General features: G+C 50.8%; 3 protein-coding genes across 5 annotated transcripts; 2 read left to right on the top strand and 1 right to left on the bottom strand.

Annotated features, from left to right (window-relative positions):
- The first annotated feature begins 12,809 nt into the window (after window positions 1–12,809).
- Window positions 12,810–45,993, top strand: LOC134338793 (uncharacterized). Its single transcript, XM_063034858.1, has 6 exons — window positions 12,810–12,943; window positions 14,586–14,641; window positions 35,185–35,307; window positions 35,991–36,142; window positions 43,692–43,809; window positions 44,781–45,993. Exons 1-6 carry the CDS (start codon window positions 12,865–12,867, stop codon window positions 44,907–44,909), a joined length of 657 nt encoding a protein of 218 aa, XP_062890928.1. The 5' UTR covers window positions 12,810–12,864; the 3' UTR covers window positions 44,910–45,993.
- Window positions 45,994–50,836: 4,843 nt separating this feature from the next.
- Window positions 50,837–63,275, top strand: LOC134339129 (retinol dehydrogenase 12-like). Of its 3 annotated transcripts, XM_063035468.1 has the most exons (7): window positions 50,837–51,395; window positions 52,564–52,704; window positions 53,238–53,429; window positions 54,937–55,098; window positions 55,483–55,599; window positions 58,808–59,012; window positions 63,083–63,275. In XM_063035468.1, exons 1-7 carry the CDS (start codon window positions 51,356–51,358, stop codon window positions 63,270–63,272), a joined length of 1,047 nt encoding a protein of 348 aa, XP_062891538.1. In that variant the 5' UTR covers window positions 50,837–51,355; the 3' UTR covers window positions 63,273–63,275. The 3 variants fall into 3 exon arrangements, with proteins under 3 accessions (XP_062891538.1, XP_062891539.1, XP_062891540.1); XM_063035469.1 differs by lacking the exons at window positions 50,837–51,395; window positions 54,937–55,098 and adding an exon at window positions 51,553–51,775; XM_063035470.1 differs by lacking the exons at window positions 50,837–51,395; window positions 53,238–53,429 and adding an exon at window positions 51,553–51,775.
- A 24-nt stretch (window positions 63,276–63,299) lies between these two features.
- Window positions 63,300–103,946, bottom strand: dhx34 (DEAH (Asp-Glu-Ala-His) box polypeptide 34). The gene is made up of 15 exons (XM_063035467.1): window positions 102,259–103,946; window positions 100,551–100,805; window positions 99,832–99,934; window positions 95,789–96,006; window positions 95,180–95,354; window positions 91,935–92,122; window positions 87,833–87,934; window positions 82,668–82,901; window positions 81,768–81,938; window positions 81,092–81,206; window positions 74,638–74,744; window positions 68,019–68,294; window positions 65,844–66,020; window positions 64,599–64,737; window positions 63,300–64,256 (listed from the first exon to the last, which is right to left on the bottom strand). Exons 1-15 carry the CDS (start codon window positions 103,501–103,503, stop codon window positions 64,123–64,125), a joined length of 3,639 nt encoding a protein of 1,212 aa, XP_062891537.1. The 5' UTR covers window positions 103,504–103,946; the 3' UTR covers window positions 63,300–64,122.
- Window positions 103,947–143,687: the final 39,741 nt, after the last annotated feature.

Below are 143,687 nucleotides of genomic sequence, written 5' to 3' on the forward strand. Positions count from 1 at the left end.
ATCTTCTATGTTCTAGGGAATAAATTTCTAACGTTTTCAATCTTTCCTTATAACTCAGGTCCTCCAGTCCCACAACATTCTTTGAAATTGTCTCTGTACTCTTTCAATTTTGGTTCCTAAGGTTGTCATAGCCAGGGGTTGTGGTGGTGATAACCTCCCACTACCTATGAAATGCCCAAATGGCGTGTTTCTCTAACAGCCTCTGACAACCAAGTCCAACTCCTGACCTTCACGTGTGGCTTAGCTACTAGGCCTGGCGGAACTGTTTCTGCTGGCGAGAGAAGGGGCGAAGGCAGACCACTGGCGCCTCAAAGCCAGTTGTTTTGGGCAGGTGGGGCTCGTCAGCCTCGGACGGCTGCCCCCCCAGGAGAAAGAAAACTCTGATTTTAACCCTCTGCTGCCCTGCAGCCATACCCTCCCACGGGAAAGGCTTCGGGAGTAAACCCCGAGGAAGAAATCCGGAGCCAGGGTCCCGAAGGCAGTTTGACGTTAATTGCAACTTCACTCTGGCAACCTCTGTGACAACACTGGTGCCAAGCTGTATTGGCACCGGCCCTTCCCTTGGACTATATCAGTGATGTGGAGAGGGGGAACCCACTGCATGGGCAACAGCCAGATCTTCAAATCTTCCCGCCCAGACCTGCGCCCTGGAGAGGAGACAGTCCGCTGGAGGTGCAAACCCATGATCCCCTGGGATCGACGGCACACGACTACTTTCAATCTTACTTGCATCTTTCCTGTTGGCAGGTGACAAAAATGCACACAATACTCCTAATCAGGCCTCTTCAATATAACATCCTAACTCCTGTACTCAGTACTTTGATTTATAAAAGTCAATAAGGTTTTTTTATGGACTCTATCTACCTGTGAGGCCACTGTCAATGAATTATGGGTCTGTATTCTTAGATCCCTTTGTTCTACCGCACTCCTCAGTGCCCTACCGCTCACTGTGTAAGACCTACCCTGGCTGGTCCTGCCAATGTGAAATACCTCACACCTAGGCATTAAATTCCATCTGCAATTTTTCAGCCCACTTTTTCTGCAGCTTTGATGGTCTTCCTCGCTGTTCACGACACTCTATTCTTGGTGTCATCCTCAAATTTGCTGATCCAGTTTACCACATTATCATCCAGATCATTGAATAGATGACAAACAACAGATCACACAGTACGGATCCCTGTGGCACTCCACTGGTCACAGGGTTCCAGTCAGTCAGAGAGGCAACCATCTACTACCACTCTCTGGCATCTCCCACTAAGACAATCTCTTACCCAATTTACTACCTCATCTCAATACTTTCATGACTGAACCTTCTTGACCAACCTCCCATGTGGGAAACTTGTCAACTGCCTTGCTAAAGTCCATCTAGACGACATCCACTACCTTGCCTTCATCAACTTTCCTGGTAAATTCCTCAGTAAACTCTATAAGATGACCTACCACAGACAAATCTATAGTGATTATCCCTAATCTTAGTGATTATCCCTGTCCATCCAAATAATCATATATATCTGGTCCCTTAGAATACTTTCGAATAAATTTCCCACTACTGATGTCAGGCTCACCAGCCCATAATTTTCTGGTTTATTCTTAGAGACTTCCTTAAACAGCAAAACAGCATTAGTTATCCTCGTATTGTCTGGTACCGTACCTGTCACTAATTTATGTACTAGCTTCCCAAAGGTGTGAGGGAACGCCTTGTCAAGTCCTGGGGATTTATCCGCCCTAATTTGCTTCAAGACAGCAAACACCGCCTCCTCTCTAACCTGTATCGGCTGCTGTGTTGCCTCACTTGTATCACTATCAGGTAAATACAAACGCAAAAAAAAAATCCATTTATGATCTCCCCCATCTCTTCTGGCTTCACAGATAGATTACCATTCTGATAATCCAGAGGACTAATTATGTCCTCTGCAATCCTTCTGCTCTTAACATGCCTGTAGAATCTCTTAGGATTCTCCTTGTCTGTTAAAGCAACCTCGTGCCTTCTTCTAGCCCTCCCGATTTCTTTAAGTGTTCTCTCGCATCCCATATGTTTCTCCAAGTACCTCATTTATTCCTGCCTGCCTAAACCTGCCATGCACTCCCTTTTTTTAATCTTAGCCAGGGGCTCAATATCTCTTGAAACCTAAACCTGTTACCTTTACCTTTTATTCTGACAGGCATTGTGCTCTCAAGTTTCACTTTTGAAGGCTTTCCACTGCCCAAGTACACTTTTGCCAGAAAACAACCTATCCCAATCCATACTTTCAGACCCCATCAGAACTGGTCTTTCTCCAATTTAGAACTGGAGAATTGGAGCACAGATACATAGGATTTGCACAGGCTTGGAGAATGGACAATAGATGGAAGACAGTATCGGGAAGTGCATGGTCGTGCACTTTGATCGAAGGAATAAAGGCAGACACTGTTTTCTAAATGGAGACAATTCAGAAATTCGAGTGGTGCAAAGGGACTTGGGGGTCCTAGTTCAGGATTTTATAAGGGTTAACTTACAGCTTGAGATAGTAGTAAAGAAAATTAAATTTAAGAGGATAAGTGTATGAAATGTAATGCTGATGCTATATAAGGCATTGATAAGACCACATTGCGAGCAGTTTTGGGCCACTTTTCTGGCATTGGAGAGGGTCCAGAGGAGGTTAACGAGAATTAAAGAGCTAATGATCGAGGAGCGTATGATGGCTCTGTGCTTGTACTCACTGGAGTTCAGAAGAATAAAGGAGGGGTGTCATTGAAACCCTAGATTGAAAGGCCTAGACAGAGTGGATGTAGAGAAGCTGTTTTCTATAGTGGGGTAGTCTAGGACACAGTCCCAGTATTGAAGGACATCCCTTTAGAACAGAAGTGAAGAGGAATTGCTGGCAGCCCTTCTCAAATAAAGGCATATTAGCCATTGTCCAGTCCCTCAGCTCCTCACCCAATCTCTCCCCTTTGCTCTAACATACTTGTAAGATCACTTAGGATTTTCATTTACCTCATCAGGTAAAAGGTACAGGAGCCTCAGGATTCACACCACCAGTTTCAGGAACAGTTATTACCCTTCAACCATCAGGCTGTTGAACCCAAGTGGATAATTTCTCTCAACTTCACTCGCCCCATAACTGAAATGTTCCCACAACCTATAGATTCACTCTCAAGGACTTTTCACCTCGTGTTCTTGATATTTATTGCTTATTTATTTACTAAGATTTTTATCTTTTTGTATTTGCACAGTTTGTTTTCTTTTGCAAACTGGCTGAAGGCTCAAGTTGGTGCAGTCTTTCATTAGGGTCATCATTCCATTATGGATTTATTGAGTATGCCCACAAGGAAATGAATCTCGGGATTGTATATGGTGACGTACATGTACTTTGAAAATAAATTTACTTTGAACTTTTTGAAATTTGAACTTTATTTTCTCTGAAGCAGCTGAGCCTGAGCGAAGACCCAACAGAAGGTAATAAGATAATGTGAGGTGTAGATAGGCATTCAGTATCATTTTCCCAGGGTGTAAATGTCTAAAACCAGAGGACATTCACTTAAGGCAAGAAGGGGTAATTTGAAACAAGAGGCAACACACACAAAATGCTGGGGGAGCTCGACAAGTCAGGAAGTTTCCATGGAAACGAATAAACAGTCAAAGTTTCAGAATGAGGTCATTCATCAGGACTGGAAAGGAAAGGAGAAGATGCCAGAATAAAAAGGCAGGGTAAGGGAAGGAGGGCTAATAAGAAGGTGATAGGTGGAGAGGAAAGTAAAGGGCTGGAGAGGGAGTGATCTGATAGGAGAGGAGAGTGGACCAGAGGGGAAAGGGAAGGAGGAAGGGCACAGTGGGACATGATAGGCAGGTGAGAAGAGGTAAGAGGCCAAAATGGAGAATAGAAGAGGGAGGGGAAAGGAATGTTTTTTTTTACTGGAAGGAGAAATTAATATCCATGCCATGGGGTTACCCAGACAGAATATAATGTTGCTCCTCCACCCTGAGGGTGGCCTCATCGTGGCACAAGAGGAGGCCATGGACCGACATGTCGGAATGGGAATGGGAATGGGAACTGGAATTAAAATGTCTGTCCACTGGAAAGTTCCACTTTAGGCGGGTGGAGCAGAAGGTGAGGAAGGCAGATGCAATGTTAGCATTAATTGCAAGAGGACTAGAACATAGGAGCAAGGATGTAATGTTGAGACTTTATAAGGCACTGGTCAGACTGCACTTGGAGTATTGTGAGCAGTGATGAGCAAAGAAAGGACTGATATTGGAGAGGGTTCAAAGGAGATTCACCAAAAATGATTCCAGGATTGAAAGGATTGTCATATGGCAAGTGTTTGATGTCTCTGGGCCCGTATTCACTGCAATTCAGAAAAATGAGCGGTGACTTCACTGAAACCTATCAAATGTTGAAAGGCCTCGACAGAGTGCATGTGGAAAGCATGTTTCCTATGGTGGGGGAGTCTAAGATTAGGGGTGTCCTTTTAGAATGGAGATGTGGAGATGTTTATTTCGCCAGAGGGTGGTGAGCCTGTGGAATTCGTTACTACAGGTGGATGAGGAAGACGAGTCATTGGGTATATTTAAGGCAGAGATTGATAGATTCTTGTTTAGTCAGGGTATAAAGGGGTATAGGGAGGATATTGAGGCTGAGAGGGAAAATGGATCAGCCACGATGAAATGGCAGAGCAGACTCGCTGGGCCAAATGACCTAATTTTGCTCCTATATCCAATAGTCTTGTGGTTTAAAAGGCCCATTCCTCTGCGTAATCTTCTGTCTTTTTATCTTTAAAAGCTGTCTCGTGTCCTCTTTGTGCTCTGAACGTGTCAGAAATATCTCTGGTGCTCCTGAACAGTCACTGATCCCATCTGTCTTTTCCCCAATAAAAGACTCACTATCCCCCCTCCATCACAGTTCCCTACTCCGAACAGCCCTGCTCTGCAACACTAACGGGAACATGACGTTCCTCAACTCCCTCCGTCTCACTGTTAACAGCCTCCCACTCGCTGAACAGCAGGTAAACTGATGGCGTTATGAACCAGTCCGGTCTTGTTCTCTATTTTAAATGTCGTCTGTAACGAACTCCCCCGCTTCCAGACTGCCCTCACTGCAGCGACTGTGCTCCAGCGGGACTGGCCTGTCTTCTGCAACAGAGAACCACTGCTGGGTTCAGGCCAACCTTCACACAACGCTCAACCTCCACAACAAATAGACTCTTGACCAGCAGATAAGGTTCAGAACAACAACAATCGATCTGTATCAGTCACAGCAACCACTGTACAGACTCTCTAACCCCCTTCAGACCCTATGTCCCTCCTCGTCTCTGTAACCCGGACTGACCCCTACAGCTCTCCCCGTTTCTGTAACCCTCTGACCCATACAGCCCTCCTGTTTCTGTGACCCCTTCTGATCCATACACCCCCACTAACCTTCTCTGTCCCGTACACCCCTCCTATTTCTGTGACACCCTCTGACCGATACAGCCCCCTAGCCTCCTCTGTCCCATACACCCCTCCCTGTCTCTGTAACCCCCTCTGCCCCCTACAGCTCTCCCCATTTCTGTAACCCTCTGACTCCTCCACCCTTCCTGTTTCTGTGACCCCCTCTGATCCATACACCCCCACTAACCTCCTCTGTCCCGTACACCCCTCCCTGTCTCTGTAACCCCCTCTGACCGATACACCCCTCCCTGTCTCTGTAACCCCCTCTGACCAAAACACCCCTCCCTGTCTCTGTAACCCCCTCTGACCAAAACACCCCTCCCTGTCTCTGTAACCCCCTCTGACCAAAACACCCCTCCCTGTCTCTGTAACCCCCTCTGACCAAAACACCCCTCCCTGTCTCTGTAACCCCCTCTGACCCATACACCCCTCCCTGACTCTGTAACCCCCTCTGACCAAAACACCCCTCCCTGTCTCTGTAACCCCCTCTGACCAAAACACCCCTCCCTGTCTCTGTAACCCCCTCTGACCAAAACACCCCTCCCTGTCTCTGTAACCCCCTCTGACCAAAACACCCCTCCCTGTCTCTGTAACCCCCTCTGACCCATACACCCCTCCCTGACTCTGTAACCCCCTCTGACCAAAACACCCCTCCCTGTCTCTGTAACCCCCTCTGACCAAAACACCCCTCCCTGTCTCTGTAACCCCCTCTGACCAAAACACCCCTCCCTGTCTCTGTAACCCCCTCTGACCAAAACACCCCTCCCTGTCTCTGTAACCCCCTCTGACCAATACACCCCTCCCTGTCTCTGACCGATACACCCCTCCCTGACTCTATAACCCCCTCTGTCCGATACACCCCTCCCTGTCTCTGTAACCCCCTCTGACCGATACACCCCTCCCTGACTCTGTAACCCCCTCTGACCAAAACACCCCTCCCTGTCTCTGTAACCCCCTCTGACCAAAACACCCCTCCCTGTCTCTGTAACCCCCTCTGACCAAAACACCCCTCCCTGTCTCTGTAACCCCCTCTGACCAAAACACCCCTCCCTGTCTCTGTAACCCCCTCTGACCAAAACACCCCTCCCTGTCTCTGTAACCCCCTCTGACCAATACACCCCTCCCTGTCTCTGACCGATACACCCCTCCCTGACTCTATAACCCCCTCTGTCCGATACACCCCTCCCTGTCTCTGTAACCCCCTCTGACCCATACACCCCTCCCTGACTCTGTAACCCCCTCTGACCAAAACACCCCTCCCTGTCTCTGTAACCCCCTCTGACCAAAACACCCCTCCCTGTCTCTGTAACCCCCTCTGACCAAAACACCCCTCCCTGTCTCTGTAACCCCCTCTGACCAATACACCCCTCCCTGTCTCTGACCGATACACCCCTCCCTGACTCTATAACCCCCTCTGTCCGATACACCCCTCCCTGTCTCTGTAACCCCCTCTGACCGATACACCCCTCCCTGACTCTGTAACCCCCTCTGACCAAAACACCCCTCCCTGTCTCTGTAACCCCCTCTGACCAATACACCCCTCCCTGACTCTGTAACCCCCTCTGACCGATACACCCCTCCCTGACTCTGTAACCCCCTCTGACCGATACACCCCTCCCTGACTCTGTAACCCCCTCTGACCGATACACCCCTCCCTGACTCTGTAACCCCCTCTGACCGATACACCCCTCCCTGTCTCTGTAACCCCCTCTGACCAATACACCCCTCCCTGTCTCTGACCGATACACCCCTCCCTGACTCTGTAACCCCCTCTGTCCGATACACCCCTCCCTGACTCTGTAACCCCCTCTGACCGATACACCCCTCCCTGACTCTGTAACCCCCTCTGACCGATACACCCCTCCCTGACTCTGTAACCCCCTCTGACCGATACACCCCTCCCTGACTCTGTAACCCCCTCTGACCGATACACCCCTCCCTGTCTCTGTAACCCCCTCTGACCGATACACCCCTCCCTGTCTCTGTAACCCCCTCTGACCGATACACCCCTCCCTGACTCTGTAACCCCCTCTGACCGATACACCCCTCCCTGACTCTGTAACCCCCTCTGACCGATACACCCCTCCCTGTCTCTGTAACCCCCTCTGACCGATACACCCCTCCCTGTCTCTGTAACCCCCTCTGACCGATACACCCCTCCCTGTCTCTGTAACCCCCTCTGACCGATACACCCCTCCCTGACTCTGTAACCCCCTCTGACCAAAACACCCCTCCCTGTCTCTGTAACCCCCTCTGACCAATACACCCCTCCCTGTCTCTGACCGATACACCCCTCCCTGACTCTATAACCCCCTCTGTCCGATACACCCCTCCCTGTCTCTGTAACCCCCTCTGACCCATACACCCCTCCCTGACTCTGTAACCCCCTCTGACCAAAACACCCCTCCCTGTCTCTGTAACCCCCGCTGACCAAAACACCCCTCCCTGTCTCTGTAACCCCCTCTGACCAATACACCCCTCCCTGTCTCTGACCGATACACCCCTCCCTGACTCTATAACCCCCTCTGTCCGATACACCCCTCCCTGTCTCTGTAACCCCCTCTGACCGATACACCCCTCCCTGACTCTGACCGATACACCCCTCCCTGACTCTGTAACCCCCTCTGTCCGATACACCCCTCCCTGTCTCTGTAACCCCCTCTGTCCGATACACCCCTCCCTGTCTCTGACCGATACACCCCTCCCTGTCTCTGTAACCCCCTCTGACCAATACACCCCTCCCTGTCTCTGTAACCCCCTCTGACCAATACACCCCTCCCTGACTCTGTAAACTCCTCTGACCGATACACTCCTCCCTGTGTCTTTTACCCCCCTCCGATCCTTAGACCCTTTCCCATCTCTGTTACCCACCTCCGGCCACTACACCACTCCCCATCTCTGTAATCTCCTCTGTTCCGTACAACTCTCCACATCACGGTTACCCCTCTGGCCACTATGCCCCTCTTCATCTCTATGACACCCTCTGACCCGTATAGCTCTCCCCAATTCTGTAACCCCATCTGGTCCCGACACCTCTCCCCATACCTGTAACCTCCTTGACCTGTACACCTCTCCATGTCTCTATAACCCATTCAGCCAGTAGCACTCTCCCTGTCTCTGTAAACCCCTCGTCTCTGTAACCCATTCGGCCTGTACACCCCTCCCCATCTCTGTAACCCCCTCAGCCAGTACCACTCTCCCGGTCTCTGTAACTCCCTCGGCCAATACACCTCTCCCTATCTCTGTAAACTCCTCGTCTCTATAACCCATTCGGCCTGTACAACTCTCCCCGTCTCTGAAACCCCCTCGTCTCTTTAACCCTGTCGGCCAGTACACCCTCCCTGTCTCTGTAAACCCCTCGTCTCTGTAACCTCCTCGGCCAGTACAACTCTCCCTGTCTCTGTAACCCCCTCATCTCTGTAACCCCCTCGGCCAGTACACCTCTCCCCATCTCTGTAAACCCCTCGTCTCTGTAATTCATTCGGCCAGTACAACTCTCCCCATCTCTGTAAACCCCTCGTCTCTGTAATCCATTCGGCCTGTACAACTCTCCCCGTCTCTGTAAACCCCTCAGCCAGTACTACTCTCCCCATCTCTGTGAACCCCTCGTCTCTGTAACCCCCTCAGCCTGTACAATTCTCCCCGTCTCTGTAAACCCCTCGTGTCTGTAACCCTGTCGGCCTGTACACCTCTCCCCATCTCTGTAAACCCCTCGTCTCTGTAACCCCCTCAGCCAGTACACCTCCCCCGTCTCTGGTACAGAAGGCTGAAGGCACACACTCAGTGATTGAGAAACAGCTTCTTCCCCTCTGCCATCCGATTCCTAAATGGACATTGAATCTTTGGACACTACCTCACTTTTTTTATATACAGTATTTCTGTCTTTGCACATTTTTAATCTATTCAATATATGCATATTGTAATTGATTTACTTGTTTACTTATTATTATTATTATTTTATTCATTTTTTTGTCTGCTAGATTATGTATCGTTTTGAACTGCTGCTGCTAAGTTAACAAATTTCACGTCACGTGCCGGTGATAAGAAACCTGATTCTGATTCTGATGTTAGAGCCGTTAATCCTGGGTGTTTTCTGTTCGGTCTTGTCGGGTTGTTTGTGACCAGCGCGAGTTTCCCGGGTTCTTTGATTACTTAAAGGGGACTCTCGTCGTGCTCTGTGATTGGAATCCTACCATGCGTTGTAAAGTGATTTGTCTCAGACGTGCCTCCGATACTCTCTTGGTGTCCCTACGTCCAACCATCATGTTTCTGATGCTTCATGGGGCGTCTGCGGTCCTCAGCTCCTGGGTCGAGTCAATGCCTGCGACCACCATGACAGGGAGTCTGCCGCTCCGCCACACTGGGGTCCTGTACTGCGAGTGCACACCGAGACTGAGAGCCTCTGAAATCCTCTATCGTATCTGCCTCCACCACCACCCGAGGGACCATGTTCCAGGCACCCACCATTGTCTGCCCTACTCGTCTCTTTTGAACCTAACCCCAACCCCAACCCTAAATGCATACTGGCTGTCTACACTATCTATGCTTCTCCTAATCTTCTAAACCGCTATCAGGTCGCCTCTCAACCTTTGCCACTCCAGAGAAAACAACCCGAGTTTGTCCAACCTGATAAACCTTTTCTTCACCCTCTTCAATGACTCCAGGTCCTTCCAGTAACATAGACAACATCCACAGCTCTACATTCAATCACCCTTCTCGCCTTCTCGAAAAATTTAATCAAGCTAGTGAGACCAACTTACAGAACACAAAGCTAATGCTAGTTCTCCTTCATTAGGCCATGGTTTTCCAAATGCTCATAGATCCTGTCCCTAACTTCTTCAGTAACTTCCCTACCTCTGACATGAGACTCACCAGTCTAGTTTCCAGGACATTCCCTATTCCTCTTCTTGAACATTAGCTACTCACTGATCCTCCAGGACTTCACCTGTGGAAAGAAATGACATGAAGGTCTTCGTCAAAGTCCCAGCAATCTCTATCTGGTACATCCCGTCAAGCCATGGGGAACTTAAAGCTCTTTAAGAGATATAACAATACCTCCTTCTTTATCTTGATACGCCATAACAGATTAGCACACTCCACCCAAATCTCTCTGTCCTCCAGGTCCTGCCTCCTGGTAAATATTGACGTAAAGTACTTATTTAAGTCCTCACACATCCTCTGCCTCCAAGTACGTGTTCCCTCCTGGAGTGGTTCCAGTCCCTAGTTATCTTCTTGTTCTAGATAAACAGTATGTATGGAAAGTCTCTCTATCATTTGGTTCTGGGAAAGACCCCCTTCCACCCAGTTTGGCCAGGGAGTAAAACACGGACCTAATGCGTGAAGCTGGAAGTTCAACGTTAGAGTATATTGTTCAACATTATTACACATTGTTCCACAGTAGGGCACATCATTCAATGTTAGTCCAACATCTTTGGATGTTAGAGGACATCGTTTGATGTTAGTACACATCTTTCTGTCATGGTGCGGTCCGTGAAGTCCGCATTCCGGTTCACCGTCTGGTCCGTGGACTCAGGAGTCCGGGTCTTCCAGCTGTCCCTTGTTTTGGTTGAGTTAATCATAGGCACATGATTCCCATCTTGGGGTTTGGAATATATGTGGCCTTGGGGTTGAGTGTGAGCTGCTGGTTTGTCTTGTCAAGCTCCCCTGGGAGCAACCTACCGGTGGAAGGCTAGAGCGGCCATTTACCATCTTTAGGCCGCGTTGGGGAACCATCCCCTCATGGAGCCTTGCTGTCAGTAGTCGGAGCTGTCTTTGCGGTATGGATTCGGCCGTTTCCCGGGCCAGCTGAGTGGCCGTCAGCCACTCCGAGCTAGATAGGGATCCAGCTGTTCCGTAGCCAGCCCAGGTCGCTGGCCGTAACTGCGACTCGGAGCAACCCCGAACCAGAGATGGAACTGTCTGTAGTTCTTCGATGTTTGTCGCTTCTTGTCCTCGCCTCCATGGGGTAAGTCAGGCCGTTCTGCCGTTGCCCTGCAGGGGATCTGTCTTGTCTTGTCCTTGCCTGTGTGGGGTTAGTCAGGCCGTTCTGCCGTTACCCGATGGAGGGACCTTTCCCACCTTGGTGTGGAAATGAAGTTCAGTCTCGGCTTGTCTAAGTATATCTCCCGGCTCTATGTCCAGTCTCATGTTGGTGTCGTGTTAAAGATGAGTCCTGGCTTTTCGAAGGATAAGTCCCGGCTCTATGTTGATGTACAGTTCCCAGTCTGACTCCGAGCTCCAGTCTCCGAGTTATCAGCCTCCGCATTCCAAGCCCCAAGACCCCAGCCTGCAGCCTCAAGCCTCAAGACTGCAGCCTGCCTCCAAGCTCAAGCCTCAAGACCCTAGCCTCCAGTCCCGTAGTCATGTCATGTCCTTGCCTGGTTCTGGGGCCCGAGCCTGAGGCAAGACCCAGGTTCTGGGTCCTTGTCCAGTCTCTGGCTCGGGGCCCAAGCCCAGGCTCCTAGTTCATGGTTCCTTGTCCGGGTTCCCTGTCTAGTACATGTCCTAGCCCAAGTCTGCGTTCTTGTCCCTGCTCCTTGTCTGTATCCTGTCACGTCCCTACTCTAGCAAGTCCTGTTCCTAGTACTTCAGTGTCTGTGTCTTGCATTTGGGTCCGTTCCCACTGTGACACTTTCAATGTTAGAGCGCATTGCTCGATGTTAGAGTGCATCATTTGATGTTAGAGCACGATGCTGGTGTGCATCGCTGGAGGTTAAAGCACATTGGTCAATGTCAGAATCCCTCGGTCATTGTTATTGTTCATCTTTCGAAGTTACACCATGTCGTTCAATGTTAAGAGCACATCGATTGATGTCAGAGCGCATCGATCAACATTAGAGCACATCAATCGACACTAGAGTGCGTTGTTCAACATTAGAGCACATCGATCGATAGTAGAGTGCATTTGATAGTCAGTATTGTGCATCTTTCAATGTTAGAGTGCATTGATCGACGTTAGAGTGCGTTGTTCAACATCAAAGCGCATTGAGTGATTTCAGAGCACATCTTTCAATGTTAGAGCCCATCGATCGACGTTAGGGTCACCGAGGAGGGAGTGACATCCTGTGGGAGGGGTGGTGAGGAGGGAGCTCCGCCCTGGGGTTGGGGGGTTCTGTGAGGAGGGAGCTCTGCACTACGGGGGGTGGGTGTCAGCGAGGAGGGAGCTCCACACTGTGGGAGGGGCAGTAAGGGGGAAAGCTCCCTCAGTTCCATTGAGTCTGCAAGAGGGAGCTGGTCTTGATTCTATGTTCCCAGTTTCAGTGGGAGGCGGGGTCTGACGAACAAGGCTGTATCCTGTGGGGGTCTGAGTATGGAATTCAGGAGCCTCCATCGCTGACAGTGCTTTGCAGAGAGAGCAGGAGGTTTATCAGTGACTCTGACCCCAGAGTTAATGATTGACTGAGCGGGGAGGGAGAGGATTTAATGACAGGCACTGGAGCTGCAGAACGCACTCAACCATGGGTCGCTCAGTCCTCCTGCTCGTCCTACAGTTGCTCCTGGCCACCGTTCTCGTTTCCTCTCACAGCTCCAAGAAGGGTAGGTACGGTGCAGGCACTCATCCACTGCCCTCTCTCACTCCACCTCTTCTGTCCCGTTACCCCTCGCTCTGTAATGTATACCTCTCCAGTCTCGTACCCTGTCTCTCTCTCACTTTATATCCGTCCTGTCTCGCTTTCCCCTCTCCAGACTTACTCACCCTATCTCATCTACTCTCTCTGTCTCTCTCTCTCCCCCGCGCCCCCCCCCCAATTCTCCCGTCTTATTCCCACTCTCCCTCAGTGAAATTACCAGCAGCTTAGATACAGAACGCAGAGTCTCTTTCCCGGGTAAGCGAGACTAAATGCATGGGTTTTAGTTGCGGGAGGGGTAGAGGTAGATGATTAATGAAGATGAGTGAGACAAAGTTTATTGTTACACAGACCGGTGGAACTTGAAACAAGCTGCCGGGGAAAGTGGTGGAAGCAGACACGATAGTTGCGTTTAAGAGGCATTTCAAAAGGCACATGAACAGGAGGGAGAGGGGGGATGTAGACCAAGTTTTGAGAGAAAAGGTCAGTTATATTGGCTGCGGACATGGTGGGCCAGGGGGATGATTCTCTCTTGCACTATTCTATCTTCTAACTCTTTGTTTCTCCTTCTCCTCTCTCCCTCTACCTCCTTCTAATCTTTTTTCACTCTTTCCCACCTTCTTCTATCTGCCCCTCCGTTCTTCTCTCTTCCTTAGTGCAAATGTAAACTTTGCCAGATTTGGAAGCAGCCACCTAACCGTTGTGAGTGATCAGCATTCGATGTCAGTTCAGACCTGGGGCAATCCGGTTAGGGTGTGGGAGGGTCAGCATAGTGGATTTTGGGAAGTCCTTGTGGGATAATCCCACATCCAGGTTAGAGATTGGGAACAGTTAGCCCAGTGGCGTTAGGAAAATCCTTCTGGGATAATCCCATATCCAGGTTTGGGAAAGACCCAAGGTTTGATTGATTTAAGCGCCGCGCTGAATTGGAAAAGTTGAATACGGGACAAGTCGACACGTATCGAAGAGGCAGGGTCCGGGTCCAGGTCTGGGAGCAAGGTCAGTTTAAGCACCAGGCTAGATTGAAAAGGACCAGGTGCCGAAACCGAGGGCGAGGCATGTTCCGCGACGTTTACTCGTCTCTGCATTAAACTTCAACTCGTTACTCCACAAAGTTTACTCGTCTCTGCACTGAACTGTGGCTGTGACTTGCAACTACCACAGAGTGAACTCACTTTTGTGAACGTCAGTTCTCAATGCTACTTTCTCACTTTTATTACTTGCACGCTTTTTCCTTCTTTCTCTTTCTTTGCACATTGTGTGTTTGACGGTCTTCTTTTGTTTTAATGGAATCCGTTGGGTTTCTATGCTTTGTAGCTGCCTGTAAGAAAACGAATCTTAAGAATGTATAAGTTTTACATACTTTGATCGTTAATGTTCTTCGATCTGACTTTGACTTTGGAAGAGTTAGCCCTGCGGCGTTTGGAAAATCATTGTGGGATAATCCCATATGTGGGTTTGGCTTTGGGAAGAGTTAGCTCAGTGGTACTTGGAATGTCTGAGATAACAATAGATGGCTTTAGAAATACCGCCATTATGACAGGGAGAAATGTGTAGAGCGGGTGCCCCTCGGAAATGGGTAGTAATCACCTCTGTTCTTTCTCACTCAGGCTGTGACTGTTTGAACGGGGAAAGGGGCCGCGGACCCCAGAGGCCACCCACTGGGGTATGTATCGCACTGAACTCCTTGCTCTAACTGCTACCTCTCCTCACATCCATTTTCGCCAACTCATCTGGGACAGGCTTCTCTACTTCTCCTAAAAAAGTCCAAACACCAGGCAGCTCCCTCCATGTCCAGCCCTCAGCAACGTCCCACCCCAATCTCACCTGTTGTGAACCCACGACCTGGTCTGTGCGCCGCGTTACACAGGCACCAGACGATGTTGTTCGGTAAAGGCCACACTTCTTCCCTGGAAGAGCAATGAGAGAATGAATCTGGCGTAATAACTTCTGGAATATTGATTTAATATAGCCACATGTAACTGAGACACAATGAAGAGCGTTGGCTTGTGGGACATCCAGGCCAATCATTCCATACAGTATATATGTGCAGAGCTAAAGGGAAAACATGGTGCACTTACAGAGAAAGTGCAATGCAAGCAGATTTCTTCACTCAGAGGATGGCGACAGTGTGGAGGGAGCTTCCAGCTGAAGTGCTGGATGTAGGTTCGATTTCTACATTTGGATGAAAGGAAGACAGAGGAGTATGGTCTGGGTGCAGGATGTTGAGACTAGGCATAGACTAGAGTACATCTCTTAGTGTACAAGAGGCTGACAACTGTGGGTAGAAGGTTCCCTCAGAGAAGGTGAACTTTTACCAGCTGAACTGACCGAGCAGAATCCAGTTCTGTTCCAGCTTTGATCCGTGAGCCAGCTGGACACTATCAGTTGTCCCAGGGTGAGTGCTCGGATATGGGTAGGGAAGATGGAAAAGAAGGAATAAAAATTGGAATTGGTGCAGGACTGGACAAAGTGACCTCATAGTGAGGATGGTCTCACTGTTCCTGACTTGAATCTGAGGGGGACGAATATCTTGGCGGGGAGGTTTGCAAAGTCTATTTGGGGAGAGCTTAACCGAGAATTGATGAGGGGTGGGAACGGAACTGAAGAGACAGAGGAAGGGGCTGTTGGCTCACAAATAAAGAAAGCTTGGAGACAGTGCAAGAGGGAGGATAGGCAGGTGATAGAGAAGGGACGCACTTAGACCGATGGTTTGAGATGTGTCTATTTTAATGCAAGGAGTATTATGAATAAAGCAGGTGAGCTTATTTTGTGGATCATTACAGAGATGTTGTGGCCATTACAGAGACTTGGATGGTGCAGGGGCAGGAATGACTAATTCAAGTGCCAGGCTTTAGATGATTCAGTAAGGACAGGGAGAAAGGCAAAAGAGGTGGGGGCGTGGCACTGCTGATCAGAGATAGTGTCACGGCTGCAGAAAAGCAGGAAGTCATGGAGGGGTTGTCTACGGAGTCTCCGTGCGTGGACGTTAGGAATAGGAAGAGATCAACAACTCTACTGGGTGTTTTTTATAGACCACTCAATGGTATCAGGGACATCGAGGAGCAGATAGGGAGGTAGATTCTGGATAGGAGTAATAATAACAGGGTTGTTGTGGTGGGAGATTTTAATTTCCCAAATATTTATTAGTATCTCCCTAGAGTGAGGAGTTTAGGTGGGATGGAGTTTGTTAGGTGCGTTCAGGAAGGTTTCTTGACACAATATGTAGATAAGCCTACAAGAGGAGAGGCTGTACTTGATCTGGTATTGGGAAATGAACTTGGTCAGGTGTCAGATCTCTCAGTGGGAGAGCATTTTGGAGATAGTGATCACAATTCTATCTCCTTTACCACCGCATTGGAGAGGAATAGGAACAGGCGAGTTAGGGAAATGTTTAATTGGAGTAAAGGGAAATATGAGGCTATCAGGCAAAGCCTGGAAGCATAACTTTGAAACAGATGTTTTCAGAGAAACGTACGGAAGAAATGTGGCAAATACTTAGCAGATATTTGCGTGGAGTTCTACATATCCAATGAGACAGGGAAAGGATGGTAGGGTACAGGAACCGTGATGTACAAAGGCTGTTGTAAATCTAGTCAAGAAGAAAAGAAGAGCCTACGCAGGGTTCGAAAAGCTAGGTATTGACAGAGATCTAGAAGATTATAAGGCTAGCAGGAAGGAGTTTAAGAATGAAATTAGGGGAGCCCAAAGGGGCCATGAGAAGGCCTTGGTGGACAGGATTGAGGAAAACCCGAAGGCATTCTAAAAATATATGAAGAGCAAGAGGATAATATGTGAGAGAATAGGACCAATCAAGTGTGACAATGGAAAAGTGTGTATGAAACCAGAGGAGATAACAGAGGTACTTAATGAGCACTTTGCTTCAGTATTCACTACGGAAAAGGATTTAGGCAATTGTAAGGATGACTTGCAGCAGACTGAAAAGCTTGAGCATGTAGATATTAAGGAAGAGGATGTGCTGGAGCTTTTGAAAAGAATCAAGTTGGATAAGTCACTGGGACCGGACAGGATGTACTCTAGGCTACTGTGGGAAGCGAGGGAGGAGATTGCTGAGCCTCTGGCAATGATCTTTGCTTCATCAATGAGGACGGGAGAGGTTCTGGAGGATTGGAGGTTTGCAGATGTTGTTCCCTTATTCAAGAAAGGGAGTAAAGACAGCCCAGGAAATTATAGACCAGTGAGTCTTTCTTCAGTGGTTGGTAAATTGATGGAGAAGATCCTGAGAGGCAGGATTTATGAACAATTGGAGAGGCATAATATGATTAGGAATAGTCAGCATGGCTTTGTCAAAGGCAGGTCGTGCCTTACGAGCCTGATTGAATTTTTTTGAGGGTGTGACTAAACACATTGATGAAGGTAGAACTGTAGATGTGTTTCAGCAAGGCATTTGATAAGGTACCCCATGCAAGGCTTACTGAAAAAGTAAGGAGGCATGGGATCCAAGGGGACATTGCTTTGTGGATCCAGAACTGGCATGACCACAGAAGGCAAAGAGTGGTTGTAGACAGGCCATATTCTGATGGAGGTTGGTCACCAGTGGTATGTCTCAGGGATCTGTTCTGGGACCTTTACTCTTCGTGTTTTTTATAAATGACCTGGATAAGGAAGTGGAGGGCTGGGTTAGTAAATTTGCTGATGACACTAAGGTTGGAGGTGTTGTGGATAGTGTGGGGGGGAGGCTGTCAGAGGTTACAGCAGGACATTGATAGGATGCAAAACTCGGCTGAAAAGTGGAAGATGGAGTTCAACCCAGAAAATTGTGAGGTGGTTCATTTTGGTAGGTCAATTATGATGGCAAAACATAGTATTAACGGCAAGACTCTTGGCGGCTACTACTACTACTACTGCTACTATTACGTCGACTCAGGCCTAGATGGCCGGCATCGGGCACGACTCTTGGCAGGCTGGAGGATCAGAGGGATCTTGGGGTCGGAATCCATAGGACACTCAAAGCTGCTGCGCAGGTTGACTCTGTGCTTAAGAAGGCATAGGGTGCATTGGCCTTCATCAGCTGTGGGATTGAGTTCAAGAGCGGAGAGGTAATGTTGCAGCTATATGGGACCCTGGTCAGACCCACCTTGGAGTACTGTGCTCAGTTCTGGTCACCTCACTACAGGAAGGACGTGAAAACCATAGAAAAGATACAGAGGAGACTTACAAAGATGTTGCCTGGATTGGGAAGCATGTCTTATGAGGATAGGTTGAGTGAACTTGGCCTTTTTTTCCTTGGAGCGATGGAGGATGAGAGGTGATCTAATAGAGGTGTACAAGATAATGAGAGGCATTGATCATGTGGATAGTCAGAGACTTTTTCGCAGGGATGAAATGGCTAGCACGAGAGGGCATAATTTTAAGGTGCTTGGGAGTTGGTACGGAGGAGATGTCAGGGGTAAGTTTTTTACACAGAGAGTGGTGAGTGCGTGGAATGGGCTGCCGGTGGTGGTGGTGGAGACGGATTCGATAAGGTCTTTTAAGAGACTCTTGGACAGGTACATGGAGCTTAGAAAAATAGAGGGCTATGGCTGAGCCTAGGTAGTTCTAAGGTAAGGACATGTTCGGCACAGCTTTGTGGGCCGAAGGGCTTGTATTGTGCTCTAGGTTTTCTATGTTTCTAGAACAACACTGGTTTGCTTGTACTAATCTGGGAGAGTTATATAGTCATGGAACACTACAGCATAGAAACAGACTCATCAGGCCATCTACTCTGTGCCAAACTTATTCTGCTTACTCCCACCAACCTGCACCCAGACCGCATCTCTCCGTACCCCTCCCATCCATGTACCTATCCAAACTTCTCTTAAATGTTGCAACTCAACCCACATCCACTACTTTAGCAGGCAGCTCGTTCCGTACTCTTACCACCCTCTGAGTGAAGAAGTCCCCTCCCCCATGTTCTCATTAAACATTTCATCTTTCACACTTGATCCATGACCTTTGGTTCTAGTCTCACCCAACGTCAGTGGGAAAAGAGCCAGCTTGTGTCTACTCTATCTATACCCCTTCTATCAAGTCTCCCCCAATCCTATTGTATTCAACCTTTCCTTTTTATTCAAAGTTCAAAGTTCAAAGTAAATTTATTAACAAAATATATCTATGTCACCATGTACAACCCTGAGATTCATTTCTTTGCAGGCATTCTCAATAAAAATCCAATAACCATAATAGAATCAATGAAAGACCCCACCAAACAGCGCAGACAACCAATGTGCAAAAGACAGCAAACTGGAAATACAAAAATAAAGGGGAAAAGAGAAGTAATAATAATAATAATTAGTAAATAAGCAATAAATATTGAGCACATGGATGAATAGTTTTTGAAAGTGAGTGCACAGGTTGTGGGAACAGTTAAATGATGGGGCAAATAAAGTTGAGTAAAGTTATCCCCTCTGGCTCAAGAGCCTGATGGTTGAGGGGTAATAACTGTTCCTGAACCTGGTGGTGTGAGTCCTGAGGCTCCTGTACTTTCTTCCTGATAGCAGCAGCGAGAAGAGAGCATGACCTGGACGGTGGATGCTGCTTTCCTACATCAACATTCCATGCAGATGGGCTCAATGGTGGGGAGGGGCTACCCGTGACAGACTGGGCCGTATCTACTTCTTTTTGTAGTAATTTCCGTTCAAAGTCATTGGTGTTTCCATACCAGGCTGTGATGCGGCCAGTCAATGTACTCCCCACCACACAGCTATAGCCAAACTTTTAGATGACATGCTGAATCTTTGCAAACTTCTGAAGAAGTAGAAATTCTCCAGTTGTACTCAAGTGCTGGAATTTAAGCACCGAGGAGTTTAAATTTGCCGACTCTATGTGACTCTGATACCCTGATGTGGAATGGCTCTTCAACCTCCAGTTTCCTCCTCCTGAAGTGAATAATCAACTTCTTGGTTTTACCGACATTGAGTGAGATGTCAAATTTTCAATCTCCCTCCTATATGCCGATTCATCACCATCTTTGATTCAGCCTACGACTTGGTTTCATCAACAAACTTAAATAATGGCATTGGAGCTGTGCTTAGCAACACAGTCATAAAGCAGGAGGCTAAGCACACAGCCTTATGGGCACTCAGGTCCTCAAGAGCCAGCAACGTCCTTGTAAACTTTCTTTTTTATTATTTCAATCTTATTGATACCGTTCCTGTAAGCAAGTGACCAGATCTGCACACAATATTCCAAATTAGGCATCTCTAACATCTTAAACAACTTCAACATAACACCCTAGTTCTTGTACTCAATACTTTGATCTATGAAGTCCAATGTGCCAAAAGTTTCCTTTACCACAGTGAGACCACTTTCAAGGATCCATATTCCCAGATCCCTCTGTTCTTAATCCCCTACCACTGACCATGGAAGTCCTGCCATGGTTTGCCCTCCCAAACTGTAACACATAGAGTCATCCAGTTATAGAAAAGTACAGTACAGAAACAGTCCATTCAGCCCACCTAGTCCATGCCAAGCCATTGAAACTGGCTACTCCCATCCACCTGCACTGGGACCATAGCCTCCACACCCCTATCATCCATGTAGCTATCCATACTTCTCTTAAACATTGAAATCAAGCTTTCATGCACCACATGCTAGCAGCTTCTCCACACTTTCATCACTCTCTTCATGTTTCTCTTCATCTTCCCCTTAAAACCTTTCACCTTTCACCCTTAACCCATGACCTCAGGTTGCAGTCCATTCGGCCACAGCGGAAAAAGCCTGCTTGCATTTACCCCATTTATACCCAATATAATTTTGTATACCTCTATCAAATCTCCTCTCAATCTTCAACATTCCAAGGAATGAAGCCCTAACCTATCCAATCTCTCCTTGTGTCTCGAATCTCAGTCCATGAGATCCAGCAACATCCTTGTAAATTTTCTCTATGCTCTTTCAGTCTTATTTACATCTTTTCTGTAGGTAGGTGACCAAAACTGCACACAATACTCCACATTAGGCCTCACGAATGTCTTATACAACTTCAACGTAACATCCCATCTTCTGTACTCAATACTTTGATTTATGAAGGCCAATGTGCCAAAAGATTTCTTTACCATGCTATCTACCTGTGATGTCACTTTCAATGAATTATGGACCTGTATTCCCAGATCCCTTTGTTTTACCACACTCCAAAAGTGCCCTACTGTTCACTGTGTAAGACCTACCCTGGTTGGTTTTACCGAAATGCAACACCTCCCACTTGTCTGTATTAAATTCAGTCTGCCATTTTCCAGCCCATTTTTCCAGCTGGTCCAGATCCCACTGCAAGCTCTGATAGTCTTCCTCACTGTCCACTACAGCCCACATCTTGGAGTCGTCCGCAAATTTTCTGATCCAGTTTGTCACATTATCATCCTGATTGTTGATATAGATGACAAGCAACAATGAAGCCAGCACCCATCTCTGCAGTACACCACTAGGCACAGGCCTCCAATCAAAGAGGCAACTATCTACTACCACTCTCAGGCTTTTTCCATGAAGCCAATACTACATTATCCTGAATGCCAAACAAATGAACTTTCTTGACCAACTTCCTATGGAGTACTTTGTCAAATGCCTTGCTAAAGTCCATGTAGACAACATCCACTGCCTTGCCTTCATTAACTTTCTTGGTAACTTCCTTGAAAAACTCTATAAGATTAGTTAAACATGACCTATCATGTACAAAGCCACGTTGACTATCTCGAATCAAGCTCAATCTATCCAAATACTTAGATATCCCCTCCTTTAGAATATCTTCCAATAACTTTTCCACTACCAATGTCAAGCCCACTGGCCTATAATTTTCTGGTTATTTCTTAGAGCCATTCTTAAACAGCGGACTGACATTAGGCATCTCCAATCCTGCAGAATCTTACCCGTGGCTAAGGACATTTTAAATATCTCTGCTAAAGCTTTTGAAATTTCTGCACTTGCCTCCCACAGGGTCCGAGGGAACACCCTGTCAGGCCGTAGGGATTTATCCACCCTAATTTACCTCAAGACAGTAAACACCTCGTCCTCCGTAATCTGTATGGGGTCCATAATCTCACTGATTCTTTGCCTCACACCTATAGACTCCCGAGTAAGAATCTAAAAACTCTCCTGCATTTCCTTAGGCTCTATGCATAGATAACCACGCTGTTCTTCCTTTTGCTCTTTACTGATCTGTAGAAGCCCTTGGGATTCCCCTTCACCTTGTATCCTGGAGTAAACTTGTGCCTTCTTTTAGCCTTCCTGAGTTCCTTAAGTGTTGTCTTGCAATTCTTATACTCCTCAAGCACCTCATTTGCCGGAAAGTCATAGTGCACAGCCCAGGACCTTCGGCCCACTTCGTCCAGTCTGACCATCAAGTACCTATCAATACCAGGGCCCCCCAAACTGGAGTCTACAGACCCCTTTGTTTAATGGCCTTAGTCCATGGCATAAAGAAAGGCTGGGAGCCCCTGACTTACATTGATCCCATTTCCCAACGCTGGCTGCGCGGCTGACTACACAGCATGCTGATGACTCGAGTGCTCATCCAGATCCGTCCTAAATGCTGAGGGAGTCTCTGCTTTCACCATCCCGTCCAGCAGTATGCTCCGGAGCGCTATCAAATGCTCCTGATGCAACCATCACAGCTGGAATCTGCAGACACACAGGAAGTGACACTGTTTCGAGTCGTTCAAAAGAACCAGCGGCCAACGCGGAACTCCAAGACACTCAGAGAGTGAGAGCAGCAACTGGAAGCCCATTGTCCCAGAGACCAGGGCTACAGGTAAAACTGAAGTGCAGGGCCTTCAGCCCCGCTCCCCCCTCCCCCCACCCCACTATTCTCCTGGCTAATCTACAGTTTTGGGAAAATAAAACTGAAGACCTCCGAGGCAGATTGCATTCCCGGAGGGATATCCGACACAGCTGTGTACTTCACTTCACAGAGACCTGTCTCACTCCCAGCACTCCAGGCACAGCGCAGCAGTCCGAGGGCTTCACCTCCACCGCATGGGCCGAGCGGTGGCGTCAGGCAAAGGCAAAGGCGGTGGCGTTTGCTTCATGATTAACTCGTCGTGGCGCACAGACTTGACAGTTCTGTCTCAGTCCTGCTCTCCCAACCTGGAACATCTGGCGGCCAAATGCCATCCGTTCTATCTGCCGAGGAAGTTCTCCGCTGTCATCCTGGTGTTTGTTCCACACTTGGCCAATGTCAGACTGGCTCAGCGGTTACGAGACAGCGCACCTTTGGTGCCTTCCCGATCATCGCGAGAGACTTCAGCCAGGCCAGCGTGAAGTTTCTGACCAAATGTCACCAATATATCACCCGTGGGACCAGAGGACCTCGTACATCAACAACACTAACAGCAGAAATGCACTGATGAGCTAAACGTTTTTTATGCACACTGAGCATCCGGCAGCTCTGTGATCTCTGTCTCAGAGACCGATGTCAGAACATCCTTCAAGAAGGTGAACCCTTGCAAGGCATTAGGCCCTGATGGTGTACCCGGTAGACCTCCAAATACATGCGTCAACTAACTAGCCGGAGTGTCAAGGACATGTTCAATCTCTCACTGATGCACTTGGAGTTTCCCACCTGCTTCAAAAGGGCGACAATCATAGCAGTGCCCAAGGAGAGCAGGATGAGCTACCCCAGTGTAAGTTTCCCGGAAGCACTCACATCTACTGTGATGAAGTGCTTTGAGCAGGTTGGTCATAGCTAGAATTAACTCCTGCCTGACTAGGGACCTGGACCAACTGCAATTTTCCAACAGTCACAACTAGTCTACAGCGGGCACAATCTCCCTGGCTCTCCACTCAGCCTTGGACAACAGCTAAACATAAGTTGGGCTGTTTTTTTTTATTGATTATAGCTCAGCTTCCAGTTCTAATCAACAATCTTCAAAATATGACCTTCTGTGCCTCCCGCTGCAACTGGATCCTTGTTTTCCTCATCAAGAGATCATAGTCAACATGGATTGTTGATAATATCTCCTCCACGCTGATGATCTAGACCGGCACACCTCAAGGACGGTTGTATAGCCCAGCGACCTTCTCCCTCTACACCCATGACTCTGTGGCAAGGCAGGGCTCAAATGCCATGTATAAACCTGCCAATGACACAACTGCTGACACAACTCAGAAGGCGACGGGAAGACGAGACATGCAAGAGTGAGGTAGTTCAGCTGGTCGGAAGTGTTGCAACACCAACCTCAACGTCAGCTAAACCAAAGGCCTGAACGTGCACTTGAGGAGGGAGGAGTTGGGAGCACAAATAACAGTTCTCATTGAGGAGGGCTTCAAGTATCTTGGAGTTAAGATCTCAGAAGATCTACTCTGGGCCCAACACCTACAATAGCTTCAAAATGGTGGCATCAGGAAAGTGGACCCTCACCATCTGATGCATGCCCTCTTCTCACTACCACTGTCAGAGAGAAGGCACGGGAGTCTCTGTCATAAAGACAGGCACTCAATATTTTGCAACAGGTACAGTCGACATTTCGGGCCGAGGCCCTTCATCAAGTCTAACTGAAAGAAGAGCTAGTAAAATGATGTTAAAAGTTCAAGCAAATCCGCTAATAGAAAGGTTGTGAGTGGTGGTAAAAATCTTCTGAGGTGTATATATTTCAATGCTAGGAGTATTGCGGGGAAGGTGGATGAGTTGAGGGCGTGGATTGACACGTGGAATTATGACGTTATAGCAATTAGTGAAACTTGGCTACAGGAGGGGCAGGACTGGCAGCTTAATATTCCAGGGTTCTGATGTTTCAGATGTGATCGAGGCAGAGGAATGAAAGGTGGGGGAGTAACATTGCTTGTTAGGGAAAGTATTACAGCAGTGCTCAGGCCCGACAGATTAGAGGGCTTGTCTACTGAGTCCTTATGGGTGGAGCTGAGAAACAGGAAAGGTATGGCCACATTAGTGGGATTGTATTACAGACCACCCAATAGTCAACGAGAATTGGAAGAGCAAATCTGCAGAGAGATAGCAGGCAACTGCAGGAAACATAAAGTTGTGGTGGTAGGGGGTTTTATATTTTCCATATATTGATTGGGTCTCCCATACTGTTAGGGGTCTAGATGGTTTAGACTTTGTAAAATGTGTTCAGGAAAGTTTTCTAAATCAGTATATAGAGGGACCAACTAGAGGGGATGCAATATTGGATCTCCTGTTAGGAAACGAGTTAGGACAAGTGACAGAAGTCTGTGTAGGGGAGCACTTTGGTTCCAGTGATCATAATACCATTAGTTTCAACTTGATCATGGACAAGGATAGATCTGATCCTAGGGTTGAGGTTCTAAACTGGAAGAAGGTCAAATTTGAAGCAATGAGAAAGGATCTAAAAAACGTGGATTGGGACAGGTTGTTCTCTGGCAAGGATGTGATCGGTAGGTGGGAAGCCTTCAAAGGAGAAATTTTAAGAGTGCAGAATTTGTATGTTCCTGTCAGGATTAAAGGCAAAGTGAATAGGAATAAGGAACCTTGGGTCTCAAGGGATATTGCAACTCTGATAAAGAAGAAGAGGGAGTTGTATGACATGTATAGGAAGCAGGGAGTAAATAAGGTGCTTGAGGAGTATAAGAAGTGCAAGAAAATACTTAAGAAAGAAATCAGGAGGGCGAAAAGAAGACATGAGGTTGCCTTGGCAGACAAAGTGAAGGATAATCCAAAGAGCTTTTACAGGTATATTAAAAGCAAAAGGATTTTAATGGATAAAATTGGTCCTCTTGAAGATCAGAGTGGTTGGCTATGTGCAGAACCAAAGGAAGTGGGGGAGATCTTAAATAGCTTTTTTGCGTCTGTCTTTCCAAAGGAAACTAGCATGAAGTCTATGGAATTAAGGGAAACAAGTAGTGAGATCATGGAACCTGTACAGATCGAAAAGGAGGAGATCCTTGCTGTCTTGAGGAAAATTAAAGTGGATAAATCCCCGGGATCTGAGAGGGTATTCCCTCGGACCTTGAAGGAGACTAGTGTTGAAATTGCAGGGGCCCTGGAAGAAATATTTAAAATATCTCTGTCTACAGGTGATGTGCTGGAGGATTTGAGAATGGCTGATGTTGTTCCGTTGTTTAAAAATAGATCGAAAAGTAATCCGGGAAATTATAGGCCGGTAAATTTAATATCGGTAGTAGGTAAGTTATTGGAGGGAGTACTAAGAGACAGAATCTACAAGCATTTGGTTAGACAGGGACTTATTAGGGACTTATTTGTGCGTGGTAGGTCATGTTTGACCAATCTATTGGAGTTTTTCGAGGAGGTTACCAGGAAAGTGGATGAAGGGAAGGCAGTGGATATTGTCTACATGGACTTCAGTAAGGCCTTTGACAAGGTCCCGCATGGGAGGTTAGTTAGGAAAATTCAGTCACTAGGTATACATGGAGAGGTGGTAAATTGGATTAGACATTGGCTCAATGGAAGAAGCCAAAGAGTGGTAGTAGAGAATTGCTTCTCCAAGTGGAGGCCTGTGACTAGTGGTGTGCCAGAGGGAGCAGTGCTGGGTCCATTGTTATTTGTCATCTATATCAATGATCTGGATGATAATGTGGTAAATTGGATCAGCAAATTTGCTGATGATACAAAGATTGGAGGTGTAGTAGACAGTGAGGAATGTTTTCAGAGCCTGCAGAGGGACTTGGACCAGCTGGAAAAATGGGCTGAAAAATGGCAGATGGAGTTTAATACAGACAAGTGTGAGGTATTGCACGTTGGAAGGACAAACCAAGGTAGAACATACAGGGTTAATGGTAAGGCACTGAGGAGTGCAGTGGAACAGAGGGATCTGGGAATACAGATACAAAATTCCCTAAAAGTGGCGTCACAGGTAGATAGGGTCGTCAAGAGAGCTTTTGGTACATTGGCCTTTATTAATCAAAGTTTTGAGTATAAGAGCTGGAATGTTATGATGAGGTTGTATAAGGCATTGGTGAGGCCGAATCTGGAGTATTGTGTTCAGTTTTGGTCACCAAATTACAGGAAGGATATAAATAAGGTTGAAAGAGTGCAGAGAAGGTTTACAAGGATGTTGCCGGGACTTGAGAAACTCAGTTACAGAGAAAGGTTGAATAGGTTAGGACTTTATTCCCTGGAGCGTAGAAGAATGAGGGGAGATTTGATAGAGGTATATAAAATTATGATGGGTATAGATAGAGTGAATGCAAGCAGGCTTTTTCCACTGAGGCAAGGGGAGAAAAAAACCAGAGGACATGGGTTAAGGGTGCGGGCGGAAAAGTTTAAAGGGAACATTGGGGGGGGGCTTCTTCACACACAGAGTGGTGGGAGTATGGAATGAGCTGCCAGACGAGGTGGTAAATGCGTGTTCTTTATTAATATTTAAGAATAAATTGGACAGATACATGGATGGGAGGTGTATGGAGGGATATGGTCCATGTGCAAGTCAGTGAGACTAGGCAGAAAATGGTTCGGCACAGCCAAGAAGGGCCAAAAGGCCTGTTTCTGTGCTGTAGTTTCTGTGGTTTCTAAGAGATTTGAAAGCGGGGGGTGGGAGATCCGAAATGATAGGAGAAGACTGTCTGGCTCTTGGCTCCATCCCGCCCCCTCCTGTCCTCTCCTATCATTTTGGGTCTCCCCCTCCCCCTCCAACTTTCAAATCTCTTACTAGCTCTTCTTTCAGTTAGTCCTGACGAAGGGTCTCGGCCTGAAACGTCAACTGTACCTCTTCCTAGAGATGCTGCCTGGCCTGCTGCGTTCACCAGCAACTTTTATGTGTTTGCTTGAAATTCCAGCATCTACAGATTTCCTTGTGTTTGCACTCAATATTTTGGCGGGTCTTCTTCCCGTCTGACAACAGATTATTCAATGATCCATGAACCACTACCTCATAATTCCTTCTTTGTAAAATACACTTTATTCCATAGTGTCACTTAGAATGATGTCTTTATATCATGAAATGAATTGTAAATTAGATTAATGTTTTCACATCATGCACTGCATTGCATAAAAAAAACAACAAATATCAGTTTTAAAAAACAGTCTCTGATTCCAGGGAGTGGTATTGTCATGTACGGTGTGTTAGGATGTGTCACGGGGAGTGGTGTTACTATACTGTGTGTTACAGTGTGTCACAGGAATTGATATTACTGTACTGTCAGAGTGGTCACATGGAGTGTTGCTGTTACTGTACTGTCTGTCAGAGTGTAACACAGGGAGTGGTATTGTTATTGTACTGTGTGTTACGGTGTGTCACCGTAACACACGGGAGACGTGTTGTTGTGCTGTGTGTCAGAGTATGTCATACGGATTGGTGTTGTTACTGTGCTGTGTGTTAGAGTGTGTCACAAGGAGTGGTGTTACCGTACTGTAGGTTAGGGTGTGTCACAGGGGGTGGTGTTTTTACTGTACTGTGTGTTACGCTGTGTTACTGGGAATGGTGTTGTTACTGTACTGCGTGATAGGATGTGTCACAGGGAGTGATGTTACTGCACTGTATGTTAGGATGTGTCACAGGGAGTAGTGTTCCTGTACTGTGTGTCAGAGTGTTTCCCAGGGACTGTTATTGTTGTTGTACTGTGTGTTAGTATGGGTCACAGTGAGTGGTGTTGTTACCGTACAGTCTGTTAAGGTGTTTCACAGGGTCTTGTGTTATTACTGTACTATGTGTAGGGTGTGTCACATGGAATGGTGTAGTTACTGTACTGTGTGTTAGTGTGTGTCACGTGCAGTGGTGTAGCATCTGTACAGTGTGCTACGGTGTGTGACAGGGAGTGTTGTTACTGTACTGTATGTCAGAATGTGTTACAGGGTGTTGTTATTGTAGTATGTGTTAGGGTGTGTCACAGGGAGTGGTGTATTTACTGTACTGTGTTTTAAGGAGTCTCACAGGCACTCATGTTGCTACTGTACTCTGTGTCAGATTGTGTCACAGGGAGTGGTATTGCTACGGTACTGTATGTTATGGTGTGTCACAGGGAGTGGTGTTGTTACTGTACTGTGTGTTAGGATGTTTCACAGGGAGTGGTGTTGTGACCGTACTGTGTGTTAAGGTGTTTCACAGGGACTTGTTGTGTTACTGTACTGTGTGTTAGGGTGTGTCACAGGGTGCGGCGTAAGTTATTGTACTATGTGTGGGGTGTGTCACATGGAATGGTGTAGTTACTGTACTGTGTGTTAGTGTGTGTCACATGCAGTGGTGTAGCATCTGTACTGTGTGCTACGGTGTGTGACAGGGAGTGTTGTTACTGTACTGTATGTCAGAATGTATTACAGGGAGTATTGTTATTGTAGTATGTGTTAGGGTGTGTCACAGGGAGTGGTGTTATTACTGTACTGTGTGTTAGGATGGGTCACAGGGAGTGGTGTATTTACTGTACTGTGTGTTGTAGTGTGTCACAGGGAATGGTGTTACTATACTGTCTGTTAAGATGGGTCACAGGCAATAGTGTTGTTACAGTACGATGTGTCAGAGTGTGTTAAAGGTACTGCTGTTGTTACAGTACTGTCTGTTACGGTGTTTCACACAGAGTGGTGTTTCTGTACTGTATGTTAGGATGTGACACAGGGAGCGGTGTAGTTACTGTACTGTGTGTTACTGTGTGTTACTGCGTTTCACAGGGAGTGTTGTTGTTATTGTACTGCATGTTCGTATGGATCACGAGTGGTGTTGTTACCGCTCTGTGTGTTAGGGTGTGTTACAGGGAGTGCTGTTGTTACATTGAACATAGAATAGTACAGCACAGTACTGGCCCTTCTGCCCACAATGTTGTGCCGACCCTCACACCCTGCCTCCATTATAAGCCCCCACCTTAATTTCCTCCATATACCTGTCTAGCAGTCTCTTAAACTTCACTAGTGTATCTGCCTCCAGCACTGACTCAGGCAGTGCATTCCACGCACCAACCACTCTCTGAGTAAAAACCCTTCCTCTAATATCCCCCTTGAACTTCCCACCCCTTACCTTAAAGCCATGTCCTCTTGTATTGAGCAGTGGTGCCCTGTGGAAGAGGCGCTGGCTATCCACTTTATCTGTTCCTCTTATCTTGTACACCTCTATCATGTCTCCTCTCATCCTCCTTCTCTCCAAAGAGTAAAGCCCTAGCTCCCTTAATCTCTGATCAGAATGCATACTCTCTAAACCAGGCAGCATCCTGGTAAATCTCCTCTGTATCCTTTCTAATGCTTCCACATCCTTCCTATAATGAGGCGACCAGAACTGGACACAGTACTGCAATTGTGGCCTAACCAGAGTTTTATAGAGCTGCATCATTAGATCGAAACTCTTAAACTCTATCCCTCGACTTATGAAAGCTAACACCCCATAAGCTTTCTTAACTACCCTATCCACCTGTGAGGCAACTTTCAGGGATCTGTGGACATGTACCCCGAGACCCCTCTGCTCCTCCACACTACCAAATATCCTGTCATTTACTTTGTACTCTGCCTTGGAGTTTGTCCTTCCAATATGTACCACCTCACACTTCTCAGGGTTGAACTCCATCTGCCACTTCTCAGCCCACTTCTGCATCCTAACAATGTTTCTCTGCAATCTTTGACAATCCTCTACACTATCTACAACACCACCAACTTTTGTGTCCTCTGCAAACTTGCCAACCCACCCTTCTACCCTCCACATCCTGGTCGTTAATAAAAATCACAAAAAGTAGAGGTCCCAGAACAGATCCTTGTGGGACACCACTAGTCACAATCCTCCAATCTGAATGTACTCTCTCCACCACCACCCTCTGCCTTCTGCAGGCAAGCCAATTCTGAATCCACCTGGCCAAACTTCCCTGGATCCCATGCCTTCTAACTTTCTGAATAAGCCTACCATGTGGAACCTTGTCAAATGCCTTACTAAAATCCATATAGATCACATCCACTGCGCTACCCTCATCTATATGCCTGGTCACCTCCTCAAAGAACTCTATCAGGGCTTGTTAGACACGATCTGCCCTTCACAAAGCCATGCTGACTGTCCCTGATCAGACCATGATTCTTTGAATGCCCATAGATCCTATCTCTAAGAATCTTTTCCAACAGCTTTCCCACCACAGACGTAAGGCTCACTGGTCTATAATTACCCAGACTATCCCTACTACCTTTTTTGAACAAGGGGACAACATTCGCCTCCCTCCAATCCCCTGGTACCATTCCCGAGGACAACGAGGACATAATGGTCCTAGCCAGAGGCTCAGCAATCTTTTCCCCTGCCTCGTGGAGCAGCCTGGGGAATATTCCATCAGGCCCCGGCGACTTATCGGTCCTAATGTATTTTAACAACTCCAGCATCTCCTCTCCCTTAATATCAACATGCTCCAGAACATCAACCTCACTCATATTGTCGTCACCATCATCAAGTTCCCTCTCACTGGTGGATACCCAAGAGAAGTATTCATTGAGGACCTCGCTCACTTCCACAGCCTCCAGGCACATCTTCCCACCTTTATCTGTAATCGGTCCTCCCTTCACTCCTGCCATCCTTTTTTCATCACATAATTGAAGAATGCCTTAGGTCTTTCCTTTACCCTACTCGCCAAGGCCTTCTCATGCCCCTTTCTTGCTCTTCTCAGCCCCTTCTTAAGCTCCTTTCTTGTTTCCCTATATTCCTCAATAGACCCATCATATCCTTGCTTCCTAAACCTCATGTATGCTGCCTTCTTCCAGCTGACTAGATTTTCCAGCTCACTTGTCACCCATGGTTCCTTCACCCTACGATTCTTTATCTTCCTCACCGGGACAAATTTATCCCTAACATCCTGCAAGCGATCTCTAAACATCGACCACATGTCCATAGTACATTTCCCTGCAAAAACATCAGCCCAATTCACACCCACAAGTTCTAGCCTTATAGCTTCATAATTTGCCCTTCCCCAATTAAGAATTTTCCTGTCCTCTCTGATTCTATCCTTTTCCATGATAATGCTAAAGGCCAGGGAGCAGTGGTCACTGTCCCCCAGATGCTCACCCACTGAGAGATCTGTGACCTGACCTAGTACTAGATCTAGCATGGCATTCCCCCTAGTCGGCCTGTCCACATACTGTGACAGGAATCCGTCCTGGACACACTTAACAAACTCTGCCCCATCTAAACCCTTGGAACTAATCAGGTGCCAATCAATATTACTGTACGGTGTGTCAGAGTGTGTCACAGGGACTGGTGTTGTTACTGTACTGTGTGTTGAAGTGTATCACATGGACCTGTGTTGATACTGTACTGTGTGTTAGGATAGGTCACAGGGAGTTGTGTTACTGTACTGTGTGTCAGGATGGGTCACAGGGAGTGCTGTTGGTACTGTACTGTACGTTAGGGCGTTTCGCAGGAACTGGTTTTGATAACGCACTCTGTTTTAGGATGGGTCACAGAGAGTTGTGTTACCGTACTGTGTGTCAGGGTGTGTCACAGGGAGTGTTGTTCCTACTGAACTCTGTGTTAGAGTGTTTCACAGGGACGTGTTGTTGCTCTACTGTGTTTTAGGGTGTGTCACAGGGAGTGGTGTTATTACTGTAGTATGTGTACGAATGTGTCACATTGAGTGTTGTTGTTAATGTACTGTGTGTTAGGATGAGTCACAGGGACTGGTGTTGTTGCCGTACTGTGTGTTAAGGTGTTTCACAGGGACTTGTTGTGTTACTGCACTGTGTGTTAGTGTGTGTCACCATGATTGGTATAGCTACTGTACTGTGTGTTAGGATGTGTCACAAGGAATGGTATAGTTACTGTACTGTTTATTAGGGTGTGGCTCTGGGAGTGCTGGTGTTACTATACTGTGTGTCACAGGGAGTGGTATTACTGTGCTGTCTGTCATAGTGTGACACAGACAGTGTTGTTGTTTCTGCACTGTGTGTTAAGTTGTTTCACAGGGACTTGTTGTGTTACTGTACTGTGTGTTTGGGAGTGTCACAGGGAGTTGTGTTGTTACTGTATTGTGTGTTAGGGTGTGTCACAGGGAGTGGTGTTACTGAACTGTCTCTCAGAGTCTGTCACAGGGAGTTGTTCTGTTACTGTTCTGTGTGTTAGGGTGTATCACAGGGAGTATTTTACTCTACTCTGTATTAGGATGTGTCGCAGGAAGTGGTGTAGTTACTGTACTGTTTACTACGGTGTGTTACAGAGTGTGGTGTTACTGTTCTGTGTGTCAGAAGGTGTGTTACAGGGAGTTCTGTTATTACTGTACTGTCTGTTAGGATGTTTCACAGAGAGTGGTGTAGTTACTGTACTCTTTGTTATGGTGTGTCACAGGGATGGTGTGGTTACTCTACTGTGCGTTATGGTGTGTCACGGAGTTGTGTTACTGTACTGTGTGTTGGGATGTGTCACGGTGAGTGGTGTTGTTACTGGGCTGTGTGTTAGGATGAGTCACAGAAACATGTGTTGTTCCCGTACTCTATGTTAAGGTGTTTCACAGAGACTTGTTGTGTTACTGTACTGTGTGTCCGAGTGTGTCGCAGGAGTGGTGTTGTTACTGTGCTGATTGTTAGGATGGGTCACAGGGAGTGGTGTTGATACTGTACTGTGTGTTAGGCTGTGTCACAGGGAGTAGTGTTACTGTACTGTGTTTCAGAGTGTGTCACAGGGAGTTATGTTGTTACTGTACTGTGTGTTATGGTGTGTCACAGGGAGTGGTTTTGTTACTGCACTATGTGTTCGGGTGTGACACAGGGAGTGGTGATGTCGTTGTACTGTGTAACAACCGTGCTGTTACACACCCTAACATACAGTACAGTGACAACATTCCCTGTGACACACTGTAACAAATGGCACGGCTCGAACTGTCTTGAGGCCTATTCTGCATTGTATCTCAATAAATACATTATTAAATCCATAAACACAGTCAGCGTTACTCCAGGACCAAGGTGCAAAACACAATACAAACAGTCACTCACAGAACAAAGCACACGTAGCACATAAAGATAACAAGTACATGTAGGATATCAGTAAAAAACTGCCACCAAATAAATTCGAGCAGACCCTGACTCCAGGAATGCCAGAGAAATCTGCAGCTGAACACAGTACAGCTTCACTTCTGTCGAGCGAACACTGGGGGGCAGCACCACACCGCCCCGCTTCTCAGATCGGAGGACTGTGACCAGTCGTGTGCTCCAGCGATCAGCGATACTGCTGGTCATCCGTATTAACAATGTGGATGAGAATGCATGCGAATGCACGAGTAGTTGATGGTGGACAGTGAGGGACATTCTCCAAGCTTACAACAGGATCACGTTAACAGCGACAGCGGGCAAAGGAATGGCTGGTGGAGTTTAAGTCAGGAAGTCAGTGTGAGATGTTACATTTTACTAGCTGAACCCGGGTCGGTACAGTGTTGTAAAACACAAAGTGACCAGACGGTCACACAGGCTGGTTCAGGAGGCATCTGTCTTGAATCCCTTCATTGTCCAGGGTACTGAGTACAAGCGTTGAGATGTCACGTTAAAGGGCTGGAAGTAACGTGGAAGATGCGTAGCTCGGCCGGTGGGTGGCTGTTCTCCCGATCTTGGCGACTTGCAAACGTTTTGTTGATCAATGGAGCACTGACGATGTCCCCTCGCATGGTGTCGAAACGCTTGGAAGCAAATTGCCAAGACCGGGGGACAGCTCAACCCAACCGTGTTAAAAGGTGCACAAGATGTGGGTGAAAAACGCTGTAGACCTTGTGTACAGCCCAGACCGCCACACCCTCGTTAGGATGTGATTGAACCAGAGAGATTACAGTACAGATTGACAAGGATGTTCTGGGGCGGGGTGGGTGGGCTTGAATCTTCTGAAACTGGACAGTTTGCGGCTCTTTTCCCAGGAGCAAAGGAGGCTGCACTTACAAAGGTTCTAATTATAAGGGGAGTACAGAACATGGATGGCCCCCGGGAGGGGGGAGTGGAAAAGTGGAGGATGCAGGTTTAAGGTGTGTGGTGTAAGACTTAGAGGGGAACGTTTTTCCACAGAGGGCTGTGGAAATGTGGACTGAGCTGCCACCAGACGTGGTAGAGTGTACGATTACAATGTTAAGTTTGGACAGCTCGGAAAGATTTGGAGGAACATGGGCCAAAGGTAAGCAAACTGGATTAGTTTACAAGAACTGGCCCTCTTCATCCAGGTCTCCCAATCTACATGCTCCTCTCAGTCAGTCCCCAGTTGTCCCACCACACCCTGAGGCAGCCGCGCCTTCTGCTGCCTGGACACATGTGCCCCTCCAGGCGCAACACCACCCCGCCCTCCTCCGGAACATCCCTCGGTGACCAGGCCCAGGGACACAGTTGCTACCGTTGACAGCGAGGGCTGGACTTTGCACCTTTGTGTCTTCCAGTCCCAGAGACCATTCCAGGATGATCACCCAAACACCTCACACGCTGTCTGTCATGTGATGCCCAACAGCCAGTTGCCCAGAAATGCGACTTCTATATCTGGAAACATCTACTTCCGAAGACAGGTGAGATTCTGACTCGAGAATGTGTGATGTAGAGAGAGCTTCATACTCTGCCTGACCCTGGGTTATGTGTGTTAGGATGGTGGAAAGGGAGACTCACTCTGTGTCTGACTCCGGGAGTGTGTGATGGGACGGTGCAGAGGAAGCTTCACACTGTATCTGACCCCGAGAGTGTACGATGGGACAGTGTGGAGGGAGCTTCACTCTGTGTCTGACCCCAGGAGTGTGTGATGGGACGGTGTGGAGGGAGCTTCATTCTGTTTCTGACCCTGGGAGTGTGTGGCGGGACGGTGTGGAGGGAGCTTCATTCTGTTTCTGACCCTGGGAGTGTGTGGCGGGACGGTGTGGAGGGAGCTTCACTCGGTGTCTGACGCTGGAAGTGTGTGATGGGACAGTATAGAGGGAGATTCACTCTGTATCTGACACTGGGAGGGTGTGATGGGATGATGTAGGGGAAGTTTCTCTCTGTATCTGACCCTGGGAGTGTGTGATGGGATGGTGTGGAGGAAGTTTCACTCTGTGTCTGGCCCCGGGAGTGTGTGATGGGATGATGTGGAGAGAGTTTCACTGTGTCTGACCCCGAGAGTTTGTGATGGGGTAGTGTGGAGATGAAGCAGTCTGACCCCGGGTGTTTGGGAATATATTGTGGGATTACAATCTACTAATTTCCATGCCTGGTGACACAGAGAGGTGATGGGACTGAAATCCTTTTGGACCTTCATGGATTTCCAACCAGCCAGCAGGCTCATGGTATCCACATCCATGAGTTTGGAGATTTGACAAAAGGGTGTGATACATTGGGAAGGCACTACAACCCTCACAACAAGCGGCATGGCGGGTAAGTCAAATGCAGGGTCTTGTGGGGAGGGTGTCGAACCCCCGAGAACGTCCAGCTGTCTCTCGGTCATGAGGGATCTCAGGAAAATCCAGAAAAATTAGCCAAGAACAATCATGGTCATGAGACCATGATCACCCACGTCATTCGATACATCATGTGATGATGATGATGATGATGGTCGTGGTGGTGGTGGTGGTGGTGATGGTGGTGGTGATGATGATGATGATGATGGTGGTGGTGATGATGATGATGATGGTGATGGTGGTGGTGATGATGATGGTGGTGATGATGATGATGATGATGGTGGTGGTGATGATGATGATGATGATGATGATGGTGGTGGTGGTGGTGATGATGATGATGATGGTGGTGGTGGTGATGATGATGATGATGATGATGATGATGATGATGATGGTGGTGGTGGTGGTATGGTGGTGGTGATGATGATGATGATGGTGGTGGTGGTGATGATGATGATGATGATGATGATGATGGTGGTGGTGGTGATGATGATGATGATGATGATGATAATGATGGTCATGGTGGTGGTAACAGCCTTTCCGCGGGGTAGGTGAGTCCAAAACTCGAGGGCATAGGATTAGGGTGAGAAGGGAAAGATTTAAAAGGAGACTTGAGGAGCAACTGTGTCACCCAGAGGTGGTGAGTGTCTGGATCGAGCTGCCAGAGGAATTGGTTGAGGCAGATGCCGTACAAGAGTATCATATAAGAATCACTTGGAGGACAAGGCTTGGAGGAATTGAGACTAGCTGGGAGGGCACCATGGTTGGCATGGCTTGGTTGGGCTGAAGGGCCTGTATCTATGCTATATTGCTCTATGACTCTCTCGCTCGTATCCTCCAATCCCAGTTACATCCTGGAGCCCCAGCTTCCAAAGCCTCCACACCATTCTATCATGTAGCAACCACAATTACACACAATACTCCAACTGAGGCCTTACCAAAGTTATATATGAGTTCCCTGCTTCTATATTCAACACACCTACTGATGAAGGTATGTATGCCATAGTAAGAAGGCATGGCTTCCAAGGGGACATTGCTTTGTGGATCCAGAACTGGCTGGTCCACTGAAGGCAAAGAGTGGTTGTAGCTGGGTCATATTTTTCATGGAGGTCGGTGACCAGTGGTGTGACTCGGGAATCTGTTCTGGGACCCTTTCTCGTCGTGATTTTTATAAATGACCTGGATGAGGAAGTGTAGGGATGGGTTAGTAAATTTGCAGATGACACAAAGGTTGGGGGTGTTGTGGATAGTGTGGAGGGCTGTCAGAGGTTACAGCGGGACATCAATAGGATGCAAAACTGGGCTGAAAGTGGCAGATGGAGCTCACCAAGGGAAGTGTGAGGTGGTTCATTTTGGCAGGTCAAATATGATGGCAGAATATAGTATTAATGGTAAGACTCTTGGCAGTTTGGAGGATCAGAGGGATCTTGGGGTCCGAGCCCTTAGGACACTCAAAGCTGTTGCGCAGGTTGACTCTGTGGTTAAGAAGGCGTACGGTGCATTGGCCTTCATCGACCGTGGGATTGAGTTTAAGAGCCGAGAGGTAATGTTACAGCTATATGGGACCCTGGTCAGACCCCACTTGGAGTACTGTGCTCAGTTCTGGTCATCTCACTTCAGGAAGGATGTGGAAACCATAGAAAGGGTGCAGAGGAGATTTACAAGGATGTTGCCTGGATTGGGGAGCATGCCTGATGAGAATAGGTTGAGTGAACTCGGCCTTTTCTCCTTGGAGCGACGGAGGATGAGAGGTGGCCTGATAGAGGTGTATAAGATGATGAGAGGCATTGATCGTGTCGATAGTCAGAGGCCTTTTCCCAGGGCTGAAATGGCTAACACGAGAGGGCACAGTTTGAAGGAGCTTGGAAGCAGGTACAGAGGAGATCTCAGGGGTAAGTTTTTTACACAGAGAGTGGTGAGTGCGTGGAATGGGCTGCCGGCAACGGTGGTGGAGGCAGATATGATAGGGTCTTTTAAGAGACTCTTGGATGGGTACATGGAGCTTAGAAAATTAGAGGGCTATGGGTAACCCTAGGTAATTTCTAAAGTAAGTATATATTCGGCACAGCATTGTGGGCTGAAGGGCCTGTATTGTGCTGTAAGTTTTTCTATGTTTCTATGTTGTCATTTTCAGGAAGCTGTGCACTTGCACTCCAAGATCCCTCTCCTGAGGGTACTGCCATTTACTGTCTCATCCCCTCTTCCATCTGACCTCACTTTTACTTCCCAGTCCACATTTCCAGCTGGGGTATATCCTGCTGAATCCTCTATCGACCTTCCTCAGCAACTCACCAATTGGTGATGTCTGGAGACCTGCTATATCAACCGTCTGCGTGGATTATGCAGGGTCGGGATTCAGGACTTTGATTCCACAGAGGTGCTGATCACTGAGCTCCACCCAACAGATTCTTTGAAGCACCCATCTACAGCTTTGACTAAGTCAGAATCAGAATCAGGTTCAATATGTTCTGAAATTTATTGTTATGTGGTGGTAGATTGCAATTATGTAATAATAAAAACTGCAAAATACAGTAAATATATATATAAAGCTAAATTAAACAAATAGTGCAAAAAGAGCTTTTTTAAAAAAGTAGTGAGGTAATATTCTGTTCTTCACTCAGAGGATGGTGAGAATGTGAAATGCGAGCTTACTTTCAACGATTCGTCGTGGTGGCTATCCTTCGAGGTCGAGGATGATGGTCTTTGCTCTGTTGATCTACTTACGGGCTCTCAAGTGGCTTATGAGTCCAATCTTGGCTTTGAAAGTTCTTCCGCATTCAGGACAGGTAGTTCCAGATGGCAGATCGGGCTTTGGTTGTTGCTGCCTCTCTTTCCATTTTCTTCTCTTTTCTTCTGATTCTGCACATCTGTTGGCTTCGAAAGTTGCTGTTCCTTCTCGGATGATGGCTCGCCAGAGTTTCCTGTCCTTGGCATTGGTTTCCCAATTGTTGATGTCGATGTTACATTTCTTCGTGTTGGCTTTTAAGACATCTTTGAATCTCTTCTGTTGTCCGCCTCTTTTACGTTTGCCTTCTATAAGCTGGGAGTAGAAGATTTGTTTCGGCAGACGTTCGTCTTTCATCTGAACAACATGACCGCTCCATCTTACCTGGCTCTTGATGATGTAGGTTTCAATGCTTGTCGTTTTTGCTTCATTTAGCACGCTGACGTTGGTTCTTCTATCTCCCCAGCTGATATTTAAGGTGTGTCGAAGACAGCGTTGATGGAACTTTTCAAGTGCCTTCAGATGTCGTCGGTATGTTGTCCAGGTTTCTGATGCATGCAGGAGCGTTGGGATTACCACTGCTTTGTACGCTAACATTTTGATGTCTGTTCGGATGTCACGATCATGAAAGACTCTTGTTCGGATTAAGACAAGTTTGGATAGGTACGTGGATGGGAGGGGTATGGAGGGCTATGGACGGCTGTGGTCCCAGTACAGGCAGATGGGAGTGGGCAGCATAGACTAGATGGGCCAAAGTGCCTGTTCCTGTGCTGTACTTTTCTATGAGTCTATGGCTTCAAAGGCCATTCAGAAATCTGATGGCAGAGCGATGCTGTTCCTGAGTCGTTGAGTATGTGCCTTCAGGCTCCTGTACCTCCTTCCTGATGGCGGCAATCAGAAAAGGGCATGCCCTGGGTGATGGGGGCCCTCAATGATGGATGCCACCTTTCGAGGCATCGCTCCTTGGCAACGTCATTTACAGTATATACTGAGAGCTGCATCACTATTCCTTGTGCGACACCACCGGTCACAGTCCTGCAGTCGTAAGGTAATTCCCTCCACCACTGCCCTCTGTCTCCTGTGCCCAAGTCAGTTTAGAATCCAGTCTCCATGATCCCCATGTTCTGGATCAGCCTATTGTGAGGGAACTTGTAGTAAGTTGTACTGGAGTCCATGTATACAGCATCTACCACGCTGCACAAAGTCACACCAACAGCACTATGCTTTACCGGGTGCTCTCATACCTCCTCCCTAAGATCTTGTCCACTGATTTCCTTACCACTAGCATACAGCTCATTGGTCAAACATTCCCTACTTTGTCTCTACTGCCCTCCTTAAACAGAGGAATGATACTGGCTACTCGCCAGTCCTCTGGAACCATGTCTGTGGATAGAGAGGGTACAGAAATCTCTGTCAAGCCCCCAGTAATCTCTCTTAACTCCCTCAATAACCTAGGACAGATTCGATCAGGCTATGGACCTTTACCCACCTTAATGTCCATCAAGAGTTTTAACACTTCCTCCTTTGTGTTAGTTACATCCCTGGAATACCAGCATCCCACTCCTCAATCTCGCTCTCCCCCACATCCGTCTCCTTGGTGAATACATCTTTAATAACTCATTCACTTCCTCTAACTCCAGAAATTACCTCCTTTGCCCATGAGCAGCCTTAACCCCTGCCTCCTCCATAACAATCCCCTTATTTTACTATTAATCTGAAATACTTTTGGATTCTCTGTAAACCGACTTGCCAGTGACAATCAATCCAACCTACTGGGTACGATTAATCCTACCTACTGGGGACTTTTGATCCTACCTGCCGGGGGCATTGAATTCTACCTGACAGGGACATTTAATCCCACTTGACAGGGACATATAGACTAACCTACCAGGGACATTTTATCCTACCTGTCAGAGATGTTTAATCCTACCTGTCAGGAACATTTAATCCCACTTGCCAGGGATATTTTATACTACCTGTCAGGAACATTTAATCCCACCTGCCAGGGACGTTTTATCCTACCTGCAGAGATGTTTAATTCCATCTGCAGAGATGTTTGGTCCTACTTGCCAGAGACATTTAATTCTACCTTCAGGGACATTCAATCCCATTTACCGAGGACGTTTTAGAACATTTCCTAATTCCCTGTTCCTTTCTCTTTCCGTAATGCCCCTTTCAGCTCTAATGTTAGGTAAACCTCCCCTTTGTTGTCTAAATCTGTGATATCTCTGATTGTCCAAAGTTCTCAAGCCTTGTCATCCCTGTCCTTCCTCACAGAAACATGCTGGTCCTCAACTCTCTGGGTCCCATCTCACTGGGTCCCATCACTGCTGTAATGTGGTGACCAGAATTTGGACACGGTCAGTCTGTGGTCTCTCTGGAGTGGTGTTCAGTTCCGACATGACCTGCCAGCCTTGGGGGGCATCCAGTCTTCCTCTTTCACCCCTTACTCACACGATGAAGTCATGGAAACCCATGACCCAAGGTGGAGAGCAGAAACCGGATTGGATGAGGACTAACCAATCAGGAGGGTGGGACTACAGGGTAGAAATACTACCGGCCTAGACATGCCCAGGCATCATCCCTGATGAAGGTGGCAGAGTTTGCCATCGAAACATCGGCTATAATCGATACCAGCACCCGGCAGGAAGCCTGAGAAGAGTTTGTTCATCATATACACCCGGAGCACTAGATCTTTTTTCACTCTGCCTCTAATTTTGGATACCTCAGCCTCCTCTGCTAGAGGGAAAATAAACCCAGCCTCTTCAATGTCTCTCTGTTAATGAAACACTCCATACCGGGTGTCAACCCCATGAGTTTCCTCTGCACTCTCTCTAGTACAATCCCATCCAGAAAGGTACATGGTACTCCAGTCATGCCATCCCAGCTCTAATATTCTGTGCCCTGGCTACTTAAGACAGTGTCCTCTGTGCCATCTTCTCCATGCTCTCTACCTGCAGTGTCATCTTCGTGATGCTCGGACGCACAAAACGTTCCTGCTAATTTTTTTTTACAGCTGCGCGAACCAACCGTTGCTCTGAGCAGGAAATGCTTACACGGCCTGAAAACTGCGTGGCATTTTATACTAACATTATATTAAAAGAAAATTCCAGCTGCACGGCAACAAAGCCTATGTACGCGGGAGCATTTTAGTCACTGCGCGACCGCGCAGCATAGAGTGAACAGTGAGCGTACACCTCGGTTCTGGTTTAGGGCCTCTCATTCTCTGTGTTGTAATGGAGAGATATTGTACAGAAACTGTCCCTTCAGGGCACCTAGTCCACACCGACCTTCAACAACCCAACTACACTAATCTATCACTTCCATTCCCCACATTCCTTCCCGCCCCCTTTCTCTTAGACACCACCCCTCACCCATGCACACTGTGGACAATCTCCAGCAGCCAATTAACCCACCACCATGTACATTGTTGGGATTTGGGAGGAGTCTGGAGCACCCAAGGAAAGCCCCCATGATCATAGGAAGAGTGTGTGTGCGGCCAGTTCTAACTAACCAATTGCCACTGCTGGCGACCGCCGCAGATTTGTTATACTCGTATGGCACTCACTCCAACAGCGATTGTTCCAAGAGTCGGAGAACTGCTGAATTCGATCCTTTATTAGCAAGTAACAAACTTACAATCTTGAAGCGATGAAACTAAGTGAAATTGAGCGATCAACAAAAGGCGTGACATACGTCGGTCCCCAGCTCCCAACTGCCCCGAGGAAGGCACCAATGCGCAACTTAATCCCTTAGTTTTTACCAGGCTCCTCCTGTGACCACTCACCATAATGCACATAGGGAACACCCAACCGAGAATACAAAGCAGGTAGAGAACAGATGCATGGCTCCAACAGGGTGTAAACTCCACAGACAGACAGCGCCGGAGATCAGGATCGAATCTGGGCCACTTCTGTGAACTATACCCGCTGCACCTTTCCGACACCGATATCCTGCACCCATTCCATCTCCCAAAGCACATCAGACCCCATTCATCAGGAATAGCATGCATCTGGCACGGCTCTGTCCAATTAGCCTGATTTTGGACTACCCCCTCACCCCAGCCCGGTCACCCACCCATACTTAAATCTGTGCAGTATATAGCAGGGTTTCAGCACCAGTCCCTGCAGTACACACTGGTCACAGCCTTCTAATAACAAAACCCAACTCCCGATCCACCCTCCCTTGCTGTCAACCCCTCCAGTCACCCGCTAGACCTCTTCCCCTCCCATCTCCCCATCCCGTCACCCTCTCCCTCCTGTGACTCTCAGCCTCCTTCCTCACCCTCTGCTGCAGTCACCCCCTCCCATCACCCTCCGTCCCACCTCCTCCCCCCCCCCCCGGCAACCTCAGCTTCCAGGTACCCACCGCCCCGACTCCCCAGCCGACCGGTCTTCCAGCTGCTTTTGGATTCCCTGGATTCGAACTGTGATGTTTAGTCAAAGTCAAAGTCTGTCCCGAGCCGTTGTGACCCATCAGGCCGGTGCTTGTGCCGGTTTCTGTGGTGTGAAGCGACTGAGAGTACAAGACTCCCCCTCCCGGATAGGACGCCAGTCTATCGCGAGGTTAACCCCCAGCATTTGCCGGTACCCATTTTCAGCTGGGTGGACTGGAGCAGTGTGTGGTTAAGTGCCTTGCTCAAAGACACAACACGCAGCCCCGGCCGACCACTCGAACCCACGCGTGATGTTTAACGTGAGGGCAAATGTCTACGGCGGGTTAGAGGAAAGAATAGCACTTGTGTTAACCCGGGAGAGTCTGCGGGAGCCGACACGTTCTCCGTCTTGTTCTATTCTTCCCACAGTCACGCAGGAGACCTGGGGAATTTTCAACCCAACGCCACAGGGGACATATATCAAACAACAGTACAAATGCACCTCCGGCTCCATGGGGCTCACTCAGTCATTGGCCGTTCTGTCGTGGTGAGTGAAGGTGGGGAGGGCGTTTGAGATCTCTCCTCGCAGGCTGTTGGGGCATAAAGCAAGAAGGTGGGGAATAATTCACAGCACCCTCCGCCATTCAAATTACGCAGACTGGTTTCAACTCCGGGGTATGAACTCTCCAGGGGAGATCTGCCACATACAATGTATGGGTGCTGAGGGAGAGGCAGTGAGGGAGTGCCGGACTAAGGCAGGGGCTGTGAGGGAGTGCCACACTGCAGGAGGGGCATGAGGGAGTACTGCACTGCGGGAGGGTCAATGAGGAGAAATTGTCATATTAGGAGTAGAGAGCTTACTGAGGGATATGGGGGCCAGAGAGCGTCACCAGGATGAGGAGGTGTGTAGGAACTGGAGAGGTTACAGACACTGGGAGTTGTATAGAGGAGGGGGGTATCACAGAGACTGGGAAAGGTGTAGGAGAGGGAGGGGTCACAGAGACAGGGAGGGGTGTAAAGAGGGAGAGGGTCAGAGACACAGCGAGGGGTGTAGGAAGGGACGGGATCACAGAGACGAGAGGGGTGTAGGGGAGGGAGGGGGTTACAGAGATGGCGAGGGGAGTAGTTGAGCGAGGTGTCGCAGAGATGGGGAGCGCTGTAGGGGAAATAGATAAGGGATCACAGAGACAGTAAGGGGTGTAGGGGAGGGAGGCGTCACAGAGCTGGAGCGAATGTAGAGGTTGGATGGGGTCACAGAAAACAGGAGGGGTGTAGGGGAAGGAGGGAGTCACAGAGACAGGGAGGGGTGAATGGGAGGGAGGGTGTCATTGAGATGGTGAGGGATATAGGGTCGGGATGATGCACGGAAACACTGAGGGTGCAGTGGAGGAGGGTGTTGTCGGGGAGGCTGTTCCTGGTCGGTACAGGCGAAGTTGCCATGCAGCCTGCCTGTACTCTGCACTCTGCCTGTACTCTGCACTCCTGCCACTAACACCCATCTCATGTTCCCTGCGACAGATTCACGAGGACGAGGATGACCTGGGCCACCACGACGAGCCCGGCAGCGCAGTGCACGGAAATGCAGGCCTCCGACTGGCCTGCTGTGTGATCGGGGTCTCCAGCCGGAGAAGCTGGCCCCGGGAGTGAGGGAGCCGAAGCCTTACAGCTCCCAGCCGGAGAAGAGGGGCTGGTGGCTGTGTCTCTCCCTCGGTGGCCTGCCTCACTCGCTCAGTGGTCGGATCAGAGGGGGAAGCAGTGGAGGGCAGCACCTAGCAGGAGACCAGCCCCTAGACTGCAGACCCAAATCCCAAATCCAGGTTCGAAGTTTCACATCCAAGTTCAGGACCCCAGGCTCCGAGACCAAGTTCAGCTTTAATTGTCACTCAATGATACATATGAATACAACCAAATGAAACAACGTTCCTGCGGGGCCAAGGGGCAAAACACAGCCAACAGTCACACACAGTACACATAATTATGATATCAGAAAAGAAGGCCGTTACAAAATAATTAATATTCGATTCGATTAGATTAAATTAGATTATGAGGACACACAGTCCTCTTTTATTGGCATTTAGTAATGCATGCATTCAGAAATGGTACAATGTTCCTCCGGAATGATATCACAGAAACACAAGAGAAACCGACTGAAAAACTGACAAAAACAACATAATTATAACATTTAGTTACAACAGTGCAAAGCAATACTGTAATTTGATGAAGAACAGACCATGGGCACGGTAAAAAAAAAGTCTCAAAGTCTCTCGAAAGTCCCATCATCTCACGCAGATGGTAGAAGGAAGAAAAAATCTCTCCCTGCCATGAACCTGCCATTATTAAGAGAAATAATAATCATATATTTCAAGTCCCCGAATGTTATGGTCCGTAGGTTGACCCAAGAATCTGATCCTCACTCCTCTCCGTGGAAAGGAGGGCCCTCAGGAAGTGGGACAATGGAGATTAAAGCTGGTAGTCCCCGGACAGTGATTCATCGGCCCAGGGACTCTCCAGCACTGGCACTGACCTTGACCCAGAAGCCCTGGCTGGGAATCACCGATCCCAACGCCTTGTTCCATTTCCTGAGAGCTCCCTAGGATGGTCAATCCGAAGACCAGCAGCAAGTGTTCGGGTTCCCTGCTCTCCCACCCAGCCACCGACGTTGGTGGGCTTCACGCAACGAATAAACTATCGAAGCCACCCTCAGTGCCTCGGTGCTTCTCTCTGTAACCGACTTATCTGTCTCTTTGCAATGACTTCAGCCACAACACCATCACATGACGTGAAGCACTGTGCTCTGGGTCCAGCCCTTTGGTGCCGGCTGGTCCGTGGGCCTTCCGAGAGCCAGTCCTCGCCATGCACACCCTGTCTAGAAATGGCAAGTGCTTCAAGAGTCCCAAAGTAGGGAGGCCAAGAGATGGGGTTCTGGTGTGGGAGGGGGGTCAAAGAAACGGGGAGAGATGTACGGGAGTGAGGGATATACATAAACACGGAGGGGTGGAGGGGCCAATGCGGGTTACAGAGCTGGGAACGGGTGTAGGGGAGGAAGATAGTTACAGGAACGGGGAGGGGTGTAAGGGAGGGAGGGGGTTACAGAGATGGGGAGAGTGGGTCACAGTGATGAGGAGATTTGTAGGGGAGAGAGGGGAGTCACAGATGAGAAGGGGTGTATGGGAGGAAGGGGGTTATGAGGATACAGAGGGTTGTAGGAGCCAGAGACAAGGAGGAGTGGAGGAGAAGGAGGGGTCACAGAGGCAGGGAGGGTGTAGAGGGAGTGGAGTAGAGGAGGGAGGTTTGTAGGGGAAGGAGGTGGGGTCACAGTGGTGGCGAGGATTGTAAGGGAGGGAGGAGGGGCACAGACGGGAAGGGGTGTAGTGGAGGGAGGATGTAACAAAGGCAGGAGTGTGTAGGGGAGGGAGGGAGTCTCAGAGATGGGGAAGGGTGTAGGAAGAGGGGTATATGAGGATAGGAAGGGTTGTAAGAGCTGGATGTTACAGAGACAGGGTGGGGTGTCGGGTCTGAAGGGAGTTCACACAGATGGAGAGGGAGGAGGTTCGAGAGATGGGGAGGGATGTAGGGGCTGGAGGGGTGCACAGAGATGAAGGCGAGGGAGGTAGTTACAGAGACATGGAGGGCTGTAGGAGCCAGAGGTGGTTTCAGAGAGGGAGGTTTCTAATGGTGGGTGAGGACAGGGCTCCTCATTATCTGAAATATGAGTTTGGGTGTGAAGAACTTGAGAAACTGGAGGCTGGTCAGACTCTCCTGACAGTCCTGTCGTTCAATCTGACCGCAGCGGATCTGGCTCAGCACCTATCACCTTATGCGTTGGAATTTTTTGAGCAGATTACAAGTAGGATAGATAAAGGGGATGCAGTGGATGTTGCATATATGGACTTTCAGAAGGCATTTGACAAGGTGCTGCATAGGAGACTGCTTGCCAAGTTCAGAGCCGATGGGATTGCAGGAAAGTTAGAGGTTAGAGCATTAGCTGATTGGTTGGAGACAGCGAGTGGGAACAACAGTTTCCTTTTCTGGTTGGCTGCCAGTGACTAGCGGTGTTCCATAGGAGTCAGTGTTGGGACCGCTTCATTTTATGCTGTATATCAATGGTTTAAATGATGGAATAGATGGCTTTCTTGCCAAGTCTGAAGATGATACGAAGTTTGGTGGAGGGGCAGGTAGTGTTGAGGAAACAGGAAGGCTGCAGAAGGACTTAAACATATTACGAGAATGGACAAGGAAGTTGGAAAATGCCTGGTCATGCACTTCGGTAGTCGAAATAAATGTGCAGACTACTTTCTATATGGGTGGAGGGGAATCCAAAAATATGAGATGCAAAGGGACTTAGAAGCCTTTGTGCAAAACATCCTAAAGGTTAGCTGGCAGATGGTGTCGGTGGTGAGGAAGACAAATGCAGTGTTAGAGGTTGATGTAATGCCAAGGTTTTGTGAGGCCTCAACTTGAGTATTGTCAACAGTTTTGGGCTCCTCATCTAAGAAAAGATGTGCTGGCATTGGAGAGGGTCCAGAGGAAGTTCACAAGGATAATTCTGGGAACGAAATGGTTATCACTCAAGGAATATTTGGTAGTTCTGGGTGTGTATTCACTGGAATTCAGAAGGATGAGGGGAGATCTCATTTAAATCTTTCGAATGTTGAAAGGCCTAGACAGAGTAGATGTGGAAAGTATGTTTCCCATAATGGGAGAGTCTCGGACAAGAGGTATTCAGGGAGCCGGAACCGGGAGATGCTGCGGGATAGTTTAATGTGTGACACGGGAAGGAGCCCTGCCAGATCCGCTAAGCCACGGGCCGGATGCGCTGCCATGCCTCCAAGGAGTTTGGGCATACTCGTAAGAATTACCCCAGGCTGAGAAGTCCACTGTTGCGGTACAGGAGGGCACCACAGGGCCTCGCTTTTCCCTACCCCCAATCCGGGACTCCGAAGGAGTTAAGTCCCCGGGGTTGGACGGGTTGATTGTGGAATTCCTCCGGGTCTACTGGGACACACTGGTTGCCGACTACGCCAGAGTCCTGGGCGAAAATCCTGGCGACAGGTGAGATGCCCCTCTCTTGGCACAGGGCGGAACAGGAGGATCTTCGCCGCCTGAGATTGGCGCCCAGTGTAAAGCCTGGCGACGGGTGAGATGCCCCTCTCTTGGCACAGGGCGGAACAGGAGGATCTTCGCCGCCTGAGATTGGCGCCCAGTGTCTCTCCGGTGCACCGAATGTAAGATCTTTGCCCGGACAAAGCCCGATCGCCTGGGCTCCGCCCAGACCATTCCTACACGGTCCCGGGCCGGTCCATTCAGGACAATATCCACCTCCTCCGAGACCTGATACACCTTTCCCGCGAGGCTGGCCTGTCAGTCACCCTTTCTCCCTCTCTCTCTCCATCAGGAGAAGGAGTTTGAGCCCTGCTCGGGACTCGGCACGCGTTCGGCCTCGGACCGCATTTTGTCACGCGTGTTGCACGCAGCTGCGGAGCGCCTCATAACGGTTACGGAATCCTTGACCGAGCCCTTTAGCTTTGGGAAGGGGGTGCGTCAGGGCTGCCTGACATCGGGGCAATTGTATCCTGCCTGCGTAGAGACATTCCTCTGCCTTCTTCGGAGGCGGCTGACAGGTCTGGTCCTGCGTGAGCCGGAGATGTAGGTTGTCCTGTCTCCTTACGTCTGCTTATGACCAGAGGATGCGAGACTGACAGCAGGTCCTCTCAACCGCGCCCTCCTTGGAATATCTTTATTGTCATTGCATAGTACAATTTGTCATGCACCAACACAGCGAAAATGAGTTTGCAATCTCAATGCTATAAAACAGCAAATAAAATAAATAAATGATAATTAAAATCAAGTAACCAGCCAGTACAAGCAACGTCCAGCAGTGCAAAAACGCAACTCAGATGCATGACAGCCAGAAAACCAGTATTAAAGTGGCAATATAACAAATTGATGGATGATGCTTGATCGATTGGCTCAGAGCAGTTATAGCTCTGGGGAAAAAGCTATTTTTTCAGTCTGGAAGTGCGGGCATTGAAAATCTTACAACGTCTGCCAGATGGAAGAAGTTCAAACAGATGATTGCATGGGTGTGTATTGTCCTTACAGATGCTTGTAGTTTTCCTTAGGCAGCGAGAGCTATAGGTGTCCTCCAGGGCTGGGGGCTGTGTCCCGATGATCTTCTGCGCGCTAGAGACGACCCGCTGAAGTGCTTTCCTATCAGCTGCTGTACAACTGAGATACCACACAGAGATGCAGTTTGTTAAGATGCTCTCTATGGTGCAGCGGTAAATGGTCACCAGCATCTGTTCAGGTAGACCAGCTTTCGTCAGCGTCCTGAGGAAAAACAAGCGTCGCTGTGCTTTCTTAACTATCGTACTGGTGTTAGTGGACCATGTAAGGTCTTCTGAGATGTGTATTCCCAGAAACCTGAAACTGGACACTCTCTCCACTATGTCTCCGTTAATGTAGACTGGAGCGCACTCGTCATCCCGTGACTTTCCAAAATTGATAATTAGCTCTTTAGTCTTTGCTGTATTAAGAGACAGGTTATTCTCTGAGTACCAGTTCACTAAGTTCTGTACCTCCTCCAGGGTCATCTGGAGAACGAGCTCTGATTTTTAGTAATGGATGGACTCGCTGTCAGAGGAACTAAGACCATTGGAGTGGAGCACCATGCATCCCCTCCATCTGGGGGTCTACCTAAGCTTCACCTCGGAGACTTGATTGGCAAAACTGTCTGCCCGGCTGGGACGCTGGCCGGGTCTACTCCGCACAATCTCCTAGCGGGGCAGGGCGTTGGTCATCAACCGGCTGCTAGGCTCCATGCTTCGGTACCGGCTGGTCACTTCAGTCCCGTTCACTGTATTTGCCGCCAGAATCCAGAGGAAGTTGGGTGGAGCAACAGGGAGGCAGCGGGTCGCTGCTGTGGTCCTGAGTCCTTGACTGCGGAGGGTGGTCAGTGTGAAAATGTACCCAGTCGGCAGCCTTTCGCCTCAGGACCCTGAACAGGTACATGCGCACTGAGCATTACCCTAACCCTAATGCGCAGGCGACACACTGTCTACTTCGGGAGCTCTGCCTTCGGGAGGGTTCTTGGCTCCCTGCTGTGAGCGGCAGCCACGCCGCTATGCGGGAACTGCCAGGTTTTTACCGGGAGACATTGCTGGCCTGGAAAGGGTCTCCTCCGGTCAGAGTGCCTCTGCGCCTACAGGGGTCAGCGCTCGGGCTGCGGGAGAGATCATTCCCCATCCCGCCACGGTGAGAGCGGCGGGGGGGGGGGGTGCGTAGTGGCTCCGGTCTCAGCTCTGCTCGGGGGTCCCATTCCCCCTCGATCTCAAGAAGCCGGTCCCAGACCAGCATGAACCGCCTCGCGGAGATACCCACGACGCGCCGAGACAGTTCCTGTATGGGCTGCTCTTGCACAGTTCATTGCCTATACCCGTCATCCGGACACGCCGTGGCGGTCTGTCCTACCATCAGGCGGTGAGCGGTTCTCCCCAGTGGAAGTCTCTCACTGCAGGGGCTTTCTCCCCTGTCCAACTGGGGACCTGGGGTGGAGGGAGTTGCACAGGTTCACTGATACCCCGTCCACCTGTCCTGTCTGTGGACGTGAGGAGGCAGTGTCCCATGTCTCCATGGTGTGCGAGAGGTTGCGGCCCCTGTTTGAATATCTGAAGGGGACGCTCCTCAAGTTCTCCCTGCACTTCAGTCCCGCGCTCCTGGTTTATGGGCACCCGGTAAGGAGGGGGGTGTCCGTCGGAGGATCTTCTCCTGGGTCTGGCCAAGATGGCATTTGATGGTCCAGGCAGTGGTCTGTCGAGGTCTCTGGCCGAGACGACTCCCTGTCCCTCTTCCCGGGCTACATGCGTGCCAGGGTGTCTTTGGAGAGAGAGTATGCGATCATTATGATACAGTGGGAGATTTCCGGATACGGCGGGCACCCCAATGAATTGAGTGCGTTATTGGTAATTATGATAACTGATTTTAATATGAATTCACTAACTATTGTACTTGCTTTGTTCGTTTGTTATACAAAATGGTGGTGAGGCTGCGCCGCACTGCGGGAGGGGCGGCGAGGAGGGAGCGGCTCGCTGCGGATGGTGGGCGACGAGGGAGCGCCATGCTGTGGGAGGAGTGGTGAGGGAGCACAGAGACTATTTCTACCAGTCATTGCGATGAGACAATCTAATTGGTCAGAAGGGTCGGTGATGTCGAGTATGATGTCAGCAAGGGGGCGAATTGTCACCGGCTCCCACTGCCACCCAGCAACAGTTGCCCTGGCGACAGTTACTGCCCAGGGAGGTGGCCAGTGGCCGGAGATTGGTGCTCAGTGTATATAGGCTGGCTTGCAGCCTGTATGGTGCTGGCCGTTGGCATGAACACCATGAGACGGATCCTCGTGATCAGGCCCGACGAGGCAGCCGCTGCCACAGCCAGTGTCTCCTGCCGCTACCTCAAGTGTGCCTTCCGACTCCTGTCCCAGCATGCCTACTTCATCACCGGAGTGGCCATCACAGGTGAGGGCTGCGCGGTCCTCTACCTGGACACGCGCGCATAGCAAGAGCCCACTCTCGGCAACAGCACTGGCGGTCCCGTCACCTCCCACCGCCCCCGCCCCATGTCCCTTAAGAAAATAATGGACTATGGGGCACAGCGCAGATTCTTCGGGCCCGGACACTCCCCACACCCTCGCTCTCCCCCCGAGTATCACCCAAGATCTTTAGCCGATAAGATTCATGGGCCCTCGAATTACCCTCCTCCTTCCGCCTCACCGCACCTCCCGCGGCGCCTCCTCCCCAACACCCCTCCCGCAACGCGGCGGCGCCCCCTCCACTGTGCGGAATTTGGGACAGATTGTATGGTCCTCCACTTGGGGCTTCATGTGATTGAGGACTGTAAGTGGCGCAGGCCTCTGAGATGACTGCGTGGCCGACGCTGACAGCACGGTTATCTGTGGGAAGGCCGGAGTGAGGCAGCTATCAGAGTATCCGTGTCTCTGGTTAACGGGAACCACCGTTCATGGGGACTCAGGAGTGGGCGGTCAGGCCCTCTCTTGTTGCAGCCGGTCATTAGGGTGTGAAGCCCACTGGTCACTTTGCCTGGATGCTGACTAGATCCCGCTGCTCGCAGGCGTAATGGTCGAGTAACCGAGACCCGGCCTGAGAACCGCCTCCAGCGGCTGTGTCACTGAGCCCCGGCCTGGCAGGGATCGATGGGGAGAGGAGTGGTTGGGGAGGGAGGAGGCGGAAGAGGTCTGGAACAGACAGAAATTCGGGGAGACTATATACACTGCGTTATTCCCAAGGAACAAGCTTCCTGGTCTTACGTTACTGGTTCGCGGGAGGCGTCTGCCGATGCACCAAGCGGATGGACGGGAAAACCGTGATCATCACCGGCGCCAACAGCGGCATTGGAAAGGAGACGGCCAGAGACCTAGCGAGGAGAGGTAGGTATACGCGGAGCGTCCACCCAGGTACGGACCCGGACGTGGCAATAAACTGGAGATGGGCACCTTCCTTCATCTACCCCCCCCCCCGGACACTTGGGCACCAACTCAATCCTGACCTTAAACCCCCAACCCACGCAGATCTGTTCCCCCCCCCCACCCGCCTTCCCCACCTGCAACCTTAAATCATACGGCACCAACCCCCATAGCCCGATTCTCCCCCTCTCTGTTCATCTCGCTGGTCCATCCTCCACTCACTCATTGTTGCCCTCGTCTTCCCTCCTGCCTCCCTACTCACTCAACCTCCACCATTTCCCTACTTCCTCACGTACTCCTCGATCCCTCCCCCTTTCTTCTCCCGCTGTTCTCCCCTCTCTTTCATTCCTTCCCCTACTTCTCACCCTACCCCTCCTCCACCTTCCTCTGGCCCCTCACGTTTCTCCCCTCCCCCAATCACCTCCCTCCCTCCCCTCTCTCTCTCTCCACCCCCCCCCCCGACCCTTCATCCCTGAGGACCTGCTGCCCTGCCACAGGAGCACGTGTAATCATGGCCTGCCGGGACATGGCGCGCAGCGAGGAGGTTGCGGAGGAGTTGCGGGCCAGCACGGGGAACGAGCAGGTCCTGGTGTCCCAGCTGGACCTGGCCTCCATCCAGTCCGTGCACGGCTTTGCCAGGGAAATTGCCGAGACCGAGGGCAAGATCGATGTGCTCATCAACAACGCAGGTCGGTGCCGCGTCAGGCGGCGGGGGGGGGGGGGGGCGCGGGGAGATGTGAAGAGGGATGCGGTTGGGAGAAGGAAGGGAGGAACAGCAGAAGGGGGTAGAGAGGCAGAGGGAGGAGGGAGAGGAGGAGTGAGGAGGAGCAATGAAGGGGAAATGGGAGCAGGGAAAGGAAGTAGAGGGAGAATGGGGAGGAGAAAAGGGGGAAGACGAAGGGAAGCAGAGAGGGACAGGGAAAGGGGAGAGCGAGACGGGGGGAGGGTAGTGGGGAGGGGAGAGGGAGGGTAGTAAATAGGTGAAAAGGGCACCTTGGGGCGAATCGATGGCAGTTTCTCCTCCAAACAAGCCTGGGGAATCTCCTCTATACTTTCTCCAGCACAACTTCACCAATACTGCGACAACACTGGCCACACTCTACAGCGGTTATATCGTGTCGCACCTCGGTAGTCCGTCCCTGACCTGCCAGACCTGTCAACCCGTACCTCGGGGGTCCCTCCGCACATCTGATCCCCTGTGCACGCTCTCCACAGTCCTTCCATCACGCGTGTACACCCTTCACGGTTCTACCGCCCCCGTGTGCATTCTCCACAGTCCTTCCATGACACCAGTACACCCGTCACGGTTCTACCGACCCCGTGTGAATTCTCCACGGTCCTTCCATCACGCGTGTACACCGTTCACGGTTCTACCGCCCCCGTGTGCATCCTGCACAGTCCTTTCTGCGCTTCCACCCTGCCTCTACCTCTCTTCCGTTGCAGGCTCAACCTTCCTCAATGTCCACACCACCGCCGGCATTCACGTCACGCACAAACTCACCATCGCACCTCCGATGTCCAGCTCATTCATACATACTACAGCGCAGCGGGTGTTCCCGCGCCGATCCCAGGCTGGGGACACCAATCAGTACACCAACTCGAACGGAGTACTAAAACCGATTACTCGCTCACAATAAACGGCAGTTCAGCTGAAAGCTCTGTATTTGAAAGGAATTGGTCGGTATTGAGTGTGGGATCAGGTCATGATTAGCAATTCAGTACCGAACTGAAGAGCCAACATTGTGGGCTTTGAACATCTTCTCTCTCGTCATCCTCACCTCCTCTCTTTCTCCGTCTCCATCTTTTCTTTCACTCCCGCCTACTCACCTCTCATCTCCTTTCACCGTCTTTTATCACCCCCTCCCCTCACCATTCCACTGTCCACCCACTTCTCCCGTCACACACCTAACCACCACCTCTTTCTCTCACTCCCCTCAATACTCCCTCTCTCCCTTTCCTCCCCTCAACACCTCCCTCTCTTTCTCGCTACCGTCCACTCCCTTTCTCTCTCCTCACCACCTCCCTCTATCACACACCTTCTCTCCCACTCTTCCCTTTGCCACCTTTCACACTCTCTCTCACATTCCTCCCCTCGCCACCTCTTTCTCACTTCCTCTCACTCCTCCCCTCTCTCACCACATTGCACCTAAGCCCCCTCTATCTGCACCCCCTTCCATCTCCTTTCCCCCTGCCCAGGGGCTCCCATTGGTCCGAGGCAGGTGACAGAGGACGGCTTTGAACTGCAGATCGGTGTCAACCATTTTGGCCACTTCCTGCTGACCATCCTGCTTTTGGAACCGCTGAAACGCGGCGCGCCGAGCCGCGTCATCAACGTTGCCAGCCGGGCACACCACCTCGGTGAGGGGGGGGGGCCTTGTTGATGGGCAGGGGTGGGGGTAAGGTGGGGATAGTCTGGGGAACAGCAACACGCCGAGCCGCATCACGAACGTCGCCAGACGGGCCGGCTGCCTCGGTGAGAGGCTGGGGTAAGGTGGCAGGTGGGTGGAAAGGTGATGGGGGGGGCGGGGAGAAAGAGAATAGGTGGGGGTAGGATAACGGGGAGTTAGTGCCGTGCTGTGGATGGGGCGCTGAGGAGGGAGCACCGCGCTGTGGGAGGGGTGGTAAGGTGGGAGTGCCGCGCTGTGGGTGCGGCAGTATGGAGGAGCGCCGAAGCCCTTCTCTCTGTCTCTCCATTCCTGTCACCCCGCCTCACCTCCCCTCTCCCCTCCATTCCTCTCACAGGCAGGATTCGCTTCAACGACATCAACATGAACGAGCGCTATGATTCCCTGTTGGCACACTGCCAGAGCAAGTTGGCGAACGTCCTCTTCACCCGGGAACTCGCTCAGCACCTGCAAGGTTAACCTGGGAGATGAGGGGGAGGGCAGGTACAGGTGAACGGGGCCAGAGCAGATAGTGGGGAAAGATGCTGTTAACGGAACTTTGAACATAGTGGGTGTAATGTTCTGATCTGCCTATATTTCAATGCAAGAGTATTGTAGGATGCTCAGGGCGTGGATCAACACATGGAATTATGACATTGTAGCCCTCACTGAGGTTCGGTTGCAGGAGAACAGGACTGGCAGCTCAGTATTCCCAGGTTTCATTGTGTTGGTTGTGATAGAGCTAGAGGGATTAAGGGAGGAGGGGTGGCGTTACTAGACCGGGAAGATGTCACAGGCGTGCTCCATCAGGACAGACTGGAGAACTCTAGTCTAGCGAGGCTTTATGGGTGGAGCTGAGTAATTAGAATGATTATCTTACAGAATCAGGTTTATTATCACCGGCGTGTGTCATGAAATTTGTTGACTTACCCAGCCAACCTACTACCCAACATTCCGCCGGATTTAGAGGAACAACACTGTAGAAAGAATGCACGAAACAGACGGTGATTTAATTTTCCTCATATTGACTGGGGCTAGAGTTTGTCAAATGTGTTCAAGTTTCCTTAATCAGTACATAGAAGTCGCAACTAGAGAGAGAGTGTGATACAAAATCTCCGACTGGGGAATGAGGCAGGTGAAGAAACAAAATTGTGTTGGGGAATACTTTGTATCCCATGATCACCATGCCATTAGTTACAAGATAATTATGGAGAAGGATAGGTCTGGTCATCGGGTTGAGATTCTAAATTGGAGAGAGGCTAATTTTGATGGTATCAGAAAGGGTCTGGCAAGTGTGGATTGGGACAGGTTGTTTTCTGGCAAAGGTGTACTCTTTAAACAGGAGGCCTTCACAAGTGAAATTTTGAGATCACAGTTTGTATGTCCCTGTCAGAATAAAAGGCAAGGACGACAGGTTTGGGGAACACACACAAAATGCTGGAGGGAAGCAGCAAACCAGGCAGAATCTATGGAAAAGGTTTGAGAGATAATGAGGCCCTGGTTAATGAAAAGGAGGTGCAGGGCAACTATAGGCAGGCAGAAACCAATAAGGTAGTTGAGGAATATAAGAAATGCAAGAGAACACAAAGAAGGCACGAGTTCGTTTTAGCAGACAAGGTGGAGGAAATTCCCAAGGACTTCAACAGACATATTAAGAGCAAAAGGATTGCAAGGGATAAAATTGGCCCTCTGGAAGATCAGCTGTACTCTGTACATGGGGCTGAAAGAGATGGGAGAGCATCTGTATTTACTCATGAGACAGACACAAGAGTCTACAGAAGTGAGGCAAAGCAGCAGCCAGATCATGGACCTATCCAGATTACACAGGAGGAGATGTTTTCTGTCCTGAGGCAAATTGGGGTGGATAAATCCCCAGGGCCTGACACGATGTCCCTTCAGCCCCTGAGAAGTTAGTGTAGAGATTGCAAGGGTATTTAAAATGTCCTTAGTTGCACGTGTCCTTAGTTAATATTATTCCGTTGTTTTAGAAAGGCTCCAAGTATAAGCCAGGAAATTATTGGCCGGTGAGCCTGACATCAGTAGAGGAAAAGTTATTGGAAGGTATTCTCAGGGACCGAATATATGAGTATTTGGATAGACATGGACTGATTAGAGATAGTCAACATGACTTCATGTGTGGTAGGTCGTGTCTAACCAACCTTACAGATTTTTTGAGGATGTTACCAGCAAAGTTGAAGAAGACAAGACAGTGGATGTTATCTACCTGTTCTTTAGCAAGGCCTTTGACAAGCTCCCATGTGGTACGTTGGTCAAGACGGTTCAGTTGCTTGGCATTAGGTAGTAAATTTGATTAGACGTTGGCTTTGTGGGAGAAACCAGAGAGTGGTAGTAGAGGTTGCCTCTCTAACTGGAAGCGTGTGACAAGTGGAGTGCTGAAGGGATCATGCTAGGTCCATTATTGTTTGTCATCTATATCAATGATCTAGATGATAACGTGGTTAACTGGATCAGCAAATTTGAAGACGACAACAAGGAAGACTGTCAAAGCTTGGATTAGAATGTGAACCAGCCAGAAAATGGCAGATGCAATTTAATACAGACAATTGTAAGTGTTGCATTTTGGGAAGACAAACTAGAGTAGGTCCATGCAGTGTATAGGGCAGCACTGAGGTGTGTTGTAGAACAGAGGGATCTGGGTATACAGATCTATAATTCCTTGAAAGTGGCATCACAGGTAGGTAAGGTCATAGAGAAAGATTTTGGCACGCAACGGTCTGAAGGGACCGTTTCTGCTGTAGGGTTCTATGTTCCCATGACTCCTTGGAACCATAACGAGCAAACTAAGAATCTCCAGCAATTTCAGATAATGACAATTTTCCTGCAAATCTTGACAGCATCAGGTTACATTAACGCACTGTATGCCTGCCAGTGTGTGAAAGGACACTGTGACTGACCCCAGGAGTGTGTGACAGGACAGTGTACTGAGAACTTCACTCTGCCTGACCCCGGGCATGTGTAATAGGACGGTGTAGAGGGAGATTCACTCTTGTGTCTGACCCTGGGGTTACGTGATGTGACGGTGTGGCTGGAGCTTCACTCTGAAAATCCTAGGAAAATGCTATCGGACAGTGTAGAGGGAGCTCCCTCCACGCCATCCCATCTCACAATCCCGGAGTCAGACACAGAGTGAAGTTCCGTTTACAGCATCCCATCACGCGCTCTTGGGGTCAGATACAGAGCGAGTTTCCTTCTATTGTGCGGACAGAACTTCACTCTGAAAATCCTAGGAATGTGACATGGAATGGAGTAGAGGGAGACTCACTGTGTCTGACCTCAGGAGTGTTTAATGGGATAATGTGAAGGGAGCTGACTCCAGGAGTGTGTGATTGGGTGGTGCGGACAAAGATTCTCTCTGTCTGACCCTGGGAGTGTCTGATGGTATGGTATGGAGGGATCTTCACGCTGTGACTGACCCTGGGATTGTGTGATTGGATCTTCACTGTGAAAACCCTTGGCATGTGTGATGGGACGGTGTAGAGTTACAAGGGTTTCCAACCTGGTGTCCACGGACCTATCGGACAATGGAAGGGGACTTTGGTGTACATAAGGTTGGGAACTCCTGGTGTAGAGTTAGCTTGCAGTCTAGCCTCTCCTTGAGTGTGTGGTACGAGGTGGGAAGATACCAGGGAGGGGATGTGTTTGATTGGTATTTGTGCTCTCAGGGGCCGGCGTTACTGTGAATGCGGTGCACCCTGGTCTGGTCTGGACTAATATGCTCAGGTCCATGATGTGGCATCAACCCCTCTTCATCCGTCTGATGTTGGCTCCGTTCTACTTCTGCCTAAAGACGCCCAAGCAAGGGGCTCAGACCAGCATCCACTGTGCCGTGGCACCTGACCTGGAAGGGGTCACTGGTCAATATTTCAGGTGAGCTCTTAGGACAGGAGCAGATCCCTCCACAGCCTCGCTCTTCTGTTCCTGCCTTACAGTCACCATCACTTTCTGAGAGTCACAGAAATGAGCCCAACGACTCAACTCATCCATGCCAAGTACTTTGCCCTTCTGCCGCTGCAAGGTCCCCCTGTCTGTGCACGTCCCTGTCCGTAAATGTCTAAACATCTCTTAAATGCAGTGGCTGCCCCCGGACTCCACTGCTCCTTCATCCTAAAGCTGTGTCCTCCGGTCCAAGATCCTCACCATAGGAAAGATCCTCTCCACATCCACTGCATCAAGGCCTTCGATAGGTTTAAATCAGGTCCCCCCACACACCCCTCCATTCCTCTGAATTCAGTGAATGCAGACCCAGAGCGTCAAAAATCTTCATATGACAAGCCATTCAATCCTGGGATCCTAAACCTCCACTGAACCCCGTCTAACCTTCTCTGAAGCTTCACTAAACCCCCCTCTAAAATTAAATTTAATCCCTCTTGGTTTTGATACCACTACCAAGGAAAAAAGGCTCCACTGTCTATGCTATCAATGCCTCTTATAACTTTTCATACCTCTAACAGGACACAATTTCTCCAATCCCTCCCCATAACATAGAACATAGAAAACCTACAGCACAATACAAGCCCTTTGGTCTACAATGCTGTGCCAAACATGTACTTACTTTGGAAATTACCTAGGGTTACCTATAACCCTCTATTTTTCTAAGCTCCATGTACCCATCCACCAGTCTCTTAAAAGACCCTATCGTATCCACCTCCACCACCATCGCCGGCATCCCATTCCTTGCACGCACCACTCTCCGCGTAAAAAACTTACCCCTGACATCTCCTCTGTACCGACTTCCAAGCACCTTCCAACTGTGTCCTCTCATGTTAGCCATTTCAGCCCTGGGAAAAAGCCTCTGACTATTCACATGATCAATACCTCTCATAATATTATACACCTCTGTCAGGTCACCTCTCATCCTCCACCACTCCAAGGAGAAAAGGCCGAGTTCACTCAACCTATTCTCATAAGGCATGCTCCCCAATCCAGGCAACATCCTTGTAAATCTCCTCTGCACCCTTTCTATGGTTTCCGCATCCTTCCTGTAGTGAGGTGACCAGAACTGAGTACAGTACTCCAAGTGGGGTCTGACCAGAGTGCTATATAGCTGTAACATTACCTCTCCGCTCTTAAACTCAATCCCACGGCCGATGAAGGCCAATGCACCATATGCCTTCTTAACCACAGAGTCAACCTGCACAGCAGCTTTGAGTGTCCTATGGGCTCGGACCCCAAGATCCCTCTGATCCTCCACACTGCCAAGAGTCTTACCATTAATACTATATTCTGCCATCATATTTAACCTACCAAAATGAACCACTTATCTGGGTTGAACTCCATTTGCCACTTCTCAGCCCAGTTTTGCATCTTATCAATGTCCCGCTATAACCTCTGACAGCCCTCCACACTATCCACAACACCCTCAATCTTTGTGTCATCAGCAAATTTACTAACCCATCCCTCCACTTCCTCATCCAGGTCATTTATAAAATTGACAAAGAGAAGGGGTCCCAGAACAGATCCCTGAGGCACACCACTGGTCACCAACCTCCATGCAGAATATGACCCGTCTACAACCACTCTTTGCCTTCTGTGGGCAAGCCAATTCTGGATCCACAAAACAAGGTCTCCTTGGATCCCATTCCTCCTTACTTTCTCAATAAGCCTTGCATGGGATACATTATCAAATGCCTTGCTGAAATCCATATACACTACATCTACTGCTCTACTTTCATCAACGTGTTTAGTCACATCCTCAAAAAAAAAATTCAATCAGGCTCGTAAGGCACGACCTGCCTTTGACAAAGCTATGCTGACTATTCCTAATCTTATTATGCCTCGCCAAATGTTCATAAATGCAGCCTCTCAGGATCTTTTCCATCAACTTACCAACCACCGAAGTAAGACTCACTGGTCTATAATTTCCCGGGCTATCTCTACCCCCTTTCTTGAATAAGAGAACAACATCTGCAACCCTCTAATCCTCCAGAGTCTCTCCTGTCCCCACTGATGACGCAAAGATCATTGCCAGAGGCTCAGCAATCTCCTCCTACACCTCTCACAGTAGCCTGGGGTACATCTCCTCCGGTCCCGGTGTCTTATCCAACTTGATGCTTTCCAAATTCTCCAGCATATCCTCTTTCTTAATGACTATATGTTCAAGCTTTTCAATCCACTGTAAATCATCCCAACAATTGCCAAGATCCTTTTCCATATTGAATACTGAAGCAACGTATTCATTAAGTACCTCTGCTATCTCCTCCGGTTCCATACACACTTTTCCACTGTCACACGATTGGTGCTATTCTCTCACGTCTTATCCTCTTGCTCTTCACATTCTTGCAAAATGCCTTGAGGTTTTCCTTAACCCTGTCCACCAAGGCCTTCTCATGGCCCCTTCTGGTTCTCCTAATGTCATTCTTAAGCTCCTTCCTGCTAGCCTTGTAATCTTCTAGATCTCTATCATTACCTAGTTTTTTGAACCTTTCGTAAGCTTTTCTTTTCTTCTTGACTAGATTTACAACAGCCTTTGTACACCACAGTTCCTGTACCCAACCATCCTTTCCGTCTCATTGGAATGTACCTATGCAGAACTCCACGCAAATATCCCCTGAACATTTGCCACATTTCCTTGAGAACATCTGTTCCCAATTTATGCTTCCAATTTCCTGCTGATAGCTTCATATTTCCCCTTACTCTAATTAAACGCTTTCCTAACTTGTCTATTTCTATCCTCTTCCAATGCTATGGTAAAGGAGATAGAATTGTGATCACTATCTCCAAAATGCTCTCCCACTGAAAGACCTGACACCTGACCAGGTTCATTTCCCAATACCAGATCAAGTACAGCCTCTCCTCTTGTAGGCTTATCTACATATTATGTCAGGAAACCTTCCTGAACACACCGAACAAACTCCACCCCATCTAAACCCCTCACTCTAGGGAGATGCCAATCGATATTTGGGAAATTAAAATCTCCCACCATGACAAACCTGTTATTATTACACCTTTCCAGAATCTGTCTCCCTCCCTGCTCTTCTATGTCCCTGTTACTATCCACAACTGTTACTACAACTCATCCACAACTCACATCCTAGTGTTTCCAATCCCTGCCCATAACTCACCCACAACTCACATCCAAAATTCTCCACCCTCCCCTCATAATTCAAGTCCAGAACTTGGAGTTCCACCTTCACTATCCACGTCTTCCGCAAACATAATCAAACCTCCTACATTCACATTCAAGTTTATGAATATACGTAGATCACAACAATGGTCACAGCACTGGTCACAGACACCGAATCACAAAACCATCTTTCAAGATTGTTTAATGACACTTCTTGTACAGAAGTCTATAAAAAAAACCACAAAATAATTGTTACTCTGGATCCGAAAATCACACAAAACATAAGGAGAGTACCAATGAATGGCTGATTGGGAACAGACGCACTCTGTGACTCCTCAGCCAAGCCTGCACATTGTCTCCGTCAGGCTAGAGGTACGGACTGAGGAGATGGAAATAGAATCGTCAGTGCATGTCCCATTTCATACGGAAGGTCACTCTGAAGGTGGTTGGGCCCAGGACACTGTCCTGGTGGGACAATAACGTGCACACCCATAGACATATCAATTTGTGCCTGGTGTGACTGTTCCTAGGCTAGGCACAGTCCAAGGGGCAATCACTCACAGCCGATCACTGGAATCCAGCTCTTTGGTCCTTGTCTGAGACTCGGAGTAGCTTTCCCTGATCTAACCACAGGTGAAGATCTGTGGGGAGGTTATTGGATGGGATTCTTTTGTATTGAAGTGTCTGTGCTGGTCTCTTCCACCCCCTTTGCAGGTCACAAAATAAAAGACACTTAGTCTGACCAAACGGAGGCTGATCTCCACTTCTTTCTGATCACCCCTCCTCCCTGCTCCCTCATTTCTTCCCTCCACCCTTCCTCTCTCACCCCTCCCTCCCCCCCACCAACCTCCTCTTCCTGACGCCTGGCCCACAGTGACTGCGTGCAGAGAGAAGTTTCCTACTATGCCCAGGACGCCTGTTCGGCCAAGGCCCTGTGGGACATGAGCTTAGAAATGGTGGCCCTGGAGGTCTCGCCGAGCAACATCAACAACAGTCTGTACTGGTTGCTGGCCCACCGGATCCGAAGGAACAACATCAAGAAGAGCCACCTGTGTGTTTACTGAGCTAGCGTACCTGTTATCACAGAAGAATAAATAACAACTTATGTCCATTCTGACACGGCAGCTCTCCTCCGTTCCAACCCCCACCATCCCCTCCCACTCTCAACTACAGCTTCCAAACACCTGCAGGTGTCGAGGTGCAGCCCCGGGGGCAGGAGACGGCCCTGCCCCAGCAGGCTGGCTTAAAGGGTGTGAGGAGATTTGAGGGGGCAACTGTTTCACACAGGGTTAGCTGGATAAGGTAGGCATGTCGAAACTGCAGCCACAGATGCAATCTCACAATCTGCAGGAAGCACTTAAACTGACAGAGGTACAGAGTGACGCTGTCCTAATGTGGGAAAATTACATCAGTGTGGCTCAGCCTGTTAATGTGCTTTATTTTTAGTTTCTTAGATCTGTTCAACGAGTGTACACAGATTTAGTTAACACCAACGTGACCACCCAGCTTGAGCTCAGCGCCCTGCTGTGTGTAGGTCGGGGGGGAGATTTGACCGGCAATGCAGTACACACAGCAAACCCATTTCAGCTGGGACAACTGACTTTTCAGCAGAGCGCTGGACAACAGCTAACCCCCAGTCAAGCCCCCATGTCCCGTCCCGCCCGGCAGGCTCACCGCTGACGGTAAGCGCAAGCAGGAAACGACCGGCTGCTCACGCAGAGAATGACCGGCCGTCCTCCACCAGAGCACAGGCCGCTCTCACCGGCCTTCAGCGCCGAAACAACAGACCGTTCTGCACCTGAGTCTCGACTGTTCCGCTGGCTGTAAGCGCAGAAACGACTGGCCTTCATCCTGAGCTCTGGTTGTTCCGCAGGCCGTCGCCGTAGCCACGGCGCTCCCGAGAACCGGCACCTCTCACCGGTGCTGCCGCTTGTGCCTCAGGATCTGGGTGGGGGTGAGGAGCAGGTCCTGTTGGCAGTGGTCACAGTGGAAAGGCTTCAGGAGAGCCTGATTCGCGCTGGGCCCTGATCCCAGGCTGCTGTCTGAGGCTGGGGAGAAAACAGATGCAGCTGAGGTGGGGGGGCTGCTCAGCACGAGGTGACGTGAGGGTTAAACGAGAGGGAGGGTGAGGGGGGGGGGAGGACTGAGGACCGAAGAGGGAGGCTGTTGGGGAGAAGAGACGGGACCAAAGAGAGGGGGAGGGGGGAGGACCGAAGACGGAGGGATCGGAGGGGAAAGAGGGAGACGCGGAGAGCAAGGCAGAGAGTGACGGCGCGGAGGGGGAGGGAAATGAGGATGGGGAGGACGGTAGGAGGGTAAATGATTGTATCAGGCAAGCGGAGGATGGTTGTTAGTTAGGAGGTGTCAGTGGCCCTGAACCCACTCCTCACCTGCCTGCTCGGCCTCCTTGACCTTCTCTCTACACTCAGCCTCGTGCTGCCACCGCTCAAGGGGAGTGAAGGGGAGTCGGAGGTCACAGCACGGGCAGGTCCAGAAGGTCCGTAAACAGCCACTGTAGAGGTCCTGGCCCTGCCGAGAGTCACACAACCAGTCAGAGAGCCAGGCAGCACAGACACCATGCCTTCGCTCTAACCAATTCACACCCACCCAACAACCCCCGGTTGCAGCGTTTCACATACCAACTCCATTCGGCCGGGACCCCTGCACTGTACCTCGACATTCCCAATGCCCGGGACCCCCCACACCCCCAATGCCCAGGATCCCCCACACCCCGGTGTGACATTCCCAACGCCTGGGAGCCCCCACACCCCAGTGTGACATTCCCAATGCCCAGAACCCCCCCCACATGCCAGTGTGACATTCTAAATGCCCAGAACCCCCCCCACACCCCAGTGTGACATTCCCAATGCCCAGAACCCCCCCACACCCCAGTGTGACATTCCCAATGCCCAGAACCCCCCCCACACCCCAGTGTGACATTCCCAATGCCCAGAACCCCCCTCACACTCCAATGTGACATTCCCAATGCCCAGAACCCCCCCCACACCCCAGTGTGACATTCCCAATGCCCAGAACCCCCCTCACACTCCAATGTGACATTCCCAATGCCCAGAACCCCCCCACACCCCAGTGTGACATTCCCAATGCCCAGAACCCCCCCCACACCCCAGTGTGACATTCCCAATGCCCAGAACCCCCCCCACACCCCAGTGTGACATTCCCAATGCCCAGAACCCCCCCCACACCCCGGTGTGACATTCCCAATGCCCAGAACCCCCCCCCACACCCCGGTGTGACATTCCCAATGCTCGGGACTCCCCCCGTGTCTTGATTTTCCCAAAAAGCACTTCTCCTCAACCAATCCACCACTCTCTCACCTCCTGCCTCGCTGTCACCACACTCCAGCAATCACTCCCTCCCTCCCACCCACTCAACTCTTCTCTCTCATGCGATTGTCACTCAACATGCACCCCTCACGCCCACCTGCCAACACTCTGGCCTCCCAACCACTGCTAACTCCCCACTAGTCCCACCCAGAGCCCTCTCGGTTCGCTCTGACTCCCCACCTCAGTCTCTGAGAACCCTGACCCCTCTCTCACTCACCCCTCATGCCTCCCTGCCTCAATTGCCCCACTTCCCCCCACCCACCCGCTCCCTGCTCAACACAGACTTACCGCCAAGCAGTTGTAGGTCAAATAGTCGTTCACTGCCAGGCCTCCCTTCAGTGGATGGGGACGGCATTCCTTGCCAGCCCTCAGCACCTCCAACAAGGGCATGTCTGTCACCAGCTGCGGCCCCACAAACAGGTTCTGCCTCTCCAGCCCTGTCAACTGGCGAATGGAGTATGGTACCTGTGTGAGAAGGTCAGGATGGCCAGCAAAGGGTTAATCAGCAGCCCAGAGTCCTCAATGAGTCAGACAACAGACACCCCCATGCGGGGAATCTGTCTGTCACTGTATAACATTGGGGTACAGTACCGGTGGGGACGGATCTGTCACTATATAACAGGGGTTCCCAACCTTTTTCGCACTACGGACCGGTTTCATATTGACAATATTCTTGCAGACCGGCCAACCGGGGGGGGGGGGGGGAGGGTTGCCAACGGACAAGAGTAGCAGTCAAATACGCTGGGTTTACCCCGAGAAAGACTACAATGACCATGAGGCCTTGCAAGGGCACCAGTGCGCATGCATATGCTGTGCATGCGTGTATGATTTTTTTCTACAAATCGCTCTTGGCGATTCTGTTCGGGGGGGGAGGGTGCGGTGTTAATCACCACCGGAATATAGATGATAATTAGCTAATACACTCAATTTCATTTCTAAAAGGGTTTATCTAACGAATTTAATATTAAACATATTTTCCTCGCATGAATATAGTGATAAGTCAATTATCAGGGGAGGACAGGGGAGCTTGAAGTAAGTGTTGAACGAACTTCCAGTAGAAGTGGTAGAGGCAGGTTCGATATTATCATTTAAAGAAAAATTGGATAGGTATATGGACAGGAAAGGAATGGAGGGGTATGGGCTGAGTGCCAGTCGTTGGGACTAGGTGAGAGTAGCGTTCAGCACGGACTAGAAGGGCAGAGATGGCCAGTTTCCGTGCTGTAATTGTTATATAGTTATATAAGTCAAGAGCATCATAACATTTTAAGTATCGTTTGGATATTAAACACGCAGCACATATTTTTCCTGTATGAACATATAAAATCATTGCATCACACCAATATCGCTGAATCAGTGGGAGCCCTGGGCTTGTTTCCCTGCAACAAGACAGTCCTATCGAGGGGTGATGGGAGACAGCGATACTCGAACGGGGTTCCTTATGTCCAGTCTATTTAGTTTTCGTTGCATTCATTGCAGAGATATGTTGGAAATGGAAGAAACATTTTCAGTGCTTTCGTGGCTATCTCAGGATATTCAGCCTTGACTTTTATCGATAATGCCGGAAGAGATGTTATGTCAAACATACTTTTCAGCCCGCCGTCATTTGCAAGCTCGAGGAGTTGATCTCCTTCCCGCGCTGACATGGATGATGCGCGGGCTGACCTCGCGTGCGTAATGGCTCAACAGTGTGTGTGACAGGGAACGAGGAAAGGTGCAGCTGACTCCTATCGCCAAATCATATCATTTCCTCGCGGCCCGGTACCAGTCTGCAGCCCAGTGGTTGGGGACCGCTGCTGTATAACATCGGGGTACGGTACCGGTGGGGACGGGTCTGTCACTGTACAACACCGGGGTACGGTACCAGTGGGGACGGGTCTGTCACTGTGCAACACCGGGGTACGGTACCAGTGGGGATGGGTCTGTCACTGTGTAACACCGGGGTACGGTACCGGTGGGGACGGGTCTGTCGCTGTGCGACACCGGGGTACGGTACCGGTGGGGACGGGACTGTCACTGTACAACACCGGGGTATGGTACCGGTGGGGACAGATCTGTCAGTGTTAACACCAGGGTACGGTACCAGTGGGGACGGGTCTGTCACTGTGCAACACCGGGGTACGGTACCAGTGGGGATGGGTCTGTCACTGTGTAACACCGGGGTACGGTACCAGTGGGGACGGGTCTGTCACTGTGTAACACCGGGGTACAGTACCGGTGGGGACGGGTCTGTCACTGTGTAACACCGGGGTACGGTACCAGTGGGGACGGGTCTGTCACTGTACAGAGAAGACAGTGCCACTTAGATACCTGCCTGTTGACAGAGGAAAGTCAGTGCTCATTCGTTCTGCCACCAGGGCAGGGTTGCTGTCAGTTACTGATGAACTGGATGGTCACATTAAATCTCAGAGCCACTTTCCTCTTCACCTCAACCTCTCTATTACTTCAAACTCACTCTCTCCTCACCTCAGCCTCCAGGAAGCCCAGGAGTTTCCGGCACAATGACTCCCTCGAGCGCCGAAGCTCACGCAGCTTCTCCTCGTCCTCCTGGCCGCCGTGCCTTTCCGTCAGTTTAATCTGGTCGGTGAGGACCTGCTCCCACCTGTCCCGCAGCCTCATGACGTTGGACAGGAGCTGCACACCCACACCCGGGTCAGCCAACACCAGTTCCAGCCATCCATCCACAACCAGTCGGCCACAGTCTGCGCTTGTGTCCAGGGAGCGCGCCAACAGCAGGAGATACTGCAGAAGAGGACAAAAGGCCATGGAAGAAAGAAAAGGGGGGAGGAGCACCAGAGGGAGGCCATGGGCAGGCAAGGAGTGAAGGTGAGAGGGAAAAGGGAATGGGGAACAGTGAAGGGGAGGGGTCCATCACCAGAATTTCGAGAAATCAATGTTCATGCCATCAGGTCGGAGGCTACCCGACAGAATACAAGGCGTTGTTCCTCCACCCTGAGTGTGGCCTCATCACAACAGTGGCGGAGGCCACAAATAGACGCATCTCAATGGGGATGGGAAGCGGAATTAAAATGGGTGGCCACTGGGAGATCCCGCTTTCCCTGGCAGACGGAGCCTGGGTTCTCGGCGAAACAGTCGCTCAATCTACGATGGGTCTCGCCGATATACAGGAGGCCACACCAGGTGCACGGGACACAGTATACGAGGACAACTGACTCACCGGTGAAGTGTCGCCTCACCTGGAAGAACTGTTTGTGGCTCTGAAAGGAAGTGAGGGAGGTGGTGTAGGTGGTGGTTGTAGCACTTGTTCCGCTTGCAAGGGTAAGTGCCAGGAGGGAGATCGGTTGGGAGGGATGAATAGATAATGGTGTCGTGTAGGGACCGGCCTCTGTGTCCAACACATAAGTCTCCGCAACTTCCACCACCTCCAACGGGATCCCACCACCACGCACATATTCTCCCCCCCCCGCAACTTTTTGCTTCCCACAGGGATCACTCCCTATGCCATTCCGTACACACACACACACACACACACGTGTCCAGGTTCCTGCATCTCCTCCCTGATGATAGCAATGAGAACAGGACATGTCCTGAGTGATGGGCATCCTTCATGATGGATGCCGTCTTTTCGGGGCAACGCCTTTTGAAGGTGTCCTGGATGCTGGGAGGAGGCTCGTGCCCACGATGGAGCTGGCTGAGTTAACAACTTTCTCCAGCTTTGTCCGATGCGGCCCACTGGCCCGTCCTGACCGGACGGTGAAACAATCAGTTTCAATGCTCTCCGCAGCACGTCTGTAGAAATTTGTCGGAGTCTTTGGTCACCTACCAAATGTCCTCAAACACTGAATGAAATATAGCCGCTGTTGTGCCTTCTTTGTAATTGCATCAATATGTTGGGCCAAGGACAGATCCTCAGAGGTATTGACACCCGGGAACTTGAAACTGCTCACCCTTCCCACTTCTGATCCCTCGATGAAGACTGGTGTGTGTTCCCTCAACTTACCCTTCCCAAAATCCACGATCAATTCCTTGTTCTTGAGCAACACCACTCAACCAGCTGATCTACTTAACTCCCGTCCACCTCCTCGTCACCATCTGAAATTCCGCCAACAATGGTTGTGTCGCTGCCAAACCTCTAGATGCCACTTGAGCTGTGTCTAGGCACACAATCGTGGGTGTAGAGAGAGTAGAGCAGTGGGTTCAGCACACATCCAGGAGGTGCGCCACTGTTGATTGTCAGCAAGGAGACGTTCATTCAGATACGCACAGGCCGTGGTCTCCCAATGAGGAGGTCAAGGATCAATTTGCAGATGGAGGTACACAGGCCCAGGTTTTGGAGCTTGGTGATTAGAACTGAGCGTATGATTGTGTTGAACACTGAGCTGTAATCAATAAACAGCAGCCTGACGTAGGTACCATTATTGTCCAGGTGATCCAAGGCCAAGTGGAGAGCCAGTGAGATGGTATCCAATGTAGACTTGTGGCAATAGGCAGCAGATTCAGTTCCAGGCTTAGACAGTGACAGACCTCTCAAAGCACTTCACCACAGTGGATGTGAGTGCAACCGGGTGATAGTCATTGAGACAGCTCACTCTGTTCTTCTTGAGCACTGGTATGATTGTTGGTGGAAACTTCTGACTGTAGCAATGAGAGATTGAAAATGCTTTATGCTTTTGAACACACCTGCCAGTTGGTTGGCACAGGTTTTTAGTGCCCTACCAGGTACTCCATTAGTGTCAACCTTGTGAGGGTTTACCCTCATGGCAGATGTCCTAACGTCAGCCTCCAAGACAGAAATCACAGGTTTACTGGGAGACTGCAGGGATTCGCACAGCTGTAGTTCAATTTTCTCTTTCAAAATATGCATAAAAGGCGCTCAGCTCACCTGAGAGTGAAGCATCACTGCCATTCATGATGTTAAGTTTTGATTTGTAAGGAGTAATGGCCTGCAAACCCTGCCAGGGCTGACATGCATCTCTAACCTCAATCATAAAATTTTCAGTCCTTAAAATCGCTTTCCGTAGGCCGTACCTGGATGTAACACCTATGTAAAACTGGTCTTATCGTGTGTGACTAGTCACCGTACTCTGAGAAAATCAAATTACACTAGGTGCTAGTAAGGCCATCAGAGGATTCTGGTATCAGACGGAGGTAGTGAATAGAAACTACACACTTCCTGTTATTACTCTCTAACTAATTAGATCCAGTGTTATTCTCTATTTAAAAGTTTACAGACTAAACTTTCCTTTTTACTCATCCCTAGTTAGTTAGAAAAGCAGACATAATTCCTCTTTGTAAGTATCATTGTTAACTTCAGTTTCATTTCCAGGCAGTGTATCTACAAGTTTAAATTGCGAAAACACACACACATTCTTTGACTCTCTTCATGACAATTCTCCAACATCACAACTTGGATGTACAAGTTTATTTTCATTTGAAGAATCAGAATTTGATTTTCTGCAAGGACTAATTATTTTTGCGAAGACATTCAGTTCTTGCAGAAATTAAATTCTGATTCTTCGAATGAAAATAAACTTCTACATCCAACCGTACTAAATGCTCTGCATTATTACACATTTCGTTCCCGCGCTGGTTCGTTGAATATTGGTTAGCTCACCATCTTCTTTCTTAGTTCATTGGAACGAGATAGTTTGTCATCCACTTGTACAAAAAACTTAACCTTTTACAGAATTAATTCCCAACTACATGGTAGGGATCTTGGACACTAGTCTCTGCTGATATTGTCTCGTTAAAGCTGCTGCGTGCTATAGCCGTAGTTTCAATAAATCTTTTATCACTATTGTCTCTCCTCCAGGGATTTCCCCCTAAGGTTTTCAAGTTAGTAGGGTAAGGATACTCACTACTAATTCCACCCTTAACAGTTTATGTCTTCAGCTTCTAATCATTGCTGTGTTTCTCTCCTTGTCCACGCCTACGTCAGCCATGCCTCCTCTCGCATAGCTTTTTTTTCCCCAAATACTCTTTTTTTAAAAAAAGTAATAATCGGTAAACCTCTTTTTCATCCCTCCGCAGGTGGAGCTTCCATCTTTGGGTTTAGTTAACCTGGGTTACACCCTCCCCCCTTTGAACTTATGTTAGAGTGCTAGGTTTTTCTCTGTGTCTAGAAGACCTTCTGAGTTCAGGCTCTTCTTTGTGAGAATTTTCATTTATCCTGTCTTTTCTAGTCAACACTTCATCACGTGTCTCTTTTTCTCGTCGAATCTCAAACTTGAAATTTCCAGATTTCTGCCATCAGGTGGGATTCATGAACTTGTAAGTTTCTGGACCACTGGTATTGAATGCCACACACCTAGCCCTCAGCAGACTATGATTCTCCTGGTTCATCCACAGCTTTTGACTTGGGTATGTTTGGTCCGTTCTCGAAGGCACACATTCATCCTCACACATCTCAATAAAGTTGGTAACAACTGCGGCACATTCAGACTCAAAAGATGAATCCCTAAATATTGCCCAGTCGACCAACTCAAGGCAGTCCTGTAAGCACCCCTCTGCCTTCCTTGACCATCCTTTCTTGGTCCTCGCTACTGATGCTGCAGTCGTTAGTCTCCGGTTATGTGCTGGGAGTAGAAGTACAGCCAGTGGATTAGACTTTGCAAAGTGAGAGTGTGGGATGGCACAATATGCCTTCTTGAAGGTGGTATAACAGTAGTCATGAGTGTTGGCTCCTCTGGTTCCACAGGGGATAGGTCGATGGTAGTTGTTCAGAGACCTCTACAAACTGACCTGGTTCGAATCTCCCACAATGACAGAACTCAATCCCCAGACTAATAAATGCTGACACACCATACGCCTTCTTATCCACCCCATCAATTTGTGCAGCAACTTTTGAGGCACTTATGGAAGTGGACCCCAAGATCCCTCTGTTCCTTGACACTGATATAGTTAATATTCTATAGATTTGCTGAGTATGCCCACAGTATAATGAATCTCAGGGTTGTATATGGTGACGTATAGGTACTTTGATAGCAAAATTTACTTTGAACTTGGAACCAATTTACGCTCCCAAGTTTTGCCTAATACCATCTGATCCTATCCTTGTCTATGGCTATGCGAAAAGACAGGGAGTTCTGGTCATCATCTCCACCAAGAGATCTGTCACAAGACTTAGTACCAGATGCAGGAAGGCTTTCCTCTGACTGGCCAGTCCACACACCACATCAGAAATCCTTCCTGGACACACCTAACAAACTGTGCCCCACCTAAACCTCTTGTGCTAAGGAAGTACCAATCAATATTAGGGAAGCTGAAGTCCCCCATGACAACTTCCCTGTTATTTTGCATCTTTCCAAAATCTGCCTCCTAATCCATTCCTCAGTGTCTCTGCTGCTGTAGAATACTCCCAATAGAGTGATTGCTCGATTCCTTTTTCCGACTCCCAGCCAGACTGACTCAGTAGACAACCCTCCCCGATGTCCTCCTTTCTGCAGCTGTGATACAAATGCCATTCCCTCATCTCCTTGTCCGTTCCAAAATGTCCAACCCCCAGAATATCCAGCAGCCATTTCTGCCCTTGTGACAGACAAGACTGCAATGCCACAACATCGTAGTTCCATGCACTGACCATGCTCAAAGTTCATCAGCCTTGTCCTAGATACTTATTACGTCACCTGTACAGCAACTACATCCTCTGACCTATCACTCTGGCTCCATTGCCCCCGACAACACAGTTTGAACCCTCCCCGGCAAACCTGCTTGCAAGGACATTGGTCCCCTTCAGTTTCGTGTGTCACCTGTCCCTTTTGTACGAGTCGTACCTTCTCCAGAGGAGATCCCAATGATCCAGAAATCTGAAACCCAGCACCACCTCCCCAGCATCAGTTCCTCAGCCTCACATTCATCTGCCTAGTCATCCTGTTCTGACCCTCACTAGCACATGGCAGGGGCAGCAGCCCAGAGATTACTAACTGCTTTTCAGCTTTCTACCCAACTCCCTATATTCATTCTTTTCCTCGCGATGCCTCTGGTACAATGTGTGTTCCATAACTTCTGGCTGTTCACCCCACCCTTAATGCCGTGGACTGATCCTGGCACCTGGTAGGTAACACACCACCTGGGAGCCTTGTTCGTGCTCGTGGAATCTACTGTCTGCTCCTCCTACTATGAAATCTCCTCGCACTACTGCAATCCTTTTCTCCGCCCTACCCTTCTGAGCCACCGGGACATAGTCAGGGCCTTGCGGTGGTGGGGCGAGGGAAAGATGTGCCTGAAACCACCAAGCACCTTTCCCTTCCCCCCACTTTCTGCAGGGGTCGCTCCCCACGCAACTCCTTTGTCCATTCGTCCCTTCCTCCTGGCACTCATCCTTGCAAGTGGAACAAGTGCTGCACCTGCCCCTACACCTCCTCCTTCACCACCATTCAGGATCCCAAACAGTCCTTCCAGCTGAGGTGACACTTCACCTCTGAGTCTGTTGAGGTCATGTACTGCATCCAGTGTTCCCGGCGTGGCCTCCTGTACGCCGGTGAGACCTGGTGTAGACTGCCCAGCACCAGAAAAAGAGGGATCTCCCAGCAGCCACCCATTTTAATTCCACTTCCCATTCCGATCTACCCATGACCTCCCCTACAGTCGCGATGAAGCCACGCTCGGGTTGGAGGAACAACACCTTATCTTCCGTCTGGCTAGCCTCCAACCTGATGGCATGAACATCGACTTCTTGAACTTCCAGGAATGTCCCCACCCCCCCTTCACCATTCCCTATCCCCTTTTCCTTTTTTTTTGTAATTTATTTCTTACTGATACATATATACCATATAGTCATATATGCAACAAATCTCCACATAATATTTACCTGAGGTATACAGTTAGAGGAAAGAAAGAACAAGCAAAAGAGAAAAATATGTTCAAGTAGGGAGTGATCTTTTTTTTGAAACATTGATTTGTGAGAATAAAATCAGGCATATGAAGTGTTAAGTAATTAAACCATTTTTCCCAGTATGAATCCAATTGTTGCAACTTATGATTAACAGATGCTGTTATCTTCTCCATTTTGTAAATGTCCATTGTAATTTTCCATCCAAGCATTTAAAGTTGAGCTCTCCTGTGATAACCGTTTCCCGGTAAGAGTTATTTTACTGTCCCCTTTTCCCTCAAGTTTAGTACATACCTGCAGTGCGGGGGCACGGACACAGTTCACAAGGTAGGGTTTGTTTGTCTCCAGCAACGAGACGAAGGCAAGCAGCTGGTGCTGGTTGCTCTGCTCTGACCTCTGACCTGGGAAGGAAAAGAGACCATGAAACAATGGTGCACATCAGCAAAACACTTCCAGTTAATACTCTGTGGTCATGTGGAGGGAGATTCTCTCTGTGTCAGACCCAGGGAGTATGTGATGGGACGGTGTGGAGGGAGATTCACTCTGTGTCTGACCCCGGGAGGGTGTGATGGGACGGTGCAGAGGGAGCTTCTCTCTGTGTCAGACCCAGGGAGTATGTGATGGGACGGTGTGGAGGGAGATTCACTCTGTGCCTGACCCTGGGAGTGTGTGATGGGACGGTGTGGAGGAAGATTCACTCTGTGTCTGACCCCGGGAGTGTGTGATGGGACGGTGTGGAGGGAGATTCACTCTGTGTCTGACCCCAGGAGTGTGTGGTGGGACGGTGTGGAGGGAGATTCACTCTGTGTCTGACCCAGGGAGTGTGTGATGGGACGGTGCAGAGGGAGCTTCTCTCTGTGTCAGACCCAGGGAGTGTACGATGGGACGGTGCAGAGGGAGCTTCTCTCTGTGTCGGACGCAGGGAGTGTGTGATGGGACGGTGCAGAGGGAGCTTCTCTCTGTGTTGGACCCCAGGAGTGTGTGATGGGACGGTGTGGAGGGAGATTCACTCTGTGTCTGACCCCAGGAGTGTGTGGTGGGACGGTGTGGAGGGAGTTTCACTCTGTGTCTGACCCTGGGAGTGTGTGATGGGACAGTGTGGAGGGAGATTCACTCTGTGTCTGACCCCGGGAGTGTGTGATGGGACGGTGTGGAGGGAGATTCACTCTCTGTGTCTGACCCCGGGAGTGTGTGATGGGACGGTTTGGAGGGAGATTCACTCTGTGTCTGTCCCCGGGAGTGTGGGATGGAACGGTGTGGAGGGAGCTTCACTCTGTCCCTGACCCCGGGAGTGTGTGATGGGACAGTGTGGGGGAAGACCTTCAGACATAGGAGCATAATTAGGCCATTCAGCCCATTGACTCTGCTCCGCTATTCGATCATGACTGATTTATTATCCCTCTCAAACCCATTCTCCTGCCTTTGATGTCCTAACTAACCAAGAAACTGCTTTAAATATACTCAATTACTTGGCCTCCACAGCCATCTGTGACAATGAATTCCACAGATTCACCAACCTCTGGCAAAAGAAATTCCTCCTCATCTCTGTTCTATTCTGAGGCCATACCCTCTAGTCCTAGACTAACCCACCATAAGAAACATCCTTTCCACATCCACTCTGTCTAGGACTTTCAATAGTTGATATGCTTGCATGAGATCCCCCCTCATTCTTCTCCACTCCAGTAAGTACAGGCCCAGAGCTATCAAACTCTCCCCATACGTATACCGTTACATTCCCGAATCACTCTTGTGAACATCCTCAGGGCACTCTCCAATGGCAACACATCTTTTCTTAGATAAGAGGCCAAAAACTGCTCACAATACTCCAAGTGCAGTCTGACTAATGCCTTCTAAACCTCAACAACACATCGTTGTTCTTGCACTCTCGTCGTCTCAAAATGAATGCTAACGTTTCATTGTGCTTCCTGACTCAGACTGCTAGGTAACCTTTAGGGAATCCAGCACAAGGACTTCCAAGTCTCTTGGCACCGCTGATTATTGAATTTTCTCCCCCTTTAGAAAATAGTGCATGACCATACATTTCCCAGCACTGTATTCCATCTGCCACTTCTTTGCACATTCTCCCACTATGTCTAACTCCTTCTGCAGTCTCCCTGCATCCTCAGCACCACCTATCCCGCCACCTATCTTCAATTCATCCACAAACTTGGTCACAAAGCCATCAATTCCGTCATCCAAATCACTGACATGCAACGCAAAAAGAAAAGGTCCCAAAACCCACTACTGCGGAACACCACTAAAAGCCAACCAGAAAAGGCCCCCTTTATTCCAACACTTTGCCTCCTGTCAGTAAGCCAATCTTCTATCCATGATAGTATCTTTCCTGTAATACCATGAGTTTTTATCTTGTTAAGCAGTTCGTGTACAGCTTCTGAAAATCCAAGTACACAACATCCACAAAATCTTCTTTGTCTATCCTGCCTGTTATTTCCTCGGAGAACTTCAACAGATTTGTCGAACAAGGCTTCCTCCCAACTTAAGGAGTCTTAAAGAAACATTCTGACTTTGGCCAAGTATATTATGCAATTCCAAGTATCCCGAAACTTCATCTTTAACGATGGACTTCAGCATCTTCCCATCCTCTGAGGTCAGGCTAACTAGCCGAATATTTTCTTTCTTCTTCCTCTTGAAGAGTGGAGTTACATTTACAATATTCCAGTCTTGCGGAACCATTCCGGAATCTAAGGATTCTTGAAAGATCATTACTAATGCCCACACGATCTGTTTAGCTATCATTTTCTGAACCCTGGGGTGTAGCCAATCCGGTCCAGGTGACTTATCTACCTTCAGACCTTTCAATTTCACAAGCACCTTCTCCCTAGTTAAAGCAACTGCACTCACTTCCACTCCCCCACCAACACAACACTCTCGAATTTCCAGCACGCTGTTAGCGTCTTCCGTGAAAAATAATTAAGTTGGTCTGCCATTTTTTTTGTCCCCCATTACTATCTCTCCAGTGCCATATTCCAGCAGCCCAATATCCACTCCCATCTCTCTTTATAAAACACACAAAATGCTGGAGGAACTCTGCACGCCGGGCAGCATCTTTGGAAAAGTACAGTCAACATTTTGGACTGAGACCCTTCATCAGGACTGGAAAAAAAGAAATTAGGTCAGAGTAAGAGGTGAGGGGGTGGGGAGGAGGAAGCACAAGGTAGTAGATGATAGGTGAGACTGGGAGAGGGGGAGGGGTGAATTAAAGAGCTGGGAGGTCGATTGGTGAAAGCGATAAAGGGCTGGAGAAGAGGGAATCTGACAGGAGAGAACAGCAGGCCATGGAAGAAGAGGAAGGGGGAGGAACACAAGAGGGAGGTGATGGACAGGTAAGGAGTAAGGTGAGAAGGAGAAATGGGAATGGGGAATGGTGAAGGACAAGGGGGGGGGTGGGGAGAAAGGGGTGCAATTACCAGAAGTTCAAGAAATCGAAGTTCACGCCATCAGGTTGGAGTCTAGACTACCCAGACGGAAGATAAGGTGTTGTTCCCCCAACCTGAGAGTGTCCTCATCACGGCAGTAGAGGAGGCCGTGGACTGACGACAGAATAGGAATGGGAAATAGAGTGGGAGATTCTGCTTTTTCTGGCAGACGGAACACAGGTGCTCAGCGAAGCAGGTTCCCAATCGGCGGTGGGTCTCACCAACATACAGGAGGCCTCATCGGGAGCACCGCACTGAACACTGACCCCGTCAGACTCACATGTGAAGTGTCACCTCACCCGGAAGGACTGTTCAGGGCCCTGAATGGTAGTGAGGGGGGAGGTGTAGGGGCAGATGTAGCACTTGTTCCGCTTGCAAGGTTAAGAGCCAGGAGGAAGATCAGTGGGGAGGGACGATTGGACAAGAGTTGTGTAGGGAGCGATCCCTGCGGAAAGCAGAAAGTGCGGCGGGGGGGAGATAAAGGAAAGATGGTGGAACTTACTGGGAATTATGTGCTGGATGCGGAGGCCGGTGGGGTGGTAGATGAGGACAAGAGGAACCCTATCCCTGGTGGGGTGGCAGGTGAATGGGGTGAGGGCAGACATGTGTGAAATGGAAGAGGTGCGGGTGAGGGCAGGGGTGATAGTGGAGGAAGAAAAACCCCTTTCTCTGAAGAAGCTCATTAGTTCCGGAATGAAAAGCCTCATCCTAAGAGTAAATGTGGTGGAGATGGAGGAGTTGAGAGAAGGGGATGGCATTTTTACAAGTGAAAGGGTGGGAAGACATACAGTCCAGGTAGTCCTGAGAATCAATCGTCTCTTTTACTCTTTACTTCTCTGGAAAAACTTCTGGTATCCTCGTTGAAGTTATTGGCGAGCTTCCCTTCGTATTGCATCTTTTTTCACCTTATTTTTTTTGTTGCCTTCTGCTGGTTTTTAAAAGCTTCCCAATCCTCTAACTTCCCCCTAACTTTTGATCAATTATTGTGTTCTCCCTTGAAGGAAGAGTTTCACTCTGTCCTGAAATCTTTGGCGGTAACAGAGCATATAAACACGGCCTTCGGCCCATCTGGTCCATTCTGACCACAGCATCCTCCCTGCTTGTGCTGATTGAGCACATTTGCCCCATAACCCTCCAAGCATCTCCTCTCCACGTACCGATCCAAATTGTACCTGCCTCAACCATTTCCTCTGGCAGCTCATTCCAGGTATTCTCTACCCTCTGTGTGATGAAGTTACCTCTCAGTCCTCCTCTAAATCTCTCCCTTCTCATCTTTTATCAGTTCCTTCTAGTTTTAGGCTCCCCGACCCAGGCTATGGTCGTCCGCCTTACCCATACACTGCACGATTTTGTAAGCTTCTGCGAGATCACCCCTCATTCTCCTGCGCTCCGTAAAATAAACATTCAGCATGGCCATCCCCTCCCTCAGATTCAGCTAAATCCTGCCCAATGCCCTCAAGGTTGGCCCTGCTCCAGTTCACGAATTTACCCCGTTCTGTCTGTCTCCTTAAATATTCCAAATCTAATAGAATGGTGGTCACCAGATGCAAAGCAAGTCCCGACTGCCACGTCAGTTACTCGGCCGGCCTCGTTCCCTAAGAAAAGGTCCGGTATTGTTGGCCTTGTTCCGGGGTCAGCACTTTACCTTGTTCTGTCTGTCTCCATGACTGGAGTAAAACTAATAGAGTAGTTGTCACCAAACCCAAAGGGCACCCCAACAGCCACTGGCCCTGTGTCTGTGTCTGACTCTTCCCTTCCTCTAACAGCGCACTCCGCGTGCACCACCCTGTGTGGAAAAGCTGCCCCTGGGTCTCCTTTAAATCTTGTCCCTCTCCCAAAACTTATGTCTTTGACTTTAAAACTCTCCTACCTTGTGATAGAGTGGCGGGGTGGAGATTCATCTCTATCAAAGGCGCTCCTTCCCTCCGCTAACCTGCAGATCACCCTTGGGTAAGGTGCAGCACCCACTTAGCCCCCCACCCCCGATCGGGGTCACGTGAATTCACGGGTCAGGTGGTAGATGGTCGTATGAGAAGCCGTTGCATATCTCAAGTCCTGGTGACAATCTCTGAGGAGTATTGATAATGGCTGGGGATCACCCGACTTGCGAAGACACTGCCCAGAAGACAGCAATGGCAAACCACTTCCGTAGAAAAATTTGCCAAGAACAATCATGGTCATGGATAGACCAGAGCTGCCCATGTCATACGACACGGCACATAACGAACGAACCCTGTGATAAACAGTGTAACAATCTCGTTTATCTATAGCCTACAAATCTAACAAATCTCCTCAGCCTCCGGTGCCCCAGTGGGAAGAAAGTCGGCTGACTCACCTCTCCCCGTAACTCTCGGGAGGGGGGAGAAGATGGCGGCGCGACGGCAGCGCGCGTGGCCACTTTGGTGATGAATATCTGTTATCTGTCAAGTAGGGGACCGTGCACAATCCTGATTTGATGGAGACAGACGTGAGAGCACAGCGGAACATCTGGAAAACTTCTGAAATGCCCGCTTCGCTGCCGCTGCTACTGTGTGGTAACCGGAATCTCCGGAGCTGAAGGCCCCGAAATCCTCGGCTTTGCGTGTTTCGGCAGCCGGGGAGAGGTTCGATGGCGATCGGGAGGCTGTAGCGGAGAGGCTGCCCGGAAGCTCGGAGTTTTCCTACGGATAGACTCAGGGTCGGCTGGGATCGGCTGCTTCCAAGGTATCGGCAAGTTGACGGTGCCTGGAGGTTTATGGCAGGGAGTTTCTCCCTTTTGCCGCCTGCTATCGGGGACTCGGGAGTCGATTGACTCAGGACTTTGAGACTTTTTTTTACCGTGCCCATGGTCTGTTCTTTATCAAATTATGGTATTGCTTTGCACTGCTGTAACGATATGTTATAATTATGTGGTTCTGTCAGTGTTAGTCTTTGGTCTGTCCTGTTTTCTGTGATATCACTCCGGAGAAACATTGTATCATTTCCTAATGCACGTATGCATTTCTAAATGACAATAAAAGAGGACTGAGTGTTCTCATAATCTAAAGACACTGCAAAGACATGTGAACTAGAAGGTCATGAGACCACAAGACATAGGAACAGAATTAGGCCATTCGGTCCAGTAAGCCTGCTCTGCTATTCTATCACGGCTGAAATATCTATTTCCTCGCACCTTCCACACACTTACCGGTGAGTCGGTTAACTGGGCAGCACGGGCTCGCTGGGCCAGAAGGGCCTGTTACCACATTGTATCTCTAAATAAAAATTTTTAAAAAGCCCCCCTGCATTCCAGGCAAGATCCTGGCGAATTTCAAGCCAGGCACAAGACCTACCCGGTGCGTCTCTGCAGCCGTCCCCCTCCTCGTCAACATGCAGCAGGCTCGGAGTGGAGTTGAACACACCGGTGGGATGGAGCACAACGCCTGCCTTGCTCTGGGTGTGGAAGATCTGTATCGGAGAGTGAGGGAATGAGAGAGCGAGCGGGAAGCGGATTGAGAGTGGCGAAGAGCGAGCGTGAGGACGACGAGGGAAGGAGGAAGGCAAGAGGATAGAGGCAGGAGCCAAGGGTGGGCACGAGGGGTTGGAGTGGATGTCAGGGGAAGGGGTTGAGATAATATGGGGAGAGGTGAGGGAACTGACCAGAATGAAGGGGGCTGATGAAATAGCGGGAGACAGGAAAAGGAATGCGAGGGTAACAGGTGAAGCTGAGTAACAAACACTTCATCAGGGAGAGGAGTAATGAGGGATAAAACAGATTTGGGGGATGAAGAACGACGTGGTGAGAAACCGAGAGGGATTAGACAGGGATGAGAGGTCAAAGGGCGGGAGAGGGGCCACGGACGCCATGGGCTGGGGGTGGGGGTGCTGAGAGCTGGAAAGGGGAGGGAGGGCTGAGGAGTGTCAGGTGTGGGGATCGGTGTTGGACAGGGAGTGATGAGCATCAGCGAGGGGTGGTGGTGAGTGGAGAGAGACGTAGACACCCGGGTGTGTTGTCCCCACCCCCCTCACCTGCTCAGAGTCCTTGCGCCGGCTGTTGAACTCGTCCGGCACGGCCAGCTGAGGGTAGAGACCGCGACACACCAGCAGCTTCAGCAGCTGGAAAGAGCGAGCGGAGAGCCGCTGGGAGAGCGCCGCGGCGCACAGCTCATTCACGTCGTGGCGCAGCTTAAAATTCACATCCTGCGGGGTGGGGGGGGGAGGAGAGGGGAGGGGAGGGGAGGGTTAGAGGAATGGAGACAGTGAGGGGGAGTGGATGGGCAGAGAGATGGGTCAAATAGAGAAGTAGACAGTGAGGTAACAGCATGTACAGATATTAGTCATAGTCATACTTCACTGATCCCGGGGGAAATTGGTTTTCGTTACAGTTGCACCATAAATAATAAATAGTAATAAAACCATAAATAGTTAAATAGTAATATGTAAATTATGCCAGGAAATAAGTCCAGGACCAGCCTATTGGCTCAGGGTGTCTGACCCTCCAAGGGAGGAGTTGTAAAGTTTGATGGCCACAGGCAGGAATGACTTCCTATGACGCTCTGTGTTGCATCTCGGTGGAATGAGTCTCTGGCTGAATGTACTCCTGTGCCCACCCAGTACATTATGTAGTGGATGGGAGACATTGTCCAAGATGGCATGCAACTTGGACAGCGTCCTCTTTTCAGACACCACCGTGAGAGAGTCCAGTTCCATCCCCACAACATCACTGGCCTTACAGATGAGTTTGTTGATTCTGTTGGTGTCTGCTACCCTCAGCCGGCTGCCCCAAAAGGGAGTGGAGAGAGATGGATTCACAAACACTGGGGTACACACAACAGAGTATACCTTCTACAGGACAGAGACATGCAGAGAGACAGTCCATGTAGAGAGCGACAGAGAGAGAGCATCCGCTCGCGGCAGTCTGCCACATACCTGAATGTCCACCTCACCGCGCTGGCCCTCTGAACGGTGCGAGCCCTCGTCCTCCGAGGACCCCTGCTCCTCGTCCTCCAGCCGCAGCACCTTGCGCCTGCGCCCATCTTGCTGCTCGTGTTGCCGCTTCACCAGCCGCAGCTCCTGACGCTCCCGGTGTCGCTTCTGCCGTTGGTAGCTGTCTCTGCCAGAGCCGCCCTCCTCCTCCAGCAGCCGATGGTCCTTCAACAGCGTCTGAACCAGAGGTAGGGGTCAGCTCACCCTTCTCCTCTCCTCCCCACCCTCGCAACCTGCCCATCACCTCCCTCTGCTTCCCCTCTCCCCTCGGATTCAGCCTGTTACCTCTTCCACCATCAGCACCCAGCTTCTCGCTGCACCCCCCCACCCACCTGGTCTCGCCTCCTCCCCGTCCCCCCACCTTCTTATTCTGGCTCCTTCTGCCCTCCTTTCCAGCCTCGGCCCAAAACGTCAACTCTTTATTCCTCTCCACAGATGCTGTCTCACCAGCTGAGTTCCTCCAGCATCTTGCTGGGCTTCCAGAATCTCTTAGTCATTGAAAAGTACAGCCCTTCAGCCCATCTAGTCCAGGCTCAACCATTTAAACTGCTTACTCCCATCAACCAGCACAACATCTCTTTACCCCTCCCATCCACGTACCTATGCAAACTTCTCTTCAACATTGAAATCAAGATCACATGCCCCACTTGTACTGGCAGCTCATTCCACACTCTCACCACCCTCTGAGTGAAGAAGTTTTCCTTAAACATTTCACCTTTCACCTTTAACCCATGACCTCTAGCTGTAGTCCCACCCAAACTCAGTGGAAAACGCCTGCTTGCATTTCCCCTCTCTGTTGTCATTTGACTGTATACACCTATACCACCAAATGCGATGTTTCTGCGGACCAGGGTGTAAAGCACTGTAGTACATAACACACAATAACGCAGAAAAACGAGAATTTAATCTACAAATGCATAATTTTGCATTTACCCTATCCATACCCCTCATTATTTGGTATACATCTATTAAATCTACTCTCAGTCTTCTACTTTCCAAGGAATAAAGTCCTAATCTATTCAATCTTTCCTTATAACTCAGGTCCTCCAGTTCCAGCAATATCCTTGTAAAATTTCTCTGTATTCTTTCAACTTTATTTACATCTTTCCTGTAGGCAGGTGACCAAAACTGCTTATAATAGTGTCCCCCACTTTTCGAACGTTCGCTTTACAAAACCTCACTGTTATGAAAGACCTACATTAGTTACCTGTTTTCGCTAACAGAAGGTGTTTTCACTGTTACGATAAAAGGCAAAGCGCGAAAAAAAAATCAGCGTGCGTCACGAGCAGCCGCTCTCCCCCAGATTCAGAACGGCATTCTAGCCAGCACTGCTTAAACACGAGCCTGTGAGCAGATGTTCGCAAGAAGAGTTCTAAGGTTTCGAAAAAGCCTAACAGAGCTCGTAAGGGTGTTACACTTGGCGTAAAGCTAGACATAATTAAGCGTTGCAATCATGGTGAACGAAGTAAGGACAAAGTGAGTTTGGCTTGTGGAAGTTGACGAAGATGATGTTGAAGAGGTTTTGGCATCCCATGACCAAGAACTGATAGATGAAGAGCTGATGCAATTGGAAGAGGAAAGGATAACAATCGAAACCGAATGCAGTAGTGAAAGTGAAATCATCCAGGAACTGAACGTGAAGCAACTGAGTGAGATTTCCCCTGCAATGATAAAGTACAACTTTAATTTTGAAAGGGTACGTCGGTTTAGGGCATATTTGCAGGATGGTTTGAGTGCTTACAAAGAACTGTATGATAGAAAAATGCGCGAGGCTCAGCAGTCAAGCAAGCCTTCCACATCAGCCGCAGCAGACGACAAACCTCGACCTTCAGGCAGGCAGACATAGAAGATGACCTGCCTGCCCTGATGGAAACAGACGATGAGATGACACTCTCGTGTCCCACCACCCCAACCCCCAGGCCCCGGACAGATACCGATTCGCGAAAAACACAGTGGTAGCTGGAACGTACTCAGCACATCTTTAAGAAAAAAAGCCGAAATAAACAAGCTATTAATTAGGTGCCGCCCAGCACGTAAATGTCGGCCCAGATCAGAGGCAATTGCCGATTGCATCACCTCTGATCTGGGCCGACATTTACGTGCTGGGCGGCACCTAATTAATTAGCTTGTTTATTTCGGCTTTTTTTCTTAAAGATGTGCTGGGTGCGTCCCAGCCACCGCTGTACCGCTGCACCGCTGCACCGCTGCATTCTTCGCGGATCGGTATCAGTTCGCTGCCCGGAGGGTGGGGGCCACTGCACCACCCCAACCTCCGACGACTCAGCCTAACACACCATCATCAGTGTGCTCGATGTGCTACTTCATATCGGCTGTGTATTTTTACGTGTTATTTGGTATGATTTGGCAGCTTCAGAGCTTAAAGTTTACTGGAGAGCGCTTGCACCGTGTTTCTGCCGAGAGCGCTTGCGTGAAATTTTTGCTACGGAGAACAGTGCGCAATGATTGTGGAAAAGTATTTCTACTTTATATAGGCTGTGTATTCATCATATCATTCCTGCTTTTACTATATGTTACTGTTATTTTAGGTTTTATGCATTATTTGGCATGATTTGGTAGGTTATTTTTGGGTCTGCGAACGCTCACAAATTTTTCCCATATAAATTAATGGTTAATGCTTCTTCGCTTTACGACATTCCGGCTTACGAACCGTTTCATAGGAACGCTCTACCTTCGGATGGCGGGGGAAACCTGTACTCCAAATTATGCCTCACCAACATCTTATACAATTTCAACATAACATCCCATCTCCTGTACTCTTGAGACCCTGATTTTCAGCTTCCTTCCTGACTCCCTAATTTTCACTTTTCAGGATCTCATCCCTTTTCCTAACTAGGTCATTGCTACCAATGCGTGGACCATGGCTTCTGGCTGCTCAACGTCCCCACTTAGGAATGCCGTCAAGATCGAGACATCCCTGACCCTGGGAGGCAACATATCATCTGGGAGGCTCGTACTCAAGTCAAGATGGTGCTGATGAACAATGTGACCAGCGACGATGTCCTGCAGACAGTTCACAAAACTCCTTCTTCTACACCACATTCTTTCAAACGTGATTCTGCTACGAAACGCCGTGCGGTTGGAACCTGTGATTGACGTTCTGATGGTGTGTTCTGGGGCCGACTGAGCAATCTGTTGCTTTACTGTCACTGAGGGAGTTGGGTAAGGTTTGGAGCGGGTGTGTGTGTGGGGCCTGGGGGGCCTAGTAGCCTGGAGACCAAGAGCAAGCCCACGATCGACCCCATTGCTTCTCTCCGATTGAGGTGTCAAGGGTGCGAGCCCGTGATTGACTCCATTGCTTCTCTCTGATTGAGGCGCTGATCAAGGGCGAAGTCGATGAGGAAGGTCGGGCGTTCGGTGCCATCTTCCTGCGTTCGACCGGCCTTCCTCTCCCTCGTGCTCGCCGCTGTCAGAGGGAAGTGCAGCAGTCTTGGGGTCCATGTTGCCGGGATTGATCAGCGAGGCTCTGGACTCATTTTGGTTCATGTTGCAGGTGATCCTCGATCTGGTTACACTTTTTTTTTTACTGTTTTGAGCGGTTTGATCGATGAAGGCTGGGGTGCTTCAGCAAAGAGTGGCCCTGGCAGTGGGCTAGCAGCGTGGTGCTGAGCAGAACTAAACTGAACACTCCTCCACTCCTACTTTAAACTTTCATATTCTATGCACTGTTCACATACTCGTTTGCATTTGCAAATTTAGCTTTTTTTTTGAACGCTGGGTGTGTGATGTTTCTGTTCCCATGGTGTTTCTGGGTTTCCTGGCTGACTGTGGGAGGATGAATCTGAGAGTTGTACTCTGTATATATATATGTCGATAAAACATTTTCTTTGAAACTTCCACAGAGATGGTTCCAGCAGTCTGATATTAGTGGGGGGGGGGGGGAGGAAGCTGTCCTTAAATCTCCACATCAGGGCTTTCGAGCCCCTGTATCTTCCCCCAGATAATAGGAAGGGGAATAGCCACAGTGACAGGCACTGGACTGCTAGCGTCCTGAAGCAACTCCCACAGGGCAAAGCTCCGTCCTCACCCAGCCAAGCTGACACTTGCTCCAAAACCCTCCCTGGTGTCTGGTCCCCGACAGCTCCCAGTTTCCCACCCCCAGCAGACAGAGCGCCCCTGCACACTCTCCCCCTCCTCACCACTGCTGGCCCTCCAGCAGCAAGCCAGCTCCCGGGTGGAGGTCCCTCTACCATCGGGGATGGGGTGGGTAGAGTCTCCCCCCTTTATATCAAACCATGAGCCGTAGGCCATTCGGTCCATCAATTCTGCTCCACCATTCCATCATGGCTCTCGACCTCATTCTCCAGCCTTCTCCCCGTCACTTCTGACACCGACTAATTAAGAACCTATCAACCTCTGCTTTAAATACACCCAATGACTTGGCCTCCACAGCCATCTGAGGCAATGAATTTCTCAGAATCACCACCTTCTCAGGAAAGGAATCCCTCCTCATCACCGTTCTATCGGGATGTTCTTCTATTCTGAGGCTGTGTCTTCTGGTCCTGGACTCCCTGACTATAGGGAGCATCCTCTCCACGTCCACTCTGTCATTTCAATACTCGATTCCTGACACACACAGCCGTGCCGTGCAACCGGGTTTGGGAACGCACCCCTCCCCTCCAGACTGCTGACAATTCTGGACCTGGGTTTTGTGTTTGCACAGTGTGGGAGGTCACAGGCCCTGCCTTAGGGTTTTGAGGGGCTGCTCCTCGAATTCTGGTTGCACTTCAACCCCCCCCGACCCCCGATCATCTCTGGGCACCCGGGGCAGAAGTGGAGGGCGAAGGTTCTGGATGGGCAAGGGGCCACCGCTGGTCTGCTCCTGAACCTGACCAAGGTAAACGTTCAGAGGTGCAGGCAGCGGGCCAGGGCGAGAGGCAAGGGTCCACCCTCTGCAGACAGAGCATGAAGGCCTTCTGGGAGCGGAGGGCACTGCAAGGGCGGGAGTTGGAGGCTGGGGTCCACCCTCTCGGGAGACTGACAGGCTGGAGGCATCCTGGAAAGTGAGCAAGTCTTTCAACAGATTTCTTGCTGGGGCACCATGCGGCTCTGGTACGAAAAGGAGAGAGGGAGAGGAAGAGTGCCGTTACCTTGAACTGCTTCCTCAGGTTCACCATCTCATACAGACGCTGCTCCTGAAGTCCTCTCCGCCGGCACCATTTCCGACTGTTGCTGCCCCTCAGTGACTTCACCTGCAATATCAGAGAGAGTACACACAACTGTAGCCCCAGCTCACCACCCCTCCCCTACAGCCCAGCGCTCCCTCCCCACCGACCCCCTACAGCCCAGCACTCCCTCCCCACAGCCCAGCGCTCCCTTCCCACAGCCCAGCGCTCCCTCCCCACCACCCCCCTACAGCCCAGCGCTCCCTCCCCACCGACCCCCTACAGCCCAGCACTCCCTCCCCACCGACCCCCTACAGCCCAGCACTCCCTCCCCACCACCCCCCTACAGCCCAGCGCTCCCTCCCCACCAGCCCCCTACAGCCCAGCGCTCCCTCCCCACCAGCCCCCTACAGCCCAGCGCTCCCTCCCCACCGACCCCCTACAGCCCAGCGCTCCCTCCCCACCGACCCCCTACAGCCCAGCACCCCCTCCCCACAGCCCAGCGCTCCCTCCCCACCACCCCCCTACAGCCCAGCACTCCCTCCCCACCACCCCCCACAGCCCAGCGCTCCCTTCCCACAGCCCAGCGCTCCCTCCCCACCACCCCCCTACAGCCCAGCACTCCCTCCCCACCACCCCCCACAGCCCAGCGCTCCCTCCCCACCGACCCCCTACAGCCCAGCACTCCCTCCCCACAGCCCAGCGCTCCCTCCCCACCGACCCCCCCCACAGCCAAGCGCTCCCTCCCCACCAACCCCCTCCCACAGCCCAGCACTCCCTCCCCACCGACCCTCCTCCCACAGCCCAGCACTCCCTCCCCACCAACCCCCGCCCACAGCCCAGCGCTCCCTCCCCACCAACCCCCTACAGCCCAGCATTCCCTCCCTACCACCCCCCTACAGCCCAGCACTCCCTCCCCACAGCCCAGCGCTCCCTCCCCACAGCCCAGCGCTCCCTCCCCACCACCCCCATACAGCCCAGCACTCCCTCCCCACCGACCCCCCCCCACAGCCCAGCACTCCCTCCCCACCGACCCCCTCCCACAGCCCAGCGCTCCCTCCCCACCAACCCCCTACAGCCCAGTACTCCCTCCCTACCGACCCCCTCCCACAGCTCAGGCCTCCCTCCCCACCGACCCCCTACAGCCCAGCTCTCCCTCCCCACCAACCCCCCTCCCACAGCCCACCACTCCCTCCCCACCAACCCCCTAAAGCCCAGCGCTCCCTCCCCACCGACCCCCCTCCCACAGCCGAGCACTCCCTCCCCACCAACCCCCTACAGCCCAGCACTCCCTCCCCACCAACCCCCTACAGCCCAGCACTCCCTCCCTACCGACCCCCGCCCACAGCCCAGCACTCCTGCCCCACCGGCCCCCTCCCACAGCCCAGCACTCCCTCCCCAACCCCCGCCCACAGCCCAGTACTCCCTCCCCACCAACCCCCTACAGCCCAGCACTCCCTCCCCACCGACCCCCCTCCCACAGCCCAGCACTCCCTCCCCACCGACCCCCGCCCACAGCCCAGCACTCCCTCCCCACCACTCCCCTCCCACAGCCCAGCACTCCCTCCCTACGACCCCCTACAGCCCAGCACTCCCTCCCCACCAACCCCCTCCCACAGCCCAGCACTCCCTCCCCACCGACCTCCGCCCACAGCCCAGCACTCCCTCCCCACCAACCCCCGCCCACAGCCCAGCACTCCCTCCCCACCAACCCCCTACAGCCCAGCACTCCCTCCCCACCGACCCCCCTCCCACAGCCCAGCACTCCCTCCCCACCGACCCCCGCCCACAGCCCAGCACTCCCTCCCCACCACTCCCCTCCCACAGCCCAGCACTCCCTCCCTACCGACCCCCTACAGCCCAGCACTCCCTCCCCACCAACCCCCTACAGCCCAGCGCTCCCTCCCCACCGACCCCCCTCCCACAGCCCAGCACTCCCTCCCCACCAACCCCCTACAGCCCAGCACTCCCTCCCCACCGACACCCTACAGCCCAGCACTCCCTCCCCACCAACCCTCGCCCACAGCCCAGCGCTCTGTCCCCACCAGCCCCCTACAGCCCAGCGCTCCCTCCCCACCACCCACCTCCCACAGCCCAGCACTCCCGCCCCACCGACCCCCCTCCCACAGCCCAGCACTCCCACCCCACCGACCCCCTCCCACAGCCCAGCGCTCCCTCCCCACCGACCCCCTACAGCCCAGCACTCCCTCCCCACCGACCCCCTACAGCCCAGCACTCCCTCCCCACCAACCCCCGCCCACAGCTCAGCGCTCCGTCCCCACCAGCCCCCTACAGCCCAGCGCTCCCTCCCCACCACCCACCTCCCACAGCCCAGCACTCCCGCCCCACCAACCCCCTACAGCCCAGCGCTCCCTCCCCACCGACCCCCCTCCCCACCAACCCCCTACAGCCCAGCACTCCCTCCCTACCGACCCCCGCCCACAGCCCAGCACTCCTGCCCCACCGGCCCCCTCCCAGAGCCCAGCACTCCCTCCCCACCAACCCCCGCCCACAGCCCAGCACTCCCTCCCCACCAACCCCCTACAGCCCAGCACTCCCTCCCCACCGACCCCCCTCCCACAGCCCAGCACTCCTTCCCCACCGACCCCCGCCCACAGCCCAGCACTCCCTCCCCACCACTCCCCTCCCACAGCCCAGCACTCCCTCCCTACCGACCCCCTACAGCCCAGCACTCCCTCCCCACCAACCCCCTCCCACAGCCCAGCACTCCCTCCCCACCGACCCCCCTCCCACAGCCCAGCACTCCCTCCCCACCAACCCCCGCCCACAGCCCAGCACTCCCTCCCCACCAACCCCCTACAGCCCAGCACTCCCTCCCCACCGACCCCCCTCCCACAGCCCAGCACTCCCTCCCCACCAACCCCCTACAGCCCAGCGCTCCCTCCCCACCAACCCCCCTCCCACAGCCCAGCACTCCCTCCCCACCAACCCCCTGCAGCCCAGCGCTCCCTCCCCACCAACCCCCCTCCCACAGCCCAGCACTCCCTCCCCACCAACCCCCTACAGCCCAGCGCTCCCTCCCCACCGACCCCCCTCCCACAGCCCAGCACTCCCTCCCCACCAACCCCCCTCCCACAGACCAGCATTCCCTCCCTACCGACCCCCCCCCACAGCCCAGCACTCCCTCCCCACCAACCCCCTACAGCCCAGCGCTCCCTCCCCACCAACCCCCCTCCCACAGCCCAGCACTCCCTCCCCACCAACCCCCTGCAGCCCAGCGCTCCCTCCCTACCGACCCCCCTCCCACAGCCCAGCACTCCCTCCCCACCAACCCCCTACAGCCCAGCGCTCCCTCCCCACCGACCCCCCTCCCACAGCCCAGCACTCCCTCCCCACCAACCCCCCTCCCACAGACCAGCATTCCCTCCCTACCGACTCCCCCCCACAGCCCAGCACTCCCTCCCCACCGACCCCCCCGCCCACAGACCAGCACTCCCTCCCCACCGACCCCCTCCCAAAGCCCAGCACTCCCTCCCCACCGACCCCCCGCCCACAGACCAGCACTCCCTCCCCACCGACCCCCTACGGCCCAGCACTCCCTCCCCACCAACCCCCTCCCAAAGCCCAGCGCTCCCTCCCCACCAACCCCCCTCCCACAGACCAGCATTCCCTCCCTACCGACCCCCCCCCACAGCCCAGCACTCACTCCCCACCGACCCCCCGCCCACAGACCAGCACTCCCTCCCCACCGACCCCCTCCCAAAGCCCAGCACTCCCTCCCCACTGACCCCCCGCCCACAGACCAGCACTCCCTCCCCACCGACCCCCTACGGCCCAGCACTCCCTCCCCACCAACCCCCTCCCAAAGCCCAGCGTTCCCTCCCCACCGACCCCCAACCCCCCGACAGTACAGTGCTCCCTCACTGACTTCACCTGCACCGTCCCCAGCAGCACTACCAGCTTCACCCCCAGTGGACAGTAAACACACAAATATAACACTGTAGAGGTTTCAGGACTTACCGAAACCGCCCCCCCTCCCCACACACACACACACACACACACACACTCACACTCACACTCACACTCACACTCACACACACTACAGACGCCACACCAAGAGCCGTACCTGCAGCCACTCTTCAAAGACGTTGAGCAGGGTGAAGGGATCTCCCTGGTCACTCTCCAGCGGCTTACGGGCGGTCGCACAATCGGGACTGGCCTGCCTGACGAATGGGGACTGGACGCTCAGGGCCGCGGCCAGGGTCAGGACTGGCTCCAGCAGGTCAAAGGTGCTGCCCAGGATCAGTATCTTCCCTGGGGGTGGGGGAAGAGAGGGAGAGAGGCAGGCCGTGAGAGTACCACCGATCCACCCACCCCCCAACCCCACAGCGCAGCACTCCCTCCTCACCACCCCTCCTGGCGAGTATGAAGGCCCCATCGAGGGGCAGTCCGCGGGAGACGGGCCCAGTCGAGGGGCAGTCCGCGGGATACACGTCCCTTTTAATTTTTTTTAAGTTAATAGATACTCTGCTGGGGAGAACACTCCACCTATTTCCCAGGATTTTATATACCTCTCAGGTCATTCCTCAGCCTCCTCCCCCGCCGGGAAAACAAGACCAGCCTGTGCTCCAGTGAAGACAACACCCTGGTCACAGAGTCACAGAAAAGTACAGCACAGAAGCAGGCCCTTTGGCCCATCTAGTCAATTCTGAACCATTTAAACTGCTACTCCCATCACCCTGCATTCCCCTCCCATCCACGTACCTATCCAAACTTCTCTTAAACGTTAAAATCAAGTTCGCATCCACCACTTGCACTGGAATCTTACTTCACTCTCACGAGACTGAAGAGAATTCCCTCCAATTCCCCTTAAAGCTTTCACCCTTAACCTATAACCTCTAGTTGTAGTCCCACCCAACCTCGGTGGAAAAAGCCTGCCTGCATTTGCCCTATCTATACCCCTCATAACGTTTTATGCCTCTGTCAAATCTCCTCTCAATCTTCTACAGGAAGCAAAGAGTGGGAATAAACGGGACCTTTTCAGAATGGCAGGCGGTGACTAGTGGGGTACCGCAAGGCTCAGTGCTGGGACCCCAGTTGTTTACAATATATATTAATGACTTAGACAAAGGAATTAAATGCAGCATCTCCAATTTTGCGGATGGCACGAAGCTGGGTGGCAGTGTTAGCTGTGAGGAGGATGCTAAGAGGATGCAGGGTGACTTGGATAGGTTGGGTGAGTGGGCAAATTCATGGCAGATGCAATTTAATGTGGATAAATGTGAAGTTATCCACTTTGGTGGCAAAAATAGGAAGACAGATTATTATCTGAATGGTGGCCGATTAGGAAAAGGGGAAGTGCAACGAGACCTGGGTGTCATGATACACCAGTCATTAAAAGTGGGCATGCAGGTACAGCAGGCAGTGAAAAAGGCGAATGGTATGCTGGCATTTATAGCGAGAGGATTCGAGTACAGGAGCAGGGAGGTACTACTGCAGTTGTACAAGGCCTTGGTGAGACCACACCTGGAGTATTGTGTGCAGTTTTGGTCCCCTAATCTGAGGAAAGACATCTTTGCCATAGAGGGAGTACAAAGAAGGTTCACCAGATTGATTCCTGGGATGGCAGGACTTTCATATGAAGAAAGACTGGATGAACTGGGCTTGTACTCGTTGGAATTTAGAAGATTGAGGGGGGATCTGATTGAAACGTATAAGATCCTAAAGGGATTGGACAGGCTAGATGCAGGAAGATTGTTCCCGATGTTGGGGAAGTCCAGAACGAGGGGCCACAGTTTGAGGATAGAGGGGAAGCCTTTTAGGACCGAGATTAGGAAAAACATCTTCACACAGAGAGTGGTGAATCTGTGGAATTCTCTGCCACAGGAAACAGTTGAGGCCAGTTCATTGGCTATGTTTAAGAGGGAGTTAGATATGGCCCTTGTGGCTACAGGGGTCAGGGGGTATGGAGGGAAGGCTGGGGCGGGGTTCTGAGTTGGATGATCAGCCATGATCATAATAAATGGCGGTGCAGGCTCAAAGGGCCGAATGGCCTACTCCTGCACCTATTTTCTATGTTTCTATGTTTCTCCTTATAACTCAGGTCCTCTAGTCTCAGTAACATCTTTGTAAATTTTCTCCGTACTCTTTCAACCTCATTTACTTCTGGAGGTAGGTGACCAAAATGGCACACAATGCGCAAATTCAGGCCTCACCAATGTCTTAAACCACCTCAACATATCATCCCATCTCCTGTACTCAATACTTTGATTTATAAAGGCCAATGTGCCAAAAGAAAATCTGCAGCTGATGGAAATTCAAGCAACACACACAAAAATGCTGGAGGAACTCAGCAGGCCAGGCAGCACCTATGGAAAAGAGTACAGTCGACGTTTCAGGCCGAGACCCTTCATCAGGACTGAAGGAAAAAGGATGAGTCAGATTTAGAAGGTGGGGTGGGGGAGGGAAAGAAGAAACGAGTTGATAGGTGAAACCGAGAGGGTTTCACATCCCAGTAGAGCTGGGAAGTTAATTGGTGAAAGAGATACAGGGCTGGGGAAGGGGGAATCTGACAGGAGAGATCAGGAGGAATTTCTTTAGCCAGAGAGTGGCGAGTCTTGCCACAGGCGGCTGTGGGCACCAAGTCATTAGGTACGTTTAAGGCGGGGTTTTGTTTAGTCAGGGTGTCAAAGATTATCGGGAAAGGGCAGAAGAATAAGGATGAGAGAGATAATAATCAGCCATGATGCAATGATGGAGCCCACTCGATGGGCCAATGGCCTAATTCTGCTCCTGTCTTCTGTTATGAAAAAGGACAGAAGGCCATGGTAGAAAGAAAAGGGGACCTCACCCCTTCCCTGGTTTCACCTATCACCTCGTTTCTTCCTCCCCTTTCCCCATCTTCTAACTCCGACTACTCATCGTTTTCTTCTCCAGTCCTGCTGAATGGTCTCAGCTCAAAACGATGACTGCTTACTCTTTTCCATAGAGGCTGCCTGGCCCGGCCCGGCCAGCATTTTGTGTGTTGTTTCAGTGAATTATGGACCTGTATTGCCAGACGCCTTTGTTCTGCCGCACTCCTCAGTGCCCTACCGTTCACCGTGTACGACCCACCCTGGTTGGTCCTCGTGACGTGCATCCGTTCTGCCGTTGATCCTGCGCCATCACATCCTTCCTATCGTGCAGCGACTCGAAATACACACCCTGTTCCCTAGTGGCCTAACCACTGCTTTGTAAGGCTGTGACGGGACGTCCCAACTTATAAAAACAAGCACACTGCGCGCCTTCTCCGCCACCCTGTCAACGTGCGCGGTCACCTCCAGGGAACTACGGCCACAATTGACCTTTGGAGAGAACGGACTGATGCTTTACCAATGACCACGTCCACCGGTAGGTGCGCCAGGAGTCTCCCGACGGTCGTAAGGCTCTCCGCGCTGTCCAGAGCGCCCTGCTCCTGCAGATAGCTGATGGCCGTCTCCACGCTGGCCAGTGGAGGCGGTTCGATGAAAGGAAAGGTGCGCGGGTCCCCCAGCTCCATGCTCTTCATCTGTCCCAGTGGCAGGGGGAGACAGAATGGACAAATTAATCTACAGAAACAGCCCACCCTCCACCTCTACCCTCTTCCCTATCTGTGAGGGGGGCACCGTGCGCTGCGGGACGGGGGCGACGAGAACGAAACGCTGCATTGACTGAGAATTGGCGCAGAGGGATTTCTGTGCATCGGATGGGAAATTTTCCCCCTAACCTGAACTCACCGGCACTGGCTGTTGGATCCAGTTAAATCTGTTAACGTCAGATATTGAAACCAGAGGGGACCATGGGCGGGAACGAAGGGTAAGAATGCACCCTGCATGAGAAGATCCCACGACGACACAGCTCCACAGTGCCAGGGACGTGGTTGCCCACCCACGGGTGCATACGAGGGGCCTGACGACCTGTGACTGGGTGATCAGCTGTGAAGGGGCAGCAGGCATCCCTCACCTGCAGGACCAGAGCATCGAGAGCTACCCGCTGCATCTCGGGGATGGGGTAGGGGGCGAAGGCCTGGTAGTCGGACTCGGCGTAGAGCCGGTAACACACCCCCGGCCCTGTCCGCCCCGCCCTGCCGGCACGCTGCTCTGCGCTGGCTCTGCTGATCCAGAACTCCTGAAGGCGGTGCATCTTGGCCTTCGGGTCGAAACTCATCTCCTTCACTTTCCCTGGGGCACAGGGGGAATGAATTTACACAGTGATTGGGTTGAATACACACAGTCACGGACTCCGGCGGTGGGGTGGGGGGTGGGTTGTACAAAAAACAAAGAGTTGTAGAGTCACAGAAAAGTACAGCATAGAAAACAGGCCATTCTGCCCAACTAGCCTGTTCCGGGCCGTTTAAACCGCCTACTCCCATCGACCATCACCTGGACCATAGCCCTCAATCTCCCAACCATCCATGTAGCTCTCCAAACTTTGCTTAAACGTTGAAATCGAGCTTGCATGCACCACCCGCACCGGCAGCTCGTCCCACACTCTCACGATGCTGAGTGAAGAAGTTTCCCCTCATGTTCCCCCTAAACTTTTCACCTTCCACCCTTAACCCCATGACCTCCAGTTATAGTCTCACCGAACCTCAGCAGAGAAAGCCTGCTTGCATTTACCCTATCAATACCCCCCGTAATTTTTATATACCTCCATCAAGTCTCCTCTCAATCTTCTGCATCACAAGGAATAAAGTCCCAACCAATCAATCTATCATTAACGCTGAACCTTCTTGACCAACCTCCCATGGTGGGCCTCACTGAAGTCCATGCAGACAACACCCACTGCCTTGCCTTCATCAACATTCCTGGTAACTTCCTGAAAAAAAACTCTACGAGATTGGTTTGACATGACCTCCCATGCAAGAAGCCATGCTGACTATCATTAATCAGACCATGTCCACATCCAGTCCCTTAGAACACCTTCCACTAGCTTTCCAACTACTGATGTCAGGTTCACCAGCCTATCATTTCCGAGTTTATTTTTAGAGCCTTTTTTAAACAGTGGAACAACCTCCCATCCTCTGGTGCCTCTCCCGTCCCTAAGGACGATTTAAATATCTCAGAGGCTTTTTCCCAGGGCTGAAATGGCTAGAACGAGATTTAAGGTGCTTGGAAGTAGGTACATAGGAGATGCCAGTGGTAAGTTGTTTTTTTTAGAAACGTAGAGTGGTGAGTGCGTGGAATGGGCTGCCGGCGACAGGGGTAGAGGCAGATACGATAGGGGCTTTTAAGAGACTCCTGGGCAGGTATATGGAGCTCAGAAAAATAGGGGGCTATGGGTAACCCTAAGGTAATTTCTGTGTGGGCACGTGGCCAAGTGGTTAAGGCATTCGACTAGCGACCTGAAGGTCATGCATTCGAGCCCCAGCCGAGGGAACGTGTTGTGTCCTTGAGCAAGGCACTTAATCACACAGTGCTCTGCGTCGACACTGGTGCCAAGCTGTATGGGTCCTAATGCCCTTCTCTTGGACAACATCGGTGTCGTGGAGAGGGGAGACTTGCAGCATGGGCAACTGCCGGTCTTCCATACAACCTTGCCCAGGCCTGCGCCCTGGAGAGTGAAGACTTTCCAGGTGCAGATCCATGGTCTCGCAAGACTAACGGATGCCTTTAAGGTAATTTCTTAGGTAAGGACATGTTGGCACAGCTTTGTGGGCTGAAGGGCCTGTATTGTGCTGTAGGATTTTTTATGTTTCTATGTCTATCTCTGCTGGGGCTCCAGCAATTTCTACACTTGCGTCCCGCAGGATATAGTGGGGAGAAAATGGAATACTGAGGTGGTGTTCATGGGTTAACGGACCGTTCAGAAATCTGACGGCGGGGAGGGGGGAAGAAGCTGTTTCTGAAAGACCGCGAACTGAATCTCTGTGCCCCGTGATGGAGCAGGCCGAATTTACAACCTTCTGCCACCTCTAGAGATCCTGTGCATTGGAGCCTCCAGACTGAACGGTGAGGCAACCAGTCAGAATGCTCTCCACCGTACATCCACAGAAAATTTGTAAAGTCTTTGGTTACCTACCAAATCTTAAACTCCTAATGACTTTAAAAAAAAGTTGAAACCCTCTGCTCTAAGACATTAATGCCCAGGAACTCGAACCTGCTCACCGTTTCCACCTCTGACCCCTCAGTGAGGACTGGTGTGTGTTCCCTGGACTTGCTCGCCCTGAAGTCCATAATCAGCTCCTTAGTCTCGCTGGTGACCAGCGCAAGGTCGTTGCAGCGACACCACTCAACCGGCCCATCTTCTTCCACTCCTGTGTGCGTCCTCCTTGTCAGCAGATTGACAGTCGGCGTCCGAGCCGGGCCCAGCCACACGGTTGTGGCTGCAGAGTGGGCAGAGCAGTGGGGTAGGGACACGTGCCCGAGGTGCGCCGGTGTCGACGGCCTGTGAGGGAAAGCTGTCGCTGGCGACCGTGACCTCCCGATGAGAAAGTCCGGACCTTCCTCTGTAAGTAGATCCTCGACAGAGTGACCGGTCTGCGGAGTCATGAGCGACGAGTGTTAATCGTAGCACGAAAGCAAATAATGAAGGGGGAATAACCGAGGAGGCAGAGAAATGGCCAAAAGCACCGAGAGTCACCAGATCCACCCTAGTTTACCTGTCGAAGCGTCTGCCGTGGACCTGTTGCTATTGCGTTGGCTCTTCACACAAACCTGGAACATCTGGATATAAAGATGCAAACATCAGGATGCCCTTTATCAATCACAACTCGGCATTTTTAACACCATCATCCCCTCAAAACTAATCAGTAAACTCCATGACCAGGGCCCCAATACCCCCTTGTGCAACTGGATGCTGGATTTCCTCACTTGTAGATCCCAGTCAGTTCAGATCGGCAAAAGCATCTCCTCCACGATCTCCATCAGTTCAGGAGCACCACAGCGATGTGTGCTCTACTCGCTGTACACCGATGACTAGGAGGCTCAGTACAGCTCTATCACCAGATACAAGTTTGCTGATGACACCACTGCGGTGGGCTGTATCAAAGATGGTATAGAAGGGAGATTGAAAACTTGTCTAGGTGGTGTAATAGCAACAACCTCTCACTCAATGTCAATAAGACCAAGGAACTGATTGTAGACTTCAGGAGAGGGCAATCAGAGGTCCATGAGCCAGTTCTCATCAGAGGATCAGAGGTGGAGGGGGTCAGTAATTTTAAATTCCTGGGTGACACAATGTCCTGGACCCATCATATGAATATAATTGTGAAGAAAGCACGACAGGGCCTCTACTTCCTGAGGAGTCCAGCATCTCCTCCAAAACCTTGCGGAGGTTTGGCATGTCATCAGAAACTTTGGCAAATGTCTATAGATGTGTGGTGGAGAGTGTGCTGATTGGTTGCCTTACAACCTAGTTCGGGAACACCAATGCCTTTGAATAGAAAATCCTACAAAAGGTAGTGGTTTTGGCCCAGTCCGTCACGGGTAAAACCCTCCCAACCATTCAGCACGTCTCCATGAAACACTGCCGTAGAAAAGCGGCATCCATCGTCAGAGATCCCCACCACCCAGGCCAGGCTCTCTTCTCACTGCTGCCGTCAGGTAGAAGGTACAGGAGCCTCAGGACTCGCACCACCAGTTTCAAAAACAGTTACCACCCTCAACTATCAGGCTCTTGAACAAAAGGGGGTAAATACACTCACTTAAGGATTCTTCCACCTTGTTATTGCATGCCCATTAAATAATTTATTTATATCTTTTGCTATTTATATCTAATTGCTATTTATTTATATCGGCATTTGCACAGTTTGTTGTTCATTGTTTATAGACACTGTTCTATAGATTTGCAAAGTATGCCCACAAAAACAGAACCTCAGGGCTGTACGTGGGGACATGCATAATGAAATTTACTTTGTCAGCCTGTGCTGTTGACTCTGGGACACAGGGGGAAGGAGTGAGGAATGGGGCTGAGGGGGGTGCGGAGAGGAACGGGAGGTGTGAGGTGTGGGCGGGCGAGGAGCGGCTGAGTGACTAACTGTGGCTTCTGGACAGCCTCACACTCACCGGAGTCGATGACAAACCGCACGCCGTCGATGGTAACAGACGTCTCGGCGATGTTGGTCGCCACGATGCACTTCCGGACACCCGTTGGTGCGACGTCGAAGACCTACCGGGAAACGGGCAGCACGTTTGCACCACGTGGACATCGCGGGAGGCTGGGGGAGGTTCCAGAAGGCGAGGGGTTGCCATGACAACTCCAGGCTTTCTGACCTCTCAGCATACACACAGCTCTGCCGGCAACACCCCTGTCGGCCACCCACCCTTCCCCCCGGTTCCAATCCTCGAGCCCGATCACCCGAGCACTCCCTGGGCACCAGTACAGACAGCAGAGATAAGGAAATGCTTCACCACGAGGGCACCAGTGCACAGCGTACAGAGCTCTCCCAGAGACTGGTCTCCCAAGGTCAGAGGCCCCTCTGGAAATGGCTTACCCCAGGGACCGGGTCCCGTCAGGGAGGGAATTCCCGCAGGGATCGAGATCCCCCGGGGGACTGGCTGCTCGCAGGGAGCGAGATTCCTCCCCTGGAGACCAGGCACCTGCAGGGAGAGAGATATCCCCACCCCCGGGGACAGGGCACCCACAGGGAGTGAGGTCCTTCAGGAGTGTGCTCCTCAGGATGAAGGACCCTCCGGGCGTGGTTTCTTAGTGTGAGGGACCTGTCAGGGAGTGTATTCCCCAGGGTGATGGACCCCTCGGAGGTGGCGGGACCCCGAGGCCTCACCTTGTCCTGCTCGGGCGCGGAGAGCCCGCTGTGCAGTGGCAGCACGATCCAGCGCTTGGTGAGGGCCGCCAGCGTGCGGGCCGCCTCGGCCACGATGCCGATCTCCGCCACGCCGCTCAGGAAGACCAGCAGGTCCCCGCGCTCCTCCGCCGGGTAACGCTCCTCTATGCTCTGCATCACCCTCAGGTACGGCCTGGGGTCCAGGCGCTCCGAACCCGAGCCGCCCTCCTCACTCTGCACGGGCTGGTAGATCACCTGGGGGAGGCGAGGGTGAGGGGAGTGGGGGGAGGGAGGGAAGGTTGGTTGGGAGAAGAGGAAAGAAACATTATACTGACCTGACTATACCGACCCCTACTCCCCATAACCCAGGGCATGCCCACTTCTCATTGTTACCATCAGGGAGGAGATACCGGAGCCTGAAGGAACACACTCAACGATTCAGGAACAACTTCTGTCCCTCTGCCATTTGATTTCTGAATGGACAATGAATCCCTGAACACTATCTCACTACCTTTGTATTTCTATTTTTTGCGCTAGCTATTTAATTTAACTATTTTATGCGGGCGCAGACCTCCGGTGAAACTGATATCGTATCCGTTAAATAGGGGCCGTGGACAATTCTGATTTGATGGAGACAGACGTGAAAACACAGAGGAACATCTGGAGAAATTTCTGAAACACAAGTTCGCTGCCTCTGTTACTGGGCGATCGAGAATCTTCCGAGGGAAGGCCCCAAAATCCCCGGCTTTGCCTGCTGCTAGCGACCGAGACTGAGGTCGAATTGTTCAGATAGAGATGGGGCTCGGAACGCGGTGTCGGAGAGCTGATCGGAGGCTCGAAGTTTTCAGACGACTCAGAGTCGGACTGTGGTCAGCATGGCAGGGAGAGTTTTCTTCATTCTCCCGTCTGCGTGAGATGTGGGACATTTGAGAGACTTTGAACTTTTTACTGTGCTCATGGTCTGTTCTTCATCAAGTTATGGTATTGTTGCACTGTTGTAACTATATGTTATAATTATGTGGTTTTGTTAGTTTTTTCAGTCTTGGTCTGTCCTGTGTTTTGCAATATTACACCGGAGGAAATATTGTATCATTTCTTAATGCATGTATTACTAAATAACAATAAAACAGGACTGCGTGTCCTCATAATCTAAAAAATTAAAATCATTAGATGAGATTATGAGGACACTCAGTCCCCATTTATTGTCATTTAGAAATGCATGCATTAAAAAATGATACAATATTTCCTCCAGAATGATATCACAAGAAAACACAGGACAGACCAAGACTAAAACTGACAAAAACCACATAATTATAACATATAGTTACAACAGTGCAAAGCAATACCATAATTTGATAAAGAGCAGACCATGAGCACGGTAAAAAAAGTCTCAAAGTCCCGACAGATGCGTCATCTCACACAGGCAGCAGAAGGGAGAAACTCTCCCCGCCATGAACCTCCAAGCGTCGACAACTTGCCGATGCGGCACCATTGGAAGCACCCGACCACAGCGGGCTCCGAGTCCGTCCGAAAACTGTGATTCACATTTTTCTATGATGTATTGTAAACAAGAAATTTCAGGGCATAGGCCAATTTTAAACCAGATTATGATAGGGTTTGTGGCTCAGATCCTCGATGCACATCCCCTCCCTCTCCTTCCCTTCCACACCCTCCTCCCACCCTCCCCCCTTCCCCTGCTCCCTCTCACCTTGATGGGGTGCAGCCTGCCAGGGACCTGAAGCACCGGGGCGCCACCGAAATACCGAGAGAAGAGGCTGATATTGATGGTGGCTGACATGAGCAGGAGGCGGAAGGAGCCGGGGGCCTGGGGGGAGTCCAGCAGCTGCCTCAGGACCCCCAGCAGGAAGTCAGTGTGCAGGTGTCTCTCATGTACCTCGTCCATGATGACAGTGCGGTAGCGGCTCAGCGCAGAGGGGCCGGACTGCAGCTGGCGCAGCAGCAGCCCCTCGGTCAGGAAGCAGAGGCGGGCCCCGGGGGTGGGCGATGAGTCGAAGCGGACCTGGTATCCCACCGTGCCGGGCTCCAGGCTCTCCAGCCCCACCCGGCGGGCCAGTGAGACGCACGCGATGCGGCGAGGCTGCGTGCAGGCCACCCGGCCGGCCCCGGCGCGGCCCCAGGCCTCCAGCAGGAACTGCGGCACCTGGGTGGACTTGCCGCAGCCGGTGTCGCCGGCCACCACCAGCACCGGGCACTCCCGGCACAGCTGCAGCAGCCTGGGCCGGTAGGCGGTCACAGGCAGGGCACGCCGGCCCTCCTGCAGCCGCCGCAGTCGCCCGAACGCCTGCTTCTGCCCGAAGTCCGCAAAGTGCACCAGGGCCAGGCGGAAGGCAGCTCGCTGCTCCTCGGGGAGGGGCCAGTCCTCCCCCACCGACCCCCGACTGCTCCCCAGCACCGACAGGTTGATGCGGTAGCGCATATTATACTGGGCCGGAAATTCCAGTCGTACCTGTTCCTCCTTCCCCCTATCCTTGCCCCTTCTCTCACTCCCTCCATCTCCCTCTCTCCTTGTATCCTCTCCTCTTCCCCTTCTCTCGCTCCTTCTGTCTCTTTCCCTCTTATCTTCTCCTCTTCCCCTTCTCTCGCTCCCTCCATCTTTTTTCTCCCTCTCCCTATCTTCTCCCTTTCTGCTCTCCCTCTGTCTACTCTCCCCCTTTCCCCTTCTCTCACTCTCTCCATCTTCCCTCTCTGTTCTCTCATTCCACCCTTCCCCACCCTCACTCCCTTTCTCCCTCTCCTGCTGCTCTGCCCTCCTCTCCCTCGCTCGCTCCTGAAATTTTTGATAGCGCCCCAGGAAGAGCCAGAATTCCTCGCATTCTTTACTGCCAGCTCGGATGAAGCCGTTTTCCCCAAAGAAGATCTCTTCCAAGCGACGTCGAGTCTGGGGCTGGGTCCAGTCATACGTCCGCACGCTGTCCGCTGATCGACGGGACATGGTTAGAGCTGCCCTGAGCAGGCATCAGGTTAAGGGGTATTTCAGTCTCAAAGGCTAGGTTCTCCCACCGTTATATTCAGTGCCCGAGCCTCCTCCGTGTTCCTGGTGCACTGTTCAACCTCTCCAGTTGATAGTTCACATCCTGAGCAGGTCTATCTTGACTCACACAGCTGCCCTGTCAGGGGTCGATACCTCCCGCGCTCCCCTATGGGTCAGGGATCGGCCCCACCTGCTCTCTGACCGGGGTCAGGGGTCAGGAACCAGCCCCTCTCCACCTCACGGTGTCCCTGGCTTTTATTCCGGCTTCTGCCGCTTCCTCTCCGTTCCTGAGGAAGGCTCTCCACCAGAAACGTCGATTACTGATTCATCTCTCGCCAGAGATGCTGCCCGACCGGCTGCGTGTTGTCCGTACGCTAACCTGGCTTTAATCTCCCTCCGGCAGTCCTTCCCGTCGCGCAGTGATGACGTCATCGGAAGGCTGCGAACCCAGCGAAGAACCGACCAGGCATGTTCCGCGCAGGCGCAGTGGCGCCCCCGGAGGAGAACCACGTGACCGTGTCCCCTAGCCCACCACGCCGCTCCCTCGCCGAAGTGTGGAGCACTTTCACCGCCCGTACTCCCTCGCCATCCCACCCCCAGAGTGAGCTCCCTCAGCGCAGATCCTTCGCACCATCCCTCCCGCAGTGTAAAGCTCCCTCACTGCTCCCACCATGGTAGACACCCACTGTGTGATATCGTGATATTCTTTCTGTGTGATATTGCCGGTCGGTGCGCCGCAGCAGTGATTAACAGACAACACACGGATTCCGGTCACGCCATTTATTCATAAATTAACAAACATCAACTTCCCATCGCAGAGTCGCGTCCACCTGAAGACGTCCCGGCTTTCCCCGGCTGCCTGTGACTGCCGCTCCTGGGGTGCCTGTCCCTTTAAGAGTGCCAGGGTGGGGCTGGGATCTGGATGCCAACGCACTTGGCGAGGGGTCTCTGGGCATGAGTGCACGGTACACGGCGCATCCTGAGACACAGAGGGGTCTCAGAGAGCGTGCAGGTGTGATGGGATCTTAAGTTTCATTCGTTATGGACCGTGCCTTCAAGGAGAAAGAGAGAGAGAGACAGGGTTGCGTGTATGTAACAGCACGGCAGCTGCAGAAGGTGCCCTGCACGCACTCTGTGGTTAAAGATCAGACGGATGTGGAACTGTGTAGAGCGGCAGAGACCCAGATCAGACCCTATGGGGGGAGGGTCGGGAGTCTGTCGGGACAGATGAGGAGCTGCGATGGCAGCGGATTAAGCAGACACAGGTGAGGAATACCAATTTAAACTCGCCTCCCTCCCAATCTGACATTAAATAAACAACATTACGATACATGAACAAAGCTTTTAAATATTAAATATCTTACGCTCCCATAATTAAATAAATAAGCTTGCTGTCACAGAGTAGCAAGGCAAAATTATCCAATAAGTTACTTAAATACTAAAACTTAATAAATACTCTCAAATAAATAAACAGGGCAGGTCAGGTTTAGTGAAGAGAGGAACGTGACGCTGAAGATCATGAAGACCAGCGGATGACAAGGGTTCCGGTGAGGACCAGGCCGCGGGAGAACGGGAACGGGAGCCTCGGTGACAGCGTCACTAACACGAAGTGCCCTTGGCCACACACGGCAGGTGTTCATTCACCAGTTGCAGGAGGTGAGCGTAGACTTTGCCGGCGTGAGTCCCGGAGTGTCCCTGCACGGAGAGAGGGGGAAATGTGTTGGTGATGGCGCCTCATGACATCGCCCCCACTTTCCCTCCCGAAAACCACTTCCCACCCTCACCGCTGGGAGCACAGGGGGCTTCATCACAGTGTGGGGGCAGCTTCGGTACACCCTGCCGGGCTGTGTTACATCCCCTCACCCTGCCGGGCTGTGTCACTGCCCCTCGCACTGCCGGGCTCTGTCACTGCTCTTCACTCTCCGGGGATGGGTCATCCTGCCGTTGATCTGGGCTCGAAGTTTCCCAGCTCCCCGTCCCGCCAGAGCTTTGCTGATTTGCTGACGGGGGGATCCTTCCCCCTTCCCCGCACACTCACCAGTCACCTGCATCAGCATCCCCAGGGGGAGGGGGTGAGAGGACAAAATTACCGTTTGTAAATCATCCTTCAGTCTCTGTAGCAAGAAGGAGAGAAGCGGGGAGAATCGATCGTCGCGGACATCTTCCTCTGTAACCTGGAGAGGCAGACGGGAGGGAGAGTGAGTGGGAGTGGAGAGAGGGGGGAAGGAGGATGGAGAGTGAGGGGAAGAGCGAATGAGGAGGGAGAGTTGAATGGGAGGGAGGGGAAAGGCAGGGAGAGCAAGGGAACGGGGAGTGATGGGGAGAGAGTAAATAAAGGAGATTGAGGGAGGTCGGAGGGAAGCAGGAGGGACAGGAGGAGGGAGGTCGGAGGAAAGCCGGAGGGACGGTCTCTGAGTGGTGACTGTGACGTGTCGGCTACCCAGGCTCCCGGTACACGGGGAACACGGGGTCAGCAGCTACAGATGGGACCTGGGAAAGGTCCATCGAGGGGGTTTGGATTCAACACCAGGAGACCCTGCTCCACTTCAACAGAGAGTCGGCGAGAACCCATCAGGGTGTGTGTGGGGTGGGGTGGGGTGGGGTGGGGGGTCATCTCTGGGATGTGGAGCAATTGACCAGAGTGGGGATGGGGAGGGAGGACGGGACCGTATCTCTCCCCAAGCACCGGTAGCCGTTCGGTGAAGGTTCACTGGATTAACGCCTGGAGATGATCGTGTGGAGACAAGGAATGTTTGGCTGGGACGAGCGAGAGGGAACCTCACAGAAATATAAAACCCCAGACAGGGGTGAGTGGGTCACGGGGAAGGATTGCGGGAAGGGAGGGGAGAGACAGAATAGGAGGGAAGAGAGGGAATTAAAGAAGGGGGAGGGGAGGGAGTAATGAGAAAGGGGGCAATGAGGGAGGGGAGGGAGAATGAGAAAGTAAAGGCAATGCAGGAGGGGAGAAGGAATGAGAGATGAGAGGGAGGAAATGAGAGAGGGGAGGGAGGAATGAGAAGGGGAGGGAATGAGGGAGGGGAGGGAGGAATGAGAGATGGGAGGGAGGGAATGAAAGGGGTGGGAGGAATGAGAGATGGGAGGGAGGGTATGAGAGATGGGAGGGAGGGAATGAAAGAGGGGAGGGAGGAATGAGTAAGGGGATGGAATGAGGGAGGAGGGGAAATGAAGGACAGGAGGAGGGAATGTGGGATGGCGGAGAACAGGGAGTGAAGGAAGGAAGGAGTGAATCGACGAGAGAGGGAGGAGGTGAAGGTGAAGGACTGTACAGACGGAAGAGGGGGGCTCGGACACACGGAAACAGCAACAAATATGTAAGCACGCCACACAGTCACAGGTAGCAGACACGGACACTCGAACACGTCCATCGGAACAGAAATGCCTGAATCACCACACCACGAACACGGCCACACTCTCTCTCAAAACGCACACGTGTCCACATACAGCGTGTTGTATGGATGAACATGCCCCTCGCATGTATGTGAAAACTCACACACTGTCTGTACCCATATTCACACAAAACTACAGTCACCCCTCGTCTGTACTCTCACATACGAGTCTGCCCTCACCTGTACGCACATACACTACAGTTGGCCTTTGGCTGTACCCACTCAAATGACAGTTGCCCCTCTATGTATCCATACGCATTACATTCTCCCGTCCTGTGTATATATGCACACTCTACAGCCAACCCACTTGTACTCTCACACTACAGTCACTGCTCGCTTGTAGTCACACACACTACAGTTGCCCGTTGCCTGTACTCACACACTGCGTCAGTCTTCCTGCAATGAAGTGCAGTGTCTCGCAGACCTTCCTGCCGGCTGATCCGAGGATTCCCTCCGTCCTGCTGCTCAGAACCGCGGAGAAGAGCTCACACTCCGCCCGGACCAGGATCCTCCTCTCCGGCACCTGGAGTTACAGATGGAGAGGTGAGGCCCGGGACAGTGGAGGGAGCACGTCCCTCAGTAAACGGCCCTCATGAGGGAGCTGGTGGGACGGAGGATCCGAGGTGGACACTCCTTCAGGGAGCGGGTGAGAGGGTGGGTGTGTGGGTGGAGGGAGTGAGTGAGGGGTGGGGGTGGGGAGGGTAGGTAGGGATGGAGTAGAAATGAGTGGGTGGGAGTGAAAGGATGGGAGACAGGGAGGTGAAGGACACGATATGAGGCTGACGGACTGGGAGGCAAGAGTGAGGGAGATGAGGTAGGAGTGCTGAGGGGTGCGGTAGAAAGTGAGCATCAGTGAGGGGCTGCCACTGGGGATGGGAGGTGAGGACGGAGGGAAGAGGTTAGAATGTCAAGAGGCAGTGTTGATGGTTCAGGAAGGAGGTGAGGATGAAGGGGAACGAGGAGATTAGGAGGGCAGTGTGGAGAAAGAGGATGAGGAGATTTGAGGGTAAGGGGATTGAGTGAACTCAAGGAGAGATGAGTGATGAAAAGAGGGAGAGGGAGTTGAATGAGGGACAGAGGAGGTGATTGAGCAAGGTGGTGATTGAGGGGAGAGAACGTTATTCAGGGATGGAGGTGTGTGAGGAGGGAGGAGACTGAGGGTCGGAAGAGGTGAATGAGGGAGGGATACAAGGGGCTGAGGAGGGAGGAGGTGATTGCGGGGGGAGGAAGACAAAGGGCTGAGGAGTGATGAAGTAATGCAGGAGGTGATTGAAGGGGGAGGTAGACAAAGGGCTGAGGAGGGATGGGGCGATGAGGAGGTGATTAAATGGGGAGGGAGACAAGGGGATGAGGAGAATAGACATACAGACATCACTCACACTCAGGGTCCGCAGCTCGTCCATCGAGGCCAGGAGTGGACTGGAACTGGAGCGGGATCCGGATTGGGAGTGGATGTGGTCCTGCGGAAGGAAGAAAAGGCAGATTAGTGCTGGTCTCGGTAGCAGCCGTTCCTCGGGAGCAGGGAGGTCGGCGTCCCCTCGGGAAGGACCTGCTGACGTGGGTGGAGGGTGGGGTGGGGTGATTCAGGTCAGGGACAGTGTTGTACAGAGGTATACAACAGGGAAACAGGCACTTCAGCCCATCTCCACCATGCTGACCCACCTGCCTGTCACAAGTTCAAGTTTGTTTATTGTCACTCAACCGTACTGGTATACAACTGAACGAAATTCCTCCCTCTGGGACCAGGGTGCAAACCAGTCCCATCTGCCCAAACTTGTCCCAAATCCCTGTAAACATTTCTGGTCCTCGTACCTGTCCAAGAAACCTTTAAATGTTCTGTAAGTTCCTGTCTCAACCACATCCTCTGGCACCTCCTTCCGCACCCACCCCCACCCTCTGCTCACCCTCCTGGTGAAAGATCTGCACTCGAGCCTCGTTTGTATCTCTCCCCTCTTACCTTCAACCTGCATCCTTACCCTGGGGAGATGCCTGTGACCATCCCTGTAATCTACACCTCCCCGGATTTTACAGCCCTCCACAAGGGCGCCCCCTCAGTCCACTTTGTTTCAGGGAAACGATTCACTGGGTCTGCCCAGCCTCAGTGAATCGTTCCCACACCCTCGCCAGCTCAACGACACCCTTCCGAGAGCTGGGCGGCCAAGGGACAGGGTGCTCCAAGGGCAGTGACAGCAGCTTCCCGCACAGAGTCAGTCGAGGAGGGAGGCCGGCTCAGGCTGAACGAGATGGAGGATCAGACGTGGGGCACTGGAGAGTCAGCTGGTTGGGGGAGAGAGTCAGTGGGATGAAGGAACGCTGGGAGACAGTCAGTCGGAGGAAGGAGAGTCAGTCCCCAGGGACAGAGTCAGTCGGAGGAGAGAGGGAGGGTCAGACTGCAGGGGACGGTGATCGGGCTGCTCGTTCACCCTTACTTACGTAGCGCCGCTGTGCGTTCCAGATGATGTTGATGATGTCTGAGGGAATGCTCCGGAAGAGGGATAAGTCACAGCTCGAGCGGTCCAGGTTTCCCGGCATCGTGGCTGTGACTGGAGCACAGTCCAGCAGAGCGACCACAGCGGTCAGCAGGGCGACAGTCACACTGGCCTTCATCACGGACGGGCAGGAGGCTGAGAGGACACAGAGGAGGGCCGAGTGGCGGGCAGCGGGCAGTGACGGCAGGGCTCAGGCTGCGAGGGAGCTCGGTGTCGGGTGCTGAGAGGTGAGTGCACAAAGTCGGTCCGGTGTTGTCCTCTGTCAACACTCTCCTCGCTCTGAGCCTCTCCATCTCCCCACAGGGCTTTTATCTGAGAGTTGCGGGGGCGAGGCTGGAAAACCCCTGGTGGGGCTTGAGTTAGAAGCAAAACTGAGGGGAATGGGTTCCCATTGCTGATGTCAGGGGTGTCAGCGCTGGGGAAGAAAACTGGAAAGTGAAAGCAGAGAGGAAAGAGTGTGGTCAAGAGGGAGTGTCACAGTGACGAGGGACACTCCCCAGGATTTGATGGACCTCCCCCCAGAGTTGAGAGAACTCGGCCAGGAGGTATCTTGGCTAGCGTGTGAGGGATCTCAGCAAAAGGGTGAGATATGTCAGGCTGTGGTCCAGACTCTCAGCTGGGAGGACATCTTCAACAGGCAATCCTTCAAGAATGTGACATCCATCATTAAGGACCCCCACGAACCGAGACATGGGCTCTTCTCATTACCACCATCCAGGAGCAGGGATAGGGGTGTGGAGACCCACACTCACTGATTCAGAAACAGCTTCTCTCCTCAACCAGCTGAATCCTGAGCTCATGAACACTACCTCGCTATTTTTGAGATATGTTATAATTTATAATGTATTTTATGTCCTGCACTGTGCTGCAGCTGCAAAAGAACAAATTTCATGACGTCAGTGATAATAAACCTGAATCTGAACGCATTGGCTGGGACCCCGCTGTCTGTGGGGCTTATGTTGTCTTTCGTTTTGAATTCTGTCACCAACACCTGGCCCACGCAACTGCAGAAATTTCCAGATATCTGTAGTTTCCTTCCTCCCTGGGTCCTGCTTTCAGTTTACATTAAATCGCAGAAGTGCTCTGCGGCAAACCGAAAGTTGCAGCCGCAAAGACAGGAGGTCTTCCCTCACGCGCTCACAAGGCACAGAGTGAAGCTCCCTCTACACCGTCCCATCACACATCTCCAGGATCTACACAGAGTGAAGCTCCCTCCACACCATCCCATCACACACTACCGGGGTCAGACACAGAGTTACGCTACCTCCACACCGTCCCATCACACACTCCTCGGGTCAGATACAGAGTGAAGCTCCCTCCACACCGTCCCATCACACACTCCCGGGGTCAGACACAGAGTGAGGCTCTCTCCACACTATCCCATCACACACTCCTGGGGTCAGAGACAGAGTGAAGCTCCCTCCACACTGTCCCATCACACACTACCGGGGTCAGACACAGAGTGACGCTCTCTCTACACCATCATATCATTCACTCCAAGGTCAGACACAGAGTGAAGCTCCCTCCACACTGTCCCATTACAAACTCCCTCAGAGTATAGGGGAAATGTAACTGATGCAAAATATGGCCAGGTTTGTGGATGATCTAAAGATAGGTGGACGGTTAGGCTGCGTTGAGGAAGCAGGGAATTTGCTGATGGACTTACACGGATGAGGAGAATGGGCAAGGAAGTGGCAGCTGGAATACAGTGCAGGGAAACATTGATCATGCACTTTTGTGGAAGGAACAAAGCTACAGACTATTTTCCAAAAGAGGAGAAAATTCAAAAACTTGAGTCACAACGGGACTTGGGAGCCATCGTGCAGGATTCCTTAAAGGACAATTTATAGGTTGAGTCAGTGGTGAGGAAGGCAAATGCAATGTTAGCATTCATTTCGAGGGGACTGGAATATAAAAGCACGGATGTAACACTGATGCTCATTCTCTGATCAGACTGCACTTGGAGTATTGTGAGTAGTTTTGAGACCTTATCTGAGAGAAGATGTGGTTCACAAGAATGATTCCAGGAGGAGGGTTTGACAAACTCTGGGCTGGTACTCGCTGGAGTTTAGAAGAATAGAGGGAATATCTCACTGAAACCTATCAAGTACTGAAAGACCTAGATAGAGTGGACATGGAGAGGATATTTCCATTAGTGGGGGAGTCTAGGAATAGAGGGACGTCCATTTAGAACAGAGATAAGGAGGAATTTCTTTAGCCAGAGGGTGATGTTTCTGTGGAAGTCATCAGCATGTAGATAAGTGTGAGGTTCTCCACCTTGGTGGTGAGAACGGGAAGGCAGATTATTATCTAAATGGAGTCAAGTTAGGAAAAGGGGAAGCACAACGAGATCTAGGTGTTCTTGTACATCAGTCACTGAAAGCAAGCATGCAAGTACAGCAGGCAGTGAAGAAAGCTAATGACATACTGGCCTTCATAACAAGGGGAATTGAGTATAGGAACAAAGAGGTCCTTCTGCAGCTGTACAAGGCCCTGGTGAGACCACACCTGGAGTATTGTGTACAGTTTTGGTCTCCAAATTTGAGGAAGGACATTCTTGCTATTGAGGGAGTGCAGCGTAGGTTCACATGGTTAATTCCCGGGATGGCGGGACTGTCATATGTCGAAAGATTGGAGCGACTAGGCTTGTATACTCTGGAATTTAGAAGGCTGAGAGGGGATCTTATTGAAACATATAAGATTATTAAGGGTTTGGACATGCTGGAGGCAGGAAGCATGTTCCCACTGATGGGTGAGTCCAGAGCCAGAGGCCACAGTTTAAGAATAAGGAGTAGGCCATTTAGAACGGAGTTGAGGAAAAACTTTTTCATCCAGAGAGTGGTGGATATATGGAATGCTCTGCCCCAGAAGGCTGTGGAGGCCAAGTCTCTGGATGCTTTCAAGAAAGAGATGGATAGCGCTCTTAAAGATAGCGGAATCAAAGGTAATGGGGATAAGGCAGGAACTGGATACTGATTGTGGATCAACACACATCAAAGTTGCTGGTGAACGCAGCAGGCCAAGCAGCATCTATAGGAAGAGGCGCAGTCGACGTTTCAGGCCGAGACCCTTCGTCAGGACTGATTGTGGATGATCAGCCATGATCAAAGTGAATGGTGGTGCTGGCTCGAAGGGCCGAATGGCCTACTCTTGCACCTATTGTCTATTGTCTATTACCACAAATGGCTATGGAGGCCAAGTAATTGGGTGTAGTCTGTGGTTAGTCAGAGTGCGAAAGGTTACGGGGAGAACTCAGAAGAATGGGGTTGAGAAGGGGTTATAAATCAGCCATGATGGTGCGGACTCGATAGGACAAATAGTTTAAATCTGCTATATATTAAACACCAAACGCAGAAGGACTTAGCAGATGAACTACAGTCAGCTTGAGCAGAAGATTAAAAATCTTTGTTTACGTCTGGTGTACATTGGAACGTAGAGTGAGCTCCTCCGTTCCATCCACCAGAGGCGGAACTTCCCAGTGGTCAACCATTTTAATTCCCAACCTCATTCCCGTTCCAACATGTTGGTTCATGGCCTGTATTCTGCCCACGTTGAGGCCACTCCCAGGCTGGAGGAGCAACACCTCATATTCCTGTAACTCTCCGTTCGGCTAGCGGCTTAATATAGGGGGTGATAGCCGCCGGCCCGACCAAACTTAGAAATCTCCCTTGGGGGGATGCTGCGCAACGCGTCCCCTGTTACAAATCAGTACCACGAAGTAACAAACAGTACACAATATGTGATTAAACGATTGAGCTTTATAACTCTTAATTTGACTATATGGTTAGTCAAGAAAAGGAAAAGGGCCCATTCTCATGAACCAGTCTATTGCGCAAGGTTGGAGCTCACTCTTTAAGCCACTCGTCCACCACCGACCTCCTTCCGAACATCGCTGACCTTCGGACCCTCGCTCCAAGTCCACCCTGTCCGGCCGTCTACCAACTCTCTCCATCCACATCTTCTCTCCTCATCTCTCCCCGGCAAAAGAACCGTGAACTCCCGGCTCCCAGACACGCGAGAAAGAACAACATCCTGCTCATTGGCTAGTATGCTCCATTATCTCTGGTCATAACCCAAACATTGCTGCTACAGAGACACCGTTACCTCAGCAGTGGAACTTTATACTTTATTGTCGCCAAACAATTGGTACTAAAACGTACAATCATCACAGCGATATTTGATTCTGTGCTTCACACTCCCTGGATTACAAATATTAAATATTAAAATATTTAAAATAGTTAAAATCAGTAAATATTAACATTTTAAATTATAAATCATAAGTAGAAAAAAGAAAAATGGAAAGTAAGGTAGTGCAAAAAATCCGAGAGGCAGGTCCGGATATTTGGACAGTACGGCCCAGATCCGGGTCAGGATCCGTTCAGCAGTCTTATCACAGTTGGAAAGAAGCTGTTCCCAAATCTGGCCGTACGAGTCTTCAAGCCCCTGAGCCTTCTCCCGGAGGGAAGAGGGAGGAAAAGTGTGTTGGCTGGGTGGGTCGTGTCCTTGATTATCCCGGCAGCACTGCTCCAACAGCATGTGGTGTAAATTGAGTCCACGGACGGAAGATTGGTTTGTGTGATGTGCTGCGCCATGTTCACGATCTTCTGCAGCTTCTTTCGGTCTTGGACAGGACAACTTCCACACCAGGTTGTGATGCACCCTAGAAGAATGCTTTCTACGGTGCATCTATAAAAATTAGTGAGGGTTTTAGGGGACAGGCCAAATTTCTTTAGTTTTCTCAGGAAGTAAAGGTGCTGGTGGGCCTTCTTGGCAGTGAACTCTGCTTGGTTGGACCAAGTCAGGTCATTTGTGATATTGACCCCGAGGAACTTAAAGCTTTTGACCTGTTCCACTTGCACATCACAGGTAAGCCATGACATTAGCAGTGAAAACTTACAGTGTGTTATATTCCATGTATGTAGCCTCCAACCTGATGGTATTGTGGTAAACCACATATATGTTGTAACTGGGTTACCTGTCTGGACACGCCCCTCTGCTGACTGCCCCTGTGGCTCCTCCCACAGACCCCTGAATAAAGGTGATTTCACCTTGCCCCCCACCTCAGTCCAGGGGCAGACACTCAGCATGGAAGTCATATTGTACAGCGAATAAAAGCCTTTCAGTATTTATCCTACTTCAGTCGTTTGGAGTTATTGAAGGTGCTTCAGGTATGAATATTGATTTCTCCCTCTGGTAGTAGGTTTTTCTTTCCCTCCCCTTTCCCTTGTCTTCTATTTCCCCACTCTGGTCTCTTAGCTCCTCTCACCTGCCTCCTCCTTCCCTTTCTCCCATGGTCCACTCTCCTCTCCTATCAGATTCATTCCTCTCCAGCCCCAACCTTTCCCACCCACCTGGCTTCACCTATCATCTTCTAGCTATCCTCCTTCCCCTCCCCCCACTTCCTCCTCAGTCCCGATGAAGGGTCTCAGCCCGAGTTGTCAACTGTTTGTTCATTTCCAGAGACGCTGCCTGGCCTGCTGAGTTCCTCCAGCATTTTGTGTGTGTTGCTCGGGTTTCCAGCATCTACAGGTTCTTTTTGTCATGTCTATGGATATGCAGCTCAGAGATTTGTTTTCCTGTGGGCATACTCAGCAGTTTTATAGAAGAGTAAATATAACAGGATCAATGAAAGATCAACCAGAGCGCAGAACATCAGACGTGCAAACAGAAATATAGGTAATTAGAGGGGTTCCGAATGATATCGTATGTGTTAACTAGGGGCCGTGCACAATCCTGATTTGATGGAGACAGCCGTGAGAATCACAGAGGAGCACCTGGAGAAACTTCTGAAATGCCTGCTTCACTGCCACTGCTACTGTGCGATCAAGAATCTCCGGAGGGGAAGGCCCCCAAATCCTCAGCTTTGCCTATTGCCTGTTGCCAGGGCCGGGGTCGAAGCGCTCGGCAGAGATGGTGCTCGGTGCTCGGTGTCGGAGAGCTGGTCGGAGGCTCGGAGTTTACGGACAGACTCGGGTCGGACTGTGGTCGGATGCTTCCGGGATGCTGCATCGGCAAGTTGGCGGTGCTGGAGGTTCACCGTCTGCATGAGATGATGGGACTTACGAGAGACTTTGAGACTTTTACCGTGCCCATGGTCTGTTCTTATCAAATTACAGTATTGCTTTGCACTGTTGTAACTATATATTATAATTATGTGGTTTTTGTTAGTTTTTAAGTCAGTTTGTCATGTCTTTCTGTGATATCATTCTGGAAAAACATTGTATCATTTCTTCATTACTAAATGACAATAAAAGAGGACTGTGTGTCCTCATAATCAATATCTAGAAATCTAAATAATGAGAGCATGAAATAACAAAATGAAGATTCTTTAAAGTGAGATCATTGGTTGTGGGAACATTTCAATGATGGGGTAGCTGAACCTGATGGTTGAGGGTTAGTAACTGTTCTTGAATCTGGTGGTGCAAGTCCGGAGGCTCTTGTTCACTGGTTGGGAGGCCCTCGAACAGAAAATCCTACAATAAGTCGTGGATGTGGCCGAGTCCATCAGTCAGGAGAGCCCCATCAGAGACACCCATCACCCAGGCCAGGCTCTCTTTTCGCTGCTATCATCAGGAAGGTGGTACAGGAGCCTCAGGGCTCACACCACCAGATTCAAGAATCGTTATTCCCCATCCATCAGGCTCCTGGACCAGAAGGTAACAGTTATTACCCCTCAGTCAAATGGCTCCTGAACCAGAGGGGATAACTTGACTCAACTTCACCTGCCCCATTATTCAAATGTTCCCACAACCTATGGGCTGATTATCAAGGACTCTTCACCTCATGTTCTCAATATTTATTGCTTATTTATTTATTACTATTATTTTTTTCCTTTAGTATTTGCACAATTTGTTGACCACCCTTTTAGCTGCAGTCTTTCATTGATTCTATTATTGATCTCAGCCTCAGTGGCAAATGAAGTACAATGTTGGAAAGTGTATGGTTATGCACTTTGGCAGAAAAAAATAAATGGGCAGACTATTATTTAAATGGGGAAAGAATTCAAAGTTCTGAGATGCAACGGGACTTGGGAGTCCTCGTACAGGATACCCTTAAAGTTAACCTCCAGGTTGAGTCAGTAGTGAAGAAGGCAAATGCAATGTTGGCATTCATTTCTAGAGGAATAGAGTATAGGAGCAGGGATCCAGTTCTTCTTTCTGTGTATATGGGTGTATTATCATTGCTAACCTGTTACATTTATATCTTTGTGATTAGTGTACTGTATTACTTATTTCTTTAATAAAACTTTATTAGTTCCTAGTAATCACAGACTCCAACACGTGTTCCATTTCTGCTGGTTTGGCAACCCAGTTAAGGGGTACGTAACAATATATACACACTTCTGACTGTTGTGGTCCAGTTCTTCTTCCTTTCCATAGATAATTTCAGGTCAGCAGAACTATGGTGACTGGTTCCAAAGTGCCCCCCAACCCCCACTGGTACCTTGGTCATTTGTCCTGCCACTTTGCCCAGAGTGAGGAAAGACTGTACTTAAATAAAAGCAATTCAGTCCAATAGTCTTTCCTCACTCTCTGTCATGCCTGTACAACTTACAGGACTAGTACAGTTTCGTATACTACATGGCCATTAAACATAGAGTATACAGATCGGAGAACATACACCATGTGTCATACCGACATTTACTATAGACTCCTATTGTTCTCCAATTAAGATGAGAGAGATTGAAGCATCACAGTGAGTGCAGAGGGTGAGCATCACTTGCCTTTGGATTGGTCACTTTCCTCCAGAGAGGGGAGAGCCTGCTGCTGCACCCGGGCCTGGAGATCATTGCCCAGGTTTTTTCTGCATTTTGGATGTGGACTTTGGACCGTAGACTCTTTTTATTCAGATTTATAGTTTATATATTTTGTGTTTTCTCGCCCAGTCTTCTTGGTTCTTTTTCCCAGGGCTGAAATGGCTAGCAAGAGAGGGCACAGTTTTAAGGTGCTTGGAATTAGGTATAAAGGAGATCTCAGGGATAAGTTTTTTTTTATACGCAGAGTGTGGTGAGTGCGTGGAATGGGCTGCTCGCAGTGGTGGTGGAGGCAGAAATAATAGGATCTTTTAAGAGACTCCTGGATGGGTACATGGAGCTTAGATAAATAGAGGACTATGGGTAAAGCCTAGGTAGTTCTAAGGCAGGGACATGTTTGATACAGCTTTGTGGGCCGAAGGGCCTGTATTGTGCTGTATGTTTTCTATGTTTCTACAGGAAGGGGTTTTAGGGTCAATGGGGGCAACAGTACATTGCAATTCATAATAATAAATATCTGTAAATTACAGTCAGAAGTGTGTATATATTGTTACGTACCCCTTAACTGGGTTGCCAAACCAGCAGAAATGGAACACGTGTTGGAGTCTGTGATTACTAGGAACTAATAAAGTTTTATTAAAGAAATAAGTAATACAGTACACTAATCACAAAGATATAAATGTAACAGGTTAGCAATGATAATACACCCATATACACAGAAATAGGGTAATAGGAATCATCCAAGCTCTATTGCAGCCAAGGAGTAAAATGATGAGTCTCAAGTGAAGCAGAGTTCAGTTCAGTTTAGTGCAGTTCGAAGTAATCGCTGTTGTTGTACCATTGGGGGAGGGGGTATAGAGAGAGAGAGAGAGAGAGAGATGCAGTTGGTTTCGGGCAGACCTTTTGATGTCTTCTGATCCTGCTGTGGTCACCGACTGTGACCCCTCCATTCTGGATACGATCGTTCTTCCATGGTGAACCCGGCACCCAGGCAAGGGCAAACACACACCTCAGGTTCCCACCGATCGTACCTTTACACCCTGTGAGCCTCTTGACCGATTCCCGTGAACCGGTCCTCCAAACTCTCACCAACTTGTGGGGGCACACTGCTCTTTCCAGGGTCTCGTGGCGTGTCTCGTGCCTTAGCAAACCTGCTCTTTTTATCCCCCTGCTGGGGTATCACCTGTCCATCAAACTTCAAACAGTTCAGGTTCAAAGCAAGGTTCAGGTTCAGATATCTGTCAATATCTGAATTGTGTTTCTTTCTTGTTAATCTCTCTCTTCTCTCTTATTAGCATTTTGACTGTTTCTCCATTGCCTTCCATTATCTCTCTCATTAGCATCATCTGTCCGGTAGCTCTGCATGCTGTCACACATGACTATATATATATATCCCTTAATGATGGACGCTGCTTTTTGAGACATCGCTCCTTGAAGATGCCCTGGATTCTGGGGAGGCCGGTGCCCATGATGGAGCTGACTGAGGTTACAACTCTCTGCAGCTTATCTTGATCCTGTGCAGTAGGCCCCTCCATACCAGACAGTGGTGCAGCCAGTCAGAATGCTTCTGCCCTTCATCTGTGGGAATCTGCAAGAGTCTTTGGTGACATATCAAATCTACTCAAGTTCTTAATGAAATATACTTGCTGTCACGCCTTCTTTGTAATCGCATCAATATGTGTGGGGCCTGAGACAGATCCTCAGAGATGTTGACATTCAGGAACGTGAAGCTGCTCACCCTAATCCCTCCAGGAGGACTGGTGTCTGTTCCCTTGACTTCCCCTTCCTGAAGTCCATTATCAATTCCTTGGTCTTACTTCCCATGATATTAGGGAAAACCATAAGACATAGAAGCAGAATTAGGCCATTCAGCCCATCAGTCTTTGTCATTCCATCATAAAGAAACATAGAAAACCTACAGCACAATACAAGCCCTTCAGCCAAACAATTTGAAATTACCTAGGGTTACCCATAGCCCTCTATTTTTCTAAGCTCCATGTACCTATGCAGGAGTCTCTTAAAAGACCCTATTGTATCGGCCTCTACCACCGTCACACCCACCACTCTCTGCGTAAAAAACTTACCTCTGATATCTCCTCTGTACCTACTTCCAAGCACCTTAAAACTGTGTCCTTTCATGCTAGCCATTTTAGCCCTGGGAGAAAGCCTCTGACTATCCACATGATCAAAGACCCTCATTACCTTGTACATCTCCATCAGGTCAACTCTCATCCTCTGTCGCTCTAAGGAGAAGAGGCCGAGTTCACTCAACCTATTCTCATAAGGCATGCTCCCCAATCCAGCCAACGTCCTTGTAAATCTCCTCTGCACCCCTTCTATAGTTTCCATGTCCTTCCTGTAGTGAGGTGACCAGAACTGAGCACAGTACTCCAAGTGGGATGTGACCAGGGTCCTATATAACTGCAACATTACCTCTCGGCTAATTTATTATCCTTCTCAATCACATTCTCCTACCTTCTCCCTGTAAACTTGTTGCCATTAGATTATGAGAACACTCAGTCCTCTTCTACTGTCATTTAGAAATGCATACATGCATTAAGAAATGATACAATTACTAATCAAGAATCTATCAACCTCTGCTTTAACTATACCCAATGACTTGGCCTCCACAGCCATCTATGGCAATGAATTCCACAGATTCACTACACTTGGCTAAAGGAATTCCTCCACAACTCTCTTCTAAATGCACGTTGCTCCATCCTGAGGTCCTAGACTCCCTCACTACAGGAAACATCCTCTCCCAATCCACCCCATCTGGGCCCTTCAACATTCAAAAGGTTTCACTGAGATCCCCCTCGTTCTAAATTCCAGTGAGTACAGACCCAGAGCTATCAAATGCTTCTCATACATTTAACCTTTTCAGTCCCAGGATAATTTTCGTAAACATCCTCTGGATCCTCTAATGCCATAGTGTCTTTTCTGAGATAAGGGGCTCTGCTCAGAACACCGTGTGGCAAAACCAGTGCCTTATAGAGCCTCAGCACCACAGCATCAATGTCCTAGTCCTCCAAGATTAATGCGAACATCGCAGTTGCCTTCCTCACCACTGACTCAACCTGCAAATTAACCGTTACTTTTATACTTCATTGTCGCCAAACAATTGGTACTAGAACATACAATCATCACGGCGATATTCGATTCTGCGCTTCCCACTCCCTGGATTACAAATATTAAATATTAAAAATAGTTGAAATCAGTAAATATTAAAAATTTTAATTATAAATCACAAATAGAAAGTAGAAAAATGGGAAGTAAGGTAGTGCAAAAAAACCGAGAGGCAGGTCCGGATTTGGAGGGTACGGCCCAGATCCAGGTCAGGATCCGTTCAGCAGTCTTATCGCAGTTGGACAGAAGCTGTTCCCAAACCTGGCCGTATGAGTCTTCAAGCTCCCGAATCTTCTCCCGGAGGGAAGAGGGACGAAAAGTGTGTTGGCTGGGTGGGTCGTGTCCTTGATTATCCTGGCAGCACTGCTCCGACAGCGTGCGGTGTAAAGTGAGTCCACAGACGGAAGATTGGTTTGTGTGATGTGCTGCGCAGTGTTCACCATCTTCTGCAGCTTCTTTCAGTCTTGGACACTTCCATACCAGGTTGTGATGCACCCTAGACGAAAGCTTTCTCCGGTGCATCTATAAAAATTAGTGAAGGTTTTAGGGGACAGGCCAAATTTCTTTAGTTTTCTCAGGAAGTAAAGGTGCTGGTGGGCCTTCTTTGCAGTGAACTCTGCTTGGTTGGACCAAGTCAGGTCATTTGTGATATTAACCCCGAGGAACTTAAAGTTTTTGACCTGATTCATTTGTGCACCACCGATGTAAATGGGGTCGTGCGGTCCGCTACTCCTTCTGAAGTCAACAACCAATTCCTTCGTCTTGCTGACGTTGAGGGATAGGTTATTGTCTTCGCACCATGCCACCAGGTTCTTAATTTCCTCTCTGTACTCAAACGCATCATTACCCGAGATATGGCCTACAATTGTGGTGTCATCAGCAAACTTATATATTGAGTTTGTTGGAAACTTGGCTACACAATCATGGGTGTACAGAGAGTACAGCAGGGGGCTGAGTACACAGCCTTGTGGTGTACCGGTGTTCAGAGTGGTTGTAGAGGAGAGCTTGTCTCCAATTTTTACAGCCTGGGTCCTGTCTGTGAGGAAGTTGAAGATCCAGCTGCAGATCTGAGTGCTAAGGCCCAGGTTCCGGAGCTTAGATATCAGTTTAGTTGGAATGATGATATTAAAGGCAGAGCGGTAGTCAATGAAAAGGAGCCTTATGTATTTGTCTTTATTCTCCAGGTGTTCTAAGGAGGAATGTAGGGCCAGAGAGATGGCATCTGCCGTTGACCTGTTGCTCCAGTAGGCGAATTGCAAGGCGTCGAGGTTGACCGGTAGGCTGTGGTTGATGTGCGCCATAACCAATCTCTCGAAGCACTTCACAGCAATTGATGTCAGAGCCACAGATCGATAGTCATTCAGGCAAGCCACCTTGTTCTTCTTCGGCACTGGGATTATCGTTGCCTTCTTAAAACACGAGGGGATCTTAGCCTGAAGCAAGGAGCAGTTGAAGATGTCAGCAAACACTCCAGCCAGCTCCCTTGCTTCTCCGTTAGAGAACCATATATGAGGACGCCCAAGTCCCTTTGCACTTCTGCTTTCTGAATTTTCTCCCCATTTAAAAAATAGTCTATTCCTTCTCCCAAAATACATGTCCACACACTCCCTACACTACATTCCATCAGCCAGTTCTTTGCCCATTCTCCTAATATGCGTAAGTCCTTCTGCTGCCTCTCTGGCCTTCAACTAACTTCATGTTGTCCGCAAACTTGTCACAACACCCATGCTTTGCATAGGTAACAGTTCCCCTGTAACCTAGCAGAGTGTGTGATGGGAGGGTGTGGAGGGAGCTTCACTCTGTGTCTGACACCGGCAGTGTGTGATGGGACAGTGTGAAGGGAGATTCACTGTGTCTGACTCCAGGTGTGTGTGTCATAGGATGGTATGGAGGGAGCTTCACTCTCTCTGACTCTTGGAGTATGTGATGGGACAGTGTAGAGGGAGCTTCACTCTGTGTCGGACCCAGGGAGTGTGTGATGGGATGGTGTGGAGGGAGATTCACTCTGTCTGACTCCAGGTGTGTATGTGATGGGACGGTGTGGAGGGAACTTCACTCTGTGTAGATCCTGGAGATGTGTGATGGGACGGTGTGGAGGGAGCTTCACTCTGTCTGACTCTGGGAGTGTGTGATGGGACAGTGTAGAGGGAGCTTCACTCTGTGTCTGACCCCGGGAGTGAACGATGGGACAATGTGGAGGAAGATTCACTCTGTCTGACTCCAGGTGTGTGTGTGATGGGACGGTGTGGAGGGAGCTTCACTCTGTGTAGATCCTGGAGATGTGTGATGGGACGGTGTGGAGGGAGCTTCACTCTCTCTGACTCTTGGAGTATGTGATGGGACAGTGTAGAGGGAGCTTCACTCTGTGTCGGACCCAGGGAGTGTGTGATGGGATGGTGTGGAGGGAGATTCACTCTGTCTGACTCCAGGTGTGTATGTGATGGGACGGTGTGGAGGGAACTTCACTCTGTGTAGATCCTGGAGATGTGTGATGGGACGGTGTGGAGGGAGCTTCACTCTGTCTGACTCTGGGAGTGTGTGATGGGACAGTGTAGAGGGAGCTTCACTCTGTGTCTGACCTCGGGAGTGAACGATGGGACAATGTGGAGGAAGATTCACTCTGTCTGACTCCAGGTGTGTGTGTGATGGGACGGTGTGGAGGGAGCTTCACTCTGTGTAGATCCTGGAGATGTGTGATGGGACGGTGTGGAGGGAGCTTCACTCTGTCTGACTCTGGGAGTGTGTGATGGGACAGTGTAGAGGGAGCTTCACTCTGTGTCTGACCCCGGGAGTGAACGATGGGACAATGTGGAGGAAGATTCACTCTGTCTGACTCCAGGTGTGTGTGTGATGGGACGGTGTGGAGGGAGCTTCACTCTGTGTAGATCCTGGAGGGTTGGGGATAGGTTATTGTCTTCGCACCATGCCACCAGGTTCTTAATTTCCTCTCTGTACTCAAACTCATCATTACCCGAGATATGGCCTACAATTGTGGTGTCATCAGCAAACTTATATATGCAGTTTGTTGGAAACTTGGCTACACAATCATGGGTGTACAGAGAGTACAGCAGGGGGCTGAGTACTCAGCTTTGTGGGGCTCCGGTGTTCAGAGTGATTGTAGAGGAGAGCTTGTCCCCTATTTTTACAGCCTGGGTCCTGTCTGTGAGGAAGTTGAAGATCCAGCTGCAGATCTGAGTGCTAAGGCCCAGGTTCTGGAGCTTAGGTATCAGTTTATTTGGAATGATGATATTAAAGGCAGAGCTGTAGTCAATGAAAAGGAGCCTTATGTATGTGTCTTTATTCTCCAGGTGTTCTAAGGAGGAATGTAGGGCCAGAGAGATTGCATCTGCCGTTGACCTGTTGCTCCAGTAGGCGAATTGCAAGGCGTCGAGGTTGACCGGTAGGCTGTGGTTGATGTGCGCCATAACCAATCGCTCGAAGCACTTCATAGCAATTGATGTCAGAGCCACAGGTCGATATTCATTCAGGCATGCTACCTTGCTCTTCTTCGGCACTGGGATTATCGTTGCCTTCTTAAAACACGAGGGGATCTTAGACTGAAGCAAGGAGCAGCTGAAGATGTCAGCAAACACTCCAGCCAGCTCACTTGCTTCTCCGTTAGAGAACCATATATGAGGACGCCCAAGTCCCTTTGCACTTCTGCTTTCTGAATTTTCTCCCCATTTAAAAAATAGTCTATTCCTTCTCCCAAAGTGCATGTCCACACACTCCCTACACTACATTCCATCTGCCAGTTCTTTGCCCATTCTGCTAATATGCGTAAGTCCTTCTGCTGCCTCCCTGGCCTTCAACTAACTTCATATTGTCCGCATACTTCTCACAACACCCATGCTTTGCATAGGTAACTGTTCCCCTGTAACCTAGCAGAGTGTGTGATGGGACGGTGTGGAGGGAGATTCACAGTGTCTGACTCCAGGTGTGTGTATCATAGGATGGTGTGGAGGGAGCTTCACTCCCTCTGACTCTTGGAGTATGTGATGGTACAGTGTAGAGGGAGCTTCACTCTGTGTCGGACACAGGGAGTGTGTGATGGGATGGTGTGGAGGGAGATTCACTCTGTCTGACTCCAGGTGTGTATGTGATGGGACGGTGTGGAGGGAACTTCACTCTGTGTAGATCCTGGAGATGTGTGATGGGACGGTGTGGAGGGAGCTTCACTCCGTGCCTTGTGAGCGCGTGAGGGAAGACCTCCTGTCTTTGCGGCTGCAACTTTCGCTTTGCCCAAAAGCACTTCTGTGATTTAATGTAAACCGAAACAGGCTCCAGGGAGGAAGGAAACTACAGACATCCGGAAACCTCGGGCTGACAGACAAACCGGACATTCCTGCAGTTACGTGGGTCAGGTGTTGGTGACAGAATTCAAAACGAAAGACAACATAAGCCCCACAGACAGGGGGGTCCCAGCCAATACGTTCAGATTCAGGTTTATTATCACTGACGTCGTGAAATTTGTCCTTTTGCAGCTGCAGCACAGTGCAGGACATAAAATATATTATAAATTATAACATATCTCAAAAATAGCAAGGTCGTGTTCACGAGCTCAGGATTCAGCTGGTTGAGCAGAGAAGCTGTTTCTGAATCAGTGAGTGTGGGTCTCCACACCCCTATCCCTGCTCCTGGATGGTGGTAATGAGAAGAGCCCATGTCTCGGTTCGTGGGGGTCCTTAATGATAGATGTCACATTCTTGAAGCATTATCTATTGAAGATGTCCTCCCAGCTGAGAGTCTGGACCACAGCCTGAGATATCTCATCCTTTTGCTGAGATCCCTCACACGCGAGCCAAGATACCTCCTGGCCGAGTTCTCTCAACTCTGGGGGGAGGTCCATCAAATCCTGGGGAGTGTCACTCGTCACTGTGACACTCCCGACCTGCGACACTCCCTCTTGACCACACTCTTTCCTCTCTGCTTTCACTTTCCAGTTTTCATCCCCAGCGCTGACACCCCCTGACATCAGCAATGGGAACCCATTCCCCTCAGTTTTGCTTCTAACTCAAGCCCCACCAGGGGTTTTCCAGCCTCGCCCCCCCAACTCTCAGATAAAAGCCCTGTGGGGAGATGGAGAGGCTCAGAGTGAGGAGAGTGTTGACAGAGGACAACACCGGCCCGACTTTGAGCACTCACCTCTCAGCACCCGACACCGAGCTCCCTCGCAGCCTGAACCCACCGTCACTGCCCGCTGCCCGCCACTCGGCCCTCCTCTGCGTCCTCTCAACCTCCTGCCCGTCCGTGATGAAGGCCAGTGTGACTGCCGCCCTGCTGACCGCTGTGGTCGCTCTGCTGGACTGTGCTCCAGTCACAGCCACGATGCCGGGAAACCCGGACCGCTCGAGCTGTGACTTATCCCTCTTCCGGAGCATTCCCTCAGACATCATCAACATCATCTGGAACGCACAGTGGCGCTACGTAAGTAAGGGTGAACGAGCAGCCCGATCGCCGTCCCCTGCAGTCTGACCCTCCCTCTCTCCTCCGACTGACTCAGTCCCTGGGGACTGACTCTCCTTCCTCCGACTGACTGTCTCCCGGCGTTCCTTCATCCCACTGACTCTCTCCCCCAACCAGCTGACTCTCCAGTGCCCCACGTCTGATCCTCCATCTCGTTCAGCCTGAGCCAGCCTCCCTCCTCGACTGACTCTGTGCGGGAAGCTGCTGTCACTGCCCTTGGAGCACCCTGTCCCTTGGCCGCCCAGCTCTCGGAAGGGTATCGTTGAGCTGGCGAAGGCGTGGGAACGATTCACTGAGGCTGGGCAGACCCAGTGAATCGTTTCCCTGAAACAAAGTGGACTGAGGGGGCACCCTTGAGGAGGGCTGTAAAATTAGGGGAGGTGTAGATTACAGGGATGGTCACAGGCATCTCCCCAGGGTAAGGATGTAGGTTGAAGGTAAGAGGGGAGAGATACAAACGAGGCTCGAGTGCAGATCTTTCACCAGGAGGGTGAGCAGAGGGTGGGGGTGGGTGCGGAAGGAGGTGCCAGAGGATGTGGTTGAGACAGGAACTTACAGAACATTTAAAGGTTTCTTGGACAGGTACGAGGACCAGAAATGTTTACAGGAATTTGGGCCAAGTTTGGGCAGATGGGACTGGTTTGCACCCTGGTCCCAGAGGGAGGAATTTCGTTCAGTTGTATACGAGTACGGTTGAGTGACAATAAACAAACTTGAACTTGTGATTGGCAGCTGGGTCAGCATGGCGGAGATGGGCCAAAGTGCCTGTTTCCCTGCTGTATACCTCTGTACAACACTGTCCCTGACCTGAATCACCCCACCCGACCCTCCACCCACGTCAGCAGGTCCTTCCAGAGGGGACGCCAACCTCCCTGCTCTCGAGGAATGGCTGCTACCGAGACCAGCACTGACCCGCCTTTTCTTCCTTCCACAGGACCACATCCACTCCCGATCCGGCTCCAGTTCCCACTCCCGATCCGGATCCCGCTCCAGTTCCAGTCCACTCCTGGCCTCGATGGACGAGTTGCGGACCCTGAGTGTGAGTGATGTCTCTATGTCTATTCTCCTCAGCCCCTTGTCTCCCTACCCCCTCAATCACCTCGTCTGTCCTCAGCCCCTTGTGTCCCTGCCCCCTCCACCATCCCATCCCTCCTCAGCCCCTTATCTCCCCACCCACTCAATCATCTCCTCCATCACCTCATCTGTCCTCAGCCCCTTGTCTCCCTCTCCTTCAATCACCTCCTCCATTACCTCATCGCTCCTCAGCCCTTTGTCTTCTTCCCCTGCAATCATCTCCTCCCTCCTCAGCCTCTTGTATCCCTCCCTCATTCACCTCTTCCGACCCTCAGTCTCCTCCTCCCTCCTCACACACCACCATCCCTCAATAACGTTCTCTCCCCTCAATCACCACCTTGCTCAATCACCTCCTCTGTCCCTCATTCAACTCCCTCTCCCTCTTTTCATCTCTCATCTCTCCTCGAGTACACTCAATCCTCTTACCCTCAAACCTCCTCATCCTCTTTCTCCACACTGACCTCCTAATCTCCTCGTTCCCCTTCATCCTCACCTCCTTCCTCAACCCTCCACACTGCCTCTTGACATTCTAACCTCTTCCCTCCGTCCTTACCCCTCATCCCCAGTGGCAGCCCCTCACTGACCCTCACTTTCTACCGCACCCCTCAGCACTCCTACCTTATCTCCCTCACTCTTGCCTCCGTCTGTCAGCCTCATATCGTGTCCTTCACCTCCCTGTCTCCCATCCTTACACTCCCACCCACTCACTTCTACTCCATCCCTACCAACCCTCCCCACCCCCAGCTCTCACTTCCTCCGCACACCCACCCACCCTCTCACCCGCTCCCTAAAGGAGTGTCCACCTTGGATCCCCCGTCCCACCAGCTCCCTCATGAGGGCCGTTTACTGAGGGACGTGCTCCCTCCACTGGCCCGGGCCTCACCTCTCCATCTGTACCTCCAGGTGCCGGAGAGGAGGGTCCTGGTCCGGGCGGAGTGTGAGCTCTTCTCCGCGGTTCTGAGCAGCAGGACGGAGGGAATCCTCGGATCAGCCGGCAGGAAGGTCTGCGAGACGCTGCACTTCGTTGCAGGAAGACTGACGCAGTGTGTGAGTACAGGCAACGGGCAACTGTAGTGTGTGTGACTACAAGCGAGCGGTGACTGTAGTGTGAGAGTACAGGCGACGAGTGATTGTAGTGTCGGAGTACAATGTGTGAGTTAACACATACATGCGAGGGGCATCTTCATCCATACAACACGCTGTATGTGGACACGTGAGTGGTTTGAGAGAGAGTGTGGCCGTGTTCGTGGTGTGGTGATTCAGGCATTTCCGTTCCCCTGAACGTGTTCGAGTGTCCGTGTTTGCCACTCGTGACTGTGTGGCGTGCTTACATATTTGTGCTGATTCCGTGTGTACGAGCCCCCGTCTTCCGTCTGTACAGTCCTTCACCTTCACCTCCTCCCTCTCTCGTCGATTCACTCCTTCCTTCCTTCACTCCCTGTTCTCCGCCGGCCCACATTCCCTCCTCCTGTCCTTCATACCCCCTCCTCCCTCATTCCATCCCCTTTCTCATTCCTCCCACCCCTCTTTCATTCCCTCCCTCCCATCTCTCATTCCTCCCTCCCCTCCCTCATTCCCTCCCCTTTCTCATTCCTCCCTCCCCTCTCTCATTCCCTCCCTCTCATCTCTCATTCCTTCTCCCCTCCCGCATTGCCTTTACTTTCTCATTCTCCCTCCCTTCCCTCATTCTCTCCCCGTCACCCAGCCACCCCTGTCTGGGGTTTTATATTTCTGTGCGGTTCCCTCTCGCTCGTCCCACCAAACATTCCTTGTATCCACACCGGTCATCTACAGCCGTTAATCCAGTGAACCTTCACTGAACGGCTTCCGGTGCTTGGGGAGAGATACGGTCCCGTCCTCCTCCCCGCCACTGTGGTCGATTGCTCCACATCCCAGAGATGACCCCCCCACCCCACACACACCCTGATGGGTTCTCGCCGACTCTCTGTTGAAGTGAAGCAGGGTCTCCTGGTGTCGAACCCAAACTCCCCTCGACGGACCTTTCCCAGGTCCCATCTGTTGCTGCTGACCCCGTGTTTCCCGTGTACCGGGAGCCTGGGTAGCCGACACGTCACAGTCACCACTCAGAGACCGTCCCTCCGGCTTTCCTCCGACCTCCCTCCTCCTGTCCCTCCTGCTTCCCTCCGACCTCCCTCAATCTCCTTTATTTACTCTCTCCCCATCACGCCCCGTTCCCTTGCTCTCCCTGCCTTTCCCCTCCCTCCCACTCAACTCTCCCTCCCCATTCGCTCTCCCCCTCACTCTCCATCCTCCTTCCCCCCTCTCTCCACTCCCACTCACTCTCCCTCCCGTCTGCCTGTCCAGGTTACAGAGGAAGATGTCCGCGACGATCGATTCTCCCCGCTTCTCTCCTTCTTGCTACAGAGACTGAAGGATGATTTACAAACGGTAATTTTGCCCTCTCACCCCCTCCCCCTGGGGATGCTGATGCAGGTGACTGGTGAGTGTGCGGAGAAGGGGGAAGGATCCCCCCTTCCACTAGGTGATGTGTAATTGTGGAGTGTGACCGATCCCGGAGCAGGATGGGTCACTGACTGGAGACGGACTGTGTGACATCTTCCTGCACTACAGACCAGCAGATCCCACAGAGACCAGGCACACCAGCAGATTCCCACAGAGACCAGACCAACAAATCCCAGAGACCAGACCAGCAGGTCCCACAGAGTCTCGGCACACCAGCTGATAATACACAGACCAGACCAGACTAACAGTACCCACAGAGACCAGGACAGCCAACAGATCCCGCCGTGACCATACCACACCTGAGCAGAGTACCCAGGGCGAAGCGGCAGAGACTACTTCCACTCACAACTCTTCTCTCATCTGGGGCTGTGGGACCTGTTACCCCCACCCAGACAGTAGACGGTGGGTGATGGGCTGGGCTTCATTTCGACCCTTTGGAGGGTGGGAACTCCCTCAGCCCGGATTCTGAGAAATGACCTCTGGCCTCGGCGCAGGGAGTTCAAATCAGCAAAGCTCTGGCGGGACGGGGAGCTGGGAAACTTCGAGCCCAGATCAACAGCAGAATGACCCATCCCAAGAGAGTGAAGAGCAGTGACAGAGCCCGGCAGGGTGAGGGGATGTAACACAGCCCGGCAGGGTGAGGGGCAGTGACAGAGCCCGGCAAGGCGAGGGGTGGTGACACAGCCCGGCAGGGTGAGGGGCAGTGACAGAGCCCGGCAGGGTGAGGGGAGGTGACACAGCCCAGCAGGGAGAGGGGCGAGGACACAGCCCGGTAGGGCGAGGGGTAGTGACAGAGTCTGGCAGGGTGAGGGGCAGTGACAGAGCCCGGCAGGGCGAGGGGCAGTGACAGAGTCCGGCAGTGCGAGGGGATGTGACCGAGCCCGGCAGGGCGAGGGGCAGTGACAGAGTCCGGCAGTGCGAGGGGATGTGACAGAGCCCGGCAGGGCGAGGGGCAGTGACAGAGTCCGGCAGTGCGAGGGGATGTGACAGAGCCCGGCAGGGCGAGGGGCGGTGACACAGCCCGGCAGGGCGAAGGGATGTGACACAGCCCGGCAGGGCGAGGGGCAGTGACAGAGTCCGGCAGTGCGAGGGGCAGTGACAGAGCCCGGCAGGGTGTACCGAAGCTGCCCCCACACTGTGATGAAGCCCCCTGTGCTCCCAGCGTTGAGGGTGGGAAGTGGTTTTCGGGAGGGAAACGGGGGGCGATGTCATGAGGCGCAATCACCAACACATTTCCCCCTCTCTCCGTGCAGGGACACTCCGGGACTCACGCCGGCAAAGTCTACGCTCACCTCCTGCAACTGGTGAATGAACACCTGCCGTGTGTGGCCAAGGGCACTTCGTGTTAGTGACGCTGTCACCGAGGCTCCCGTTCCCGTTCTCCCGCGGCCTGGTCTTCACAGGAACCCTTGTCATCCGCTGGTCTTCATGATCTTCAGCGTCACGTTCCTCTCTTCACTAAACCTTGACCTGCCTTGTTTATTTATTTGAGAGTATTTATTAAGTTTTAGTATTTAAGTAATTTATTTGATAATTTTGCCTTGCTACTCTGTGACAGCAAGCTTATTTATTTAATTATGGGAGCGTAATACATTTAATATTTAAAAGCTTTGTTCATGTATCGTAATGTTGTTAATTTAATGTCAGATTGGGAAGGAGGGAGGGAAGTTAAAGTGGGTAGTCCGCGCCTGTGTCTGCTTAATCCGGTACCATCGCAGTTCCTCACCTGCCCCGACAGACTCTCGGCCCTCCCCCCTCAGGGTCTGATCTGGGTCTCTGCTGGAGACGGAGAGGAGACGCGCTCCACGCCTGCCGCTGAGAACTTTCAACTCACTCTCTGGACTTTTCTTCAGGACTCAGTCCTCCTCACATCGGCTGTGGCGAGTCCACCCAGGCGCCGCAGTTCCCGCTGGTCGCCAGCAAGAGCCCCTTCCGCGCACCGCCCACCCGAGTCGTGCGTGCAAGCGTGGAGAGTGAGTCTGCCCCCTCCCCACCCACTCCTGCTGACCTCCAGCTCTTCTCCCGCACCATCCTCCCCTCCCCATCACCACGTCCTCTGTTCTCAGAACAACCCCCGGTTCTCCACAACAACACCAAAAGTGGAGGAACTCAGCGGGCCGGGCGGAAACGAATGAGCAGTCGACGTTTCGGGCCGAGTTCTTTCCTCAGGACCCCGCTGCCCAGCCTGGTTCCCCAGTCTCCCGGGCCCAGACTCGTTCCAGCAAATCTCTCCGCCATCCCCCCAGCAGCCGCAGTTTCCCCGGAGTGCAGCGTCCAGAACCGGACTCGACCCCCTACCCCCACCCCCATCTGTGACCCAACCACCGCATCCGGAAGATTTTCAGTTGCTTCTCGGCTCCCGTTCCTCGGTCTGCACAGTCCCACATCCGTCTGCTCTTTCACCTTCTCCGGCTGTCCTGCACTCAACTCAGAGACCCCTCGCCAAGTGCGTTGGCATCCAGATCCCCGCCCCACCCTGGCACTCTTAAAGGGACAGGCACCCCAGGAGCGGCACTCACAGGCAGCCGGGGAAAGCCGGGACGTCTTTAGGTGGACGCGACTCTGCGATGGGAAGTTGATGTTTGTTAATTTATGAATAAATGGCGTGACCGGAATCTGTGTGTTGTCTGTTAATCACTGCAGCAGCGCACCGACCGGCAATATCACACAGAAAACAGGGACACAGTGAGAGTCTCACCATGGGGGACGGGCGCTTCACACCACGGGAGGGGCGGTCACGGAACTCCACACTACGGGAGGGATAATCCACACTCCAGGAAGGGTATAACTAATATAACTGATGAACAGGCCTCAACTGTTTCTGAGGGAGCTACACACTCCGGGAGGGGCTGTGAGGGAGCTCCAAAATGTGGAAGGAGCACTGAGGTAGTTAAACACAGAGGGGCAGTCAGGGAGGGAGCAGTATTATACAGCAAAGACCCATCACACCGGTATTACACAGTGACAGACCCGTCCCCACCGGTACCGTACCCCAGTGTTACACAGTGACAGACCCGTCCCCACCGGTACCGTACCCCGGTGTTGTAGAAACACAGAAACGTAGAAAATAGGTGCAAGAGTAGGCCATTCGGCCCTTCGAGCCTGCACCGCCATTCAGTATGATCATGGCTAATCATCCAACTCAGAACTCTGTCGCTGCCTTCTCTCCATACCCGCTGATCTCTTTAGTCACAAGGGTGATCTCCAACTCCCTCTTAAATATAACTAATGAACAGGCCTCAACTGTTTCCTGTGGCAGAGAATTCTGCAGATTTATCACTCTCTGTGTGAAGTTTTTCCTCATCTCAGTCCTAAAAGGCTTCCCCTTTATCCTTAAACTGTGACCCCTCGTTCTGGACTTCCCCAACATCGGGAACAATCTTCCTGCATCTAGCCTGTCCAATCCCTTTAGAATTTTATATGTTTCAATAAGATTCCCTCTCAATCTTCTAAATTCCAGCGAGTATCAGCCTAGTCAATCCAGTCTTTCTTCATATGAAAGTCCTGCCATCCCAGGAATCAATCTGGTGAACCTTCTTTGTACTCCCTCTATGGTCAGAATGTATTTCCTCAGATTAGGGGACCAAAACTGCACACAATACTCCGGGTGTGGTCTCACCAAGGCCTTGTACAACTGCAGTAGTACCTCCCTGCTCCTGTACTCGAATCCTCTTGCTATAAATGCCAGCATACCATTCGCCTTTTTCACCGCCTGCTGTACCTGCATGCCCACTTTCAATGACTGGTGTACAATGACAATCTCATTGCACTTCCCCTTTTCCTAATCAGCCACCATGCAGATAATAATCTGTTTTCCTGTTTTTACCAGCAAACTGGATAACCTCACATTTATCCACATTAAATTGCATCTGCCATGAATCTGCCCACTCACCTAACCTACCCAAGTCACCCCGCATCCTCCTCACAGCTAACACTGCCGCCCAGCTTCGTGTCATCCACAAACTTGGAGATGCTGCATTTAACTCCCTCGTCTAAATCATTAATATATATTGTAAACAACTGGAGTCCCAGTACTGAGCCTTGCGGTACCCCACTAGTCACTGCCTGACATTCTGAAAAGGTCCCGTTTATTCCCACTCTTTGCTTCCTGTCTGCCAACCAATTCTCTATCCACATCAATACCATACCCCCAATACCATGTGTTTTAAGTTTGCACACTGATCTCCTGAGTGGGACCTTGTCAAAAGCCTTTTGAAAATCCAAATATACCACATCCACTGGTTCTCCCCTATCCACTCTACTAGTTACATCCTCAAAAAATTCTATAAGATTCGTCAGAAATGATTTTCATTTCACAAATCCATGCTGACTTTGTCCGATGATTTCACCGCTTTCCAAATGTGCTGTTATCACATCTTTGATAACTGACTCCAACATTTTCCCCACCACTGATGTCAGGCTAACCAGTCTATAATTCCCCAGTTTCTCTCTCCCTCCTTTTTTAAAAAGCGGGGTTACATTAGCCACCCTCCAATCCTCAGGACCTAATCCAGAATCTAAAGAGTTTTGAAAAATTATCACTAATGCATCCATTATTTCTTGGGCTACTTCCTCAAGCACTCTGGGATACAGACCATCTGGCCCAAGGGATTTATCTGCCTTTAATCCCTTCAATTTACCTAACATCACTTCCCTACTAACATGTATTTCCCTCAGTTCCTCCATCTCACTAGACCCTCAGTCCCCTACTATTTCCGGAAGATTATTTATGTCCTCCTTAGTGAAGACAGAACCAAAGTAGTTATTCAATTGGTCTGCCATGTCCTTGCTCCCCATGATCAATTCACCCTTTCTGACTGTAAGGGACCAATATTTGTCTTAACCAATATTTTTCTTTTCACATATTTATAAAAGCTCTTACAGTCAGTTTTTATGTTTCCTACCAGATTTCTCTCATAATCTTTATTTCCTTTGCTTTTTCTGGCTAATTTGTATGTTTCTTCTTTGGAATTTGGAATCCCTAATTTCCCTCGTCAGCCACGGGTGCACTACCTTCCCTGGTTTATTCTTTTGCCAAACTGGGATGAACAATTGTTGTAGTTCATCCATGCGATCTTTAAATGCTTGCCATTTCATATCCACCGTCAACCCTTTAAGTATCATTTGCCAGTCTATCTTAGCTAATTCACGTCTCATACCTTCAAAGTTACCCTTCTTTAAGTTCAGAAGCTTTGTTTCTGAATTAAATATGTCACTCTGCATCTTAATGAAGAATTCCACCATATTATGGTCACTCTTACCCAAGGGGCCTCTCACGCCAAGATTGCTAATTAACCCTTCCTCATTGCTCAATACCCACTCTAGAATGGCCTGCTCTCTAGTTGGTTCCTCGACATGTTGGTTCAGAAAACCATCCCGCATACATTCCAAGAAATCCTCTTCCTCAACACCCTTACCAATTTGGTTCACCCAATCTATATGTAGATTGAAGTCACCCATTATCACTGCTGTTCCTTTATTGCACACATTTCTAATTTCCTGTTTAACGCCATCCCCAACCTCACTACGACTGTAAGGTGGCCTGTACACAACTCCCACCAGCATTTCTGCCCCTCTGTGTTATGCAGCTCTACCCATATCGATTCCACATCCTCCCGGCTAATGTCCTTCCTTTCTATTGTGTTAATCTCCTCTCTAACCAGCAACGCCACCCCACCTCCTTTTCTTTCCTGTCTATCCCTCCTGAATATTGAATATTCCTGGATGTTGAGCTCCCATCCTTGGTCACCCTGGAGCCGTGTCTCTGTGATCCCAACTATATCATATTCATTAATAACTATCTGCACATTTAATTCATCCACCTTGTTACGAATGCTCCTTGCATTGACACACAAAGCCTTCAGGCTTGTTTTTACAACACTCTTAGCCCTTATACAATTATGTTGAAAAGTGGCCTTTTGATTTTTGCCCTGGATTTGCTGGCCTGCCTCTTTTACTTTTCACCTTACTACATTTTGCCTCTACCCTCATTTTACACCCCTCTGTCTCTCTGCACTTGTTCCCATCCCCCTGCCACATTAGTTTAAATCCTCCTGAACAACAGTAACAAACGTTCCCCCTCAGACATTGGTTCCAGTCCAGCCCAGGTGCAGACCGTCCTGTATGTACTGATCCCAGCTCCTCCAGAACTGGTTCCAATGCCCCAGAAATTTGAATCCCTCCCCTTGCACCATTTTTCAAGCCACGTAATCATCTGAAATATCCTCCTATTTCTACTCTGACTCGCACGTGGCACTGGAAGTAATCCAGAGATTATTACCTTTGTGTCCCTACTTTTTAGTTTATCACCTAACTCCCTAAATTCACCTTGTAGGACCTCATCCCATATTTTACCCATATCATTGGTACCTATGTGCACCACGACCACTGGCTGTTCACCCTCCCAGTCCAGAATGTTCTGCAGCCGCTCAGAGACATCCTTGACCCTTGCACCAGGGAGGCAACATACCCTCCTGGAGTCTCGTTTGCGGCCGCAGAAACGCCTATCTGTTCCCCTTACAATCGAATCCCCTATCACTATAACTCTCCCACTCCTTTTCCTTCCCTCCTGTGCCGCAGAGCCACCCATGGTGCCATGAACTCGGCTGCTGCTGCCTCCCCTGATGAGAAATCTCCCCCTACAGTATCCAAAACAGTCTATCTGTTTAGGAGGGAGACGACCTCAGGGGACTCCTGCACTACCTGCCTACTGCTACGCTGTCTAGCGGCCACCCATTCCCTTTCTGCCTGTGTAGCCTTCACCTGCGGTGTGGCCAACTCACTGAACGTGCTAGTCATGACTTTCTCAGCATCGCGGATACTCCAGTATGAATCCAATCGCAGCTCCAGCCGCTCAATGCGGTCTGCCAGAAGCTGCAGCTGGACACATAGTCGTCAGGGACACTGGAAGTATCCCTGATTTCCCACATGCTGCATGATGAACAAACCACGGGGCCGATCTCAGCTGTCATGACCGACCCAATACGTTGCCTCAACTTTTTCAACGCTCGGTGCTCACCCGGCTGACGTCACGCGTCTGCGCACTGGTGCCTCGGAGTTGTTAAAACAATTATTGCTGCTGCCCAGCTCACTTAATAATCTACAGCCTCGCCACCTTCCTTGCTTCAAATAAAATACCGTTGCAGACCGTTCTCCTATTAAAGGAACTTACCGGCCTTACCTCACTTGGAGTGAAGCTCGTCCTCAGCCTCTCAAGACAAAGCCTTCCTACTCTGTCTCCCTCCACTCCGTCGCCCGCTGCGACAAACTGCTCTCTTTTAAAAAAAGAGTGCACAGTGACAGACCCGTCCCCAACGGTACCGTACCCCGGTGTTACACAGTGACAGACCCATCCCCACCAGTACCGTATCCCGGTGTTACACAGTGACAGACCCGTCCCCACCGGTACCGTACCCCGGTGTTACACAGTGACAGACCCATCCCCACCAGTACCGTATCCCGGTGTTACACAGTGACAGACCCATCCCCACCGGTACCGTACCCCGGTGTTACACAGTGACAGACCCATCCCCACCGGTACCCTACCCCCGTGTTACACAGTGACAGACCCGTCCCCACCGGTACCGTATCCCGGTGTTACACAGTGACAGACCCATCCCCACCGGTACCGTACCCCGGTGTTACACAGTGACAGACCCATCCCCACCGGTACCCTACCCCCGTGTTACACAGTGACAGACCCATCCCCACCGGTACCCTACCCCCGTGTTACACAGTGACAGACCCGTCCCCACCGGTACCATACCCCGGTGTTACACAGTGACAGACCCGTCCCCACCGGTACTGTACCCCGGTGCCACACAGTGACAGACATGTCCCCACCGGTACCATACCCCGGTGTTACACAGTGACAGACCCGTACCCACCGATACCATACCCCGGTGTCACGCAGTGACAGACCCGTCCCCACCGGTACCATAACCCGGTGTCACACAGTGACAGACCCGTCCCCACCGGTACCGTACCCCGGTGTCACACAGTGACAGACCCATCCCCACCGGTACCATACCCCGGTGTTACACAGTGACAGACCCCTCCCCACCGGTACCATACTCCAGTGTTGTACAGCGACAGACACCTCCCCACCGGTACCGTACCCCGATGTTACACAGTGACAGACCCGTCCCCACCGGTACCGTACCCCGGTGTTGTACAGCGACAGACACCTCCCCACTGGTACCAAACCCCGGTGTCACACAGTGACAGACCTGTCCCCACCGGTACCGTACCCCGGTGTTATACAATACCATACACTGTTACTCATTCCTATGGATGAGCTGTGTTGCAGTGTAGACGGACTGACGAATTCTCTGTGACAAATTCTGTCCACCAGATCTGTCCATCAAATCTACTCAAATTCTTAATGAAGTATACTTGCTGTCACGCCTTCTTTGTAATCGCATCAATATGTGTGGGGCCTGAGACAGATCCTCAGAGATGTTGACATTCAGGAACGTGAAGCTGCACACCCTAATCCCTCCATGAGGACTGGTGTCTGTTCCCTTGACTTCCCCTTCCTGAAGTCCATTATCAATTCCTTGGTCTTACTTCCCATGATATTAGGGAAAACCAGAAGACATAGAAGAAGAATTAGGCAATTCAGCCCATCAGTCTTTGTCATTCCATCATAAAGAAACATAAAAATTCTACAGCACAATACAAGCCCTTCGGCCAACTATTAGAAATTATCTAGGGTTACCCATAGCCCTCTATTTTTCTAAGCTCTATGTACCTATGCAGGAGTCTCTTAAAAGACCCTATCGTATCGGCCTCCACCACCGTCACACCCACCACTCTCTGCGTAAAAAACCTACCTCTGATATCTCCTCTGTACCTACTTCCAAGCACCTTAAAACTGTGTCCTTTCATGCTAGCTATTTCAGCCCTGGGAGAAAGCCTCTGACTAGCCACATGATCAATGCCTGTCATTACCTTGTACATCTCCATCAGGTCAACTCTCTTCCTCCTTCGCTTTAAGGAGAAAAGGCCGACTTCACTCAACCTACTCTCGTAAGGCATGCTCCCCAATCCAGCCAACGTCCTTGTAAATCTCCTCTGCACCCTTCCTATAGTTTCCACATCCTTCCTGTTGTGAGGTGACCAGAACTGAGCACAGTCCTCCAAGTGGGATCTGACCAGGGTCCTATGTAGCTGTAACATTACCTCTCAGCTGATTTATTATCCTTCTCAATCACATTGTCCTACCTTCTCCCTATAAACTTGTTGCCATTAGATTATGAGAACACTCAGTCCTCTTTTACTGTCATTTAGAAAGGCATACATGCATTGAGAAATAATACAATTACTAATCAAGAATCTATCAACCTCTGCTTTAAATACACCCAATGACATGGCCTCCACAGCCATCTATGGCAATCAATTCCACAGATTCACTACACTTGGCTAAAGGAATTCCTCCACAACTCTCTTCTAAATGCACGTTGCTCCATCCTGAGGTCCTAGACTCCCTCACTACAGGAAACATCCTCTCCCGATCCAACCCATCTGGGCCCTTCAACATTCAAAACGTTTCACTGAGATCCCCGTCGTTCTAATTTCCAGTGAGTACAGACCCAGAGCCATCAAATGCTTCTCGTACATTTAACCTTTTCATTTCCAGGATAATTTTCATGAACATCCTCTGGATCCTCTAATGCCATAGTGTCTTTTCTGAGATAAGGGGCTCTGCTCAGAACACCGTGTGTCAAAACCAGTACCTTATAGAGCCTCAGCACCACAGCATCAATGTCCTAGTCCTCCAAGATTAATGCTAACATCGCACTTGCCTTCCTCACCACTGACTCAACCTGCAAATTAACCGTTACTTTTATACTTCATTGTCGCCAAACAATTGGTACTAGAACGTACAATCATCACAGCGATATTCGATTCTGCGCTTCCCACTCCCTGGATTACAAATATTAAATATTAAAAATAGTTGAAATCAGTAAATATTAAAAATTTAAATTATAAAACACAAATAGAAAATAGAAAAATCGGAAGTAAGGTAGTGCAAAAAAACCGAGAGGCAGGTCCAGATATTTGGAGGGTACGGCCCAGATCCGGGTCAGGATCCGTTCAGCAGTCTTATCACAGTTGGACAGAAGCTGTTCCCAAATCTGGCCGTATGAGTCTTCAAGCTCCCGAATCTTCTCCCGGAGGGAAGAGGGACAAAAAGTGTGTTGGCTGGGTGGGTCGTGTATTTGATTATCCTGGCAGCACTGCTCCGACAGCGTGCGGTGTAAAGTGAGTCCACAGACGGAAGATTGGTTTGTGTGATGTGCTGCACCGTGTTCACCATCTTCTGCAGCTTCTTTCAGTCTTGGACAGGACAACTTCCATACCAGGTTGTGATGCACCCTAGAAGAATGCTTTCTATGGTGCATCTATAAAAATTAGTGAAGGTTTTAGGGGACAGGCCAAATTTCTTTAGTTTTCTCAAGAAGTAAAGGCGCTGGTGGGCCTTCTTGGCAGTGAACTCTGCTTGGTTGGACCAAGTCAGGTCATTTGTGATATTAACCCCGAGGAACTTAAAGTTTTTGACCTGATCCACCTGTGCACCACCGATGTAAATGGGGTCGTGCGGTCTGCTACTCCTTCTGAAGTCAACAACCAATCCCGTCGTCTTGCTGACGTTGAGGGATAGGTTATTCTCTTCGCACCATGCCACCAGGTTCTTAATTTCCTCTCTGTACTCAAACTCATCATTACCCGAGATATGGCCTACAATTGTGGTGTCATCAGCAAACTTATATATGCAGTTTGTTGGAATCTTGGCTGCACAATCATGGGTGTACAGTGAGTACAGCAGGGGGCTGAGTACTCAGCCTTGTGGGGCTCCGGTGCTCAGAGTGATTGTAGAGGAGATCTTGTCCCCTATTTTTACAGCCTGGGTCCTGTCTGTGAGGAAGTTGAAGATCCAGCTGCAGATCTGAGTGCGAAGGCCCAGGTTCCGGAGCTTAGGAATCAGTTTATTTGGAATGATGATATTAAAGGCAGAGCTGTAGTCAATGAAAAGGAGCCTTATGTATGTGTCTTTATTCGCCAGGTGTTCTAAGGAGGAATGTAGGGCCAGAGAGATCACATCTGCCGTTGACCTGTTGCTCCGGTTGGTGAATTGCAAGGCGTCGAGGTTGACCGGTAGGCTGTGGTTGATGTGCGCCATAACCAATCTCTCGAAGCACTTCATAGCAATTGATGTCAGAGCCACAGGTCGATAGTCGTTCAGGCAAGCCACCTTGTTCTTCTTCGGCACTGGGATTATCGTTGCATTCGTAAAACACGAGGGGATCTTAGCCTGAAGCAAGGAGCAGTAGAAGATGTCAGCAAACACTCCAGCCAGCTCACTTGCTTCTCCGTTAGAGAACCATATATCAGGACGCCCAAGTCCCTTTGCACTTCTGCTTTCTGAATTTTCTCCCCATTTAAAAACTAGTTTATTCCTTCTTCCAAAATGCATGTCCACACACTCCCTACACTACATTCCATCTGCCAGTTCTCCTAATATACCTAAGTCCTTCTGCTGCCTCCCCGGCCTCCAACTCTCTTCATATTGTCCGCAAACTAGTCACAACACCCATGCTTTGCATCGGTAACAGTTCCCCTGTAACCTAGCCGAGTGTGTGATGAAACAGTGTGGAGGGAGCTTCACTCTGTGTCTGACACCGGGAGTGTGTGATGGGACAGTGTGGAGGGAGATTCACTGTGTCTGACTCCAGGTGTGTGTGTGATGGGACGGTGTGGAGGGAGCTTCACTCTGTGTCTGACACCGGGAGTGTGTGATGGGACAGTGTGGAGGGAGATTCACTGTGTGTGACTCCAGATGTGTGTGTCATAGGACTGTGTGGAGGGAGCTTCACTCTGTCTGACCCTGGGAGTCTGTGATGGGATGGTGTGGAGGGAGCTTCACTCTGTGTCTGACCCCGGGAGTGTGTGATGGGACAGTGTGGAGGGAGATTCACTCTGTCTGACTCCAGGTGTGTATGTGATCGACGGTGTGGAGGGAACTTCACTCTGTGTAGATCCTGGAGATGTGTGATGGGACGGTGTGGAGGGAGCTTCACTCTGTGCCCTGTGAGCGCGTGAGGGAAGACCTCCTGTCTTTGCGGCTGCAACTTTCGCTTTGCCCAAAAGCACTTCTGTGATATAATGTAAACCGAAAGAGGCTCCAGGGAGGAAGGAAACTACAGACATCCGGAAACCTCGGGCTGACAGACAAACCGGACATTCCTGCAGTTGCGTGGGTCAGGTGTTGGTGACAGAATTCAAAATGAAAGACAACATGAGCCCCACAGACAGGGGGGTCCCAGCCAATGCGTTCAGATTCAGGTTTATTATCACTGACGTCGTGAAATTTGTCCTTTTGCAGCTGCAGCACAGTGCAGGACATAAAATACATTATAAATTATAACATATCTCAAAAATAGCGAGGTAGTGTTCACGAGCTCAGGATTCAGCTGGTTGAGGAGAGAAGCTGTTTCTGAATCAGTGAGTGTGGCTCTCCACACCCCTATCCCTGCTCCTGGATGGTGGTAATGAGAAGAGCCCATGTCTCGGTTTGTGGGGGTCCTTAATGATGGATGTCACATTCTTGAAGCATTGCCTGTTGAAGATGTCCTCCCAGCTGAGAGTCTGGACCACAGCCTGAGATATCTCACCATTTTGCTGAGATCCCTCACACGCTAGCCAAGATACCTCCTGGCCGAGTTCTCTCAACTCTGCGGGGAGGTCCATCAAATCCTGGGGAGTGTCCCTCATCACTGTGACACTCCCGAACTGCGACACTCCCTCTTGACCACACTCTTTCCTCTCTGCTTTCACTTTCCAGTTTTCTTCCACAGCGCTGACACCCGTGACATCAGCAATGGGAACCCATTCCCCTCAGTTTTGCTTCTAACTCAAGCCCCACCAGGGGTTTTCCAGCCTCGCCCCCCCCCCAACTCTCAGATAAAAGCCCTGTGGGGAGATGGAGAGGCTCAGAGCGAGGAGAGTGTTGACAGAGGACAACACCGGACCGACTTTGTGCACTCACCTCTCAGCACCCGACACCGAGCTCCATCGCAGCCTGAGCCCTGCCGTCACTGCCCGCTGCCCGCCACTCGGCCCTCCTCTGTGTCCTCTCAGCCTCCTGCCCGTCCGTGATGAAGGCCAGCGTGACTGTCGCCCTGCTGACCGCTGTGGTCGCTCTGCTGGACTGTGCTCCAGTCACAGCCACGATGCCGGGAAACCCGGACCGCTCGAGCTGTGACTTATCCCTCTTCCGGAGCATTCCCTCAGACATCATCAACATCATCTGGAACGCACAGCGGCGCTACGTAAGTAAGGGTGAACGAGCAGCCCGATCGCCGTCCCCTGCAGTCTGACCCTCCCTCTCTCCTCCGACTGACTCTGTCCCTGGGGACTGACTCTCCTTCCTCCGACTGACTGTCTCCCGGCGTTCCTTCATCCCACTGACTCTCTCCCCCAACCAGCTGACTCTCCAGTGCCCCACGTCTGATCCTCCATCTCGTTCAGCCTGAGCCGGCCTCCCTCCTCGACTGACTCTGTGCGGGAAGCTGCTGTCACTGCCCTTGGAGCACCCTGTCCCTTGGCCGCCCAGCTCTCGGAAGGGTATCGTTCAGCTGGCGAAGGTGTGGGAACGATTCACTGAGGCTGGGCAGACCAAGTGAATCGTTTCCCTGAAACAAAGTGGACTGAGGGGGCGCCCTTGAGGAGGGCTGTAAAATTAGGGGAGGTGTAGATTACAGGGATGGTCACAGGCATCTCCCCAGGGTAAGGATGTAGGTTGAAGGTAAGAGGGGAGAGATACAAACGAGGCTCGAGTGCAGATCTTTCACCCGGAGGGTGAGCAGAGCGGTGGGGTGGGTACGGAAGGAGGTGCCAGAGGATATGGTTGAGACAGGAACTTACAGAACATTTCAAGGTTTCTTGGACAGGTACAAGGACCAGAAATGTTTACAGGGATTTGGGCAAAATTTGGGCAGATGGGACTGGTTTGCACCCTGGTCCCAGAGGGAGGAATTTCATTCAGTTGTATACGAGTACGGTTGAGTGACAATAAACAAACTTGAACTTGTGATTTGCAGCTGGGTCAGCATGGTAGAGATGGGCCAAAGTCCCTGTTTCCCTGCTGTATATCTCTGTACGACACTGTCCCTGACCTGAATCACCCCCACCCCACCCTCCACCCACGTCAGTAGGTCCTTCCCGAGGGGACGCCGACCTCCCTGCTCTCGAGGAACAACTACTACTGAGACCAGCACTGACCCGCCTTTTCTTCCTTCCACAGGACCACATCCACTCCCAATCCGGCTCCGGTTCCCACTC

This window comes from Mobula hypostoma, chromosome 28 (assembly GCF_963921235.1).
Source record: "Mobula hypostoma chromosome 28, sMobHyp1.1, whole genome shotgun sequence".
Classification (NCBI taxonomy): Eukaryota; Metazoa; Chordata; class Chondrichthyes; order Myliobatiformes; family Myliobatidae; genus Mobula; species Mobula hypostoma.

What these genes read in the sequence shown, in the direction of transcription:
- LOC134338793 (XM_063034858.1), top strand. Translation starts at nt 12,865, where the DNA reads ATGGGTCGCTCAGTCCTCCTGCTCGTCCTACAGTTGCTCCTGGCCACC. An exon ending in CTCTCACAGCTCCAAGAAGG is followed by an intron (nt 12,944 to 14,585) that starts GTAGGTACGGTG and finishes TTTCTCACTCAG; the next exon opens with GCTGTGACTGTTTGAACGGG. An exon ending in CCCAGAGGCCACCCACTGGG is followed by an intron (nt 14,642 to 35,184) that starts GTATGTATCGCA and finishes TGTGTCTTCCAG; the next exon opens with TCCCAGAGACCATTCCAGGA.
- dhx34 (XM_063035467.1), bottom strand. Translation starts at nt 103,503, where the DNA reads ATGTCCCGTCGATCAGCGGACAGCGTGCGGACGTATGACTGGACCCAG. An exon ending in GCGGTTTGTCATCGACTCCG is followed by an intron (nt 96,007 to 99,831) that starts GTGAGTGTGAGG and finishes CCTGTGCCCCAG; the next exon opens with GGAAAGTGAAGGAGATGAGT. An exon ending in GCGGTGAGGTGGACATTCAG is followed by an intron (nt 81,939 to 82,667) that starts GTATGTGGCAGA and finishes CCCACCCCGCAG; the next exon opens with GATGTGAATTTTAAGCTGCG.
- LOC134339129 (XM_063035468.1), top strand. Translation starts at nt 51,356, where the DNA reads ATGGTGGGCGACGAGGGAGCGCCATGCTGTGGGAGGAGTG. An exon ending in GCCATGCTGTGGGAGGAGTG is followed by an intron (nt 51,396 to 52,563) that starts GTGAGGGAGCAC and finishes GTTATTCCCAAG; the next exon opens with GAACAAGCTTCCTGGTCTTA. An exon ending in CAGAGACCTAGCGAGGAGAG is followed by an intron (nt 52,705 to 53,237) that starts GTAGGTATACGC and finishes GCCCTGCCACAG; the next exon opens with GAGCACGTGTAATCATGGCC.